Source organism: Neoarius graeffei, chromosome 16, assembly GCF_027579695.1.
Source record: "Neoarius graeffei isolate fNeoGra1 chromosome 16, fNeoGra1.pri, whole genome shotgun sequence".
In the NCBI taxonomy this organism is placed as follows: Eukaryota; Metazoa; Chordata; class Actinopteri; order Siluriformes; family Ariidae; genus Neoarius; species Neoarius graeffei.
In genome coordinates, this window is record NC_083584.1 from 30,910,758 (window position 1) to 31,054,936 (window position 144,179).

Consider the following 144,179-nt stretch of genomic DNA (forward strand, 5'->3'; position numbering starts at 1 on the left):
GCCGGTTATAGGTTTTAATGGACTCAATTCAACGCGCCCACCTTGGCGCTTCAACACTCGCCTGCTATCTAGTGATGACTTTGTCCAATCCATCTCCAATCAGATCAACACCTTTATAGAGATTAATAAAACTCCTGATATATCTGCATCAACTCCTATGGGAGGCATTGAAAGCGTATCTCAGAGGGAGCATTATCTCATACACTGCGTTTGAAAGGAAGACAAGGGAGGCAGAATTGTCTAGGCTGATGCAGAAAATTGGTCAACTTGACATAATATATGCAGCCAGCCCCTCCCCTGATCTATATAAAGAACGCCTTGCCCTTCAAGCAAACTTTAATATTTGTTCTACGCAGAAAGAAGAAGAACTGTTACTTAGATCTAGATTCAATTATTATGAATGGGGGATAAGGCAGGCCGCCTGCTTGCACACCAACTCAAACAGGAATCCTCCTCTCACCAGATTCTTCAAATTAGGACCCCTCTAGGCATGACAGCAGATCCAAAACAAATTAATGATCACTTTAAGAACTACTACAGCTCAGTATATGCGTCTGAACACTCTCCCGATTCTACCGCCTTTGATCTTTTTTTTGATTCATTGGACATCCCAAAGGTGGATGAGGAGGCTGCTAGCAGATTGGATCAGCCTCTGTCTGTAGAAGAACTTGGGACTGCTATGGCCTCAATGCAGTGTGGAAAGTGTCCAGGACCTGATGGCTACCCCATAGAGTTTTACAGAACATTTTTCCCTCTATTGGACCCCCTACTGGTCAATATGTATAATGAATCATATACAAAGCATACCCTTCCATCAACTCTCACTCAAGCCACCATATCTTTGATTCTTAAAAAGAACAAAGACCCTTTGGACTGTACTTCTTATCGGCCTATTAGTTTGTTGAATGTGGATTTAAAGTTACTTTCTAAATTATTAGCGCTTCGCTGAGACCCTATACTGCCGACCATCATACGGTAGCTCCAGATCAGACAGGATTTATTATAAATAGGTATTCATTCTACAATCTAAGACATCTTTATACTATAATCTATAACCAACCCTCATCTAATACCCCTGAAGCCTTGATCTCCCTTGATGTGGAGAAAGCATTTGATCGGGTGGAATGGGCATACCTCTTTTACACAATGCAGAAATTTGGCCTTGGACATAAATTTATCACATGGGCTCAACTATTACACTTTGCCCCAAAGGCCTCAGTCAGGACTAATAACAACTTTTCTGAATATTTCTGCTTCCACTGCTCCACTAGACAAGGATGCCCATTGAGCCCTCTTCTATTTGCTATAGCAATTGAACCACTGGCTGTTCTCCTTAGATCCAATCAGGAAATTACAGGCGTATTTAGATCAGGGGGCGGCAAGGTGGTGTAGTGGTTAGCGCTGTCGCCTCACAGCAAGAAGGTCTGGGTTCAAGCCCCGTGGCTGGCGAGGGCCTTTCTGTGTGGAGTTTGCATGTTCTCCCCGTGTCCGCGTGGGTTTCCTCCGGGTGCTCCGGTTTCCCCCACAGTCCAAAGACATGCAGGTTAGGTTAACTGATGACTCTAAATTGACCGTAGGTGTGAATGTGAGTGTGAATGGTTGTCTGTGTCTATGTGTCAGCCCTGTGATGACCTGGCGACTTGTACAGGGTGTACCCTGCCTTTCGCCCGTAGTCAGCTGGGATAGGCTCCAGCTTGCCTGCGACCCTATAGAACAGGATAAAGCGGCTACAGATAATGAGATGAGATGAGATTTAGATCAGGTATAGGACATAAGCTGTTGTTTTATACGGACGATCTTTTACTCTATATATCAAACCTGTCCACATCTATACCTGCAGCACTGCAATCTCTTGCAACATTTGGCTCTATATCAGGCTACAAATTAAACTTGAGCAAAAGTGAGTTGTTCCCTCTAAATGCTGCAGCTAGAGCATACCCTACCCATTCTTTCCCATTTAAGATAGCAAACCACAGATTTACCTACCTAGGAGTACAGATCACAGACAAGTTCCATGATTTATACAAATCTAATTTACTGCCCCATCACTACCAGCAAGAATTAATTCTGTCAAAATGAACACCTTTCCTAAATTATCCTACCTTTTTCAGAGTATCCCCATTTTCCTTCCACAAACATTTTTTTGCAAGATTGAGAGTCTGGTCACAGAGTTCATCTGGAATAGGAAGACACCTAGAATTCGCAAATCATTTCTCCAAAGGCCCAAAAAACTTGGGGCCATGGCATTATCAAATTTTCGATATTATTATTGGGCAGCCAATATCAGAGCCTTACATTACTGGCTGCATTCAGACACACTCAGTCCACCCCCTACATGGTTGCAGATGGAAGCCTTGTCCTGTAAACCCACATCTTTGAAGGCCTTAATGTACTCCCCCCTTGGATTCCCTCTGTCCCCGTATACTAAAAATGTATGTGTTAAAACATCATTGAGAATATGGAACCAGTTTAGAAAACATTTCAACCTTAAAAACTCTTTCCACCCTTTCTCCTCTTACTATAAACCCTGTTTTCCCACCCTCCCTGATTGACGAAGCATGGTCAGTATGGTCTAAGTTGGGTATCAGGGCAATTAATGACTTATATATAGATGGCTTATTTGCATCATTCCAACAACTCATCTCATCTCATCTCATTATCTCTAGCCGCTTTATCCTTCTACAGGGTCGCAGGCAAGCTGGAGCCTATCCCAGCTGACTACGGGCGAAAGGCGGGGTACACCCTGGACAAGTCGCCAGGTCATCACAGGGCTGACACATAGACACAGACAACCATTCACACTCACGGTCAATTTAGAGTCACCAGTTAACCTAACCTGCATGTCTTTGGACTGTGGGGGAAACCGGAGCACCCAGAGGGAACCCACGCGGACACGGGGAGAACATGCAAACTCCACACAGAAAGGCCCTTGCCGGCCCCGGGGCTCGAACCCAGGACCTTCTTGCTGTGAGGTGACAGCGCTAACCACTACACCACCATGCCGCCTATTAGAGGAATGATATCTTATATTTATAATAGTATGTATACTTACGACCAGTAAGTCTCAACTCAATTAAAACTCAGTGGGAGGAGGACCTGGGGATGAGATCTCAGACGAACTATGGGACTCAATCTTACACCGCGTACGATACATTCCTCATCAATATGCGCTAAACATGGTTTGATTCAGTGCAAGATTGTCCACCGTATTCATTGGACTAAGGTCAAATTAAGCCAGTTTTTCCCAGATGTTGACCCCACATGTGAGCGGTGTCACTCATCACCTGCATCCTTGGCACATACACTCTGGTTTTGTCCAAATCTATATGAATACTGGTCCAAGGTCTTTGATATCCTATCAGATGTCTTGGAACGGACAATTTCTCCCTCTGCTTTTACTGCTTTGTTTGGTGTTCTCCCTCCTACAGTACCCTTCTCTTCATATAAGGCTGACTTTGTTGCATTTATCACACTTGTGGCAAGATGTTTAATTTTGCCGAGGTGGAAATCTTCAAATGCCTCCTCATTCAGTTCCCTGATTAAAGATATCTCTCATCTCATCTCATTATCTGTAGCCGCTTTATCCTGTTCTACAGGGTCGCAGGCGAGCTGGAGCCTATCCCAGCTGACTACGGGCAAAAGGTGGGGTACACCCTGGACAAGTCGCCAGGTCATCACAGGGCTGACACATAGACACAGACAACCATTCACACTCACATTCACACCTACGGTCAATTTAGAGTCACCAGTTAACCTAACCTGCATGTCTTTGGACTGTGGGGGAAACCGGAGCACCCGGAGGAAACCCACGCGGACACGGGGAGAACATGCAAACTCCGCACAGAAAGGCCCTCACCGGCCACGGGGCTTGAACCAGGACCTTCTTGCTGTGAGGCGACAGCGCTAACCACTACACCACCGTGCCGCCCTGATTAAAGATATCCTTTCTTTTATGAAGATAGAAAAAATAAGACACACCATCAAGGGCTCTACCTTCAGGTTCTATAAAACATGGGGATGTCTTTCTAATTACATAGACAATTTGAACCTTCCCTCTGTGACAGACTAGAGCTGGGTACACACTGTTTAATTAAATAGACAACAGACAAACAGTTACATTTCTCTGTAGAATGCAGGCTTTGTGTGTTTTTTTTGTTTTTATTATTATTATTATTATTATTATTATTGTGTTGTTTTTTCTTTCATTTTTTTCTTTTCTTTTATATGGTAAATGTCCGCAGACATAGCATGTCATGCACACTATATGTATGGGTGGGTGGGGGTTCTGTGTGTCGTTGTTTTCATATAACAATGTGTGGTATAATTTTCCTGAGGTATTTCAATTTTTCCTGTTGTGCCTTAGACATATACCACGTATCAGTACCCTGTGTGTTTGTATTTGTACTTGGAAAAACAATAAACAAACTAAAGAAAAAAAACTTGTAGGAAAAGAAGACCGAAAAGCATTGTGTATTGGGGCATGTAGTGACTGTGTACTGGATGTGTGGCTCCTCCTGGAAGGAGATGAAATCTTGTGACGAACTGAGGAGTCTTGTCGGCATTGACTCTATTGAAAACGAGGTACAACGCTGTCGATTATGGTGGTTTGGTCATGTAGAGTGATGTGATGATTGCAACTGGTTGAAATGTGTCCAGTGTGTGGAGATGAATGGTTCCAAGGATCATGGCCGCCCTCGGAAAACATGGCATCAAGTTGTTGACCAAGATCTATGATCCAAACGAATATCCAGTTGCCTTGCACAAGATTAAGTTGAATGGAGGAAAAGCATTAGATGACAGTCCAACCCATGTTTGCATGGACTAATAAAGGACTATAGGGGAGAGTGGGGTAAGATGAGCCACTTTTTACATTTTTCATCATAACTACATGTTAAAGCCATTTTTGCTTCCAGTCTACACACCATACCAAATTTCAAAGTGTACTGTTACTATCTGAGCAAAACATAATTGATGAGCTCTTATGGTTAGAGTGATATTACCTCTTGAAAAAAAAATGTCAAGTGGCTCAACTTACCCCATGCATGGGGTAAGATGAGCCACTGTGTGGGGTAAATTGAGCCAACACAAAACATGTTAGGTTAACAAAGTAAACAACTTTTATTATTAGAAATGCAATCAATGAATCAAGTCAAGTCAATCAAGTGGGGGATAGGGCCGTTGCATAGAGAAGGGGAGATGAAGAGAGAGGTGATAGAACGAGATGGGATAGGGAGGGATAGATAGATGGATAGAGAGAGAGATATGCGTAGATAGATAGAAAGAGGGATGGTTCGAGAGGGAATGAGAGATATACTATATTATAGAAATTACTAAAACAGTAGAACAGTGCCAAAAGAATCTTATTTCTTTCAGTAGGTTAAAACATTGCTAAAACATGCAGCAATCATTCCATCAATCATTCAATCATTTCATCATTATTCAATGTTCCAAGCGTTCAAATGGCAAGGGAACACCATTTGCCTCTCCCTCCGTGCTGTCCCCCCAACAGTAAAGGGGCGGGGCAATTTTTTCACAATATCCTGTCTTGACAGGACAGCCTCATCTTTCTCTTTGAAGACAAAGGTTGGCTTTCTTGCAGAGCCATGGCATGACCGGCTTCTTTTGAGAAATCTTGCCTCTATTTCGAAGACATCCAATTTGATTATCTGGCCAATGAAGAAATGCACTTTCTTCTTCCCCGTGTATTTTGCCACAACATAATCCCCCACATCTAACAACTGGTCTTCCTCATCTGATGTCATATATATATATATATATATATATGTTGTTGTCATATATGACCAGTAAATGTGAAAACTTAAGTGTCATCCATATTGGGTAAGCTCAGCCACCAATGGGGTAAGTTGAGCCAGTGGCTCAACTTGCCCCACATCTAATGGCTCGTCTTACCCCATGGCCACCATTTTGTAGAAAAATGCTAATAAAGGGGATTAGGCCAATCAAAATTATTTTTATTAGCATTCATATCATAGCTTAGAAAGCCACTAACTTAACCCTAATGTGTCTAAATATTATTCTACTTTTGTCTTCTCTAAATCATCTTCACTGTGGACAAACATGGAATTGACTTAGAAAGCACAAAAACACATTTTTATAAATATGTCCCTCACCTAGTTTGACATGTGGTGCTCCTCTCCACAAGTGTAAGTAAATGGTCCCGGCCCCCTTTGAATGTGGTCACATGGTCACATTTGTTTACTGTTTCTTAGAAACAGGGGGTGGCTCATCTTACCCCCTGGCTCATCTTACCCCGCTCTCCCCTAACGATGATGATGATGAGTTGACCTGTCTTTGGACTGTGGGAGGAAATGCAGGCATGAGGAGAATATGCAAACTCTGCATAGAAAGGGCCCAGTTGGCCACAAGGTTCAAACCCAGAACCTACTTACTGTGAGTTAACAGTGCTAACCACTGCACCACCGTGCCACCCCAACCTCATATTATTATTATTATTATTATTATTAATTTGCGCTAGGAGCGCTGGTGCAAATTGTTACTCTCACTCACTCTCTACTTTCTTCTTCTTCTTCTTCTCCTCCTCCTAATGTTTTTAGGACGCTATTTCTCCCTCAGTTTTCAATCAATCATCACCAAATTTCATATGCAGGGTACATCTGGGCTGCATTATGTTGCTATGACTTTTGGTGGTGATCTGGATCACCAAACCATAATGATCCATGAAAAATGGGATTTTTTTTCAATCAGTTATAACTCTGTCAATTTTCATGATTTTTTTCAATCAGGTTTTTTTTTTTTTATTTTGTTCAGGGCAGCAGGGCACAACTTTTCCTCACTATGCATCATTCTCTATCTCTTACCGTTCCAGATCTATAGGGTACAGTAACCAGACATCCTGGTTTGTAACAGCTAGCAATGAATTACTGTGACTTTAGTCACAGTCTCTATGAAGTTATTATTATTATTATTATTATTATTATTATCCATCCATCCGTCCATTATCTGTAGCTGCTTATCCTGTACACTGTACAGTATACAGGGTCGCAGGCAAGTTGGAGCCTATCCCAGCTGAGTATGGGCGAGAGGCGGGGTACACCCTGGACAAGTTGCCAGATCATCACAGGGCTGACACATAGACACAACCATTCACACTCACATTCACACCTACGGTCAATTTAGAGCCACCAATTAGCCTAACCTGCATGCCTTTGGACTGTGGGGGAAACCGGAGCACCCGGAGGAAACCCACGCAGACACGAGGAGAACATGCAAACTCCACACAGAAAGGCCCTCGTTAGCCGCTGGGCTCGAACCCAGAACCTTCTTGCTGTGAGGCGACAGTGCTACCCACTACACTACTGTGCTGCCTATTATGATGATGATGATGACACCTCCAGGGTCCTTGGTTCAGTTTGAGCTGGGGTTCAGTTCTGAATGTCCATATGGGTTTCCTCAGGGTTCTCTGGTTTCCTCCCACATCTTCCCAAAAATATGCCTGTAGGTGGACTGGCTATATTCACTCGCCCTTAGGTATGAATATCCTACGGTAAGTGTGTGAATGTGTGTATGCATGATGCACTGCAATGGATTCACAGCCCATCTAAGGTCGACTGCCATCTCACACCGTGTCCCACACCCGAAGCTCCAGTTCTTATTAAGTAATAAATAATCTTCCTTTTAAATGTAGTTCCAGAGATAAACAGCTACATTACCCATCCATTTTTACCAAGACCTGCATGAGTGCCTCTTAGACCTAGTTATAAGTTGGACCTTGTGATGTCATGCTGCAGTAGGCTGTATCCCACTATACTGGTGATTTCAGGGCAAGCCAAGGTCAAGAGAACTCAAGCTATATTTTCTGGATGAGAAATTGCAGGTAGCAGCCGCAGCACGAAGAGTGGAGAGGTGAGCCGGGAATTTCAATCTGAGCAGTAAAGTGGAGTGAAGGTTAAAGTTTTAAGCACCCAGGGACAATGAAGATTGATTGCTTGGAGAATTGTGTTTTGTCCGCAATTATATGGGTTGTGAGGCTGAAAATAACTTCCTTTTCAGTGAACATGCTCAGAGAACACAGCCTGTATCTGTGTGTGTCTCATGTCTCAGATACGACCAAGACTGAACACACGGACTTCTTACACAGAGCACTGAGATGTGGTGCAGTGTGTGTGTGTGTGTGTGTGTGTGTGTGTGTGTGTGTGTGTGAAACTGGATATTTAAAGGATCAGCGATGCCAGAGGACAGACACACACACACACACACACACACACACGCTGTGAGGGAACGCGGTATGAAGCAGGCGGAGGGAGAAAGCGCGTGCCTTCAGCGCGTGCAGTGAGTGCGTCTATAAACGTGACTGAGCAGATCATGAAGCAGAGACGGTATGTGGTGCGCATCAGAGCTGTTTAAGATCAGACTGAAGCTGAAAGAGCGTCTCAGATCAGAACTCACACAGACATGAAAACACAGCGCGCGCTTCAAGAGGAGCAACTCCAAGTTCACTTCAGGTAAATGCACATCACTAAAGACAACAACTGGATTGTACACCTAATTCTGAGTCCTGTTTTTTTTTCATTCTTATAGTAATAATGTAATGATGATGATGATGATGATGATCCATCATCATCATCATCACCATCTGATGGTACTGATGTACTGAAGGTGCAAAAATGTACATTTGAAGGGATGATGATGATGATGATCCATCATCATCATCATCATCGCTTCACATGTACATTCTTGCACCTTCACTAGGCTTCTTCCTCTTCTATCTATATTCTACCTTTAAAATGATTTAAGACGGTGACTCTCAAACCTTTTGCTGCCAGGGAACCCTTTAACTGTAATTCTATTGACCTCAGTGCAGTTTTTATTAATATTATTTAAATGTGTACAATAATATTGTATTTTGAATATTCTTCGACATTATAGAGCTTTTTATTCCTGAACTTTCTGCCCAGAACACATTCAATCCATGTTAACATTATTTATAAAGGAGTTGTTTTCAAGTTATTGAGGTTTGGAGGTTTTATAAATCCATTTAGTATCAGAGACCAGCTCAACAGTAGTAGTAGTAATAATAATAATAATAATAATAATAAATACAGATCCCTTGGGGGGTGGCATGGTGGTGTAGTGGTTAGCGCTGTCGCCTCACAGCAAGAAGGTCCGGGTTCGAGCTCCGTGGCCGGCGAGGGCCTTTCTGTGCGGAGTTTGCATGTTCTCCCCGTGTCCGCGTGGGTTTCCTCCGGATGCTCCGGTTTCCCCCACAGTCCAAAGACATGCAGGTTAGGTTAACTGGTGGCTCTAAATTGACCGTAGGTGTGAATGTGAGTGTGAATGGTTGTCTGTGTCTATGTGTCAGCCCTGTGATGACCTGGCGACTTGTCCAGGGCGTACCCCGCCTTTCGCCCATAGTCAGCTGGGATAGGCTCCAGCTTGCCTGCGACCCTGTAGAACAGGATAAAGCAGCTACAGATAATGAGATGAGATGAGATGAGATGAGGATACACACTATACCCTTCAAGGTATATCCTTGAAGGTTCCTCACCCCCCCAGCTCAAGGGAAAGTATGGTTTAATACCTTGTTTTGAGAGTACATGTGCAGTTTAATTAGTACACTTTTATTACCCACTGTTAATTTTCATTCTTCACTTTTTAACTCTCACTTCCTTTATTTAGCTACCAACAGTCTTATATTAAAAAGGATGAATCTAACACCCTAAAGTTTTCTCGAGCTTGTCTCTCTGAAATAACCATTAAATGTACAAGTTTTACTTTGAGAACGTGTTTTCAGTAGAACCACTCTAGACCGCTAGAACCATTAACAATCCAAAGAACAACTGAGGAACTCTTTTTTCCCCCCCTAATGACATGCTGTGAAAGTAGGCCTTTGCTGTCGAATGGTTTGCACATTGACCTTTTCTTTAATTTCCTGTCGTGCGATTTCCCAACATGGCTGCATTTCAAAATGTGTTGTGCACAGATCTGGCCTGAGTTTCCCAAAAGCATCGCAGCACAAAGATCATCGTTAAATGGTAGACTTTTTATTTATTTTTTTATTTTTCAGACTTTATTTATAATGAGGGTAGCACTAAATAGCAATGCTAATGAACGTGTGGTAGAGCTAGTAGCACAATGGATGCTCTCTCTCTCTCTCTCTCTCTCTCTCTCTCTCCTAGTTAAGATGCTCTTAGCGTTAAGAGGCTTTTGGGAAACCCAGCCCTGTTCGTTTTTAAGTGTCAGTGTGTTGGCAGTCCTTTAGAGTCCATGCCTTGCGTTAACCAAAAGACAGTATTTCTCCAACAGGACTTGATAAGAACCATATAGCAAACGTTCTAAACCCATCTGCGAAAACTGTCCCATTCGCTCCTGACACATTACAGTGATTGATGTAGAAGTCAAGGAGTGCGGCAGTTCATGAGGCAGAATGTAGAAAGTGCAGATCTTCATGTAACCCACTTGATTTTCCTCAGTGGATAATGAAAAAGGTCAGAGGTTCCCTACTGTTAACACACCTACCCCATTTTAAACACCTAATAATTAGCTTATCAACTGACAATATAGAAAACTGTACAGGATAGGGGTCCCCAGGAATGGATCGCTGTGATAACGAGAACCCTTGACTGTTCAATGAATAAAGTCCCTTCTGAAGCTAAAAACGATGCAAAGAACCCTTGAAAAATCCTTGAAGAGAACTGATGAGAGAAACCGAACTACCTCATTCAGCTGCCTTTTCCTTTTTTTTTATTGAGTCCAAATGATGCTCGCTGTCAAACTCGTATCCTTGTCCTCTCAGATCACCTATCAGAGACGTGCAACGACATTCAAGCGTCTTTGGTAGTTTGGCACAGGCACAGGCAAGGATTCTTAGAAATGACTGTGACGATAGAGATTATGGCCTGAAGGGGAACTTGTGTTGTGAGTAAACCTGAGTAGCCTTGAGTTAAAAAAAAGGAGCATATTTTAGGTGCATGTAGAGAATCTTGTCAAATTTAGCTGAGAGTAGGGCACGGAGCATGTGGGCTGAAATAAACTTATGCTTTAAAGAGCAAATTAGTTCACGCCATTTCTTGAATTGTAGCTGAAGTCAGTAGATATACAGTACACCACTCAACTATTGTATTAGCTACGTGTCTGTGGAAGGAAGAAGAAAGAAATCACGGCAGACATGAGTTCTTTTCCATTTTTTATTCGACTACCTCATGAGATAAATATGCTGTTGATGTGAGCTTTAGGAAAACAACACTGATAAATTCCCCAACATGACTCTGGCCCAGCCACAGCTAGGCTTTTCATGTGGACTGGAAGACAGAAAGAGTTTTGACAAAAAGGAACGATCATTTATTTAAGCTGTAATGAGCTCACCATCCAGCTAGTGGCTTTTTTTTCTTCTTCTACAAACTTGACATATTCTATTTTACAGTGCATCAGCTTGTGTCAGCTTAGTGAGCTTCTCTTATGAAATTACATGCGATTAGTGCTGATCAAACAGGAATCAGGAAAGTTACTCAAACGTGGCAGATGCTGAGCATTCAGATTTTCCTTTTGAATAAAATGCATAAAGTGCACAGGGCTCCTACGCTTACTGTCTGATTCCACTCCTGGCACTAAATATGCGGCTTGGCCGCTGCTGGTACAGAGGAAGGATGTTGTCTGGGCTGAGGATTGTGGATAGTGGGGTACCAGTAGGCTAATGGAACAGTGCGTAGCATTGTTCTGGTGGCAGGCAGAGCTATGGCTCTATGTGTGGTGGGTCTGGAGTACAAAGAGGACACAGTACAAAGCAGCTTCATACCGACCTCGGCATCACGGCCCACTCATTCTGCCTCAGCTTTAAGGTGGGAAATGCTTTCGGAAGTGTTCATTGTGGCTACTCCCGTTGGCCTTGGTGCGTCCGTGCAGTGTGCACAGTAGCCCATTGTTACAATCAGAAAGCCAAGGACAGAGGTTTTAGTGAAAGTAGAGTCCCAGTCACGTATCTGCCGTTGTCCTGATTGTCTAACAGCTACTTATTACTTTGCATCAATACTGTAATTACAAGTCCCATTAATCGCTTGCAGCCACTGCAGTAAGGCACCATGCGAGCTCATTTATCTATTTTGCTGTCAAACTGGTAATAAAAGCCTTTTCAGATAAGAAATGGGATAAATGCATTAACGGGTGGCGTAATTTTCTTTTAAAGAAAAGCCTCACTAAGGTGAGCTGAAATGTTATATGATTACCTCTTTCTCTGCATGTTAATACATTCTTCTAGGTCTCATATTGGTTAAAACCAAAATTAATTCGATTACCCAATTCGACTTTTGCAATTTATTGTCACGCAGATACAAAATCACGTCACTTTCTCCTCCTTTCTGGCTGACAATGTCAAAGCTGGACAGAACAGCACATCCATATCCACGCTCTCTAATTTCCCTGGTATCTGATTGAGCCCAGGCCGGATTTCGCCGTTTTGTCAGCGTGCAAGTTTTCCCCATCGACTCCTCTTTCTGTTCACCTCGATGTCCTTGGGCTGCCTGGTGTCGCATGGTGCTTGGTCCTGCATCCTCAGAAGTAGTTTGACCCCATTAACACCTAAGGAGCTATGAGGTATCACTGATTATGTCTTTTAACTTAATGTGATAGAGAGCAGATTATGCATTATACAGTAGGGAAGACTTTGCATTTTTGCAAAGAGAGATAACGTGCTCAGATGTAAAGTACCTAAAACAAGGACAGCTCTGAAGTCATTGGAATTTTCTAAGTGATAGCCATTCATCTGGCACAATCTTTTGGGATTTAAATACCCGGGATAAAAATGGAATATATTCTGCACCAACAGTGACCGATTTCTCAGGCATAAACCTCTCAAGAGATTTTTTTTGTCTTTTTGCTCGAAGGTGACTTAAAATGTCATTAACCTCACTTTCAGGCAATTTGGGCCATGGTGGTGTTTCTTTTTTTTCTCTCTCTCTCTCTCTCTCTCTCTCTCTCTCTCCCTTCTGGAGTGTCTGTGGGAGAGGGGCTGCCCGTTTCAGATGTAAAGTGAAACATGAGGTCTATTTTGAGTGCTGCGTGTGATGAATGTGGAGTCCATAGCATCTCTGTTTTTCTTTCTCGCTCTCTCTATCTGTTTCTCAGGGAGCATGGAAGCTGAAGGTGACCTGTGGCTGGGCCAGGGGCTGCAACACAGGACATGGGAGCTGCCTCTCACTCCCGCTCGTGTCTTGTGTTGCAGCCAGTGGAACTGCTGCGCTGTGCACGTCAGAAGGACGTCCTCCTCGCAGCTAAGCGCCGACGTTCTTTTTTTGGAGTTTGTACAGAAACGTGCACATTCCTAAATAAAAAAATCATAAATATTTTGCTTGGTGACAATAAATCCATTCTGGCTGGAATGGGACTTTTTGCTGGTATAAGCAAAGGCAAATATTACTGCAGAGCAACAGACAAGGTCAACAATATTGCACCTGTATTGTTTTTTTTTTGTGTGTGTGTGTGAGAAAGAGCGAGCGAGCCTGCACTTCTTGTCTGCTCTTGTATTACTGGTGCATAATGTTCTCCAAGGTTAGGGTTGAATAACACAGATGGGGAAACATAAGATTGCATTTTTTTTCCATGTTGCTGTTCTTCCTTTTCATAGTTGCCAGGCTGAGGAAATGGATTCACGGTCAAACTCATAATTTAAACATGCAAAACAAAGTCAGAGTCTCATTTGATTGGAATTTAGATGCAAGAGTCAATCCAAAAGGTACCAGTCCAAATCCAGTGCAAGAGTCAATCCAAAAACACCACAGGAGTGACTGCATTTTTTTAGACTAATGGCAGCTAATTAACAGTTATTCTACAAAATCGAGTCGTACATGAGCTGATAGCTATAAACCATGTACGACAAGATTGACTGGAATAACTGTTTTATTTTATCCACATTCACTGGGTTTTGAGAAACGGAGCATTTTTATTTTTTGCAAATTCGATAAATAAAAACTTTTTATACAAAACGTCCGGCAAAATCATTTCTGCTTAGAATGTAAACAAACTGGCAAAATGACAGTCGCAATTTGTGAAAAATGCTATAATAATAATAACAATAATAATAATAATAATAATAATAATAATTCTTGAAAAAAATACACATTCTTACCATCAAATACTTTCATTCCATTTTTTGTTAGATTTTTATTTTTTTTTTGGGGGGGGGTTTGTTTTCGAGTAGAGTTTTTATTTCATCCTCGGTTGGTTCAGCAACACGCTCCGCCATTTTGTTTTTCTCTACTCACGGTATATGGCTGATATCCTAGTAGTAGAGTAGCCAATCAGAGCGTGCGATTGCTCATATCCGGTGAATGTGGATAGAATAAAAATGGATATTATTTGAAGTGTAACAACACAAAGGCTGATGATCTAATGGCATCCAAATATAGTAGCATAATGATGACAATATGTTGTTTTCATGTGTCGAAATGTATTTTATTTTATTCAGATTGGGTAAATTGCCATCAAGATTAAATACAAAGGATAAACAATTTTGCAAGCACATCAGGCATGCTAGATTCAATTTACAACATGTGTAATAGGCTCAGCACCAACCAAGCGCCTTGGTGCTAGTGATTTTTTTTTTTTAATTCCTTGACAGATTTCTTACGCTCTACTCCACTGATGATTTCTCTATCCTAGCATTTCAGTCATCGTGCCTTCAATCAACTAGAGTTAAAAGATGGATAAAATTACTCAACTTACCTCAGAAGGGAATAAATGAAAATCAGCTAACTAACGTGATAATGGCCTGAAGGTTACTGAAGCAGCCTTGGGCCCAAAGGGTTGCTGGTTCAATTTCCAGGACCAGCAAGAAAAATGTGAGAGGAGTTGAGTGAATGAAGAGCACTTTCCCTTCCTTCTGTATCATGGCTGAAGTGCCCTTGAGCAAGGCACCTAACCCCCAACTGCTCCCCAAGTGCTGTAGCTTCGCTAGTCACTGCTCTGGGTATGTGTGTGTGCTCATTGCTCGCTTGTGTGTGCATGCATGTGCTCACTGCTTCAGATGGATTAAATGCAGAAGAGGAATTTCACTGTGCTTGCATACATATGACAAATAAAGGCTTCTTCTTTCTTCTCCTTTACTTGGTGCCAAGATAAACTTCATAGCTGTCCCATAACATACGTAGCTAGCTAGCTAACTAACACAGCTATATACCATAACAAGCACTGCTGCTTGTTATAATGCATAGCTACTGTAGTCAAGTGTAAGTAAAGTGTATTAGGGCAGTCATTTATCAGTATAAATGAAAAAAAAATTCTTCCTAATGAAGCACAGATTCTTTTATTCATGCAGTCACGAGTAATAAATCCAATGGTTGGTCTTGTCATCCTTTGTCTTTAGAAAGAAATATAACCAGAGTCCATCGGTACTTCAAATGCTCTCATGCCTGAGATTTTTGACATGGAGTTTCCTCTTAACACATCTATTCATTGACCTCTTTACCCACCATATTACTTTGCATTCTTTTACACTCAATGTCAATATGCTTTACTAAAAGTGTTTTATCACTTTTATCACTTTTTTATCACTAAAAGTGTTTTATCACCTTTTCATTCGAGGTCATTCAAGGACTCAAAAACATGCTTATTCAGTATTCCATGCTTATTCGGTGAAAAGTGAAAAAGAGTGCTGTATGTGATTTGTTAAAACCGGAAGACTGGAAGGTTGTTAGTTCAAATCCCAGCAAAACTGAACTACTACAAGACCATTAACCTTCATCTGTTTAAGTGTACCCTATATGTCGCTTTGGATAAAAAAGCATCTGCCAAGTGAGCAAATGTAAATGTAAATGATCCATGATGTTAAGGCAATCCAGAAACTGCACTTCTACCTATCTGGTGCAGTAATTAAATAAAGTCACGTAACTGCAAGGGGAGAGATTTGGGGGTCAGAGTGACTTTGAGGAAGGTTTGACGACATTGTGGCTGAGCTCCAGTAAAGGCGCTGAGGCATAGCAGGGAAGGACGCAGACAGATGTAGTTTCATCCGTTCCCCTGCAGACCAAGCTGGAGTGGTAGCCAGAGTTTGATAAGGTGCACATCACCATCTGCTCTTCTCTGTGGGCGATGTGAAGGGGAAAAAATGCAAAATGATTGAAGGAGACTTTGTGCAATTCCCCTTCAACAAATATTACACATTATGCTTGCTGACTGCTAACTGGACAAGGTGTACAATGCAATAAAGAGACCACAGAAAAGCAATCTACAACATCTGGAAATTGAAATCCAGGGGCATGACACCATACTGTACAATGTGTGGACTTGTGTGGAATAACTGCTGTACTGTAAAAACCTGATCTTTGACTCACTAGTGTAATTTAACTGCAGCATCTACAACAATGGAAATTGGCATTTCCTTAGACAGATAAGTCAAAGGTTTTTTTTTTTTTTAACCATACATGAAATGAAACAAAGTGTTTGCGGAAATGCTAGTGAGAACAGAAGGATCTGTGCAGGCTTGGAGTGTAACACAATACCACAATCTGTATCTGTTTATTGCCCCAAACATTCATATCTGTATCTGCATTCGGATTTAAACCCAAAGTGGGTGTGGCCTAATCCTGAAGGGATTATTATTATTTTTTTCTTCATACCTGCCCTCAACATATTCCAACAAATTTAACTGGTTTTATTTCCCAAACATAAACAAACTAGTCGCATAATTTAAATGACTCTGACCAGGCAGGGTCATTAATGAATTATTAAGTAATGAATTATTAATTAATGAATGTAGTCTTTCTTTGTCCTGCCAGATTCATATCTGACCACTTGATTACAACCACAAGCGACATATCTGACTGCTCCCTGCATGAAAATTTAAATAAATAAATAAATGTGGGCGGCACGGTGGTGTAGTGGTTAGCGCTGTCGCCTCACAGCAAGAAGGTCTGGGTTTGAGCCCCGTGGCCGGCGAGGGCCTTTCTGTGAGGAGTTTGCATGTTCTCCCTGTGGGTTTCCTCCGGGTGCTCTGGTTTCCCCCACAGTCCAAAGACGTGCAGGTTAGGTTAACTGGTGACTCTAAATTGACCGTAGGTGTGAATGTGAATGGTTGTCTGTATCTATGTGTCAGCCCTGTGATGACCTGGCGACTTGTCCAGGGTGTACCCCGCCTTTCGCCCGTAGTCAGCTGGGATAGGCTCCAGCTTGCCTGCGACCCTGTAGAACAGGATAAAGCGGCAAGAGATAATGAGATGAGATGATATATATATATATATATATGCAAGATTTCTTAGTTGCATACTGCAGAATTCCAGTCCTATGTGAAATTTTCCTCTAAGCTTTCTTGAAAAAGAAAGAAAAGCAGTAATGCATCCCCTATTCATGCCTGTATTTGTAACTCCTTAGAACATTTTTTTAAACCTCATTCTTGTTTATCAATGGCCTTTTCTTTCACTTGTCATCTGACAGAAAGGCAGAATCTTTTTCACTATCAAGTCATGATTTTATCTTTTGGGGTACAAAACAGCTCATTATTCTCTGTTTCCAAGATATATACTTTTTTGTAAAACAGTATATTTGCTGAGGAAGTCTTACTTATCGTAAGTGATGAGTAATATTTGCTATCTCAATAAATAATTGTACTGTCATTATTTAACAGCAATCCATGAACAGTTCGCTGAGTACATCACAATGATGAACTGAGTAGGTGTTTTCCTGCTTAATCCAAAGATGACACAGAGATTGAACAGAAATAATACTGAAAATTTCATTGCCCGTGTATTCAAGATTGATGTTTGTGATCCATGAAGCTGTGTTTTTAGGGCCTGTAGCGATGGAAACACCTCAACGAGCACCCACACTGAATGCTACGGTTGAGGCAACTATATATAAATGTTCTGGGGAGACGAAGAACAATTCCTCCAGTGTTATCAGGAGCAAACAGCCAGAGACTCAGGAGGTCCAACTGCAATGGCGTGATCTCTCACTTTCTTACTTCCTGTCACACACATAAATACAAACACATCAGCACAATCACAGAGTACTGCAAGAGACTCGGGACGTTTGATTCTCTAGTGCTTAAATGCACATGTTCTTTGCATACAATATAATATTTCAGTTAATATATCAATAGTTAGGGGTGTCGTGGCTCAGGTGGCTAAGGCACTGTACCATAAATCCGGGGACCTGGGTTCAATTCCGACCTGAGGTCATTTCCTGATCCCTCCCTGTCTCTCTCCCAATCATTTCCTGTCCTGTCTCTACACTGTCCTATCCAATAAAGGTGAAAAAGCCCAAAAAGAATCTTTAAAAAAAATATATATAGTAAGCAGTAAGCACCACTGCCACATTACCTAATGAGAATTTCAACAAAATGGTGTTTTAAAAAAATCTGAAAAGAGCCACGATTATTTTAAATGATTCAATAGAAATTAAAATTTTTTTTGTAGGTGACATATTACATAGGGCGGCACGGTGGAGTAGTGGTTAGCGCTGTCACCTCACAGCAAGAAGGTCCAGGTTCGAGCCCTGTGGCCGGCGAGGGCCTTTCTGTGCGGAGTTTGCATGTTCTTCCCGTGTCCGCGTGGGTTTCCTCCATGTGCTCCGGTTTCCCCCACAGTCCAAAGACATGCAGGTTAGGTTAACTGGTGACTCTAAATTGACCGTAGGTGTGAATGTGAGTGTGAATGGTCGTCTGTGTCTATGTGTCAGCCCTGTGATGACCTGGCGACTTGTCCAGGGTGTACCCCGCCTTTCGCCCGTAGTCAGCTGGGATAGACTCCAGCTTGCCTGTGACCCTGTAGAACAGGATAAAGCGGCTACAGATAATGAGATGAGACATATTACATAATTCACATCATTATTGTTGCTCACATCCACACAGAGTTATTATACTAAACTGAAAAGAAATACAAATAATGACTGCTTTTAAAACTGAGACACTCTAAAGGATTGTGAATCCATTTTTTTCCCCTTCCCACTGTCATGTCATGTCATGGGAAGCCATGGCCTAATGGTTAGAGAAGCAGCTTTAGGACCAAAAAGTTGCCGGTTTGATTCTCTGGACCAGCAGGAATGGCTGAAGTGCCCTTGAATGAGGCACCTAACCCTCAACTGCTCCCCAGGCTGCTCTAGGTATGTTGTATGTCGCTCTGGATAAGAGCGTCTGCTAAATGCCATTAATGTAATGAACCAAGTCAAATTTATTTATCATTTACAAAGTATTTCAATTGGATTACATATACAATAGTATGTATATTAAATTGCTTATGGCATAGCTCAGGAAAATTGCTTACACTTGACATAAAGCACAGAATACGCAAAACATGCCCACCCCAAAACACCTTTATAATGTTGTGGAGCATTCATGAAAAAACTTACTTCTAGTTGTGATCACTTACATTTATAGCAGCTATAAACTATCGTTCCCTCACCAACTTCTCATTTTCTCTCCTGTAAAGTTAGTAAGACAAAAAAACCCACAGCTTGTCATGTGACCAAGAAGTCTGTCCTGAAGACTTTCCAATGGCGCAAAACTTACTGATTGTTACAAAGTGCTGACACTGGACACTTCGTCCACAAACATCTACTGACATGAAGCTCCACCATATCGATGATTATATATTTTTCTTTGCTAAATGTTTATTATTTTTATACTATTAATTATTGTCTTAGAATATATTGCGCATCCACCATACATGTTCCTATGAACGAGTCACTATTATACAAATGATAACATGTAGAATCAGCACATTCTTACCACAAATATTGATTTGGGATTTATTCTGCTAATCAAGTTGATAGAATGTGTATAATGTGGTGTCCTGTGTTTGAGTTTAGTTAGAGCCATCAACAAGACAAACGGTCATCATGATCAAGATTGTCAGCACCTGCACATCTGGATGAATGATGAGCTGAATCATTGGTGTCATGTTTGGATGGGGAAGGCTGCAGCCTTCCCCATCCAAACATGACATGGGGGGTGTTGGGGGGTGTGCACTGTCAGAAATAGGGGTACAGTAGGAGTCCATTTCTGTCCCCCAAGGTACAGTCTACACTAATGTATGCCCTAGGGCTCATTACTGGACCTCAAGTTAACTATGTGTACCTTTCTAGGGCCAGAAAGGTACACAGAAGAAGAGTCTTTATTTGTCACATGCACACTCAAGCATAGTGAAATTTGTTCTCATCTTTGCTCTGCTCTCACCATTTAATCCATCTGAAGCAGTGAGCACACACATACCCAGAGCAGTGGGCAGCTATGCTACAGCACCCAGGGAGCAGTTGGGGGTAAGGTGCCTTGCTCAAGGGCACTTCAGCCCATGGCTGTCCCATGTTAACCTAACTGCATGTCTTTGGACTGTGGGGGAAACCAGAGCACTCGGAAGAAACACGTAGATGCGGGGAAAACATGCAAACTCCACACAGAAAGTCCCCGTCAGCCACTGGGCTCAAACCCAGAACCTTCTTGCTGTGAGGCGACAGTGCTAACCACTACACCACCGTGCCACCCCATATATGTTCCCAAGCAATATATAAAGGGTACAAATAAGTACCTGAGAGAGGGTCCTGCCCCAGTAACAAGCCCTTGTACCCCTAAAGGTACAATAATGTACTTTATTTTCTGAGAATGTGGGTGGGCAAGGGGTATGTGCATAAAAACTCAATATGACCCATAACTTAGCACCCAGTATTTGCTTTATATGAATGTATAAATAAATTTGTAAACAATTTAAGTGTAATGACTCCCAAAAGGGGCAGCACGGTGGTGTAGTGGTAAGCACTGTCGCCTCACTGCAAGAAGATCCGGGTTCGAGCCCAGCAGCCGGCGAGGGCCTTTCTATGTGGAGTTTTCATGTTCTCCCCATGTCCGCGTGGGTTTCCTCCGGGTGCTCCGGTTTCCCCCACAGTCCAAAGACATGCAGGTTAGGTTAACTGGTGGCTCTAAATTGATCGTAGGTGTGAATGTGAATGGTTGTTTGTCTCTGTGTCAGCCCTGCGATAACCTGGTGACTTGTCCAGGGTGTACGCCGCCTCTCGCCCATAGTCAGCTGGGATAGGCTCCAGCTTGCCCGTGACCCCTGTAGAACAGGATAAGTGGCTACAGATAATGGATGGATGGACTCCCAAAAGGAGGGTAAAATGGGGTAAAGAGGTTGGCATGAGATTTTAAAAAAAGGTTGCATTTGCAAGGTCATCACTCTTTATATTCTTCGATGTACAGGGGAAAGATCGAGTTTAATTACGGCAATGTGACCTCCTGAGAATTCAAATGAAATATGAAGTTAATTAAATGAACAACTCAATGAATAAAATGCATGTGTACGGTTTCATGCACAGAAGAAAAAAGGTCCTTGTGATTCTATGTCTGAGAATATGATTTAACACAGCATTTAATTAAAAATGCACCATTTGTTTACTGGATTATTACCACTAGGTGACAGCACACTCTTAATCATTGGGCTAAATCTCATCTGTAAAGTAGTTTAGTTGAAGCAGAGAAATGTCTGTTTTGAAGGTAATCACAAGAACTCTGAAATTTGCCCTTAAACAGAACATAATGATGATGGTCCTCTCAAGAAGAGCTGATTAGAATGATAGAATTAGAATATCAGTTTAAAATATAAACTCAGTTCTACGTCTCATCGTTATTCTGCAAAGGCTCATGAGTCCCTTAATAATTGGCTGCCAATGAAAACTAATTGTTTTTGATTACCTAGAAAATCCATTCGAGAACACAGAATGACTAACACAAAGACTTCAGAGGCTGATTAGGTTCGTGCGCTGAAGAAAGGCAGTAATGTAAGACATGTGACATAAACACCTGCCTTTTAAAGGTTGCTCGAGATCTTATCATAGAAATACAACTCTAGCACTTGCAACAAGAATCCTGGAGGAGAAAAGGAGACGTCAGTTGGCTTGAGTGAGAAGAAGAAAGAGAGGCAAAGATCACCAAACTTGGGGATATGCCAAGTGTCACAGGTGTCTGGCAAACTCTGTGTTTGAATATTGTCATGCTCTATAGACACCAGATAGTATCCGGCATGAGCAGGAGCTGTTGGGAAAGGTTGGCTCCTCCAAAGGTAAACAGAATGGGTGTAGTGTAGGATGTGGAAACCATTCAATACATGTACAAAACAAAAGAACAAATATTAGCTTATTTGGACAACAACTTCATGACCTTCTATAATCCAAAAGGGTGTCAAGTAAGTACGAAATTGCTCTTTATCCACTTTATAAAAATCACTGATATGCAAAAAAGCCTTTGGTTAGAATGGTATTAAAGTAAAACAACCATACACTGACCAGTGACAAATTAAAGGAAAAAAGGATGCTATGTTTCGTGCTGGCTTGTTTTGTTTCCACTTGTCCCTTTAGAGTGAATGGTTACTGCAAATCAGTACAAAATTCTTCCTACTGATCACTTTTATCACATGATGAAACATTTCTAGTCTGATGGGAGTGGTCTCTTCCAGGATGACTCCGCCTCCATCTCCAGGGCATAAGAGCTCAGTGAATGATTTGATGAGGATAAAAATGTTACAAATCATATGCTATGACCTACACAGTCACTAGATCCCAACGCAATTAAACAGCTGTTGGAGATTTCGGAGCATGCATATCTATCTATCTATCTATCTATCTATCTATCTATCTATCTCTGTCTGCCCACCCATTCATCTGTCTGCCAGCATATCTATCTATCTATCTATCTATCTATCTATCTGTCTGTCTGCCCACCCATTCATGTCTGCCAGCATATCTATCTATCTATCTATCTATCTATCTATCTATCTATCTATCTATCTATCTATCTATCTATCTATCTATCTATCTATCCACCCATTCATCTGTCTGCCAGCATGTCTATCTATCTGGCATCTATCCTATATGATATCATATATCATATCTATCTGGCAATTCTATCTATCTATCTATCTATCTATCTATCTATCTATCTATCTATCTATCTATCTATCTATCTATCTATCTATCTATCTGTCTGTCTGCCCACCCATTCATGTCTGCCAGCATATCTATCTATCTATCTATCTATCTATCTATCTATCTATCTATCTATCTATCTATCTATCTATCTATCCACCCATTCATCTGTCTGCCAGCATGTCTATCTATCTGGCATCTATCCTATATGATATCATATATCATATCTATCTGGCAATTCTATCTATCTATCTATCTATCTATCTATCTATCTATCTATCTATCTATCTATCTATCTATCTATCTATCCACCCATTCATCTGTCTGCCAGCATGTCTATCTATCTGGCATCTATCCTATATGATATCATATATCATATCTATCTGGCAATTATATCTATCTATCTATCTATCTATCTATCTATCTATCTATCTATCTATCTATCTATCTATCTATCTATCTATCTGCCCACCCATTCATGTCTGCCAGCATATCTATCTATCTATCTGCCCACCCATTCATCTGTCTGCCAGCATATCTATCTATCTGGCATCTATCCTATATGCTGGATGCCAGATATGCTGGCATCCAGCATATCTATCTGGCAATTCTATCTATCTATCTATCTATCTATCTATCTATCTATCTATCTATCTATCTATCTATCTATCTATCTATCTATCTATCTATCTATCTATCTATCTATCCACCCATTCATCTGTCTGCCAGCATGTCTATCTATCTGGCATCTATCCTATATGATATCATATATCATATCTATCTGGCAATTCTATCTATCTATCTATCTATCTATCTATCTATCTATCTATCTATCTGTCTGTCTGTCTGTCTGTCTGCCCACCCATTCTGTCTGTCTGTCCACCCATTCATGTCTGCCAGCATATCTATCTATCTATCTATCTATCTATCTATCTATCTATCTATCTATCTATCTATCTATCTATCTATCTATCTATCTATCTATCTATCTATCTGCCCACCCATTCATCTGTCTGCCAGCATATCTATCTATCTGGCATCTATCCTATATGCCAGATATGCTGGCATCCAGCATATCTATCTGGCAATTGTAATTCTATCTATCTATCTATCTATCTATCTATCTATCTATCTATCTATCTATCTATCTATCTATCTATCTATCTATCTATCTATCTATCTATCTATCTATCTATCCACCCATTCATCTGTCTGCCAGCATGTCTATCTATCTGGCATCTATCCTATATGATATCATATATCATATCTATCTGGCAATTATATCTATCTATCTATCTATCTATCTATCTATCTATCTATCTATCTATCTATCTATCTATCTATCTATCTATCTATCTATCTATCTCTATCTATCTGCCCACCCATTCATGTCTGCCAGCATATCTATCTATCTATCTGCCCACCCATTCATCTGTCTGCCAGCATATCTATCTATCTGGCATCTATCCTATATGCTGGATGCCAGATATGCTGGCATCCAGCATATCTATCTGGCAATTCTATCTATCTATCTATCTATCTATCTATCTATCTATCTATCTATCTATCTATCTATCTATCTATCCACCCATTCATCTGTCTGCCAGCATGTCTATCTATCTGGCATCTATCCTATATGATATCATATATCATATCTATCTGGCAATTCTATCTATCTATCTATCTATCTATCTATCTATCTATCTATCTATCTATCTATCTATCTATCTGTCTGTCTGTCTGTCTGTCTGCCCACCCATTCATGTCTGCCAGCATATCTATCTATCTATCTATCTATCTATCTATCTATCTATCTATCTATCTATCTATCTATCTATCTGCCCACCCATTCATCTGTCTGCCAGCATATCTATCTATCTGGCATCTATCCTATATGCCAGATATGCTGGCATCCAGCATATCTATCTGGCAATTGTAATTCTATCTATCTATCTATCTATCTATCTATCTATCTATCTATCTATCTATCTATCTATCTATCTATCTATCTATCCACCCATTCATCTGTCTGCCAGCATGTCTATCTATCTGGCATCTATCCTATATGATATCATATCTATCTGGCAATTATATCTATCTATCTATCTATCTATCTATCTATCTATCTATCTATCTATCTATCTATCTATCTGCCCACCCATTCATGTCTGCCAGCATATCTATCTATCTATCTGCCCACCCATTCATCTGTCTGCCAGCATATCTATCTATCTGGCATCTATCCTATATGCTGGATGCCAGATATGCTGGCATCCAGCATATCTATCTGGCAATTCTATCTATCTATCTATCTATCTATCTATCTATCTATCTATCTATCTATCTATCTATCTATCTATCTATCTATCTATCTATCTATCTATCCACCCATTCATCTGTCTGCCAGCATGTCTATCTATCTGGCATCTATCCTATATGATATCATATATCATATCTATCTGGCAATTCTATCTATCTATCTATCTATCTATCTATCTATCTATCTATCTATCTATCTATCTATCTATCTGTCTGTCTGTCTGTCTGTCTGTCTGTCTGCCCACCCATTCTGTCTGTCTGTCCACCCATTCATGTCTGCCAGCATATCTATCTATCTATCTATCTATCTATCTATCTATCTATCTATCTATCTATCTATCTATCTATCTATCTGCCCACCCATTCATCTGTCTGCCAGCATATCTATCTATCTGGCATCTATCCTATATGCCAGATATGCTGGCATCCAGCATATCTATCTGGCAATTGTAATTCTATCTATCTATCTATCTATCTATCTATCTATCTATCTATCTATCTATCTATCTATCTATCTATCTATCTATCTATCTATCTATCTATCCACCCATTCATCTGTCTGCCAGCATGTCTATCTATCTGGCATCTATCCTATATGATATCATATATCATATCTATCTGGCAATTATATCTATCTATCTATCTATCTATCTATCTATCTATCTATCTATCTATCTATCTATCTATCTATCTATCTATCTATCTATCTATCTATCTCTATCTATCTGCCCACCCATTCATGTCTGCCAGCATATCTATCTATCTATCTGCCCACCCATTCATCTGTCTGCCAGCATATCTATCTATCTGGCATCTATCCTATATGCTGGATGCCAGATATGCTGGCATCCAGCATATCTATCTGGCAATTCTATCTATCTATCTATCTATCTATCTATCTATCTATCTATCTATCTATCTATCTATCTATCTATCCACCCATTCATCTGTCTGCCAGCATGTCTATCTATCTGGCATCTATCCTATATGATATCATATATCATATCTATCTGGCAATTCTATCTATCTATCTATCTATCTATCTATCTATCTATCTATCTATCTATCTATCTATCTATCTATCTATCTATCTATCTATCTGTCTGTCTGTCTGTCTGTCTGCCCACCCATTCATGTCTGCCAGCATATCTATCTATCTATCTATCTATCTATCTATCTATCTATCTATCTATCTATCTATCTATCTATCTGCCCACCCATTCATCTGTCTGCCAGCATATCTATCTATCTGGCATCTATCCTATATGCCAGATATGCTGGCATCCAGCATATCTATCTGGCAATTGTAATTCTATCTATCTATCTATCTATCTATCTATCTATCTATCTATCTATCTATCTATCTATCTATCTATCTATCTATCTATCTATCTATCCACCCATTCATCTGTCTGCCAGCATGTCTATCTATCTGGCATCTATCCTATATGATATCATATCTATCTGGCAATTATATCTATCTATCTATCTATCTATCTATCTATCTATCTATCTATCTATCTATCTATCTATCTATCTATCTATCTGCCCACCCATTCATGTCTGCCAGCATATCTATCTATCTATCTGCCCACCCATTCATCTGTCTGCCAGCATATCTATCTATCTGGCATCTATCCTATATGCTGGATGCCAGATATGCTGGCATCCAGCATATCTATCTGGCAATTCTATCTATCTATCTATCTATCTATCTATCTATCTATCTATCTATCTATCTGTCTATCTATCTATCTATCTATCTATCCACCCATTCATCTGTCTGCCAGCATGTCTATCTATCTGGCATCTATCCTATATGATATCATATATCATATCTATCTGGCAATTCTATCTATCTATCTATCTATCTATCTATCTATCTATCTATCTGTCTGTCTGTCTGCCCACCCATTCATGTCTGCCAGCATATCTATCTATCTATCTATCTATCTATCTATCTATCTATCTATCTATCTATCTATCTGCCCACCCATTCATCTGTCTGCCAGCATATCTATCTATCTGGCATCTATCCTATATGCCAGATATGCTGGCATCCAGCATATCTATCTGGTAATTGTAATTCTATCTATCTATCTATCTATCTATCTATCTATCTATCTATCTATCTATCTATCTATCTATCTATCTATCTATCTGTGTAACTGTCTGTCTGTAAACAGATGCCCGTGACTGCGGCTGCTTCCTCTTTGCTGTCTAACTCGTGCCACAGCACATCAGAATGGCGGCAAATCTTTTATTACTCCACATTTCTGCAGCCGCTGCGAAAGCCTTGCTGTGTATCCGCTTCATCCCGCAATCCTCCTCTTTCCTCCATCATCATCATCATCACCGCTATGACAGTTGTCCTTATTTATTTCCCCTTTGGCTCGTTTGTGGGTTTTCCCCTTCTTCCAGTTTTAAGGCCAAAGCAAAAGAAACTCGTGCAGAATGTTAATTACAGCTGCGGCCGTCGCGCTGTGGTCACGTGACCGTGGCAGCACGTCACAGCGGGTCAAACCTGCGGGCGAGAGGCGGGGCTACCGTTAGCGTGAGAGCGCGTCACTGAAAACAAACGGTGCGGCTCGGTTGAGTGTCGCGCGACTTTTTTGATCTTGTTCCGGGATCCTGCACACGAGCAGCAGCGCCACTGCTTCATACGTGGCAGCAGTTAATACACGTGTGAAAGAGCCGAGGGACCAGAGACTCCTCTCTCTCTCTCTCTCTGCTGCTGAGAATGGAGCTGTGCTGACAGCATGATCAGCAGATTTAACATCACACTGCAATAAAATATCTAGTCTGAAGCGAGTGAAGTTGTTTGGCGAGCTTTCTGCACTGCTGGCGCTCCGGGAGACGCACGGAATGCCGAGAGCCGGTAGGACTGTTTGTGTTTATGATTTACAAAACAAACTATCAGTGATTTTATGTTGTACCAAACACAGCTCTGTCGTCACTTCCGGCTATAGGATGTGCAGAAGCTCTGTGTCAGTGTGTTCCTGTGGCCTGGACAAGGAAAGAGTGTTTGCAACTTTGAGCAGGAAAAGGGAAAGTTAGCTAGCATAGCTCACATCTTACAGGACCTCCTGTTCTTCAAAAAGTTTTCCTTTCCTCCTCCTTCCCCCTCTCTGTCCACTGAAGGGACTTGGTTTATTCCTCCTACATTTCTTCTAGCATGATTGTAACACTAGTTAGTTATTCTTGTGAAGCTGTTCAGCTACTTCCTTGAGTTCATACCCTTCAGACTAATGCAGTGCCTCCAGCTTTTTACACACAGGCACTCCTGAACTGGAGAAGAAGAAAAATCCCTCTGTGTTGAACCATGGACCTAATAAATCCCTCTGTCTATGAATATAATCCAGCTGTTCAAATATTAGACTCCTTATTTAAATGTGTGCAGTAATATTTTACTTATTTGTTTATTATAATTTAATGTAACTTTAAGGGCTACTTGGTTTTTGATGTTTGGATTAAAACCCATTTGATTCAAGAGAACAATCAATCAGGTTTGAATTATAAAACTTAATTCATCCTTCATCCATCCATCCATCGGAGCAGCATGGTGGTGTCGTGGTCAGCACTGTCGCCTCACAGCAAGAAGGTTCTGGGTTTGCAGCCGGCGGAGGCCTTTCTGTGCGGAGTTTGTATGTTCTCCCGTGTCTGCGTGGGTTTCCTCTGGGTGCTCCGGTTTCCCCCACAGTCCAAAGACATGCGATTAGGTTAATATGGGACGGCCTTGGGCTGAGGTGCCCTTGAGTGAGATACCTAACCCCTAACTGCTCCTCGGGCGCTGTTAACATGGCTGCCCACTGCTCTGGGTATGTGTGTGCGCTCATAGCTCGCATCTTACAGGACTGGCGAAGTTCGAGCAGGACCTCCTGTTCTTCAAAAAGTTTTTCCTTTCCTCCTCCTTCCCCCTCTCTGTCCACTGAAAGGACTCGGTTTGTTCCTCCTACATTTCTTCTAGCATTATTGTAACACGAGTTATTCTTGTGAAACTGTTCAGCTACTTCCTTGAGTTCATTAGACTCCTTATTTAAATGTGTGCAGTAATGTTTTACTTATTTGTTTATTATAATTTAATGTAACTTTAAGGGCTACTTGGTTTTTGATGTTTGGATTAAAACCCATTTGATTCAAATGAACAATCAATCAGGTTTGAATTATAAAACTTAATTCATCCTTCATCCATCCATCCATCCATCCATCGGAGCAGCATGGTGGTGTCGTGGTTAGCACTGTCACCTCACAGCAAGAAGGTTCTGGGTTCGCAGCCGGCGGAGGCCTTTCTGTGCGGAGTTTGTATGTTCTCCCCGTGTCTGCATGGGTTTCCTCTGGGTGCTCCGGTTTCCCCCACAGTCCAAAGACATGCGATTAGGTTAATATGGGACGGCCTTGGGCTGAGGTGCCCTTGAGTGAGATACCTAACCCCTAACTGCTCCCCGGGCACTGTTAGCATGGCTGCCCACTGCTCTGGGTATGTGTGTACGCTCATTGCTCACGTGTGTGTGTGTGTTCACTGCTTCAGATGGGTTAAATGCAGAGAGGAATTTCACAAGTGTGTGATGAATAAAGTTGTTCTTTCTTTCTTTCTTTAGTAAGTAACTGCTTTATCCTGATCAGGGTTGTAGTAGAAGCTTATGCTGGGAATACTGGTCACAAAACTGGAATATACTAGTCACAAAACTGGAATACACACGCGTACAGTGCTCTCCACAATTAGGGGTCGCCACAGCGGATCTTTCGTCTCCATTGCTCCCTGTCTTCCACATCCTTCTCTACCACACCTGCCACTTTCATGTCCTCTCTCACCACATCCATGTATCTCCTCTTTGGCCTTCCTCATTTTCGTGTGCCTGGCAGCTCCATCTTCAACATTCTCCTTCCAACATGCTCTGCGTCTCTTCTCAGGATGTGCCCATACCATTTCAGTCTCATCTCTCTTAGCTTCATTCCCAAGCTCTCCACATGTGCTGTCCTTCTGATGTGCTCGTTCCTTATCCCGTCCAACTTCGTCACTCCCATCGCAAACCTTAACATCCTCAACTCGGCCACCTCCAATTTTGCTCCCCCATGGATTTAGTAAAATGGGTTAGAAGAAAAATCCACTTTTTGGTGAAGTAGCTTCATGTCACACTGAAAAATAAGAAAAATCCAACCTTTCATTGAAACAAATTTTGTTCTGAGCAAAATAAATCCCTCGCCGAGAAATAATTACTTTCAACAAAAGCCGCATGTGCCACTATTATTAGCATCCCGAGAAATTATAGTGAACATAATGCGACAGAAGCATGATTCCTGTTTAAATTGTACATTTTTGAGTTTTTAGGAACTTTCAAGCTGTAATCCATCACTTCCTGATTAACTGGGGAACAAATATGAGGTGAAACAGAGGGCCAGTTCCCTTAGTCATTCATCAGCATGGGAAAGATCAGACAGACACATGAAAGATCAGAGAACACACAAAAAACGAATGAGGGAGAAGTGTGTTGATCTTCATAAGTGAAAAATAGTTACTCACCTGAAAATGTCCATTTCTACTGTTAGGACAATAATAAAGTGGACACCAAATGGAGCTGTTACAAACTTGCATGGAAGAGGACCCAAGTTTATTTTGCCCCCAAGTACAGTAAGATGATGGTAAGAGAAGCAAAAAAACCCCAAAGGATCACTGTTGGTGAATTACAAAAAGTAAAATCTTGGGATTTTCAAGTCTCCAAAACCACCATCAGACTCCACCTCCATGCCAAAAGATTGTTTGGAAGGTCTGCCAGATAAAACCCTTTTCTGTCAGTTAACCACAAACCTAAGCGCCTGAAGTTTCCGAAACGCTACTATAACTTTGACTGGAACTGTGTTCTCTGGTCTGATGTAATAAAAATGAAGCTTTTTGGCAGTAAACACTCTAGGTGTGTTTGGTGTAAAAAGAAGAATGGCTATAATGAAAAGAACCTGATCCCAACTGTAAAATATGGTGGAAGTTCTGTGATGTTTTGGGGCTGTTTTTCCTCCAAAGGCCCTGGAAACTTTGTTAGGGTATGTGGCATCATGAAATACCAGGACATTTTAAATCAAAATCTGGCTGCTTCTACCAGGAAACTAAAACTGGGTCGTCACTGGATCTTCCAGCAGGACAATGATCCGAAACACATGTCCAAATCAACACAAAAATAGTTAGCTGAGCACAGAATCAAGCTTCTACCATGGCTATCTCAGTCCCCAGTGAAAACTTGTGGGGTGAGCTGAAGAGGAGAGAGCACAAGAGACGGCCTAAGACCCTGGAAGATCTGGAGAGATTGTGTAAACAGGAATGGTCTCCGATGCCCTGCAGTTTTGTGGGTGTTGTTAAGAGAGGTCCGAGGAAAACAGCCAGATTGGTTCGAGCTGCCAGGAAGGATATAGCAACTCTACAACAGTGGTGAGCAGAAAAGCATCTCAGCATGCAACAGCAGAAGACCATATTGGGTTCCACTCCCACCAGCCAAGAACAGGAACCTTAGAATCAAGAACAAGTGGCTGGCGAGTGTACGTCCGCGTTCAAGAGTGTGGTGTAGCTATATGGTTGGAAAATGTGATTTAACCCTTTCACCACTGCAGACCAGTATTCTGGTCTCACTGTAGTCAGGAAACCCCTGTATGTGATGTTTATTAGTGGTGAAAGGTTTAGGAGTGTGGTGTAGCTATATGATTGGAAGGTGGGATTCAAGAAGCTGAGTTGTCGGCGTGTGATAGGGTAGCTTCAATGGGTGATGGAGAATTTCTGATCAGGATATCCTTGTGAAAAACAGAGAGCAGATGTGTGAGCGAAGTTTCAGGCATTTAACTGGAACTAACCAAAACAAGTTACAAGCATGCCAAACAAATGCTGTATCTCTCTCATGCTCTTTTCCCCCTCAAAAGTAAGACGCAAGTAAGAAGAATAGCTTGTGTTCGCCCAGAAGAAGCCAAATGTCGGCGAAGTAAATGACACAGCACATCAGTAATTCATCACAAGGGCTATTATTCAGTAATCACTATGAACTACTCTGAATTTGTAACAGTTGCTCAATCAATGTCTCAGCTTTGTTAGTAAAAAAAGTGTGTGTGTGTGTAATATATAATGTATGTGTGTGTATATGTGTATATATGTGTGTGTGTGTGTGTTCATTTGTACTTTTATAAGTATTATATGTAACTTCTTAGCCTAGCCTTTTAATATCTATCTTAAAGTGCATATCACGGGTAAATTCAGGAACAAGATCAATGTAATTCTCCTTTTTATTTTGAACTTTGGTCAAATATCTGTAACATTCTGCATCCTCTGCAATTTTTTTACCTTGCGCAATGCCAGAAAAATTCAGTTGAAATCAAGCCATTTGAGGTGAATTGGTCCGCCTCTGAAAAAACTTGGCATTTGGATTTCCCACCAAACGTTGATTTTCGTGACGTCACGTGCGGGACACCTCCTTCTGAATCCTACGTCAGCGCTGGTTTGTTTATGAGAAAACGACCTGGTGGTTTTCTGCAAATTTCTTCAACGTTATCGCGTAATTATTAAAATGGTTAACAGATGTATCGTAGGAGGGTGTAGCAACACCGATCTTGATGGGATTAGTACTCGTTTTCCAAAAGACCGGACAATGAGAGAGAAATGGGAGCGCTTGGTCTACACAGGCTGTGCACTGAAACCGTGCAAAGCTCGCGCAGCCTAAGGTATTAGGCAGAGACCCGTCCACCCGTAAATTTGACGGGCAATTGCCGATTTCAACGGGCAAGTATACACACAGACGGATACTGAAACGGACGATAATGCCGAAAATATTCGCACATGAATACTCCCACATGTCATCCGATAAATCCAGTTATGTTCCGCCCACACACGGACTGGCCATCGGGAGTAGCGGGAGTTTTCCCGGTGGGCTGGTGGTTCAGCGTGGGCCGGCGGAGAAAAAAAAAAAAAAAACAGTTGCGCGCTGGCCTTTTAATATGATAGGCAATGTTAACAGTTTCTTTAACAAACTGTTAACATTGCTTATTACAGTTGCGCGCTGGCCTTTAATATGATAAGCAATGTTAACAGTTTGTTAAAGAAACTGTTAACATTGCTTATCATATTAAAGGCCAGCGCGCAACTGTTTTTTTTTTTTTTTCCCCTCCGCTGGCCCACACTGAACCACCGGCCCACTGGGAAAACTCCCGCTACTCCCGATGGCCAGTCCGTGTGTGGTTCCGCCATCATTTACAAATCGTAAGAAACACAGTTTAATACGAAAAATACTGAAAACTTGAAATGAAAAATCAGAATATTTCATCGTTTCCGCCATTTTGGCCCGCACTGAATCTTGTAACATGCGGACTGAATAAATCGCGAATTCTGATTGGTCGAAAATTGCCAAACACCCTGCGTTGTAGTTTCCTCTTTCTTGGCGGGAGAACCGCATTTTTTTTTGCTGACTCACTCTTCTGGATCAAGATGAATCCCAACAAACGCCCCAAATTGAATGTGACAAAAACTGATTCGTTTTTCCACAAAAAGACAGAAAAGGTATGTGTGATACATTGATTAACAAGGGGGGTTCATTGGGGTATGGTAAAATAGAATACTGTTGGTTTTTTTTTTTATTAAATACTGTAACTAGATCAAAAGATTATATACAATTCATTGTTGTTTATTTTCTTTTCACTTTTGTTACCAAATCAAACACCATACATACATCTGATACATTCAGGAGTGAAACTGAAAAAAATACAAAGTAAAAATATGCAATATTTCTGATCAAAAATTACACGCCATTTCACCCTGAAAATGTCCTAGAATGCAGGAAATGAAGTCTAAATTTCAAAAATTTTCTGGGGGGGCATGCCCCCAGACCCCCCTAGAGGGACTTCGCGCCTGCGGCGCTCGTCTTCGCACCTGCGGCGCTTATCAGGATTATATAAAATATTATTTTTGACTGGTAAATTTCTTTTTCTGCCTAATACCCTAGCGCAGCCTGCTGGCGCTTCCGCAGGTGACGTCACGAATCTGGCTCCAGACTCCGCTGGGATTTTTCCAGACGCGTTTTATTTTATTTTTTTCTGCTGTAGACAGATGGCCTTGTGCAAAATTACCCTTCTGGAGGAGTGTGTAAAGGGACATACTTTCATTTAAAAAAAAAAACACTTAATTGGTCCAGAATATGCACTTTAAAGCTGCAGTCCATGTCCCACTCCCATAATTTAGGCTCATTAAAACTTTTATCTCGAATAGAACTTTTGGCACAGGAGATTTTCTGTTGTCTGAAAGGCAAAAGATAGCACGAGAGCTGAACTTTTCTGTTTATTCAGTAAATCAGGAACTGGGTGTGCTGTTCTAAGAACAAGGTCAACAACAAATTTTTCCATAACAGCACATCTTGAAGTGTATTATTCCTCCCAACAGTGATTTTGCCAACAATTAAAAAATTTTACTTTATTAATGAATGACACGTTGTGCTTTATATTCATTTATAGTTATGTTGGATGTTGTGAAACGTCTATAATACAATAGCTCCTGTTCTCATTCATGTTAAAGCAATCGTTACCTTAACAACATTTTTTGGATTTAATAAGCCGCAGTTAATAAAACCCAGCTTGTTGTGTTATATGAGAAACCAGAAAGCGCAAAGTCGTCTGTCCTGAAGACTCTGCTGTGGTGGAAAAACTTAACCCAGTGTTACAAAGTGCTGACATCGGAGACTCCTTCCCTAAATGTTAGATAAACATCTTGTTCCAGAAGTCTTCGCTGTATCAGCAGTTACGTTTTCTTTGTTAAATTATAACACGTTTTTCATGTATTGCTAGCCTTAGATTATGTGGAGCATGTGTGTAAATTAGAACTTCTTATACAAGTGATAAGGCGGCACGGTGGTGTAGTGGTTAGCACTGTCGCCTCACAGCAAGAAGGTTCTGGGTTTGAGCCCAGTGGCTGACGGGAGCTTTTCTGTGTGGGTTTCCTCCACAGTCCAAAGACATGCAGGTTAGGTTAACTGGTGGCTCTAAATTGACCGTAGGTGTGAATGTGAGTGTGAATGGTTGTTTGTCTCACTTGCCCCTTTTCCACCAAAGCAGTTCCAGGGCTGGTTCGGGGCCAGTGCTTAGTTTGGAACCGGGTTTTCTGTTTCCACTGACAAAGAACTGGCTCTGGGGCCAGAAAAACCGGTTCCAGGCTAGCACCAACTCTCTGCTGGGCCAGAGGAAAGAACCGCTTACGTCAGCGGGGGGGGGCGGAGTTAAGACCAACACCAATAACAAGACCGTGAAAGATTGCCATTTTTAAGCGACGAGAAGCAGCAGCTGTACAAACGCGAAGTCATCCATTATTATTATTATTATTATTATTATTATTATTATTGTTGTTGCCGCTGCTGCTTCTTCCGTGTTGTTTTTGCTTTAATAGTCGCGCCAAGGTTTATGTAAACGTAGTGACGTAATGACGTATACAGCGACGTAATGACGTGGCTCCGCTTAGCACCGCAAGCTATGGAAAAGCAAACTGGTTCTCAGCTGGCTCGCGAGTTGAATGAGTTGTGAACCAGCACTGGCCCCGAACCAGCCCTGGAACTGATTTGGTGGAAAAGGGGTATATGTGTCATCCCTGTGATGATCTGGCGACTTGTCCAGGGTGTACCCCGCCTCTCGCCCATAGTCAGTTGGGATAGGCTCCAACTTGCCTACGACCCTGCACAGGATAAGCGGCTACAGATAATTGATGGATGGATGGATGGATATACAAATGATTATGTATTAGAATGAACACACATAATAAACATGATTTGAATGACCGCTGTCACTACAGTCAGGAAATAAATCAAAACCTTTTGACCTGTCATGTTTGAGAATTCAACAGTGCTGAGGTGTAATTCATCTGAGGAAGACATACAGTTTCATGTCAATTTGTTTTTCCCAGACTGGAAATAAATTGTAGTTAAGATTTTTCATGTAGCTACACTGAGGCTTTGTATTATCTCAGTGTTCTGTGAGGTATGATACAAGTGTGTAAGTACAGTGTTAGATATCTTCGGACTAAGACTTTTGTGGCGGCACCGGTATAGAATAACGTTAAAGGGGAACTGAAGGCGAATTTTTTATTATCAAAATTCTATTTATCTCATTTTATTAAATATAGGAATGCATTTTTGATAGCTGTTTTGTCACTGCTATAGCAAGTTATGAGTGTTTTGAAATATGCTCTGTAATATCAGTCCATATGTCAAAGCAATGGCCGTAAACGAGGTTCGTTGAGACCTGTGCGAGACATCGTAGGACGGAAGTAAAACGTACAGTGGAAATCAAAGCGACCAACATCTGTCAACGTTGCCAAAAGACGCGTGCGCCCTCCTTCGAATGCTGACGTAATCAGGCCGGAAGTTTTGTTTGTTTTGATGGCAATCAGGAAAGTTTGAAAAAAGTAGGCAATAATCGTCATTTAAACTCGTTTTTGTGCAATATTTCATTTGGAAAACAGTTTTCAAAATGGCGGCACTGACACCTGGCTGACACTTCACGTTTCAAAGTCTCACACAAGTCTCGTGAAGATCGCACGGATAAGCGACGCCTGCTGTGAACCAAACGAACTAAATTCAACATGGCTAAAAACCGAATAGGCCGATAAATATATTTAATTGGAATTAGTTGCCAATACGAGTCACGATATAAGGTTACTAAAACCGAAAACGTAATTGAAAAACACGTTAATTAAGAAATAAAGCAAGTTTAAAAATGACTTCAGTTCCCCTTTAATGGAAAAACTCCTACCCATTTCCTTGCCATTAGATCGCCACCACACCTCTGGTTTATGGGTTTGCAGATGAGAGTAGACCATTGTGCGATGAGAATAAAGCATATTTAATAACATGGGCCAGTCATTGTATTCGGTATAAAGAAGTTAATTTATTCATCGCTTGCTTCTCAGTAGACAGCAACCTATTGACCATCCCGTTAGAGATCACTTGGTCTTGGTTACACCGAGCAAGTAGACAAATATTTACTTTAGTATGTGGATCAGGTTGTACTATTTTTCATTTCTCATGAAGAAGCAACATCCTTTGACATACACTCGCTGGCCACTTTATTAGGAACACCCATACACCTGCTGTTTGATGCCGTTATCTAATCAGCCAATCCCTCAACAGCAGCACAATGCACAAAATCATGCAGATACAAATCAAGCGCTTCAGTTAAAGGACATGGGACATGGATTTTTTTCTGGGTATAATTATGTATAAAGGACATAAGAAATGCCATCTAAATCACTGCAGGGCGTCAAAAATGTGAAAATCATCACATTATTCAACTTTTTTTATACATCAGCGTAAAACAAGGATTCGTTAATGAGCTAGGTGGTCACGTGACCCGTGACGTCACAAAAACTTTCCAAGGAGCCAGCGCTTGGGAATCTAATGTAAACGGGTTACCGAAATGGACACCATCGACAGTGACATTCCCGATGTTTCACAGAGACGTGAAGTTAGACCCTATCAATTCGAACCGATAGCTGGAAATTCACATGAACATGGATCTTGTCTTTACTCTGACGGGTCAGGTGATTCTGAGAGTGAGAGTTCATTCAATCCCCATGAAACTGAAAGCGGTCGGCTCGATAACAATTCCTGGTAAGTTAAAAACAATTCTGCTCAAAGGCTAATGATCTGTTGAAAGAAGTATTATTTTTGTATCATACATTGAAAGTTCATCATAGATCTAGCTAAAGTCCGTTGCAAGCTAGTTTTTTTTTTTTTGCTGATATTTTTCGAGATTGATTGATTGATTGAGATACAATGCTTCCAGAGTCCGAGATGAAAACATTCAAAATGGCGAAACGCCATCACACAGCCAACAATACTACGCCGTTTGGCGAAAGAGATGAAAATTAAGAAAAGTTAAACAAACTTACCAACATAACATTTATTTAAATGTCCATTAATGTTACAGGATTTCTTGACTGTCTCTACAGTTGTAGGAATGTTAGGCCCTGTATATTATGGCGCTATCACTGCCTCCATGAACCCGGCTATACGGCCTCTTAAATTTGGCTTGGCAATTAATATCGCTCAGTACCTGAGTATTAATGTTGAAAGAATCCTCAGTGAAATGGTCCGAACACAGTTTGTGGGAAACAGTAGGTGCAAAGTTTTTTCTACGGCAGTAGTGAGCCCACACTTTCCTCAGCTTCGGGTCCTTGGGGAATGCAAAAAAACTTACTCCAGGGCATTTCCCATTGGAATTATTGCAACCATAAGAAGCACAATACACCATAATGTTCAATGTACGTTAAAGACTATAAAAACAATTTTCTTGTCATCCACTTCTCCATTCATCTACCCGCTTGTGCTGTGCCCGAAAGTTTTTATGACGTATGATCACGTGACAGCGGCTCTTCCGGTTGTAAAATATGCATATCGGAGCTCGAGCAGAAATGCCATATAATCATCACGAATATAAAGATTTTGCTGAATTTAATAGATGATTTTGTATTTGTTGATGCAATTAATTCATATTTTTAATGGAAAGAAACTGATATAGCGTGCATTTATGTTTCATGTCCCATGTCCTTTAATGTTCAAACATCAGAATGGGGAAAAATTGCGATCTCTGTGACTTTCGCTGTGGCATGGGTGTTGGCTTGAGCCAGATGGACTGGTTTGAGTATTTCAGAAACTGCTGATCTCCTGGGGTTTTCACACACAACAGTCTCTAGAGTTTACACAGAATGGTGCGAAAAACAAAAAACACTGAGTGAGCGACAGTTCTGTCAGTGGAAATGCCTTGTTGATAAGGTCCGAAGGAAAGGAAAATGGCCAGATTGGTTCGAACTGCCAGGAAGGATATAGCACTGTGCTGAGCGGAAAAGTATCTCTGCTTGGAACAACAGAAGACCACATTGGGTTCCACTCCTGCAATCCAAGAACGGGGATCTTGGAATCAAGAACAAGTTCCTATTAAAGGTAGACTGACTTTCAGATTTTTCAAGTGTAGGTCGTAAAAAGAATTTTCCCTGACACCAAATGGTTTTTGTTTAGTGGACTGAAAGCTACTGAATTTGAATCGTAGATCTTGGACTTCCAATTTTATTCGGTTTTTTTAACAATAGAACAATTTAATGAATTTAGAACCACGTGGCCCTAAATTCTCCGCTATTATTTTTTGCTTCACCGTGACACAATACAAGAGACCACGTCATGCATGACATGGTGGGCTTTCCCCGTCCGCACAAGGCATTGTGGGATACAAATTTGAAACAGGAGAGGAAAATGGAGGACGCGAATGAAACGTGAAAGACCGACTACAGTAACGGAAAGTGAGAAGGAAAGACGTTATGTTGTGAAGGAAAGGAAACACAGATCAAACTAATAAATATCGGTGGTCAGCGAGCACCTCGGTGTGATCAGCTGTTCGTTTAGCAACAGACTGATGGAATTGTCAGTGCACCGTCAAGGTAAACCTGTCGATGGCAGTAATGCAACACTGGATGCCAGCTGCCGTAAAACACAAGCGAAGAAGACGACACCAAAAGGTGAACCAGTGTGCACATGCGCACACGGACTTCCTCCGTCTGCTTGACTGCGTGAAGCGAGCGATTTCATGCACATTATTTGCTAAGGAATCCCCTCAAATTAAATAACTTCTCAGCCACAGAATGGCCTGGTTTTTTTTTTAAAAAGATATTACAGAAATAAACGCATATCACAATGACCAAATTTCAGAGGGAACTAAGTTTCACTGGTTTTATGAAATCAAAAGGCCATTTACTTTTAAAGTGGCTGGTGAGTGTAGTTACAGAAATGATGCAAACACAACTTCATCCTCCTCCACATTGCCGTCACAAGTAGTCTTATGTCTTCTGGTTTTGTCTCATCTCTTGTTTTTCTTTTTTGCAGCGTTGCATGAAGTACTGTAGCAGTCACTATATTACGTCAGCTTGTGACTTATCAGATGTGGTTTAAGGGTCATAGGCAACGGTTTCAATTTATGCACATTTGAAACTTTATATGTTAAACCCTCTAATTTTCATCTGGTCCCAAGAAGTATTGTTAATAAGTAATAATAAAAACAAGTTAGTGCGGACCGCGCCGATTTTCGTGACCACTCGGCGCGTGATGTCATTTAAGACAAACAAACTGCTTGAGTTGAGTCCATGTTTGTCTTAAATGACATCACGCGCCGAGTGGTCACGAAAATCGCCTTGAGTTGAGTCCACTTCTGTTTACTTGCATTGCTGTTCGGCTTGAGTGCAGACGTGCGTTCGGGAATTTCCAAAGAAAAACCATGCCTTATTGTTATGCAGTGAACTGTAACAACGGGACCGGTTCAGCAAGAAGAGGCGGAGCGAGTGGGTTGGCTTTTTCCGAAAAAGGAGAAAAGGCGGAGCGAGTGGGTTGGCTTTTTCCGAAAAAGGAGAAGAGGCGGAGAGAGTGGATTGTGCGCGTGAAGCCAGAGGGTTGGCTTTTTCCGAAAGAGGAGAAGAGGTGGAGAGAGTGGATTGTGCACGTGAAACAAAATCAAGCAGTCAAAGAAGAAACGGAGCAGCAATGCTCAAGCAAAAAGGAGAAGATTGGAGGTAAACATTTTTACTTTTGCTTGCAATTGACAAGTCAAGAATCCTGAGGGATCCTGTACAATCATTGTGGAAGTAAGACAAAGGGATATTTCCTCGCTCAGAGTAGGCTATATGCTTGGAGAGGAGATGGGCGCCACCAAGCAATCCAAGCCCAGAGACAAGACATGAGAGATGAGTGACTATGTCAGCCTCTCTCATGCCTCCCTACGACCGCAATGTGGTTACGGGAATGAACAGAACAGGCTATAAATAGTATAATGCCGCGGATGGCAGGCTAATGTGGCCTACCGGCGCACTGTCAAGTAATCGTTACCTATATCCACTAGGGAGGGCGGTTTAAAGGTCTGATGACACGAACATGACTCTATGCAGTTTCTTAAATAAACTATACAACATGGCAAACATGTTAGATTTCTGTTATAATTACGTGAAAAGAAGCTGTTGTTGCGTGAATATCCAACTTTTAATTGCACAGCACAAGAAAACTGGGTCCGTGGCTCGCGGCCATGTTGTGATGTCAGCGGAAGAACACGCTGCGGTTCACTGGCTGTTCTACTCTGGTTCTACTCAATGGAAATGGCGCATGAAAACGCCAGTGAACTCTCTACTGCTAGCTCTTCCTCTTCTGGGAGTCTAGAATTGTGTTGATCTCTTCTGAATAGAATCTATGATAGCCTACCCTCTTTAACCTTTGCCTCTCATTGCTAAGCGGCAGTTACATGAAAGCCGCAAGCTTTCACAAGCAAATACATGACTGATATCACGCCGACTTTATGATTACATTTATGATTATCATGTAGAATCTATAGCTCTACATACCTTTACCTTTATCTTATGTCGTTTCACAACACATGTTCTGACAGGAGGACTGTCTTTGGATCCGGCATAGCTACTAGTAGACCCCTGCCGGAATACTGGCAGTGTTGCCAGATTGGGAGGTTTCCCGCCCAGTTGGGTGGTTTCAAGTGCATTTTGGTGGGTTTTGAACATATTTTGGGCTGGAAAACTTCAGCAATATCTGGCAACAGATACTGCTGACGTTTTCCAGCCCAAAATATGTTCAAAACCCACCAAAATGCACTTGAAACCGCCCAACTGGGCGGGAAACCTCCCAATCTGGCAACACTGTGTAGGCACTGCTGATGGTAGTAACACACGTTTGTGCTGAACTGCACACCCAAGAGATTCTTTTAAGCTGGGAAGGGTGTCAAAACAATCCAAATCGAAGTGTTCAGAGCACAGGACGGATGTTGGTGAGGGCTCCCACTTGTCACGAGTGCGCCTGACTTGCTTCACCCACTTCGCATGCAGCTCGGGATCTCTGGGAAACTTGAATAAACTTACCCCATCCTTGTGGGTTTTGGAGCAAAAGCCGGCAACACAACGCGAAGGCATAATAACTTAGATATATCATTATCTCTATATCTCTAGCCGCTTTATCCTTCTACAGGGTCGCAGGCAAGCTGGAGCCTATCCCAGCTGACTATGGGCGAAAGGCGGGGTACACCCTGGACAAGTCGCCAGGTCATCACAGGGCTGACACATAGACACAGACAACCATTCACACTCACATTCACACCTACGGTCAATTTAGAGTCACCAGTTAACCTAACCTGCATGTCTTTGGACTGTGGGGGAAACCGGAGCACCTGGAGGAAACCCACGCGGACACGGGGAGAACATGCAAACTCCGCACAGAAAGGCCCTCGCCGGCCCCGGGGCTCGAACCCAGGACCTTCTTGCTGGGAGGCGACAGTGCTAACCACTACTATATATATAAATAAATAAAATGTCTAATAAAAATACTAATAATGATAAACTGAACACCTGTCACATCAACAACAAACTGGTAAGTTAGGAGGAAGGTTCTTTCGCTGACGTCATATAGCTCCTCCTCCTCATTCGTCTCCTGGGTGCTGCAGCCCCGTCAAATTTGCCCAAATAGCCGCGTTTTTTATCATAACTTGTAAAATGGGCGCCTTCGTGAATTAATATATGGATCATCGGGAATTACTTTTTATGTTATAAAACATTGCCAAAGATGTCAAAAACGTGTCATCAGCACTTTAATTATTCTTCAAAAGGGCTCTTATTTAGTATTACGATGAAAGTAAGAATTTATCATAACTACCAGGATAAATCGTTTGGGCGCGAGTCTTGTTGAGGTCCGGGGTCACCGCGATCAGAGTCGGCCAAGTCGCTGTTTGATTCCGAGGCTGCAGGGTCAAACCAGTGAGCCACATTCACCGATTGCTTCGCAATGGCCATAGGTGCATACATGTATGGTTTCACCTCTCGATATTCAATTTGGAGAGTTCCTACTTCAAAATCGCTATCAGACATTTTACACAACCTCTCACGACCAAAGTCCGTACACGTGTGCTTGGTTCGCAAGTAAACACAGAACTGCTCCCAGTCTGTTTGGCTTAAATGACGTCACGATGACGGTCCCCCGGCGGTGAAAGTGCGCACAAGTGAGCTGTAAACAAACCTTTTGGAAATTGGGTAAACCAGTATATTTTAAGTTTTATTCAATTTTAGGGTGCAAATTAGACACTAGGAAGATTGAATTTGTTTTTGGTTCGTTCTTCTAGACAGTAAAGTTGATATTTTACGTTTCACCTCCGACCATTGCCTATGACCTTTAAGAGTAGAGCAGTGGAGATTGAAGGATGGTATTGCATCAACCGTCTGCCAGTTCTGCTCGTCGTTCAAATCCAAATCCCTGCCTGTTAAAAAATTAATGCCTGACAATTAAGTGATTACACTGGCAGCCTCGGATGCTGATAATAGATTCTGTTGAGACACAGCCATTACCATTTCCGCCAGGTGTCAGTCAGTTTCGCTGATTGCAAGGTTTATTTAACAGTCTTTAGAATAGTTAGAGCACAGTTTGTGTGGGTGGCTGATTTCCCTCTGTATCTCATTATGGTGACGTTTCTTTGGAGTTTTTAACCTCTAAACCATGTGTGGCCCAATCAATGCATCATTAAAGCTTTGCTCAGACAGGCTGCTCAGATCTGATGTTTTGTCATGTCAGCAGGAAAGACTTTCCGCACTTAGATTGTCGGGAATGGAAACACGAATTCAAACAAATTTTACTTCAAGCCACACTTGTATGTGGTTTCAAATTGAATTGAATTTGGGTTTATGGACCCTATAAACACAGCTCAGAAGTTTGAGCAGAGTTTCATGATGGTAAAAATCTGAGGCGAGAATGAAATGTGGGTAAAAATGAGCATGAAAGCAGGAACAAAAAAAAGCATTCACTACTTTCTACAGTATTTTTGCTTCAGTATAGTATATGTTGCTGTAATTTTTGCTGAATATATTTATAAGATTGACTGGACGTTTCCCGAATGTAAAAGAAATAATGAAATCTCCATGTTGGTAGCTAGTTATTGAGCAAAATTTCACTTGACCTACTTAGCATATCTGCATTGTTACTATAAGTACCAGTGTAGCTATGCGAACAGTTGCGATTAAGTTATTCCACAAAATCGAGTCGTACATGAGCCGATAGCTGATTAGGCGCATAGTGCCGAGTTGGCCATAAGCCATATACGATGAGATTGAGTGGAATAACTGTTTTATTCTATCCACATTCACTGGATTTTGAGAAACAGAGCATTTTTATTTTTTTGCAAATTCAATAAATAAAAACTTTATACAAAACGTCCGACAAAATAATTTCCGCTTAGAATGTAAACAGACTGGTGAAATGACGGGAGCAATTGAAAAAATTTTATCATTTTTGAAAAATAAAAAAAGATATATATTAGTGCTGTCAAAAATGTTGCATTATTAACGCGTTAACTTGACTCAATTTTAACGGCGATAATTTTTTTTATCGCGAGATTAACGCTCTGTGACATGATGCCACGCCCCGCACAGCCAGAGTCCTCTGCCCTCCCCCGAAGAGCCACGGCGCTCGGCTTACGGTAGGTTTCGTTTTCCCATCGGCGGCTCCAGCCCCACTTTGCAGTGGCTGTGACAAGACGTGTTATGCTCTGCAAAAACATTGGTACAACCAGTGTTTGAACTATGCCGATATTTTCGGGGGGGTCCCTTATTTTCCCTTGGGGGAGGTGCTTGCGCTTGTCTCAGAGCGCAGATCTCCATCGCACGCTCACTTCGGATATGCAAATGCTTCCCGTTACACACGATTGCTATGTCAATAAACCTCATTTTGCCAATATTTTAGAGACCCCCCAACATTTCCCAAATCATGTTTTCAAGGGATCTCATGTCTGTTTCAGGGGATCTCGGATCCCCCGAGTGCCCCCGTAGTTCGAACGGTGAGCAAGCCCATTCACTTTTTTATGCTGATAAGAGAATTACAATGGTTTTTCATGTGACAAAAATGTGCGATTAATCGCGAGTTAACTATGACAGTCGCGACATTAATCGCGATTAAATATTTTAATCGCTTGACAGCACTTTTTATATATATATATTTTTTTATTTTTCAAAAATGATAACATTTTTTCACGAATTGCTCCCGTCATATTTTATATATATATATATTTATTTATTTATTTATTTTTTTTTTTTTTTTTTTTTTGTGGGGGGGGGTTGTTTTCGAGTAGTTTTTATTTTGTCCTCTGTTGGTTCAGGAACGTGGTCTGCCATTTTCTTCTTTTTTTTTTTTTTTGGCAGTTGGCAAACCAACTTTAAATGTGCATTACCACCACCAACTGGGCAGGAGCTATTGGGAGGAGAAAATCTCATCTCATTATTTCTAGCCGCTTTATCCTGTCCTACAGGGTCGCAGGCAAGCTGGAGCCTATCCCAGCTGACTACGGGCGAAAGGCGGGGTACACCCTGGACAAGTCGCCAGGTCATCACAGGGCTGACACATAGACACAGACAACCATTCACACTCACATTCACACCTACGCTCAATTTAGAGGCACCAGTTAACCTAACCTGCATGTCTTTGGACTGTGGGGGAAACCGGAGCACCCGGAGGAAACCCACGCGGACACGGGGAGAACATGCAAACTCCACACAGAAAGGCCCTCGCCAGCCCTGGGGCTCGAACCTGGACCTTCTTGCTGTGAGGCGACAGCACTAACCACTGCACCACCATGCCGCCCGGAGAAAACCTATATTCTTTTATTTAGTTATTTCTGTTTCTTTTAAATACTTGATAAAGTGATATCTGACTTGATGCGCTCCGCCATTTTGTTTTTCTCTACTCATGGTACATAAGCTGATATCCTAGTAGTAGAGTAGCCAATCAGTGTGTGCGATCGCTCCTATCCAGTGAATGTGGACAGAATAAAGTCAAATATCTTGGGTTTGGTCAATCTAAGATTTACAGTTTGAACAAAGTCTAACCTGCAGTTTTGGATAATATGAATAATGTTTTTTTATTCATGTCTCTGTTGACACTGTGTCTTAGTGAACAGGGTTCTTTGATTGGCAGCTGTAAGTGCCGCCGTGGGCAGGAGGATGAGGGTGCGCTGGTCGAGGAAGGTGGCTTTTCTGACGAAGGCTGGCTTCTTCATCTCCGTTCTGTGGCTCTTCTACCTCCTTCTGTTCCGCTCATCCAACACCGCTCCGGCCGAAGACAGCAGGAAATGGACCCCAGGCATCTTTAAACGGCAAGAAGAGGACGCAGAGACCCTGAAGCGGCCTGTTTATGTGAAGCCTCCTCCTGAGCTGAGGGCATATGGAGAGTGGGGCAGAGCCACCCGACTGAACCTTAACTCCGAGGAGAAGAAGCAGGAGCAGGACAGCATCGAGCACTATGCCATCAACATCTACGTCAGCGACAAGATCTCTCTCCATCGACACATTGAGGATAACCGGATGCACGAGTGAGTTCACCTTCCTCACTTCGGATTACAGTCGAGTTAATGGGTTACATAAAGAATAAACATGATGAGACTGTGATATTATAGGAAAATAATCACAGACAGGATGGTGTGATGTGGCCCAAGGCAAAACCAGCCGAAAGTTAATTATTTTCCAATCACAGTATGACCTGAAGTGTTCTATTCCTCTTATACATCAGCAATTATTCTATCCACATTCATTGGATATGAGCAATCATGCACGCTGATTGGCTACTCTATTACTACGATATCAGCTCATCTACCGTGAGTAGAGAAAAACAAAATGGTGGCGTGTGTTGCTTGAACCAACCGAGGATGAAATAAAAACTACTCGAAAACAAAACCCCTAAAAATACAAAAAAGGTAACAAAATATGGAATAAAAGTATTTTATGGTAGGGTTGCAAAGGAGTAGACAGTTTCCGGGAATTTTGGAAACTTTCCCGGAAAGTTTCTGGGAATTTTGAAGGGCCCGGGAATATCAGGAATTTTTGGGAATTTTGGCATTTATTAAGTTTTAAACATTTTAAAACATTTCATCACCCAGAAAAACAAATCAAAACCCATGTTAAGCCTTTCTTTCAATTATGTACTGTTTTGTACTAATTAAGAATAGGACATATTGCTAAATGCCAATGAATAAAAGGCTTTTAGTTTTTCAATATGAGTATCATATTCAGATTTTTCAGTGAAAAATTATTATTCTCAATCTCAATTATCTAGTCTGAGGGACACTTAATTGAAATCCAGTCAAAATTGTCAAAGGTCAAATGCGCATTCCCAAGTTCCCTACCACAAAAGGGTAGAAGGTCTGGTATCCCTTGGTCTACTACACATATTTTGAATACATTTTTTTTTTTTTTGTGTGTGTGTGTGTGTGTGTGTTAGGGACCTCTCAAATCTGCATTTGAATAGACTTCTATTAAGTGTCCCTCGGACAAGATATCTAGTAATTTTGAATTGAATAGATTTATTTTTCTAGAGTATACCCTTTGGTAAGAATTAACTGGAAATCTAACTTATTGCATAACAAGTAGTGATTTCTAAAAATCTTGCAAAAACTCCATTTTGACCATTTTTATTACAAAATTTTACAAAACTTGAAGACTCGTCTACAGATTTAATCACAAAGGTTTCACATCATAAAATAACAAGGAATATTAAAAAATTAAAATTTGTAATTACTAGTGGTCTTGAAATAAGTTTTGCTGCTTGTAAAATATATTAGTGACACTTTTTTATTTGAATCTGGAGCAAGGCTGTTTAATGTCATTGTTTTAATAGCATTGTTATTAACCCTAATCATTACTTCTAATCCGATAATTTTTTAAGCAAATTACTTGACAGGATATGGTTTACAAACCAGTTGCAAAATGAAAAAGGAATTCAAGTTGTTGAAGTATCATTACTGTAGTAAACAAAAAAATTACAGGACACAATCTTCAAAATCATAAGTAGAGTTAAAGTTGCTTTTGAAGAGAAGTTCTCACAAAGTCTAAGGTTATTGTTAAATTCATTATACATGTAGCAGGGAAAACCCGTATTGTTTTTGTAAAACATTTGGTGGTTATTAATTTTCTCAGTTGTTTAATTAGTTACATGCTTGTTTTTGCTTGTATGTTCTTCTGAACATAAGAGAGACCCAGAGAAATATCCTAATCTGAATAAAAGGACCTTATTTTTTTGTATCAATTTTTAAGTAAAGTTGGTTTTGAAAATTCCCGAAAGTTACCCAAAATTCCCATAAATTCCCGTTAATTCCCAAAATTTCCATGGAAATTTTCCACTCTGAAAATTCCCGGGAATTTTGCAACCCTATTTGATGGTAAGAACATTAATTTTTGAGGAATGATTGATTATTCCAAATCGCATTTTTTTTTAAATTTATTGCATTTGCACAAAATTAAAATGCTCCGTTTCTCAAAATCGTGGATAGAATAAGAGTTATTCCACTCAATCTTGTCGTACATGGTTTATAGCAGACTCGGCGCTCCATGCCTCGTCAGTTATCAGCTCATATACGACTCGTAGAATAACTGTTAATTAGCAGACTCTGAATTTTGTTTGTTTATTAAACACCCACATCCATTTTATCTGTTTTATGTTTAATTTTGCTGAACGTCCACAAAACAAGTTGGTTCGTGTTATCACTTACGTTATAACAACTGGTCATTCCCTTGCCAGCCTCTGTTCTTTCTCTCTTGAAGTTAAGACAAATTGCATTTTGTCACGCTCCTGAGAAACTGCAAAGCCTTCCATCCTGAACACTTTCCTGTGTCAGAAAACTTACAGCTTTATCTCTGACTGTTACAAAGTGCTGACACCTGGAGACTCCTGTAGTGGTTAGCACCATGGCCTCACAGCAAGAAGGTTCTGGGTTCAAGCCCCGTGGCCGGTGAGGGCCTTTCTGTGCGGAGTTTGCATGTTCTCCCCGTGTCCGCGTGGGTTTCCTCCGGGTGCTCCGGTTTCCCCCACAGTCCAAAGACATGCAGGTTAGGTTAACTGGTGACTCTAAATTGACCGTAGGTGTGAATGTGAGTGTGAATGGTTGTTTGTCTCTGTGTCGGCCCTGTGATGACCTGGAGACTTGTCCAGGGTGTACTCCGCCTCTCGCCCATAGTCAGCTGGGATAGGTTTCAGCTGACTATGGGCTTATCCCTGTACAGGATAAGCGGTTACGGATGATGGCTGGCTGGATGGAAGAAATACACCTAATTTATATATGTTTATTTAGCATTCGTTTCTGTCTGTGTTGAGCACTGGATTGTACAGCTCGAGTTCTCCTACATCGAGTATTTCTGAAAACTGAGTAAACTGAATCCGCACCCAGACAACTGTGGTTCTACAGACAGGTATGGTGAACTTTTTAAGAGAGGACGGAGTATAATTTTTATGTATTGGCATGCTCATTAAAATATCCCGTTCTCTCATTATCTCTAGCCGCTTTATCCTGTTCCACAGGGTCGCAGGCAAGCTGGAGCCTATCCCAGCTGACTACGGGCGAAAGGCGGGGTACACCCTGGACAAGTCGCCAGGTCATCACAGGGCTGACACATAGACACAGACAACCATTCACACTCACATTCACACCTACGGTCAATTTAGAGTCACCAGTTAACCTAACCTGCATGTCTTTGGACTGTGGGGGAAACCGGAGCACCCGGAGGAAACCCACGCGGACACGGGGAGAACATGCAAACTCCGCACAGAAAGGCCCTCGTCGGCCACGGGGCTCGAACCCGGACCTTCTCGCTGTGAGGCGACAGTGCTAACCACTACACCACCGTGCCACCCTCATTAAAATATCATTCTCATTAAAAACAACGATGGTGGGATGTGCTTTTAGTGTTCATTTAAGTAAGAAAGCAGGTCTTGGTATTACTAATGACCGTTGCTGTATTTAGTCCTGCTTTCTGCCTGAATTGTGAAGTTTTATTGATCTGGTTCACTGCCAAGTTAGCATCATGGTTGAGTGCATTTACAGATCTACAGCGCACTGCCTTAACGTGAATCTAACATGAAATGTTGTGCAATGTTCTTGGAAACGCAGTCAGTGTGAACCACGTTCTCTCTGATTGTGATCCAGGAACTTTCTGCAGTTTGCACTTGCCTTTGCCAGATTCCCTGGTGAGACTAGTTTAGTCACTGTGTAGTTTTATATTATGTCGTGTTCCATCTCTCTAATGAGACACAGACCTCATTAGAGAGATGGAAGTAAAAATTCCCCTTCCAGCCCACACCCCTACGGATTCTTTGCCCATTAGCACGAATCAGCCATGTTGGTTTACTCAGTGTTTATACGTCTTTTTTTTGTGTGTGTGTGTGTTTAATGAGTCGGGCTTTGCCATACATTTTAAAACACACTTTGAAGGGATGTAAAATTAAATTATCCCTTCTTCCTGTCTTTTGACTGTGCTTCTAACTGCTTTGGGGCTGTGTGAACCTTTTTCTCTACCTCTGGGATGCTTGTTTGTTAATATAAAGTTATTCTTGCTGCTTGTTTCCATGTCAGTTATTGCCCCATTGGTGGCTTTGAAAATGTTATTGTGGGGTGTTATTTATTATTTTTTTTTTTTAAAATATCACTAGTCGCGATACTTGTTGTGATTCAGGGCTTCTTATTGAAGCTTTTGTAGTGGTGTTTTGGACTGAGTCCAACAGCGGTCTAAAACACAAGCTGTCACCTTCTATTTCATCAAGGATACTGCCATCTCGTTCTCTTAGCCATTTATCTCACTCCAATTCTCACACGCTGGCTTCCGTTCCCCAGACTCTTGTGAAAACAGCTCTGGCATGTCTACCCAGTGTGCTAAGAGTCTATTCACTTTATGCACCACACTTTTTTCTTTGCACAGAATTGCAAAGAAATAGTTTGAAGGTTTTTCAATCCTAAATATCACTAGACCAAAAAAAAGAAAAAATCCACTTCCTGGGTTTTTGTAACACAGCTTGTATTCTAATAGAATTATGAACACTATTGGTCTTGTTACCCTTCGTCTTTAAAGTGCACATCCTAGACCAATTTTTTTTTTTTTTTTATATGAAAGTATGTCCCTTTACACACTCATCCAGAAGGGTAATTTTGCACAAGGCTATCTGTCTACAGCAGAAAAAAATAAAATAACAAAACGCGTCTGGAAAAATCCCAAGGGAGTCTGGAGCCAGATTCGTGACGTCACCTGCGGAAGCGCCAGCAGGCTGCGCGAGCTTGCACGGTTTCTGTGCACAGCCTGTGTAGACCAAGTTTAGCAGCGAGCGATTTTGCATTGAAATATGGAATTGTCACCTGAGCGCAATGTTACTTCGCCTTTGGATGAAGAATATGAGGAGATGTCAGAATTATTTCTTACCCTGGCAACAGTCAACTTGTGAATTGCTGATTTTCTTGGTCTTTTTCTCGGCTCTGCTTTGGTCCTTGGCTTCCGGGTGCCTTCCATGAAGCACTCCCATTTCTCTCTCATTGTCCGGTCTTTTGGAAAACGATGAGTACTAATCCCATCAAGATTGGTGTTGCTACACCCTCCTACGATACATCTGTTAACCATTTTAATAATTACGCGATAACATTGAAGAAATTTGCAGAAAACCACCAGGTCGTTTTCTCATAAACAAACCAGCGCTGACGTAGGATTCAGAGGGGGCACGCAACGTCACGAAAATCAGTGTTTGCCGGGAAATCCAAATGCCGAGTTTTTTCAGATGTGGACCAGTTCGCCTCAAATGGCTTGATTTTCAACTGAATTTTTCTGGTATTGCGCAGGGTAAAAAAATTGCACAAAATGCAAAATGTGACAGATATTTGAGCAAAGTTTAATATAAAATAGGAGAATTACATTGATCTTGCTCCTGAATTTACCCGTGATATGCACTTTAATATATCCTCCAGAGTTCTATTTCCTTCGCTCCAGACCGCCAGGGCGGTGCTGAAAGCACTAGTGGAAGGATCTTTGCATCTGCGCGTTTCGAGAGTCGCATACAAAAGTCGTCATCTCATGACGTATGATGTGCCTGCCTATATAAGGCAACATCCCACGTCATTTGGCCTCTTCTTTTTTCTTGCATTGGAATCGCATCTCTTCTATTGGAATTGTGTGTGTGCTATCAGTTAACTGTGGGAATACCTGCGACAATCTACAGTGCAGCTCATGACTGAAGAGGACTTCAGTGGGACTCGACTCCACGCGAGCTGTTTGGTCGCTAAGGTAACTTGTTTTATGCATCGATAGTCACTGAATCTTGGCTGCCAAGTTTTCAGGGGCGTCTATTATATCGGTCTTGTCACAAACTGTTCGGTTGCTGGCAGGTTTGTCAGTGTTGAGCGAGTTAGCAAATTGGTTGCCAATAACGTTAACGTGTACTTACAACTTTACGTGCGCATCGGTTTTCTGGTTGCTAGTAAATCGTTGTCTGTAGCGGTAAAGTTGCACTTGCAAACTCACTGGCCTTGGTTGCCAGGCTAGCAAGCAGCGCTACACCTTGCTTCTTTTCTAAAAAAAAAAAAATCGCAGGTAAGTAGACACTGAGATGGATTCAGTGAGGTGTTCCACTTGCCCCAATCTAATGGAGGTGCTGGATGCACATGATCGCTGCGCGGAGTGCCTTGGCATGCAACATCTAAGGGAGGCAATGTCTGATCCATGCCCTTCCTGTGTGTTAATGCCGCTTACTGTTAGACAGGCGCGGTTGGCTGGTGTGGAACGTGCGTCTAGCAGTTTTCTGCTCTCGGATTCTCAGACACAGCGTAAGCGTAAGCTTTCACCACCAGTGCATGCAAAACAGCGCAAAAAATCTAAGTCTTCTGAGTTAGAGCATAAAGTGGAACTGCTCTCATCTACAGTGGAGTGTCTGCTGCCTCTGCTTGCAAGCCCCCCCCCCCCCCCCCCCCACACACACACACACACAGAGCAGGGGCACAGGTAGGTATTGTAGAGGAACAGCCTGCACCGCCTGCCTCCTTGTCACCCGTTGGCTCATGTTCTCAGCCACCTGACCAAGAGGAAGTGATGTCTGTGGCTGCCTCAGACACCTTTTTCAGTCAGTCTTCTTCCTCGGCGCAGCCACCAAGCGAAGTCCTGCCAGGTGTTGAGCCCCGTGATTTGGGCAGTGATGTTACCTCTGGGCGATCTGGGGAGTCTGCCTCAGTGGTGGGTTCGGTGGAGGCCACACTGAAGGCATTGCTTGCACTTTTGCAGTTGGACACCCCAGTGCCTCCTACCGGATCTGAGAACATGTTCCTGCGCCGTGTTCGGCGTGCCTCTCTGGTAATTCCACAGCGTCGTGACTTTACTTCTGTGGTGGCCTCTGCCCTGGAGGCTGCTACGAAACCTGCCCGTCCAGACCAGATGTCTCGCATGCTTGCAGCGATGCAGGACCCCGGTGCTGTTGGCTTGGGTAGCATGCCAGTAGTTGAATCAAGCATTGCTTCGCTCATTGTGTCTCCCGATGAAGCACTTTGGGAGCAGGTGCGTTGCCCTAACGCTGAGTGCCGCTGCACAGACGAGCTACTTTCTTGTGCTTACAATGCTACTGCCTTTCTTGGCAGGGTGTCTAACTCGCTGGCATACATGCTTGTTATGCTGCACTCGACACTCAACACATCATCGGCAGACCCACTGACGGCTGAGGTACTGGAACTTGCACTGCAGGCTATGGGTGTCATTGCCAACCAGTGTGGCACTACCTTGGGCACCTTGCTGCAAGCCCGTCGACAAGTGTGGCTGGCTCAATCGCCTCCGCCAGAAGTATGCAGGAACAACCTGAGGCACCTCCCACTGGCACCTGGACAGGTCTTTGGGCCAGCAGCACAAGAGGCCCTGGACAGACGTGTGTCTGTTACAGAGTCTCACTCCCGCCATGTGGGCGTAGCACCCACCTTCAGAGCTCTGCCAAACTCTTCTGCCTCACGCTTTAGGCATGTGACCCCTAGAGCTGCACAAAGGTCTCCCCATCGACCCCAGCAGCAGGCCCCCAATCCCCCATCTCCCTCGGCCAGGCAGGGTGGTGCTCAGCCACACCATGAGTTTTCGCCCTTTTTGACAGATGGGTCCTCCCTGCCGCCGTCGCCCCCCCATCCCTTCCGAAAAACATAGACAGGACCACTAACAGGTCAGGGCCAGTGGCAGGAGTTTTTACAGGCAGCCAGCTAGCACGTTGGCGCAAAATAACAACCAACCAATGGCTACTCCCTACCCTTTCAGAAGGGTACCGCCTGCAATTCTGCCGCCGGCCACCAATGCATTCGGGTGTGAGGCAGATAGTTATAACCAATCCAAGACAGGCAGAAGCCTTGTCAAGAGAAGTTCAGTTGTTGCTATAAAAAGGAGCCATAGAGATGGTCGACCCCATTGTTCACCCAGGGGGTTTCTTTTCAGTTTATTTTCTCGTTCCAAAGAAAGACGGTGGGTTCAGGCCGATTTTAGACTTAAGAAGGTTAAACCGTTTCTTGAAGGTGCTTCCTTTTTGAATGCTACGAACAACAGATGTACTGCAAGCAGTCACAAACCAGGACTGGTTTGTGACCGTAGATTTCGAGGATGCCTATTTTCACATACCCGTTGCCGTGGACCACAGGCGCTTCCTTTGTTTTTCGTTCATGGGAAAGATTTTTCAGTTCAGATTTCTCCCCTTTGGACTTTCTCTGGCGCCAAGGGTGTTCTCGAAATGCGTCCAAGTAGCACTAGAACCCCTTCAGAAGGAGGGCATAAGAGTGCTCCCTTACTTGGACGACTGGCTTCTTTGTGCGGCATTGCCCGAACAGGCCAGGGAACATGCTCACCGGTTGCTACTACACGTTACGGCTCTGGGGTTCAGGGTTAACCAGAGGAAGTGCAAACTGGTCCCAGTCCGGGCAACATGTTTCATCGGCCTTGCCCTGGATTCGAACACTATGCTGGCCAGTCCCACGCCAGACAGAATAAGTTCAATTCTCACTGGTGTGAACCACCTTCGTGTCGGGGGAACTCAGCGTTATGTTTCTCCCCTTCAGCTGTTGGGGAAACTTACAGCAGCCTCAGTAGTCATTCCTCTGGGTCTTCTGTGGCTAAGGGCTTTTCAGAGTTGGCTTCTTCAACTGCGTCTGTGTCCAGTGCGAGACAGGCACATGAGGGTGAGAATAACACGCCGTTGCATGCTCACGCTAAGACCTTGGTCCCAGGCACACTTTCAGGAAGTGCTGCGGGGCAAACATGTATTGGTGCGTACAGACAATGTGGCAACTGTTTTCTATATCAATCATCAGGGGGGCACAAGGTCTGTAGCTGCACTTCAGGTGGCTCACAGTCTCCTAGTATGGGCTCAGGACAACCTCCTTTCCATAAGGGCATCTTATCTACCTGGACGCTGTAGGTGCAATCAGTTAATTATTGAAATTAAGTGATCAATCTCATTAAATCAGTCTAATTAAATTTGAAGGTTAATAATTAAAATGAATCAATCCCATTGAATCGTTTACTTTGACTCATTTGAATTGAATCATACCATAGAATCAGTCTCATTTGAAGTGAATCATTCAGTGAATTGTTCAATGAATCATTTAGTGAATCATACCATTAATCCTGGATAAATTACCAAACAGCTAGATTATGGTATATTTCCAAATTATTATTGAGCACTTACTATATTACATAAATCTGCACCTTTTTGAATTCTTTGCGATTGGGGACTTCAGATATTGTTCACACCAACAAGATGAATACACACAGCTTTGATAATAAATGAATTTATTATACAAAGATATAAAAATAATAATTAATATATACAAGCAGTGAGGTCTGTGTGTGTGTGTGTGTTAGGCCCCTAGGCCTGAGCCAAGGTGTGTGTGTATGAGGGAGCTATAAAATTTGGAATGTTCTTATCTGATTGTGTTGGTATGTGTGAGTGTGGAGGAGGGCTTGACCATGTGTTTAGACAAAAGGCTAGTTCTGTATAGCTAACCAAAATGTGTTTGAGCACGAGGTAGGCCTAGATTAGCTTTGTGTTGCTAAGCTAAGACAGGGAGGGAAGCTATCTAAAGTGTATCAGGCCTGGTCAGGCCTGTTGAGCACGTGTTTCTAAGTAACAAAAAGGATTCCACACTCATAATATTACCAAACTCACTGAAATCTTAATAAGGTCAAAATGTGTGTTTAGGAGATTGAGGATATTAGTAAAAAGAATAAGAGAAAGAGAGAGGCATGCACATCCTATTAAAACAAATGAGATTAAACAAACAGAACAATTCAATTCGACACGCTGCGTGTCTAATAGTGTAATGAATAAACCTGGGTTTAAATTCACACTTTCAATAAAGCAACTTCCTAAAACTAGCTTAATTATTATGCCCAAATATATTTTACTCAATATCTTGCCTCTAGCAAAGTTCTGAGAAGATGTTCGCCGTTGCAGAGCTTCGCTGTTCATGAAGCACGTGAGTCGATTCCGTGGACAGAGAACTTCTCTTGATCCGACGCGTCGTTCGTGATGAAAGGAAAGTCTCTGATTAATGTGCGCAGAACTTCAATCAGGAGGAATTCTGGTCGCTCCTAATTACAAACTAGACAGGGACACTCTAACGAGTGCAAACCCCGCCTTTTCCCTATTAAAATACATTGGGCGAAAATTTCGAAGTTCTGCCATGACCTTGACCTTTGACCTTTGACCTCCAAAATTTAATGGTTTCCTTCCTGGGTGATTGGCAACACGTACAAAATTTGGTCCAAATCGATCCATTGGTTCTTGAGATCTTGCAGACACACAGACAGACAGACAGATACACACACACAGACTGACGCAGGTGAAAATAACCCCTCCGACTACTGTCGGCGGGGTTAATTAAAACTGCGTTTGAGCTGCAGTCGTGACGTCACTTCTAATACGAATAAACCGGTTGTAACTCAGGTTGAGTTTAAAGATCGCGCTATTCTGGACTTTTACCTTGGCCAGTGGTTAAGCACAGAACGCGCTGGATGGTGAATCTTGCAAGAAGGAAGTGTTTTCGGGTTTGAGAGCATCTCTTTTGTGCGTCTAGATTCCTTGGAATCCGGACACGAGGGACAAAGAGCGGAGCTTCCGCCTGGACTTATGCGCGCATGGCGGACTGACGTAGATGATCCCGTCCACGCGTGACGTAGGTCATGCGGAAGAGGACTGGGAGTTGTAGTTCTTAGAGACAAAATGGCGGCATGATACCTACAGACGCCAAACAGTGTGGCAGATGCTCTGTCACGCGGCAAGGTGTCTCAAGGGGATTGGAAACTGCATCCAGACATGGTGGAACGGATCTGGAAAACCTATGGGAGAGCAACTGTGGACCTGTTTGCGAGCAGTCAGACAACTCATTGTCCGACATGGTTTTCCCTGGGAGAAGAAACGGCAGCATTGGGCCAGGATGCTCTGGCCCACGACTGGCCGAGGGCCATCCTTTATGCCTTTCCCCCTCTACCACTGTTGTGGAGGACTCTCTGCCGTGTGCACGATCACGGTCACCATGTGCTATTGATAGCTCCTCATTGGCCATCCAGGCCATGGTTCCAGCTCCTGCTGTCACTACTAGTGGGACCCCCTTGTCAGCTGCCCAGCAGGCCCGACTTGCTGACGCAGATGGAGGGCAGGATTCAACACCCATGTCCCAAACGCCTGAAGCTCTGGGTGTGGCCCTTGGGGCCCCGGGGCTACTACTGGAGTGTTCAGAAGGGACCAGGAACACTGTGGTGAACGCACTTGCAGAATCTACCCGACGCTTGTATGCAGGCAAGTGGAAGGTGTTCTGTGATTGGTGTGCGGAACGTAACATCGACACCCCCCCCCCCCCCCCCCCCAAGCTGCTCTGTTCCACAGATTTTAGATTTCCTGCAGCACCTTTTAGAGCTTGGCAGGGCTGCATCTACACTTAAGGTGTATGTTGCAGCAGCACTAACAGCCCACCGTTCAGAGGTTGGAGGTGTTTCACTTGGGTCCCACAGGCTGGTGGTAGCCTTTTTGAGAGGGGCATTTCGTCTTAATCCTCCTCATTTTGTGCGGAGTCCGTCATGGGATCTGAACACTGTGCTCGAATCCCTTTGCTTGCCTCCTTATGAGCCCCTGTCAGCAGCTGACATTCAGTGGCTGTCTGTTAAAACGGCTTTTCTTCTTGCCATCACAACAGCCCAGCGTGTGAGTGAGCTACATGCCCTCTCAGTGAGTACTGTTTGTCTTCGTTGGGGCCCCATGTTTGACAGTGTTTCATTGTGGCTTAACCCAGCTTTTCTCCCAAAAGTCTTATCTCCCCAGTTTAGCAACCAGCTGATTTTGCTGACTGCTATACCGGCGGACAGGACAGACTTGCATGCAGTGTCGTGCCCTGTCAGGGCTCTGAGGTTTTATTTTGATAGGACGGCAGCCTTTCGTACGACAGATGGGCAGTTCTCTGGGGCGTACCACTCTCTGACATTTGTGCTGCTGCAACTTGGTCCAATACATGTACATTTGCCTGGTACTACAGGCTAAATGTTGCGTCCATGCCATTGCTGTGTGCAGCTGTTCTTCCAGAAGGTGGTGATGCGCTTCTGAATTCCTCGTGGCTGGGTTGGTATTCGTCTTCCACTAGTGCTTTCAGCACCGCCCTGGTGGTCTGGAGTGAAGGAAATAGAATGCTGGTTACGAATGTAACCGTGGTTCTATGACTAAGTGGAAGACCGCCAGGGTCTTTGGTCACTCGGATTGCGCGAGAATGATCTTGAGGCCAAATGACGTGGGATGTTGCCTTATGTAGGCAGGCACGTCATGAGATGACAACTTTTGTATGCGGTTCTCGAAACGCGCGGATGCAAAGATGCTTCCACTAGTGCTTTCAGTACCGCCCTGGCGGTCTTCCACTTAGTCACAGAACCACGACCCCCCCCCCCCCCCCCCCCAAGCTGCTCTGTTCCACAGATTTTAGATTTCCTGCAGCACCTTTTAGAGCTTGGCAGGGCTGCATCTACACTTAAGGTGTATGTTGCAGCACTAACAGCCCACCGTTCAGAGGTTGGAGGTGTTTCACTTGGGTCCCACAGGCTGGTGGTAGCCTTTTTGAGAGGGGCAGTTCGTCTTAATCCTCCTCATTTTGTGCGGAGTCTGTCATGGGATCTGAACACTGTGCTCGAATCCCTTTGCTTGCTTCCTTATGAACCCCTGTCAGCAGCTGACATTAAGTGGCTATCTGTTAAAACAGCTTTTCTCCTTGCCATCACAACAGCCCGGCGTGTGAGTGAGCTACATGCCCTCTCAGTGAGTACTGTTTGTCTTCGTTGGGGCCCTATGTTTGACAGTGTTTCATTGTGGCCTAACCCAGCTTTCCTCCCGAAAGTCTTATCTCCCCAGTTTAGCAACCAGCCGATTTTGCTGACTGCTATACCGGCGGACAGGACGGACTTGCATGCTGAGTTGTGCCCTGTCAGGGCTCTGAGGTTTTATTTTGATAGGACGGCAGCCTTTCGTATGACAGACCAATTGTTTGTTTGTTTTGGTGGCGCTCCGAGAGGAAGGCCTCTGTCCAAGCAGCGGCTCTCCCGTTGGGTTGTGGAGGCAATCACCCATGCCTATGAATCTATGGGACGTACTGTGCCCTCTCCTGTCCGCTGCCATTCGACGCGTGCTCAGGCAACATCATGGGCAGCTCTCTGGGGTGTACCACTCTGACATTTGTGCTGCTGCAACTTGGTCCAATACATGTGCATTTGCCCGGTACTACAGGCTAAATGTTGCGTCCATGCCATTGCTGTGTGCAGCTGTTCTTCCAGAAGGTGGTGATGCTCTTCTGAATTCCTCGTGACTGGGTTGGTATTCGTCTTCCACTAGTGCTTTCAGCACCACCTTGGAGCCTATCCCAGCTGACTATGGGCGAAAGGCGGGGTACACCCTGGACAAGTCACCAGGTCATCACAGGGCTGACACATAGACACAGACAACCATTCACACTCACATTCACACCTACGGTCAATTTAGAGTCACCAGTTAACCTAACCTGCATGTCTTTGGACTGTGGGGGAAACCGGAGCACCCGGAGGAAACCCACGCGGACACGGGGAGAACATGCAAACTCCACACAGAAAGGCCCTCGCCGGCCCCGGGGCTCGAACCCAGGACCTTCTTGCTGTGAGGCGACAGCGCTAACCACTACACCACCGTGCCGCCTATGTTTAGAAGTTATATTATTAATCTCTCTAATAGCAGAGGGGACAAAACTTCCTCTGAAATGCTTTGTCTTGCAGACAGGTAGGTTGTATCTGTAACCAGATGAAAGGAGCTGAAATTCCTTATACAGTGGGTGAGCGCTATCTTCCAAGATGGAACCAGCTATCCTCTGCAACTGTCTGGTGTACAGGGTCTCAGGACTAAGTTGTGGCTCTCCAATCAGCCTGCCAGACCACTTAACTATTTGAAAAAGGGAATTCTTGTTTTTAAAAGACAGGTTGTTGAACCAGCACGCCAAGCAGAAAGATTAGATGGATTCAATAAAAGCACGGTAAAAGAGGGTAAGCAAGGTTCGATCAATATGAAAGTAAGACAGTTTCCTCAGACAATGCAGACGCTGGTTGGCCTTTTTAAAAACAGCTTCACAGTTTACCTCAAATGTGAGCTTGTTGTCAATAATGGTGCCAAGGTATTTGTACTTGTCTACACTCTCCACTTTCTGACCATTAATTTCTGTGGGCGTCTGGATCTGCTTGTGCTTTCTAAAATCAATAACCATGTCTTTGGTCTTCGAGATATTTATCTGCAGGAATGATTTGTTACACCACTCTATAAATTCGTCCACTATTGGGTCATGACCTGCCTCCCCGCCTTGCAGTAAACTCACAATCACTGTATCATCTGCATATTTTTTAAATAGATCTGTTCACTGTATTGCTGCGACACATATTTGTATACAAAATAAAAAGGCGAGGTGACAGTACACATCCTTGTGGTGACCCGGTGGAACTGCAGGTCTGGTCAGACAGGGTGTTGTTGACCCTTACTCTTTGTGTTTGATTTATTAAAAAGTTTAAAATCCACCCCCAAAAGGTTGTTATTCAAGTTGAACTGCTCTTCAAGCCTTTCTATTAAAACATGCGGTTGAATTGAGTTAAAAGCAGACATAAAATCAATAAATAAGAGCCGAGCATGGGTGTCTTTCCCTTCTAGATGCTTAAAAATCAAATTTAAAAGGGTGGCTGTGGCGTCCTCAACTCCCCTTCGTGGTCTATGGACCCATCCCACGTGACGTCACGACAAATGCGGCTGCCATTTTGGACATGAACTACCAGTAGTCTACCACAGCCAACAACGAGGAACGACGTCGAAGCATCGAAAGGAATATAGCCATCAAAGAAAGTTTTTACTTTCAGCAAGACTTCCATCATGCCATTATATTGTTGTGCACCTGGATGTAGTAACCATCAACACACAAGGCAAGATTCATCATTTTATCGGATCCCGACAGATGCTGACCGACGGAGAAGATGGATGGTCTCTAAAATATTGGCAAAATGATGTTTATTGACATAGCAATCGTGTGTAACGGGAAGCATTTGCATATCCGAAGTGTTGTGTTTACATCAAAGATAAAATAAACCCATATGACAACGACTGCTGCTGCCAGGTTGTGGACACAAACTAGTAGAAAGGAAGTGTGCCAACAGTGCCAACACACTTCCTTTGTGGTCGATTCTGCTTTAAGGTAAGATGCGTTTAATTATTCATCTGCTGTGGGTTTGGAATCGGTAGCCTGACCGATTCGTTCATGTTTGTGGTGCCATTTGTCTGTTGACGCGTGTTGAAATGGAAGATTGGTTGTTGACATGATTTCCAGTGATGCTGTGGTGCTGCTGTGGATCAGATGTGTTGAGTAGCCTGACTGTTTTTTTTTTTTTTTTTCTTGCGTGTGGTATAATTGTTGACGCGAGGTTGTTTTTTGAACATGCCAATGCGGACACGATTTCCCCTGATGAGTTATGACTTCAGACGCGATGCGTGTGTGGAGTCCGCGTGATATATGCGTAAGATGGGCTTCTCATGTGTTTGGAGATCCGCGCTCTGAGACAAGCGCAAGCGAAAGCACCCCCCCAAGGGGGAAAAAAGGGACCCCCCGAAAATATCGGCAGTTCGAACACTGGGTTGGAGAAAGTAATGGCAAATAGTGAGTGCACAAACCATAGAAGGTAAACTGTACACAGCGCCAGGGCAGTGTGATGGTATGTCTACTTTTAGATTGTGTTAGCTTATCAATGAACACACTCGTCACTCGACGAGTTTCACGTCTTTATGACAGATACTTAAATGTGTGTTAGGTATTATTGTTGCAGTCTAAGCAGTCATTGTAGCAGCTAGATGAGCGAGAACCGAAAGGGTCTGTGCCATAAACCGTTATTTCTTCATGTCCAAAATGGCGGTCGCGTTTACGAAGGTCACGTGAGTGGGAAGGGTCTATAGGTAAACTGCAAAGCGTCCATATTCGGCTGTGGTTTCATCATGACTTCAGATTTTACTAGTTTTTCAAAGGTTTTCATCACTATGGATGTCAGAGCAATAGGTCTGAAGTCATTCAGCACTTTAGGGCAGTTGGATTTGGGGACTGGGACTACCACAGCGTCCTTCCAGCATTTTGGCACATGCTGTGTTTCTAGGGACTTATTGAATATGTGATGGAATATTGGGGCCAGTTCTTCAGAGCATGTTTTGAGAAGGCGGCTGCAGATAGCATCCGGTCCTTGGCTCTTATTTGTTTTTATGTATTTGAATGCTCTCACTATGTCTTCTTCTTCTCTTATATTAAAATGATCCTGGTCCATTAGTTTATGTCTCAGGTCCTGTATTTCGGATTTAAAATCAGCTACATCAAAACGATTATAAAAACTGTTAAGTGCATTTGCAAGATTAAAATCTGAGTCAAAGCCCTCAAGGGTGATGGTACTGCCATTATTTGAGTTAGACTTATTGATGCCTGCAATACTTTTCATACATGACCATGCTGAACCAAGCTTGTTCCTGGACATGTTCTAATTCTTCCTTATAGTTCTGTTTTGCGGCGGCATGGTGGTGTAGTGGTTAGCGCTGTTGCCTCACAGCAAGAAGGTCCGGGTTCGAGCCTCGTGGTCGGCGAGGGCCTTTCTGTGCGGAGTTTGCATGTCCTCCCCGTGTCCGCGTGGGTTTCCTCCGGGTGCTTCGGTTTCCCCCACAGTCCAAAGACATGCAGGTTAGGTTAACTGGTGACTCTAAATTGAGCGTAGGTGTGAATGTGAGTGTGAATGGTTGTCTGTGTCTATGTGTCAGCCCTGTGATGACCTGGCGACTTGTCCAGGGTGTACCCCGCCTTTCGCCCGTAGTCAGCTGGGATAGGCTCCAGCTTGCCTGCGACCCTGTAGAACAGGATAAAGCGGCTAGAGATAATGAGATGAGTTCTGTTTTGCTTTTAATATCTCCATTTTCATGTTTTTAGTAGCTGATTGTATGTCCGACATAGAACCTTGCTTGAAAGCATTCTTTTTAGCCTGGATGCTAAAACTGATTTGTTCACCCATGGTCTCTTGTTGGGATAGATTTTGACTTTCTTGCATGGAATTATCATATCTCTGCAGAATGCAGCATAGGAACATGTTACATCAGCAAGCTCGTCAAGGTCATCTCCACATGCATCTACAAACACCCCAATCAGTACAGTCATAACATCCCTGCAGGCACAGAACAGAGTCCTCAGTCCATGTTTTGATTTCCTTAAATACAACCTTTTCCCTCTTCAGAACAGCTTTATATGTGGGCAGGAGGTGCACACAGTTGTGATTCCCCCCTGCCCATAGGAGGCAATGGAAATGATTTATAGGCATCCTTAACTGATCCATAGCATAGGTCAATGGTTTTATCCCGTCTGGTTAAGCACGTTACGTATTGGTACATGTGTGGTAGGATCTTTTTAAGTGAAACGTGATTGAAATCACCGAGCACAAAAATCGGAGCGTCAGGAGAGATACACTGGAGTTTATGCACAACATCGGAGACAGTTTTACAGGCGGAGGGGGCGTGGGCTTTCGGGTGAATATATGCAACCACAGTGAAGAGTTGATGAAACTCGCGGGGCAGGTAGAAGGGGCGCAGTGACACAGCTAAGAGTTCAACATGAGGTGTACAGATACGCTCTCTTACTGTCACTGCAGAACAATATCTTTGATTGACATACAGACACACCCCTCCACCCTGAATTTTCCCCGTCACCTCTCTGTTTCGGTCCAGGCGGTGTGGCGTTCCAAAGCCGCTAATCAGCAGGTCGGGTCGTTTTCATTAAGCCATGTCTCTGTAATCGCCAACAGACAGCACTCTTTAAAATCCTTGAGGAAGCGGACATTCCCCTGCAGTTCGTCCACTTTATTTCTAAGAGATCGAACATTTCCAAGGATCATCGAAGGCAGTAGAAGGCAGTTAAGCTGCGACTTCCTCATCCGAAGTCGAACTCCTCCTCGCTTCCTCCTCTTCTCCTTTGCTCCTCTGTTACCGTTGTTCGATTGTCTTTTGATGATCTCTGGGAGTTGTAACGTGATGTCAGACACGCCAGTAGTCCTCCAATTGAGTTGCAAAAGTTTGTTTCTGCTGTATTACAGCCTGATTAGGCTGGTAGAGCTGGTATCCAGGTAACCGAAAAATGCCAGCAGAAGCAGCAGAACGGTGCGGAGTAGATCCATGTCTCTTCAATCGTCAGCACAAAACACTTTCGGTACTATCCAGTTTCACGTTGGTAAACAACAGGACTCACGTTTGGACAATAAATCAGACGAACAAACAAGCTGAGCTGAGCTATCACTTTCTGCCGGTGTTCTGATAAACGGTCCTACATCCGCGAAGCGTCCTACGGTAGGAGGGGATGTCAGACATGTCTGTCGAGCAGTCCTACATCGCAGGAAATCCTACAGTGTGATTCAACTTTAACTTTTAGTCATAGTTCTCGGTTTTTCCCTCTGCAAAGAACATGCTTCTACACTGATACAACGTCCACCAACCCTGTCAGAATTCATATGAATGTAGGACGTTCTGACAATTCAAACGACTCCGTCGGAATATGCTTTTACATTCATATGAATCTCGGACACTCTGACTCTTCAATTGACCCTGTCAGAATATGTAGAATTAATAGGTTTTTTTTTGTCACTATTCACAAGTACCATTTGCTCTATTAAAATGAGTGTAGGACGTTCTTACAATTCAAATGACGCCGCAGGATGTTCTCACAACTCATATGACCACGTCAGAATATGCTTCTACAGTAAGTAGGACGTTCTGACTACTCAAATGACCATCGGAATATGTTTTTACAATATATGAATGTAGGGTGTTCTGACATATGCTGAGCACACCTTGCCTGCTGATCTGGAGGATGAATATGCCCAAACCCCAAGAAATGGCGTGTTGTGTTGTGCGCAGTGGGGCTTTGAAGGACGAGTAGGGTGTAGAGCAACTACAACAGCTGATCAGATAGGTCAGATGTTGAAGCGCTTTGGTGGAAGATCGTGAAGGGGAGATATTTCAGATGTACTGCAAGACTCACGCAATGGTTAGAAATCAGCATTATGTTAGATTAAGTAGTAAAGGTTGAATGCACGCCGTTAATCTGCACCGTTTATAGCACAGCTGATGTAGGACAAAAATCTGTTCAAATGGCGTTTTGTGCTCTGCGCATGCGCAGTGGGGCTTTGTAGGACGTATTGACGTGTAGGACAGTTTATCAGAACACCGGTCGTAGTGTGCACATGCGCCCTCTTTCTTAGATTAGATTAGATTCACTAATCACTGACGATTTTATATTAACAGATGTAGAAGCAAGATGTTTGACATCCGTCGCCTCCCAACCACATCTGTGATCATCGCCTTCTATAATGAGGCCTGGTCCACCCTGCTGAGAACCATCCATAGTGTACTGGAGACCACACCTGCTGTCCTGATGAAGGAAGTCATTCTCGTTGATGACTTGAGTGACCGAGGTAAGAAGGAAAGTTTGTGTGTGTGAATGAGAGCGAGAGACTGACTGACTCTAGTCACACTCTATTACGTAAATCTTGGGATGGATTCAATCCTACCGCCTCAGACATTACATAGCTTTCTGTGGCTTGAATCTTAGCTAATCTAATGAGGACCCATTTCCTTTTCCATGGCCTGCCAGCTGCCAGAATGTCACACTTTCTCAACTAAGCTCTCCTCTCTTATTTATTACATTGTCATAGATTACAATATAAAGGTGGTCAGTGTGTGATTTGGATGGATTTACTGTATATTATTTATAGATTTGGATGTACAGTGCTGAGCGTAAATGAGTACACCCCCTTTGAAAAGTAACATTTTAAACAATATCTCAATGAACACAAACAATTTCCAAAATGTTGACAAGACAAAGTTTAATATAACATCTGTTTAACTTATAACGGGAAAGTAAGGTTAATAATATAACTTAGATTACACATTTTTCAGTTTTACTCAAATTGGGGTGGTGCAAAAATGAGTACACCCCACAACAAAAACTACTACATCTAGTACTTTGTATGGCCTCCATGATTTTTAATGACAGCACCAAGTCTTCTAGGCATGGAATGAACAAGTTGGCGACATTTTGCAACATCAGTCTTTTTCCATTCTTCCATTCTCTTTTAGTGACTGGATGCTGGATGGAGAGTGATGCTCAACTTGTCTCTTCAGAATTCCTCATAGGTGTTCGATTGGGTTCAAATCACGAGACATACTTGGCCACTGAATCACTTTCACCCTGTTCTTCTTCAGAAATCCAACAGTGGTCTTAGGTGTGTGTTTAGTCATGTTGGAAAAGTGCATGACGACCAAGGGCATGGAGTGATGGTAGCATCTTCTTTTTCAGTATAGAGCAATATGTCTGTGAATTCATGATGCCATCAATGAAATGCAGCTCCCCGACACCAGCAGCACTCATGCAGCCCCACATAAGGACACTGCCACCACCATGTTTCACTGTAGGCACCATGCATTTTTCTTTGTATTCCTCAGCTTTGCGACGCCATACAGTTTTGAAGCCATCAGTTCCAAAAACATTTATCTTGGTCTCATCACTCCAGAGTATAGAGTCCCAGTAGTCTTCATCTTTGTCAGCATGGGCCCTGGCAAACTCTCGGCAGGCTTTTTTGTGCCTGGGCTTTAGGAGAGGCTTCTTTCGTGAACGGCATCCATGCATGTCATTCCTCTGCAGTGTATGCCGTATTGTGTCACGGGAAATAGTCACCTCAGTTTGGCTTTCTACTTCTTTAGATAACTGCAGTGAACTTGCATGCTGATTTTCTTCAACCCTTCTCATCAGAAGACGCTCCTGTTGAGGTGTTAACTTCCGTGGACGACCTGGACGTCTCTGTGAGATGGTTGCAGTTCCATCTTTCTTAAATTTTTGTGCCACTTTTGCTACAGTATTCTGACTGATAAGTAAAGCTTTGCTGATCTTCTTGTAGCCTTCACCTTTGTGGTGTAAAGAAATTATTTTCTTTGGGGAATTCTGACGAGACAAGTTGAGCATCACTCTCCATCCAGCATCCAGTCACTAAAAGAGGTCACTGTTGAAGAATGGAAAAAGATTGATGTTGCAAAACGTCGCCAACTTGTTCATTCCATGCCTAGAAGACTTGGTGCTGTCATTAAAAATCTTGGAGGCCATACAAAGTACTAGATGTAGTAGTTTTTGTTGTGGGGTGTACTCATTTTTGCACCACCCTAATTTGAGTAAAACTGAAAAAATGTGTAATCTAAGTTACAGTGGGGCAAAAAAGTATTTAGTCAGCCATCAATTGTGCAAGTTCTCCCATTTAAGATGAGAGGCCTGTAATTTTCATCATAGGTACACTTCAACTATGAGAGACAGAATGGGGGGAAAGAATCCAGGAAATCACATTGTAGGATTTTTAATGAATTAATTGGTAAATTCCTCGGTAAAATAAGTATTTGGTTGCCTACAAACAAGCAAGATTTCTGGCTCTCACAGACCTGTAACAACTTCTTTAAGAGGCTCCTCTGTCCTCTACTCGTTACCTGTATTAATGGCACCTGTTTGAACTCGTTATCAGTATAAAAGACACCTGTCCACAACCTCAAACAGTCACACTCCAAACTCCACTATGGCCAAGACCAAAGAGCTGTCAAAGGACACCAGAAACAAAATTGTAGACCTCCACCAGGCTGGGAAGACTGAATCTGCAATAGGTAAGCAGCTTGGTGTGAAGAAATCAACTGTGGGAGCAATTATTAGAAAATGGAAGACATACAAGACCGCTGATAATCTCCCTCGATCTGGGGCTCCACGCAAGATCTCACCCCGTGGGGTCAAAATGATTACAAGAACGGTAAGCAAAAATCCCAGAACCACACAGGGGGACCTAGGGAATGACCTGCAGAGAGCTGGGACCAAAGTAACAAAGGCTACCATCAGTAACACTACGCCGCCAGGGACTCAAATCCTGCGGTGCCAGACGTGTCCCCCTGCTTAAGCCAGTACATGTCCAGGCCCGTCTGAAGTTTGCTAGAGAGCATTTGGAAGATCCAGAAGAGGATTGGGTGAATGTCATATGGTCAGATGAAACCAAAATAGAACTTTTTGGTAAAAACTCAACTTGTCGTGTTTGGAGGAGAAAGAATGCTGAGTTGCATCCAAAGAACACCATACCTACTGTGAAGCATGGGGGTGGAAACATCATGCTTTGGGGCTGTTTTTCTGCAAAGGGACCAGGACGACTGATCCGTGTAAAGGAAAGAATGAATGGGGCCATGTATCGTGAGATTTTGAGTGAAAACCTCCTTCCATCAGCAAGGGCATTGAAGATGAAACATGGCTGGGTCTTTCAGCATGACAATGATTCCAAACACACCGCCCGGGCAACGAAGGAGTGGCTTCGTAAGAAGCATTTCAAGGTCCTGGAGTGGCCTAGCCAGTCTCCAGATCTCAACCCCATAGAAAATCTTTGGAGGGAGTTGAAAGTCCATGTTGCCCAGCGACAGCCCCAAAACATCACTGCTCTAGAGGAGATCTGCATGGAGGAATGGGCCAAAATAGCAGCAACAGTGTGTGAAAACCTTGTGAAGATTTACAGAAAACGTTTGACCTCTGTCATTGCCAACAAAGGGTATATAACAAAGTATTGAGATGAACTTCTTTTGTTATTGACCAAATACTTATTTTCCACCATAATTTGCAAATAAATTCTTTAAGAATCAGACAATGTGATTTTCTGGATTTTTTTTTTCTCGTTTTGTCTCTCATAGTTGAGGTATACCTATGATGAAAATTACAGGCCTCTCTCATCTTTTTAAGTGGGAGAACTTGCACAATTGGTGACTGACTAAATACTTTTTTGCCCCACTGTATATGATTAACCTTACTTTCACGTTATAAGTTAAACAGATGTTATATTAAACTTTGTCTTGTCAACATTTTGGAAATTGTTTGTGTTCATTGAGATTATTTAAAATGTTACTTTTCAAAGGGGGTGTACTCATTTACGCTAAGCACTGTATATAGTATAGTACTATATGCCATGGCGTAATGGTTAGAAAAGCAGCTTTGGGACCAAAAGGTCGCTGGTTCGGTTCCCTGGACCAACAGGACTGGCTGAAGGTGCCTTGCTCAAGAGCACTAACCCCCAACTGCTCTAGCAAGAGTGGTGGCAGACCTTGTGTCTGACTAGCCAAAGAAAAGTTTATGATGTGATCATCAGTTCGGGTGGTGCCCGATCAAAACGAAAGCCTTTCAGTCATGTATAATACAGATAAACAAAAGCAGCAGTATGGATGGTGTGGACTTTTTTTCTTTTGCCACTGAGGCTCCTCCTAGGAAAGTGAACCAGAAGAATATCCACCACTTCCCTGTTCACTTTCTCATAAGGGGTTTAGTTTAACGATAGCCATAAGACCAACTCGGAGTGTAAAATTCACCTTGACAACAAAAAACCGATGGTGTACTCTACTTGTTTAACCTTTAAAACACATGGATATTTCTTTAACCACTCATACTTGAGATTGTTAGTGGCCTGGCACTTATATGTAAGACAGAGTACACCAACTGTAATGATAAGGTAAAACTGTTAGATCATTTTGTTAAGGATAACAGAGAAAGAACTTTGAACATTTCTTCAGCATGACTTGTTAATGAGTAAAACGACATTTGGGCAGAGATGACTGTTCAGCCATGAGAATTTGATTTGCATATGAAAAAGGGATGAAAAGTGGGCATTCCAAAAACAAATATTAGTCATCCAGGAGTGGAGTCATGTGTATTTGAGCCTGGGAGCAGAGATAGCGAGTCAACTTCCAAAGTGATATCAAATTCACGGCCCTGTGGCGGTGGAAAAAATTGCTGGACTTTGGTATGAGATAACAGACAAAAGGGCAGTAGGAAATTAGTGAGTTTAGGCTCTGGGTTGCTGATCAGAGGGTTGGGGGTTTGCATCCCATTACTGCCAAGCTGCCACTGTTGGGCCCTCGGGCAAGGCCCTTATCAGCTCAACCTATCCACACTGATCGCACATAGAAGTGTGGAAAGATGTAAAAAGAAGTAGACGAGGTTATCAGAAGAGATAAAATGACATCAAAGTGCTTCCAGCTCACAGTTTTGACTCTCCGAAATGGCAGTGAAGGAGAACTGTGAAAGTCGAGCCAAGATCTGGAAGACCAAGAAAATGTTCAGATAAAATGCCATGATGCTGTAGAAAAGGTAAAACCCCCATGTGATATTGAGGACATTGCAGGAATGTTTAGCTGACACAGAAGAGATGGCACACTGTTCTGCTGTGCAGTATTCCTTGCGCAAAAATAATAATACATCTGTTTTGTATAGCGCTTTTCATGGTACTCAAAGACGCTTTACAGGAGGTTCAAACATACACACACAAACAGACAATAGTAGACAAAGAAAGAAAAAAAATATATATAATAAATAAATAAATAAATAAAAAGTAAAAAAGTCCACCACGTAGGGGTCAGGATGTAATTCCCGTGGTGTAGCAGCCACAGTCCCACCAAAAGGCGCACAAAAACAAGTCCCACATCTCCAGCACTGCCGCCGTGACGCCGTCAGCAACATCGCTCAAACACCACGCCGTGGATCCACAAAGCGAGCAGAGAAGCTCCGCCACGCAGAGCACTGGTGTGTCCCAAACCACCTGCACAGCCGCCGCGACACCACCGAGCAACATTGCTCGGAACATCACGCCAAGCGTTAAAGCACAGAGCGCTGGACAACCATGAAGTAAAATGAGCAACGAGCTCACTGCAGTCCACAGCTGGGAGTGCAGGCATCGCCCACGGTGAACCAAGGCCTGGAGGGAACCGACGCCCAAAACTAGGTCCGGAGCTACACCACAACCGGTGGAGAAAACACTCAAACATCAAACTACACAAACACACAGAGGAAAAAAAATAGAAAAAGAAATAAAATAAAACAAAAAACAAAAAAGCTCCAGTGAGAAGCGGCAGCCAGAACGCGCACGACGTACTCTCAACTGGAAACCTGAAAAATGATTCGCAAGGAAGAGTGATCAGAAGGAAACATTATTTGCAACCCAACTGTATGCAAAATAACATCTAGATAAGCCAGAGGAGTTTTTGTAAACACATACTTTGGCTGAATAAAGTAAAAACGGAAATTCTTGCCCACAATCAACAATATTTAAAGAAGGGGAAAAAAAGGAGTAGCGTTTGATGAAAAGAACACCTCGTCAGCTATTAAACATGGAGTTTCTATTTCGATTACGTTCATTATGTCTTATATTAAATATAGTTAGTTTTTTTTTTCTTTTTTATCAGACATCTAGTTTTTGGGTTTGTTGACCTGACATGTTTCGACGTACGACTGTCGTCTTCCTCAGAGTGTCACTCTGAGGAAGACGACAGTCGTACGTCGAAACATGTCAGGTCAACAAACCCAAAAACTAGATGTCTGATAAAAAAGAAAAAAAAAACTAACTATATTTAATATAAGACATAATGAACGTAATCGAAATATTAAGAATAAGTTATGGAGACGAAAGCATCAAGGAGTTTCGCCGCCTAGAGCGATTGACGCGAAAACGGGCACGCTACAGGAATCACCTGAGATTCAATCTGCGCTGCCGGGATGAAGAAGTCGTACCGGCCAGCCTGAACATCAAGAACCCGATTCCAACCAGAAACGCGGAAAAGATGATCAAGAAAGTGCGGATGACTCTGGTAAAAGAACGGATACGGTGCACAACTGACAAATTAAATAACATCAACAGCGAACTACACAGGGAGACGGAAACTTTCAAACGCCGGTTTCCCCAGAACAAGGAAATGGAAATAGCAATACACGGACACTTGGCAGACATACACGAGCAGGAATTCACCAAGACAAAAACCCGACAAATCCGAAAACTGGACAAACTCATCGCACAGAAAAAGAAGGCAGAACCGGAGCACGCACACATCAACGACAAATGGATTCATAACATATCAAGGTACAAACTCTCACAAGCAGAACGCAAAAGGACTCAACTACGCTGTCACACCGAACAACATACCACACGAGGAATTCATTCTGGCAACTGAATTAGCATGTGAGAAAATACAGGATCAGGGACAAAAAGCAGCACTAAGAAACGCAATAGCTGGTATATTGAAAACGGCCAAACCACCACCCAGTAACATCACCAAACAGGAAGCCAAAGCCATGAAAACATTAGCAAAAAATAAAGATATCACAATCCTCCCAGCAGATAAAGGCAGAACAACAGTTATTATGGACACTGATGAATATGAACGGAAAATGATTGAATTACTCAGTGACAACGCATTTGAAATATTAAAAAAAGACCCAACAGAAGACAAGGAAAAGAAACTTAAAGCACTACTCAAACCACTACTCGATGAAAATAAAATAGATAAGCAGGCATACAATCATTTAGTATCCACAGCCAACGTCATCCCCAGGATTTACGGCACACCAAAGATACACAAACCAGGAACACCATTACGCCCCATAGTAGATAGCATTGGTTCAGTCACTTACAACTTATCAAAAGCACTTACCGAAATAATTAAACCATTACTAGGACTCACAGACCAACACTGCAAAAACTCAAAACAATTGGCAGAAGAACTAAAAAACATAATGCAGCAAGACCAAGTTTTCATATCACACGATGTCATATCTCTGTTCACCAGAACACCCACGGAAGCCACCATACAGATAGTACAAGAAAAATTAAAAACAGACAGGACGCTCAAGAAACGCACAAACCTCACTGTACAAGACATCACTCAGCTCCTTCAATTCATCGCCACATCCACATACTTTCAGTTCAGGAATACAATTTACAGACAGAAGGAAGGTTTCGCCATGGGAGACCCACTATCAGCCATCATGTGCGGCTTTTTCATGGAAGATCTGGAGCAGAAAGCACTCACTACAATACCAGCAGAATACAGGCCAACACTCTGGAAACGTTACGTGGATGACATACTAGAAAAAGTGAAGAGGGGACACACTCAACAACTCACCGACCATCTCAACACCATAGACAATACCGGCAATATAAAATTCACACATGAAGAAGAAACGGAGCAGTCAATAGCATTTTTGGACTTAAAAATACATCACACAGAAGATGGGGACATCAAAATAAAAGTACACAGAAAACCCACACACACCGACCAATATTTAAACTGGACTTCCGAACACCCCATAATGCACAAAATATCAGTAGTCAGAACATTACATGAACGCACAGCAATAATTACAGATCCACAGGACAAAGAACAGGAGAAACAACATATACAACACGCACTGAAGGCATGTCAATATCCACAATGGGCAATATCAAAAGGGGCGGAACAGGTTAAGAACAACAAAACACAGAAGAAAGAGAAAAAACAAACCAACAAACAAGAACACAGGGGAGTAGTGACATTACCATACATTAGGGGAATAACTGAACGCATTCAAAGAGCAATGAGGAAACACAACATTAACACACCTGTCAAACCACACACAACACTCCGTCAGATCCTGGTTCATCCCAAAGACAGAATACATCCGGACAACAGATGCAACACCATATATGAGATTCCATGTCAATTATGCAATAAAACTTACATTGGGGAGACAGGAAGGAGTTTCAACACAAGAAAAAATGAACATAAGAAAGAGTGCGAAAAGGAGACAGCTACAAGACAAACCCGAACAATAAAAGAAAAGGCACAACAGGAAAATTATAAGTCAGCCATAACAGATCACTGTAAAAGGGAAAATCATATTATGGACTGGGGGAATGCCAGAGTCATCCGCACAGAAGATAATAAACATCAGCGCTGGATCAGGGAGGCCATGGAGATCCGTAAGCGAAGCCCGAGGACCATCAACCGGGATGAGGGAGCATACATGCTCTCCCACACCTGGAGTGCCATCTTGCAGGGGACAAACAGACAGTAGAAGGCGTGACCGACCTGTCAATCCAGACAGGAAGGCCACGCCTTCAGAAACATCAGCTGATAAAAGATGCGTCACCAATTAACATCCGGTGACACTCTGAGGAAGACGACAGTCGTACGTCGAAACATGTCAGGTAAACAAACCCAAAAACTAGATGTCTGATAAAAAAGAAAAAAAAAACTAACTATGAAGGAGTTTCTGTTATGTTTTGGGGTTGTGTGGCAGTCGGTGGCACCTGAAACATTGCACAGATGGATGAAAGCAAATATCAGCAAATTCTTGAAGCAAATGTGATGTAGCCTGTAAAGAGCCTGGTTTCTACAACAGAAAAATGGCCCAGTCTCTCATTTCTGTCTTAAGTTTATTGACGGATGCCCTTAGCCTTTGATACTTTTGATACAAGTGGGCAATTCCACGAAACGGTCAACCCAAGGGTTGAAAATTCATTTTGTATATATGGTGTTAAATTTGATTGGGTTATTTTCTTTAGTAATGATTGGTTCATTCACTGCAGTCAATGTTTTTGTGCTGAACTCGTGTCACATGACTGGTGGCCATTTTGAAATTGGCAGATCCAAGCACATACTTGAAACCCAAAACTAACAGACACAAAGAAGCACTCAGACTGCTGTTGAAAGTCCTCACCAGGTAAGTTAAACTGTGTTTCATATCAAATGGACCTCATTCTTTACATTTCCATGAAAAAATTGATTCCATTGAGTGAGTATCACAGCTTTGGGGCCTTTTAGATCTAACAAGTAGCTTTGTTCACTGATATGACTAAGAAAGAGAAAATTACCACATTTCCTCTCTCTGTACATGAAATCATATGTAAATTTGGAAAGTGTTGCGTCAGTTACCAAGAATGTTGCGTCAGTTACTGTACATTCCATGATCTCAACTGTCAGTTCTAAACGTTTTTCATAGTTTATTTCTTTCATTGTATCCTACGGCATGTTAAAAGCAAAGTTGGAAAAAAATGTGAATAAAATTGCAACAAGTTTCACAGAAATTGGCGTTTGTACTTGTGTGTTCACAGTTGTCGAATTCTCCAAGTTGCGTCAGTTACCAATGTTATCTGCATGCCACTAATGCCTCGGTCACAACCGGCCGTACGTACTCCTACGGCTGGTCTACGTGCAAAAAACGCAAGAAACGCACGGAGGGCGCGCTTGTGACATGCTGATTTTCGAGCCGTAGACTGGCCGCAGACCGGCCGCAGAGGTTCTTTGTAGTGTCAAACAAACTCTACGGGCGCTTACGTTTTTTTCAGGTTGCAAGACAAACTTACGGCCAACGTGCGTCTGTCTCCACGAACAAAAAAAAAAACCCGTAGCGATTTGGGAAATGCCAAAAATCGCACGGCCAAAAAAATCGTACGTCCGGTTGTGACCTAGGCTTAAATAAATTATTCATATCTGGGAAAAACTGCGTTGTCCAAGATGGCCTTTCGGCCTTAAGTCATCATACATTTGAGTTTGCTCTTTCTATAATAGCCACACAGTTTAATTCGTACTTTTCTTTTCCTGTGCTAACAAGAAGGAGAGGTGTTCTTTTACATCCTATCAATGGGGTAAACTTGTCAAATCTCCTTCCAGTTCCAAAACAACCACAGAACGCTTCTGTGGAAATTACCCCCACATTCACTGCAAAACTAGCTCTTCAGAATGTAAGATCACTTAATAAGCCTTTTTTAATTAATGACTTCATTGGTACACACAAACTGGATTTTATGCTTCTTACTGAAACTTGGCTTGAACAATCAAGTAGCTCTATTACTCTTATTGAAGCAACTCCCCCACTCTTTGATTTTATGAGTGTTGGAAGAGCCAATAAACGGGGAGGAGGAATAGCAAATATATACAAGGCATGTTTTCAGTACAAACAGACAACTCTTGGTGACTTTACATCTTTTGAATACCTAAGTGCAATCCTAAAATGTTGTTCTAACATATTAGTGTTGACTATTTACAGACCACCAAGACTTTCTGCACCACTGTTCCTAGAGGAGTTTGGGGAACTGTTGTCAAATATTTGTTTAGAGTTTGACAATCTTATTATTTCTGGGGATTTTAACTTCCATGTTGATAATCTAGATAACACGTATGCAAATGAATTTCTTACACTGATTGATGCCTTCAACCTAACACAACATGTACAAGGGTCAACACACTCCCATGGCCACATCCTCGACCTTGTCATCACTAAGGGTCTTAATGTATCTACTAGTGTCATGGACCTGGGTATATCTGATCATTTCTGTGTTTTCTTTGATGTTTCCATTTCCCCTCACTTTCAAAACAAGTCTGTGACTGTAAAAAAGAGGGTAATTACCAATGGCACAGTAGCTCTTTTTGAGCAGGCACTCTCCGAACTCCCATGTCAATCTTTAGATTGTGCAGATGATCTAATGGAAATTTTTAATTCAAGAATGAATCATATTATGGATGCTATTGCTCCTTTAAAAACCAAAAGAGTCATAGACAAAGGAAAAGCACCCTGGAAACTAAATCCAGCAGTTAAAATGTTAAAGAGGGAATGTAGAAAGTCTGAAAGAAAATGGCGTAAATCTAAACTCCAGATTCATTTTCAAATCTACAAAGGGATGTTATGTAAATACAACTTAGAAATTTCTAAAGCAAGACAGTCTTTTTTTTGCTGACATTATTAATAGGAATATCAACAATACCCGTGTGCTATTTTCTACAGTTGAAAAGCTAACAAACCCATCAAGACACATACCTTCTGAATTTCTCTCAGTTAATACATGCAACGACTTCGCATCTTTTTTCAAAGGAAAGATTGATAAGATACGTATGAATGCAGCCACACAGGTGCAAACACTTCAAAATCTGGAACCATTGGATAAAGAGAGAGGGGGTCGTAATACAATGTGAACATTTAGTTTAATTGATGTTGAGACTGAGAAAAACAGTACAAAGTCTCAGCTCCTCCACATCTGAACTGGACATTTTACCTACAGTCTTTTCAAATCTGTTCTTCACCTAATATCAGATGAGGTACTTCAGATTATCAACACCTCCTTACGAACTGGCATGTTTCCCTCATCTCTGAAAAAGCGGTTGTAAAACCCCTACTGAAAAAGAATAACCTGGATGTCTCAGTACTCAACAACTACAGGCCCATATCCAATTTGCCATTCGTTGGTAAAATAATTGAAAAAATTGTTTTTAATCAATTAACTGCCTTCCTGACATCAAACGGATGTTTTGATAAGTTTCAGTCAGGTTTTCGTGCCAATCATAGCACTGAAACAGCTCTTACTAAAGTCATGAATGACCTACGTCTTGATTCTGATGCTGGTAAAACATCAGTCTTGGTGCTTTTAGACTTAAGTGCTGCATTTGACACGGTAGATCATTTCATACTGTTACATCGACTGGAGCATTGGGTTGGATTTACTGGTATAGTAATCAACTGGTTAAAATCTTACCTACAACAAAGATTTTTTTATGTGGCCATTGGAGGCTACAGTTCATCACCCGTGTCCTTGAACTGTGGGGTTCCCCAGGGCTCAATCCTGGGACCATTTACTATTCAACCTTTATATGCTTCCACTTGGACAAATTATTAAGAATAACTCAATAAACTTCCATAGCTATGCAGATGACACTCAGCTTTACTTAGCTATGTCACCTAATGACTATGCCCCTCTTGAGTCTCTTCATAGATGCATTGACCAAATTAACAAATGGATGTCTCACAATTTTCTTCAGCTGAACGCAGATAAAACTGAAGTAATTATATTTGGCAAAAAGGAGGAAAGGCTTAGGATTGCCACTGTTCTTGAAACTAAGGGGCTTAAAGCAAAGGATACTGTAAAAAACCTTGGTGTCCTTATTGACAGTGAACTTAACTTCAACAGTCATATGAAAGTGGTAAAAAAGTCTGCATTCTATCACCTAAAAAACATTTCTAAACTCAGGGGTCTCATGTCAAAGCATGATCTAGAAAAACTTATTCATGCTTTCGTCTCCAGTAGGGTTGATTACTGCAATAGCATTTTCACAGGTCTTCCAAAAAAGACCATCAAAGAGCTTCAACTAATCCAAAATGCAGCAGCAAGGGTTCTTACAAGAACAAAAAGGGTAGTCCATATCACTCCAATCCTAAGGTCTCTGCACTGGCTCCCAGTGAGCTATAGAATTGACTTTAAGGCATTACTTCTTCTATTTAAAACATATTAAATGGGATGGGACCCAGCTACCTACCGGATATGTTTCAATTATATGCACCAACTAGGTCTCTAAGATCACAGGAGAAAAACTTGCTAGTAATACCAGCTGTCAAAGCGAAGTGTGGTGAAGCAGCCTTTAGTTGCTATGCTGCTAAGCTTTGGAACCAACTTCCAGATGATATCAAAAATGCTCCTCATGTTGTTAGTTTTAAATCCAGGCTCAAGACAAAGCTGTTTTCAGATGCTTTCACTTGATTAATTTTTACCTAAAGTGTAATTAACTTCCTTTAACATAATTTCTTTTAATTTTGATTTTAATGATTTTACTTTAATTCTTTATTTTAATTTCTTTTTAATTTTGGATTTTAATGATTTCACTTTTACTTTAATTCTTTGTTACTGTTCTTATGCTTTTATTTTTTGTGAAGCACATTGAATTGCCTGTGTGTATGAAATTTTTATCTGTGGTAATTGCAAATACTTTACACAAGCAGTGGATAGAGTTTAGCTTGACAAACACTTGAGTATTTCTTTAAGGATTAAGCATTATACTGGCTAATATATGCCAAGACTGTTAACAAAGATTGTATTGTGCTGCTGATGGATTAAGTGTTCTCTGGTGTAGTTGAATACTGTTAACTGATAAAACACGGTGATGGAGATGCACCACGGATGCTCATTCTCTCATGGGGGAAATTGCAGGCTATCTGAAATCCCAGCTGGAGGAGTACATTAGCAACCTGGAGCGCGTACGCCTCATCCGCACTAATAAGAGAGAGGGATTGGTTCGAGCTCGGCTTATCGGTGCCACGTATGCCACAGGAGATGTACTCACCTTTCTGGACTGCCACTGTGAGTGTGTGCCTGGCTGGATCGAGCCTCTGCTGGAAAGGTATACTCAATCAGATGAGCTCATGGAGAATCGCTAATGTGTGTGATGTGGAAAACTAACCCAGTGATTTTACCAGAATTGTTTGAGTGACTTTTTTTTTTTATTCAGGAACTCTGAGGCAGTTTGAGTCCACGATAGGGTTTAATATTTTGGAATTGTCTGGATTATTGCATGGATCTTCCTGATTATGGGATTCAAAAAAGATCTTTGCAAAACTCCTGAGAGATCAAGTTCTTTACAGCACATGGGGACGGACTCTGAACAAGGAACATTCGCGCAATAGTTAATGTGTTCATTCATGCCACATACTGTATAACTCTGATGTCAAGATCACTCACAGTAAACAAGAGCAAAATAAAGTCAGGTGGTACTAATGCTATTTGAGCCTTCATTATGACATCAGTTTGCGTTACTATTCTACCGACAATATCCTTAAATAAATCTTATCTTTAGACAAGAACTGAAGGATCTTTTTACACTCAGCCAACGTATAACCCTGATTCCAAAAAAGTAAATTGTAAATAAAAACGGAATGCAATAATTTACAAATCTCAAAAACTGATATTGTATTCACAATAGAACATAGACAACGTATCAAATGTCGAAAGTGAGACATTTTGAAATTTCATGCCAAATATTGGCTCATTTGAAATTTCATGACAGCAACACATCTCAAAAAAGTTGGGACAGGGGCAATAAGAGGCTGGAAAAGTTAAAGGTACAAAAAAGGAACAGCTGGAGGACCAAATTGCAACTTATTAGGTCAATTGGCAATAGGTCATTAACATGACTGGGTATAAAAAGAGCATCTTGGAGTGGCAGCGGCTCTCAGAAGTAAAGATGGGAAGAGGATCACCAATCCCCCTAATTCTGCGCCGACAAATAGTGGAGCAATATCAGAAAGGAGTTCGACAGTGTAAAATTGCAAAGAGTTTGAACATATCATCTACAGTGCATATCATCATCAAAAGATTCAGAGAATCTGGAAGAATCTCTGTGCGTAAGGGTCAAGGCCGGAAAACCATACTGGGTGCCCGTGATCTTCGGGCCCTTAGACGGCACTGCATCACATACAGGCATGCTTCTGTATTGGAAATCACAAAATGGGCTCAGGAATATTTCCAGAGAACATTATCTGTGAACACAATTCACCGTGCCATCCGCCATTGCCAGCTAAAACTCTATAGTTCAAAGAAGAAGCCGTATCTAAACATGATCCAGAAGCGCAGACGTCTTCTCTGGGCCAAGGCTCATTTAAAATGGACTGTGGCAAAGTGGAAAACTGTTCTGTGGTCAGACAAATCAAAATTTGGAGTTCTTTATGGAAATCAGGGACGCCGTGTCATTCGGACTAAAGAGGAGAAGGACGACCCAAGTTGTTACCAGCGCTCAGTTCAGAAGCCTGCATCTCTGATGGTATGGGGTTGCATTAGTGCATGTGGCATGGGCAGCTTACACATCTGGAAAGACACCATCAATGCATCAATGCCAAACCGCATACTGCATCAATTACAGCATTATGGCTGCATAGAAGAAGGGTCCGGGTACTGAACTGGCCAGCCTGCAGTCCAGATCTTTCACCTATAGAAAACATTTGGCGCATCATAAAACGGAAGATACGACAAAAAAGACCCAAGACAGTTGAGCAACTAGAATCCTACATTAGACAAGAATGGGTTAACATTCCTATCCCTAAACTTGTCTCCTCAGTCCCCAGACGTTTACAGACTGTTGTAAAGAGAAAAGGGGATGTCTCACAGTGGTAAACATGGCCTTGTCCCAACTTTTTTGAGATGTGTTGTTGTCATGAAATTTAAAATCACCTAACTTTTCTCTTTATATGATACATTTTCTCAGTTTAAACATTTGATATGTCATCTATGTTCTATTCTGAATAAAATATGGAATTTTGAAACTTCCACATCATTGCATTCCATTTTTATTTACAATTTGTACTTTGTCCCAACTTTTTTGGAATCGGGGTTGTATTACTTGGAGGAAGCATCTGTTCATCTTTATCCTCCCAAATACGTGGAGGAATGCTACAGTCCGGGCAGCACGGTGGTGTAGTGGTTAGCACTGTCGCCTCACAGCAAGAAGGTTCTGGGTTCATGGCCAGCGAGGGCCTTTTTGTGTGGAGTTTGCATGTTCTTCCTGTGTCTGCGTGGGTTTCCTCCGGGTGCTCTGGTTTCCCCCACAGTCCAAAGACATGCAGGTTAGGCTAATTGGTGGCTCTAAATTGACCGTAGGTGTGAATGAGTGTGAATGGTTGGTTGTTTCTGTGTCAGCCCTGTCATGACCTGGTGACTTGTCCAGGGTGTACCCCACCTCTCGCCCATAGTCAGCTGGGATAGGCTCCAGCTTGCCTGCGACCCTGTAGAACAGGATAAGTGGCTACAGATAATGGATGGATGGATACTACTGAGAATAGCCATTTTAAAATAAAGGGGAAAAAAAAAACAGTGTTTTGTCAGTGTTGTGAATAAACGCCACGTGTTTAGTCTCCACCTTTTATAGTATGGTTTTAGGGGTTTTATTTATTTATTTATTTATTTATTTATTTATTTATTTTCAGGATTGCTGAGAAGCAGGACACTGTTATATGTCCAGTGATTGATACCATTGACTGGAACACATTTGAGTTCTACATGCAGACTGATGAGCCCATGGTGGGTGGCTTCGACTGGCGGCTTACGTTCCAGTGGCACACAGTGCCTGAAGTGGACCGCAGAAGACGGAAATCCCGAACAGACCCCATTAGGTTGGTGTTCAGCCAACTTCTGTGAAAAGAGTTCTGCTTTCCACTGTTTTGTGGCAGGAAGAAAGCAGCTCTGAAAAGTTTAGAGAATTGCTGGGTTTCATGTGACATCACATCCGCCTCATTAGTTATTCAAAACTTTAGCTGGTGATCTACCAAAGCTCAGTTGACAAAGCGTTTGTATGGAGAAGGTGCATTGCTCGCATGACAAATGCCTTACGCTTGCGTTGTTCGAATCGATCAAACTGTGAAACTGATAAGTTTCCGATGTGCTCACTGCCAAATAATGTTTTTTTTTTTGTTTGTTTGTTTGTTTAAATTACCAAAATTAGATGAAACATAAAAGCAGTCATGTGAGCCAGGACAGCCATGGCCTCATGAAAATCACGAGTTTACAACAATAAATAACATTTTATATCCCGAGTGTTAAAAATGACACATTGGCAGCACGGTGGTGTAGTGGTTAGCGCTGTCGCCTCAAAGCAAGAAGGTCCTGGGTTCGAACCCAGTGGTCGACGGGGGCCTTTTTGTGTGGAGTTTGCATGTTCTCCCCGTGTCTGCATGGGTTTCCTCTGGGTGCTCCGGTTTCCCCCACAGTCCAAAGACATGCAGGTTAGGTTAACATGGGGTGGCCTTGGCCTGAAGTGCCCTTGAGCAAGGTACCTAACCCCTAACTACTCCTGGGGCGCTGGAGTATGGCTGCCCACTGCTCTGGGTGTGTGTGTGCGTGAGTGTCCACTGCTTCAGATGGGTTAAATGCAGAGGATGAATTTCACTGTGCTTGAGTGTGCATGTGACACATAAAGGTTTATTCTTAAAAAAAAAAAGCAAACAAACAAAAAAAAACGTGTTACCTTACTCACACCTGAGTCAGAGCGCTGAGCCATTCACAAAAGAATATTCACATGGTAATAGCATGATAATTACTTTCACGCTTTCAGTTTCGATTGGCTTCTCTTTCGCGGTGGGAACGCCCACCGTAAACAGGATAAAATGTCCGTTATAGTTTAGGTTACCTGTTTGTGCCAAAGGTTCATTTATTAACACGCTCAAAGCAAAACACAGGCATGTGTCTTAGGTACGTACGGTGTATAGTTGCGTCTGTGATGCCACTGACTGTCCGAGTGGCTCTGTTCCATGCGAGAGCGCCAGGAGTCTGAGATTAGCAGTCATCTCTGTGCTGCAGGATTTCATGCACCCAGATTCTCCTTTTCTTCTTTCGGCTTTGGCTTCTGTGCAAAATGAGCATCAAAAGCAGCTCTTCCTCGCTGCCACAGTCAGCCATCGTGTGCACACAAACACCATACAACTGCTACAGTTTCCCACGAAAACCAACAACCGATAGTTGGGATTATAGTTATGGTGTGACTGCTCCAGACTGGAACTAAATTCTGGTATAGCTATAGTCATAGTTACAGGTATCGGTGTTGTGGGACCGGGGCATAAAACAGCACTCAATATTCCCTACTATAAGCACCTAAAATAAAATTATTAAAATTATAAAACAATATAATTACTAATATTATGACACTTGTGTACCATCCCCTTGTAGCTTTCGTCGTCTTTTTCAAAAGAATCAGTATCAAGAACGCATGCCATTGCAGAGAATATTATAGAGTCAGTGTGGACACAAAAGAAGGCAGTGGCACATATGACGTCATACATGCAGCGCCGCTGACCTATAGATCGCTGCGATCTAATGGCGGACAAGCTTTTAGTGATTTTTGGAACAGAATTCAGATGCAAAAAGTTTCTTTGTCGAACCAATTTTTTTATTTATCGGTGAACTTTGCAACCTATTTGAGCGCATCACACACAGAAAACCCGGGATATTATGAAGTCATTTTCGTAAGACTTGCACTTTAACCGTGTTTCGAAATCCAGGGTAGAGCCTTCCTAGAAGGGTGGAGGCTGTTACAGCAGTAAAGAAGGAACCAACTCCATATTAACACTAATGGTTTTGGAATGGGATAATCAGCAAGCACAGATGGTTGTGATGGGCGGGTGTCCACATACTTTTGGCTATACAGTGCATCATGTTGTGATACTTTGTATATAAAATATATCGGCCAATCAGCTACTTGTAAATGTAACACGTGAATTAGTCACTGTTATAATCGCATAATGGTTCATGGATTGCTCAAATCCTCAGTGTATCATGGCGGTCTGTCATGATCTTGAGATCATACCGGCAGAGAGCTTTATTACAAATTACGTAAGTGTGGTGACGTACTGGCAGCACATACAGTACTTCCAAAAAGACAAGTGCACCACACACCACTCCAGCACGCTGAGTAACACACACACCCCAATTTCACCTTACTTTGAAAATAACAGTACTTTTCTTGCACTGAGCTGCTGACTCCCGTGTCTGTTTCAGTTCCACTCTCAAAGAGCTTACAGGAAGTTACACAGGTAATGTAAGCCTCATCTTTGATGATTTCCATATCCCGTATGTTGTTACAGATGCACCATTTGAAGAAATATATTTGTTTGGATTTCCTGGAACAGACTTGATGCAAATGGAAAGACAGTGATGTCCTTATTCTTGGGTTTCACATGACGTCACATCCGCCTCATTAGTTACTCAAAACTTTAGCTGGTGATCGACCAAAGCTCAGCTGACAAAGCATTTGTATGGAGAAGGTGCATTGCTCGCGTGAAAAATGCCTTACGCTTGCATCGTTTTAGGTTGTTCGAATCGATCAAACCGTGAAACTGAAAAGTTTCTTCAGGGTTCCTCGTGAACTAATAAAAAAGGGTGAACAAACACAATTTCACAAAAAGACGTCGAGAAAGGTGGCTTTTGAACCTCGCACTGAAATCGAAGGGAGCCGAGTCGAAGCGTGCTCGAGTTTGCAGTGATCACTTGATGAAAGGTTTGTATCTCCCTCTCAGCTACGTCCTTGGTGTTTTCCAAGTACTTTTCTTTTGTGTCGTTATTTTAAGGTACTTTTTTTTTTTTTTAAGTCACGAAGCGCGAAAGTCCCCAGCTGTTTCTTTGTTTACTCCTCACGAAGTCCATATGCATGAAGGTCGCGACCAAATTCTTCCCCAGCTGTACAGTTACAATGCGCCGTGATCTCCGTCTTATTTAACTAAGATCCAGGTCTTTAAAGGGCTTTCTGATGATCTTTGTGAATGATTTACCTGAGAGATAAGAGCCAACACAAGTGAGAATCAAGACAACTGTTTGTTTACACTTCAACTTGCAGCGCTTTGTTGTAAAGACACGAACGAAAAGCTTTAAAAAAAAAAAAACTTACACGGGCAAAAATAATACAGGATTCATTCGGCAGCGACTTGATAGCGAGGTCCTTTACCCAGCCACATACAAAAATTGTAAGCCTCCATACTCTTCCACGCTTTCATCTGTTTTGCGGTGTAGAAGGACGCCTGCAACACCAGATAGTTCGAGATGACGGGGAACTCAACTGAAGGGTAGTTTTCGAGATCGTACGACAAATCTTTCTTTCCCAGACTGTCGGGGTCGATTCCATTGCACATAGCAATCTTCTGAATAGATCTAAAGCCAGCAGTGGCTTCTAGATTACAAGCGTACTCTAAGTTATCACTAGTTGTTTACACTACGGCGGCCGTTTAGACCACCAGCTATTTCACCTCTGGTAAAACCGCTAAGAAAAGTCACGACTGAAACCCAGCAATATCCAGTCAGTGAATGAATGAATGTAAACTTAGGTGGACTTGCTGGATTTGGGCAAATCATAAATTCATTATATAGGCCACCAAAAAAGTAGGAACACCAGTGTGCTTTCCAGTCCTTTGGTTTAGTTGACCAGAAAACTTACTGACTCGGCCATAAGTTCTCAACCTGGTACCTGCTGTCCTGCTTATTTTAATCTTTTCCTGCTCTAACACACCCACTTCAACTCAGGAAGGGTTGAGTCAGGTGTGTTGGAAGCAGGGAAATCATTAAATGTGCAGTCTAGAGGGCACTCCAGGATGAGGGTTGGGAATCTCTGACTAAGCTAACATGTGGAGTACAAACTGTACTCTATTTTTAAAAAACTAATTGCCCAGACATAACATCATCTTGTCCATGGGAAGTCATGGCCTAATGGTTAGAGGAGCAGCTTTGGGACCAAAAGGTCCTGCAGAAATGGTTGCTCTGGGTATGTTGTTCATCAGTCTGGATAAAAGCATCTGCTAAATGCTATTAATGTAATGTAATGTAATGTCCCATCAGTCTAGGCTAGACTAGAGAATTGTCCACCCCTGCGTACTAGACAATAGCATGTCGGTGCTGATTGATATCCTTGATGTGCTGCCAACATCTTGCACTCTTCACAGATCTCCCACCATGGCCGGGGGCCTGTTTGCCGTAAGCAAGGCCTACTTTGAATATCTGGGCACTTATGACACAGGCATGGAGGTTTGGGGAGGAGAGAATCTGGAACTTTCCTTCAGGGTAAGATGTTATTCGGTATACTCTTGTTTCCAATTGCATGCTTTTAAGTCATGCATGGTGGTGGAAGTATGATTGGTTCAGACCGAAAAACTTTCACAATTAATTGCAGTCTACATATTGGATTCCTTCTGGCATGTACACTACCGTTCAAAAGTTTGGGGTCACTTTGAAATGTCCTTATTTTTGAAAGAAAAGCACTGTTCTTTTCAATGAAGATCACTTTAAACTAATCAGAAATCCACTCTATACATTGCTAATGTGGTAAATGACTATTCTAGCTGCAAATGTCTGGTTTTTGGTGTAATATCTCCATAGGTGTATAGAGGCCCATTTCCAGCAACTCTCACTCCAGTGTTCTAATGGTCCAATGTGTTTGCTCATTGCCTCAGAAGGCTAATGGATGATTAGAAAACCCTTGTACAATCATGTTAGCACAGCTGAAAACAGTTGAGCTCTTTAGAGGAGCTATAAAACTGACCTTCCTTTGAGCAGATTGAGTTTCTGGAGCATCACATTTGTGGGGTCGATTAAATGCTCAAAATGGCCAGAAAAATGTCTTGACTATATTTTCTATTCATTTTACAACTTATGGTGGTAAATAAAAGTGTGACTTTTCATGGAAAACACAAAATTGTCTGGGTGACCCCAAACTTTTGAACGGTAGTATAGTTGTAGGTAAAAATCAAAATTGCTGATGCATACATGTGATTTTAATGTTTCATGCATGTGGAAACACAATACACTGCTGTGTCTTCAAGGGACATGAAGGAGCCAGTGTTTAATTGATGGGCTGCAAATAGGTTCAACAACACCACTACCTTAAAGGGTGAAATAGTATTAATACTGAAGCATTGAATGGTCAATTAATTCTATTCATTTTTATAATAATATATACAGTGTATAGTAATATGGGAAATTATGTACGTGATTTGATGTTCAGGTTAGAACACTTCCTTAGTCAACAGTTATCAATTAGTGCCATAACATCTATCACAAAATAAGTGAAACATTGGCTAACGAACACCACATAGTGTAATAGTAACATGCACTGATGACTGATTGTGATATTAAGTTGAAATGTTAAACTCTATTACTTTTCACTTTCTTGACATTCAGTACGTTTACATGCACATCCAAATCGAGCTGCTGTCGGTAATCGAGCTAAGGGTCCCAGCAGGGGTGCCAGAGAAATCCAATCCTACATGCACACAAGGAAATCGAGCTATTGTGTGAGGTACATTGTGCACCCGAGCCACAGGTGGCGCTACACGCCCCATCGTGTTGGTACACTTCCGGTTGTCGTCATGAAGAAGAGCTATTCAAGAGTGTAAACAAAGTTATCAGTTCCGTGTTCACAAGAAATTTTACTGGTCTAAATCACTACAAATTGCTCTAATGACAGATTTGATGACATTTCCTGTACATTTTATTTATCTTTTTATTACATCCACCTGCCAAGGGACTACAGGCGGAAATTAGCATGTACTGCTATAACCTGGTACAGACATCTGTCCTTACCACAAGGATAATGTTTTTAATTTGTACACTGTCCCTTTTAAAAATAAAATAAACTCTAAGAAGAGAGTTTGTATGTACGAACAGAAGTGTTCCTAATAAAGTGAAGGTGAAGTGTCATGCCGACCGAGGTTGTTGTTTTTTTTTTTTTCGACCGAGGCTGTTGTGTTTCCTGCTTGTGGTCTCGTCACTTCCAGAAGGGGCAGTGCTGAAGTAAGTAGCTCGACTACGTAGCTCGATAGGGTTTACATGCACTAAGTAGCTCGGCTACAATCGCATAACCTAGGTCGTGTAGCTCGATTACAAGAAATCAAGTTCGGTTCAATTTCAGCCGAGCTAAGGTGTTTCCATGCCATTTAGAACTTCGATTTCAGTCGAGCAACGGCAGAAATTCGATTTTCTCTATGTGCATGTAAACGCACTGAATGAAACTATTAAAGGGGAACTGAAGGCAAATTTTCTATTATCAAAATTCTATTTCTCATTTTATTAAATATAGGAATGCATTTTTGATAGCTAGTTTGTCACTGCTATAGCAAGTTATGAGTGTTTGAAATATGCTCTGTAATATATCCGTCCATATGTCAAAGCAATGGCCGTAAACAAGATTTGCTGAGACCCGTGTGAGACTTCATAGGACGGAAGCAAAACGTACAGTGGAAATCAAAGTGACCAACATCTGTCAACATTGTCAAAAGACATGCGCGCCCTCCTTCGAATGCTGATGTAATCAAGCCGGAAGTTTTCACTGTGTCCGAAATCGCTCCCTGCTCACTATATACGGCACTATATAGTGGGGACGCCATTTTGTCGTGCTGTCCGAAACCTTAGTGAGGATTATGTGGGAAATGTGCTCAGTATAATATAATATGTATTTATCACAAAAATGCATGCATGTATTTTATTATTTTGAAAACCCACCAGCCGCCTGATCTGGCACGTTTTAATCGTGTGACAGTAATGACGTAAATACCAGCGCGACGGACTAGTCCTTATCCTGTCGTCTTTCCAACTCCTTCTCGACTCCACGTTGGTTCGAAGTCGTATGGAATAATCTCCATGTCACGTACGCGAGGGAGGCGGATGTATGTGCAGAAGTATACAGTTTAATAAAGTGCAGAATATATATACAGTGAGACAATATTTACACAGGCAAACAATCCAAAACGGCAGGCTAGATCAAAAACGAGAATATGGGCAAAACGGTCAGTCGAGGCGCAAACAGTACATCAAAGGCTAAGCGAGGACAAGAACGAGAAACGGGCACAAGGATTGTGAAACAGGCAGTCAAGACAATGAGTTGAAAGGCTCGGTAATGTGTACGTGCGTATCGTAATACTTCGTGATGCAAATGCATCAGCACAGTCCTTAAATAGGCGCGCAAACAGTTCCTTAATTGAGCTCAGGTGCACCTTGTTCACGGCGCACGTGCTGGAGTCCACTTGGCGTGCGCGCAGCCTGAGACACGCCTTCAGGTACACGCGCCACAGCGTGCAGGACTGACGCTCCATCACTGATGAAGCTGGCAAATCTCAAAATTAATCTAAATTGGAATGATGTGGCGATCTGGCCGCTGTGTAAACAGTTTCAAAATGGTGGCGCTGACACTTCACGTTTGAAGTCTCGCACAAGTCTCGTGAAGATCGCGCGGATAAGCGACGCCTACTGTGGACCATACGAACTACATTCAACGTGGCTAAAAACCGAAAAGGCTGATAAGTGTAATATAATATGCCAGTACGAGTCATGATATAAGGTTACCAAAACCAAAAACGTAATTGAATAACACATTAAGAAATAAAGCAAGTTTAAAAATGACTAAAGTTCCCCTTTAAAGGTGCATTATGTAAGATTAGACATCTAATGGTGAGGTGGGTTCGATATTTGAATGATTCATTTTGAATGAATATTCACAAAACTCCGCCCCAGGATCTACGGTGACCCATGAGCTGTGTTTGGATCATCCACTCACCTACTATACAGTGAATTAGACATTTTGTATTGCTGTTTGAATTTGCCGCAAGCTGGAGCCTATCCCAGCTGACTACGGGTGAAAGGCGGGGTACACCCTGGACAAGTCGCCAGGTCATCGCAGGGCTGACACATAGACACAGACAACCATTCACAGTCACATTCACACCTACGGTCAATTTAGAGTCACCAGTTAACCTAACCTGCATGTCTTTGGACTGTGGGGGAAACCGGAGCACCCGGAGGAAACCCACGCGGACACGGGGAGAACATGCAAACTCCGCACAGAAAGGCCCTTACCGGCCACGGGGCTCGAACCCAGGACCTTCTTGCTGTGAGGCGACAGCGCTAACCACTACACCACCGTGCCGCCCCACTTTTAATAAATAAATAAATATATAAATAGATAGATGGATAGAGAAATAGGGGCGGCACGGTGGTGTAGTGGTTAGCGCTGTCGCCTCACAGCAAGAAGGTCTGGGTTCGAGCCCCGGGGCCGGCGAGGGCCTTTCTGTGCGGAGTTTGCATGTTCTCCCCATGTCCGCGTGGGTTTCCTCCAGGTGCTCCGGTTTCCCCCACAGTCCAAAGACATGCAGGTTAGGTTAACTGGTGACTCTAAATTGAGCGTAGGTGTGAATGTGAGTGTGAATGGTTGTCTGTGTCTATGTGTCAGCCCTGTGATGACCTGGTGACTTGTCCAGGGTGTACCCCGCCTTTCGCCCGTAGTCAGCTGGGATAGGCTCCAGCTTGCCTGTGACCCTGTAGAACAGGATGAAGCGGCTAGAGATAATGAGATGAGATGGGATAGAGAAATAAATAAATATATAGAGGCTATTACACGGTCGTGAGAAAATATGAAGTTTATCTTTGACTGGTGAAATATTTTCAACATGAGAAGATAAACCTCACATCTTCGCACTACCATGTAATGTTCTTTATATTATATGGACACACAAAAAAATATGCAAGTTAATCAACAGAATTATAATTTTGAACCGGTTCGCCATTTGGACAGCATGCATCCAGTCAGCGGGAAAACACTTGGCGTGACATCGGCGTGAAATATCAGGAAATACGTCACTCAGATCTGCAATGTATTTCATATGAAAAATGCGAGTTTTTCAACACGAGAAGGTAAACTTCATATCTTCAAGCCAATGTGCGATTTTCTTTTTACTATATAGACACATTTCATATACAAATAGTACCCAAATTTCATTCATCTCATTATCTCTAGCCGCTTTATCCTTCTACAGGGTCGCAGGCAAGCTGGAGCCTATCCCAGCTGACTACGGGCGAAAGGCGGGGTACGCCCTGGACAAGTCGCCAGGTCATCACAGGGCTGACACATAGACACAGACAACCATTCACACTCACATTCACACCTACGCTCAATTTAGAGTCACCAGTTAACCTAACCTGCATGTCTTTGGACTGTGGGGGAAACCGGAGCACCCGGAGGAAACCCACGCGGACACGGGGAGAACATGCAAACTCCACACAGAAAGGCCCTCGCCGGCCACGGGGCTCGAACCCAGGACCTTCTTGCTGTGAGGCGACAGCGCTAACCACTACACCACCGTGCCGCCTAGTACCCAAATTTATCAAAAACAATTCATCGATTTCCTCACAAGTGACGTATGTCACGATTTCGGTTCTCCATGTCCCTGATATAGCTTGTATGAAAAAATATGAGTGGTATATTTCCCAGTAAAACACTCCTGTCCATATAGTAAATAAAGTTATGCATGCACAGATGTGTTGTAAAGTTCTATTTCAGTGTCATGAAGCAGTGTCAATTGCAATGTGTACTTGTCTAAAAATAGCAATTTTGGTATGCATAGCTTCACACATTTGGTGCAGATGTTCTCGTATTTGTTTATGTGACTGAGTTAATTATGATTATTTTTTTTTCGCGGTGCGGTTTCCTTCAAATCCTACTCTCTGATTGCCTGGCGAGCGGGTCCGTATCCCACGGCACGGACCTCCTGGCAACTCGCTCGTTCACAGTAACAAACATAGTAGAATTTTTTGTCAACATTTTTTTAAAAATAAGATTTATTTTTAAGATTATCAAAAATCTTATAAATTTTTTGCCAGCATTTCTCAGGAAAATAGCATTAATTTTACATCATGGATAGCGATAACGACAGTGTTCACAGCGAAAGCGAGTTTTACTACCCTGAGGAAGAAGAAATAAAAGAAAACATTTCAGGAGAAAGCTAAAAACCTCTAACTTGCTAACGCCGAGCAAAAACATGGCTGAATCCTGAATGACTCCTATTTGTATAAATAGGGGACTACATAGGCGGCAAAATGTAGTTTTTTTTCCTGCCATGGAAGTGCACTTGTATATCGAGGAGGAAGCCATTTGCATTACAGCCGTGAATGAGGATTCAAAATGGCGGCTCGGCTCGGTTTTTCCCTTTCGGGCGCTCTCGTTTTCTGTTAGAATTTGGTAAAGAAAAAAATAAATATTATTTACCAGCTTATTCGGCCTTGAATACTGACCTTGGCCCAGAGTGCCTCGGTCAGTACTTTCAAGACCTCGGTCATGGTATTTCACGATACGGACCTCCCAGTTGGTAAATAACGTGTATATACTGAATTGGGTGCATCGTTATGTAGCTGTGTAACATTCAAGTAGTGCCTGAAATGTACCAACAGCTGTCTGCCCTCATCCCCAAAAGAGAGTGTTTTATTTAGCAAAGAGTGGACAATCTAAATACAGCTATAGCATCTATAAAATGACTGGCAGGAGGCTCATCCAATCAAAAACAGGCATTCCGGACTGGAAGCCAATTTTCCAAATAGATTTTCTCAGCGCCTTAATACACGTTCTTAAGGCCAGGGCTTAATCCGCTGTTTTTTTTAATAATGTTCTACATGTTTTCCAGGTTATTTGTACAAATAAGGAATGTCAAAAAATCATCTATTGTACCTTTATAGCTCAGTAATGCGTTATACTGTATCACAAAGTCTCATCAGTGATGTGGAACAAGCTATTAGGCAACGATATTCGTGATTTCAAAATGTTTCCTCTGACTACCAAACATGGTAAACTAAAAAACCATACCAAAAAAATACTACAGAACTGTCCTTTTGTATAATTTGTACTTTGATTAGATAATGTCCGCTTAGTCTTAGCTACTTTCTACTTCAAAGACATTTTAGGGGAAAAGATGAGTAAATAATACATCTCGTTCACATTTTATTCCATTCAAAACAGTATTTCACATGCTTTTTCAAATGTTCAGTCACTGCTGATGACTATACGGTGTTTGTGTGATCCCCTGACACCGTTATCACTGATAGGCTGCATGAATCTACAGTCTGGGCTAGAAAGAAATCAGCCTTGCTTTTTCATAGCATTCTGTGTAATATTCTTATGACGTTTGGTGGTGGTGTTGCACTTTGTTTCACAAAAAAAAAAAATCCAAAATAATTCACCTTAAAACATCTCATCTCATCTCATTATCTCTAGCCGCTTTATCCTGTTCTACAGGGTCGCAGGCAAGCTGGAGCCTATCCCAGCTGACTACGGGCGAAAGGCGGGGTACACCCTGGACAAGTCGCCAGGTCATCACAGGGCTGACCTTAAAACATTTACAGCATTAACCTTATATTTATAACTTTTCACCTTTGGAAGTTGGGGGACTAGCACATTTATACCAGTGAGTCCTGGTAAAACGTGGAGTCTTTCTGTTAAATGTAATGTTATTTCCAGGTTTGGCAGTGTGGCGGCTCGTTAGAGATTCACCCCTGTTCCCATGTGGGTCATGTCTTCCCTAAGAAGGCACCGTATGCCAGGCCGAAGTTTCTCCAGAACACAGTGCGAGCTGCTGAGGTCTGGATGGACTCTTACAAGGAGCTTTTCTATAACCGCAACCCTCCTGCTCGTAAGGTACAGACTCGAGCTTTATTTCTGCCTTTGTGCTGTACTGTTGGTTGTACAGTGGTGCTTGAAAGTTTGTGAACCCTTTAGAATTTTCTATATTTCTGCATAAATATGACCTAAAACATCATCAGATTTTCACACAAGTCCTAAAAGTAGATAAAGAGAACCCAGTTAAACAAATGAGACAAAAATATTACACTTGGTCATTTATTTATTGAGGGAAATTATCCAATATTACATATCTGTGAGTGGCAAAAGTATGTGAACCGCAGTTAATTTGAAGGTGAAATTAGTCAGGTGTCTTCAATCAATGGGATGACAATCAGGTGTGAGTGAGCACACTCTGGGATTATGTAGATGCATCAACATTTTAGACCGCGAGTTGGCCTAGTGGTTAGCGTGTCCGCCTCTCGATCGGGAGATCACGAGTTCTACTCACGGTCGGGTCATACCAAAGACCATTATTAAAACGGTACCTACTGCTATCTGGCAAGGCACGCTGCGATACAGATACGAGTGGGGAGTCAAACTCTAGTGGTTACCAGAGGACTAGCCTCCCCCACTGTAACCCTAGCTATGTAATAGGCAAGAGGCCGAGGGCTACGGAAACTGAGATCGGTGCCGCCCTATGCGCCACATGGCTTGGGAAGGACTTTTGATAGAAAATTCTAAAGGGTTCACAAACTTTCAAGCACCATTGTACATGGAATGCACCTTTCAATGCTAAGAAAGAAAGCAGAACACATGTCAAACAATACATCACTGCTCCATGTTAGAGGGTGAGGCAAACAGGTTGGACACGTCCTGATCAGTAACTTTAGGTGTCTAGTATTTACGATGTGGAATGTACAACCCCAAATCAAAAAAAGTTGAGATAATACAGTATGTTGAAATTTGAACTGAAAACAATGATTTCTAAATAATCTTTGACCTGTACTGCATTCAAAACAACACAGCAGCACATTATTTTACCTTATTAAAGGTAAAACCTTATGTTTTACCGTATGAATTTATTTATTTATTTATTCAAAATAAAAACTTATTTCAGTTGTTATTCTTGCAACACATATATCAAAAAAAAGTTGGGACGGTAAAGCATTTACCATTTTATAATGCTGCCATTCCTTCTCACAGCACTTAAAAGATGTTTAGGGACTGAAGACATCAAGTGATGAAGTATTTCAGGTGTTGTTTTGTCGCATTCTTTCTACAAACAGGTATGGGGTCGTCATTGTCATTTTTCATTTCAAAATTCACCACACATTCTCTATTGAGGACAGAGGGGACAGGCACCCTCTTCTTCCTCAGCCATGCCTTTGTAATGTGTGCAGAATGTGGTTTGGCATTGTCTTGTTGCACTATCATTGGAATAGATGACGTCCTGAAGGTGATATTGCTCCAAAATCTCCTTGTACTTTTCTGCATTAATGCTGCCATCACAGAAGTGTATGTTACCTTTCCCAACACAACTTCATACCACGAGACACCCTGGCTTTTGGACTCGTTACTGGTAACAGTCTGGATGGTCCTTTTCATCTTTGGTCTGGAGCACATGGCGTCCATTTCTTCCAATAAAGACCTGGAATATTGATTCATCTGACTATAATACACATTTCTGCTGTGTGATGGTCCATCCCAGATGCCTCCGAGCCCAGAGAAGACGACCACACTTCTGGACACAGTTAACATCCTTTTTGCACAATAAAGTTTTAACTGGCATTTTTGGATGTAAGTCCGTATTCTAATGCTTGACAAAGTTTTGCCAAAGTAATCCTGAGCCCATGTGGTTATATCAGCTATAGATGAATGATGGTTCTTGATGCAGTGCCATCTGAAGGATCGGAGATCACAGGTATTCAGCTTAGGCTTGCGCCCTTTGCCCTTTACACACCAAGATTCCTCCTAGATTCCTTGAATCGTTCAATGATATTATGCACCATAGAGTGTGAAATATCCAAATATCTTCATATCTTTCTTTGAGGAACACTGTTTTTAAAATAATTTTCTCATGCATTTGTTGACAAACTGGAGATTCTGGGCCCATCTTTGCTTCTCAAAGACTTGGCCTTTCCTGGATACTGATTTTGTACCAAATCATGATTACAGTCACCTGTTGACATCACCTGTTTAAAGTCACATCATTATTTAATTGTTTTATCTCATTACTAGCTCGAAATTGCCCAGTCCTAACTTTTTTTTTGGAATATGTTACAGGCCTGAAACGCAGGAATGGATGTATATTAACAAATGAAATGAAGTTGACCGGACAAAACATGAAATATCTTGGGTTCATACAATCTGCAATGAAATCCAAGTTAAAGTAAATTTAGAAATCACTGCTATTTTTTTTTATTTTTTAAATTTTTCATACCGTTCCAGCTTTTTCTGATTTGCAGTCGTAAGTTACATGAAGTCCTGGTGAAATGCAAACATTCTAGATTTACTTTTGTCATCGTTTTGGGTGTGAACTAAGGTTGACTTGTCTTACAGGTTGATTGCCAAGTCAAGTCTAGTCAAGTTTGTTTGTATAGTGCTTTTAACAATAGACATTGTCACAAAGCAGCTTTACAGAATCTGAATGACCCAAGATATGAGCCAATTTTATCCCTAATCTATCCCCAATGAGCAAGCCCATGGCAAGGAAAAACTCCCCCAGACGACACAAGGAAGAAATCTCGAGAGGAACCAGACCCAAAAGGGAACCCATCCTCACTTGGACAACAACAGACAACATGACTATAGCATTAACAGTTTTAACATGAAGTCAGTTTCGTTGATGTTATAAACTCTTCATTGATGGAAACTTGAGTGCAAAACTGTTCATGACAACTGCAGTCCTAAAGTCAGCAAGTCAACTGTAGTCCTCAGCCACAAAAGCATTACTGTAAGTGTCCAGAGTGTCTTCCAAGTGTGACTTTCAACTGTCCATATGGAACCGTCCTCCACAGGAGTGATGTGATGAGACTCCAGCCAGACATAGGGCATCAGGATGGATCAGGCAGGTCCGAGGAGCAGAAGAGGTCAGCATCTCGATCTCAGGATTGACCTGTAACTCAGAGGGACCGATGGGGGGGAGAGAAGAGAGAGACAACACAGGTTGTTCGGTATGGCCAACGTCACCTGAATAAATAGGAACAGTATACATATTGCGCTGAGTTCAAGCAGGGACTCCGGCAAAACGAACTATGACAGCATAACTAAAAGGGGAGAGCCAGAAGGTAACACAAGCATGAGGGAGCCCCGGGACATAAAGCAGCAGCCACTACACCAACAACAAACTCGAGTGAGCAAGCGAGTGGGGGACTGACAGCATCCATACATCCCAGTTTACCAAAACACTCTGTCTGAGGACCTTTACCTCAAAAACACCATTAACAAATTGTGTGTAACTTGTGTTGGGCACACACAGAAGTTTACATATGCTGAATGATGTGTAATGTTAGGGCAACACCATCACACAGGTATTATATTGGAAGCAAATTACTTTTTCAAGAAAAATAGAAATAGGTTAATTTTGTTCTTACATTGTTGATGCATTACACTGATGTAACCGTGTGTTTCTGTGTTACATGTAATAACTCGTACTTTCATTTTCATAGGAAACATATGGGGACATTTCGGATAGGATTCTCTTACGAGAGAGGCTAAAGTGCAAGAGCTTTGACTGGTATCTAAAGAACATCTACCCGGATCTGCACGTGCCTGAGGACAGACCTGACTGGCATGGAGCTGTAAGTGGACTTTAGGTGGAAATCAAGTTGAATGAGTTCACTTTAATTGTCGGGAAATAGAAAAAGTTCATTGTTCTGAAATGAACAGTATTATTGAGGCATATCGGAGACTAAAACGGTGTTTCTGCTAGTCTTAATGTGTCAGAAATGACATTTGACAGATTAAAGGTTTTATAATTAACAATTATTCGCCGAAAGCAAAGCGAACATCAGTGATTTATTATAAATACAGGGCACTTTTTCGATGGAATAAAAACGTGTTCTATTCCCTTCTAGCAGGTTTCATTCATTTGATTTGATAGCATGCAAGGTTATTAGCATATCACTTATCCTACGTGTATTACGTCACTCTACCCAATGGAGAATGAGTGTTCTATATGGTTTACGATATTGCATGGTTGTCAAGACACCATGACCTCATACTTCGGCGCTGATGTGAATATTCAGTGAGAGTGTTTTCGCATGTGCAGAAGCATTTCTTTGTTTGCTGGCGGCGCTCGCAGTAAACTGTCGCAGTGAATTGAAAATTTTAACTTTTTGTAAAATCTATAATTGTTCCATCGAATGTGTATTATTATTATAATTATTATTATTATAATTGTTTTTTTTCATGGTATTTCAGATATATTCCATTCAGCTAGCAAGATATTTAACTCGTCTTTGACTCGTTCAATATCATGCTTGCTGAATGGAATATATCTGATATACCACGAAAAAAAGCCAGCCAATGTTATTTAAATAATAACCAAGATGAGTCGAGGTTATTATTCACTGAGCCAAAGGCGGATAATTGTTTTAGTATAAATACACCGGTGATTTATTTAAAAAAAAATTTAATAAAAAAATCATTTTTATCTTCAAAAGCGGCATGTAAACGTAATGTAATGCTTAGACACGTCACTCATCTACGCCGAGTCACATAAAATACTTTGTTTTGAAATCAATAAAATAAATCACAATTCCACGTTTTAGACCAAACTTTGTAGCATCTCTAGTGCTTTTAGGAGCAGCATTTTTTTTCATAATTTGTCATTCTTCCTCACTTATGGTGATGAAGTGATTAACCACCATTTTGTCGAGTAGCTTGAGGTGATGATCGAGAAATTGTCTGAATTTCTCGACCAATCAGCACGCACGATTTTCTATAATCATCTTTGTATTTATACTAATTAATATTATCCTGAATTTGATCAGGATAAATACTTAGCTTAGGTAAATAAATGAATGGATGACTTTGTTTTTAGGATTTTTCTTATGCAGCTGAATCAGCTTTAAAACTCTGGTATCCCTTCATATAAACAGAATAATGCAAGGTCGGTTGTGTGAGATAAGGGTGTGAGTTAAACTGAGGCTAGCATGAGCTACTTGCTGTTGAACTAATTTGCTGTTTTGTATTAGTTCTTGAATAGTTTGTCTTTTTTATATCAGGTGTTTGTTCATTACAAAATTATTATTATTATTATTATTATTATTATTATTGTCATTTCTGTGTATGCTAGTTTTGTGTTTGTTTTATTTTGCTTCCTGGTTTTGACCCACAATCCCATTCTTTGCTGCTGATTCAGGATTATCCCTGTTTAACAACCTCGCTATTGACTTGGACGATGGTTCTTGGATTTGCCCCAATAAAGCATACACTAAAAGTCCTCTATCCAAAATACTGTTCTGCAAAAGTTAAAACACGCTTCAGTCATGTAATCTCTACAGAAACTGTGTGTAACTGTGTAGACAAAATGTTTTGTAAATTGTAAATTTTTATTATTAGCTCACACCGCCATAGGCTGGTGAGCTATTGCCATCACGCGGCATCTGTCCATCCATCCACAGTTCACAAAAAATGCTCCTTCTCCCTTAGTTTTCACTGGATTTTGATTCTGATTATTTGTTTTGTTTGGAAGATCAAATTGTTCTCATGAAGAGCAACTTGGTTAATTATAAATGAGTCTGGTTTCTCATGGTACAGCCGTGTGAGCTACTGCCAAGTCAAGTCAAGTTTATTTTTTATAGCGCTTTTAACAATAGCCATTGTCACAAAGCAGCTTTACAGAATTTTAGTGACTTAAAACATGAGCTAATTTTATCCCTAATCTATCCCCAATGAGCAAGCCTGTGGCGACGGTGGCAAGGAAAAACTCACTCAGACGACATGAGGAAGAAACCTCGAGAGAAACCAGACTCAAAAGGGAACCCATCCTCATTTAGGTGATAACAGACAACGTGATTACAACATTAACATGAAGTCAGTTTCGTTGATGTTATAAACTCTTCATTGATGGAAACTTGTCTAAAACTGTTCATGACAACTGCAGTCCTAAAGTCAGCAAGTCAACTGTAGTCCTCAGCCATAAAAGCATGACTGTAAGTGTCCATCTTCCAAGTGTGACTTGGGACTTTCCATATGGGGCCGTCCTCCACAGGAGCGATGTGATGAGTTGCTGATGCTCTGGTTGTGTAACGTACTCAAAGCTTATGGATATGACGGCGTGCCAGTTGATGTATTAAAAAATGGTAACACGTTGTATATTTTATACAAGTTTTTTAATTATTGTTTTTTAAATGGTGTGGTGCCAGAGCTCTGGAGATATGGTATTATTAACCCCGTCCCCAAAGCTGGGGCAAAAGATAACAGAATACCTCTCAATTACCGGGGAATTACTTTAACATCTTCTGTATATAAACTGTTTTGTTCTGTGCTGTATAATCGTATTGTAGAATGGGCAGAGGCTAATGATATTATAGCAGATGAGCAAAATGGGTTTAGAAAGAAACGGAGCTGCCTTGATCATATTGTTACCTTAACTGCAATTATAGACACAAGGAAAAAGTTAAGGAAAGCTACTTTTTGTTCTTTAGTTGATTTTTCTAAAGCTTTTGATCATATAGACCGAAATATGCTCTGGAATAAGCTGTCTGCATTAGGCTTACATGGCAATATTTTGAATTGTCTTATTGCCTTGTATGAGAACGTCAAATGCTGTGTTCGGGTTAATGGATGTTTCACAGATTGGTTCCCAATTGATATTGGAGTTAAACAAGGGTGCATTTTATCTCCTATTCTGTTTGCTATGTATATAAATGATCTGTCTTTAGCTATTAAGGCCCTGGGTAAAGGTGTTTCTATTGATGATGAAAAAATATCCATATTGTTATATGGAGATGACATCGTTTTGATTTCTGAAACTGAGGAGGGGCTTCAGGAGATGCTCAGTGTCGCTCATAGCTGGTGTCAGGCCTGGAAATTGAATGTCTCATCTCATTATCTCTAGCCGCTTTATCCTGTTCTACAGGGTCGCAGGCAAGCTGGAGCCTATCCCAGCTGACTACGGGCGAAAGGCGGGGTACACCCTGGACAAGTCGCCAGGTCATCACAGGGCTGACACATAGACACAGACAACCATTCACACTCACATTCACACCTACGCTCAATTTAGAGTCACCAGTTAACCTAACCTGCATGTCTTTGGACTGTGGGGGAAACCGGAGCACCCGGAGGAAACCCATGCGGACACGGGGAGAACATGCAAACTCCACACAGAAAGGCCCTTGCCGGCCACGGGGCTCGAACCCGGACCTTCTTGCTGTGAGGCGACAGCGCTAACCACTACACCACCGTGCCGCCGGAAATTGAACGTGAATCCTGAAAAAACTAAGGTGGTGCGTTTTAGAAATCTATCAATGCCCCTGTCTGAGTTTAGTTTCTCCTGTGGCTTGTTTTCTTTGGAAACAGCTAAAGAGTACAAATACCTGGGTTTGATGTCAATAGAATTTCTAGATTATAATGAAACTGTTAAGCATTTAGCATTGCATGCGAATAGAGCTTTAGGTTCAATTATAGCTAAATGCAAATCTATGGGTGGTTTTCCCTTTAAATGCTATACAAAATTGTTTGAATCTTTGGTTCTGCCTATTTTGACACATGCTGCTGCTGTCTGGGGTTACAAAAGTTATTCTTGTGTTAATGCTGTGTTTAACCGGGCATGCAGATTTTATTTAGGTGTGGGTAAATACACTCCAAATGCTGCTATACAAGGTGATATGGGTTGGAAAACGCCATGGCAACATCAGTGGTCCTGTATCTTTAAAAACTGACAGAGGCTCTGTGGTATGCCTGACAGCCGATTAAGTAAACGTGTTTTTCAGTGGGCGGTTCATTTGACAAATGTTAAAAATGATGCGCACACGATTAAAACATTTTTTAGCTCCGTGAATTTCTCTCACCTCGCTCGTACAGATATGGTTTATTCTAGTAATGACCTTAAGTGTTTTGATATGGCAGTGTCAAAGGCAGACGAGGAATCATGGTTACAGTTAATAAATAAACCAGAGGGTAACAAACTTCGTACTTGCCGCCTTTTTAAGGATACATTTGAGACAGAGCCCTATGTACAAAATATATTATCAAGACCGCGTCGAAGTGCCTTTGCTAAATTCAGATGTGGAGTTGCTCCTTTAGCAATAGAAACTGGTAGATATACAAACACCCCAGTGGACAGACGTTATTGTACAGTATGTAATAATGGCTCCATTGAATCAGAAGCCCATGTTCTTTTACACTGTGATATTTATGTAGACATTCGTGATGAATTATTTCATACATTATCTAAGTATATTGTTAATTTTAATGATTTTGATGATACAAATAAATTGTGTGTAATTTTATCTGGTAAATATTGCATCAACGAATGTGCCAAAGCCTGCTACCTTATTCTAAATAGAAGACTGTTTTTTTACGAGTTCCAATTTATAAAACAACTGTTTGTGCTTTGTCTCCTTGGTACCATATTGTACGTTTTTACGATTTTTTTAGTTGGTGTCTCACAACTCTTTGAGAGGTCCCTAACACTTTTTTTTTTTTTTTTTTTTTTGGTCAAAGGGAGGGGGGTAATTTGACTGAATTTTTTGTATTTATATACCTCTGTATTGTATTTTTGTGTGTTGTGGCGTGACACCGAAATAAAAGTATATCTATCTATCTATCCATCCATCCATCCATCCATCCACCTACCCATCCATCCATCCATCCACCTACCTACCTATCCATCCATCCATCCACCCACCTATCCATCCATCCATCCATCCATCCACCTACCTACCCATCCATCCATCCATCCATCCATCCACCTATCCATCCATCCATCCACCTATCCATCCATCCATCCATCCATCCATCCATCCATCTACCCATCCATCCATCCATCCACCTACCTACATTTTTATGTGTTATTTAGCATTCATTGCTTTAAAATAGGTCTACGGTTTATGATTAGAATAGAGACTCTGAGTTTTCTTGACTATCTGTGTTTCTCTAACCACTGTGCTTTCATGATCCTCTCCCTTTCGGTCACTCCTCTTTTCTTCTACCTGTCTTTCTGGTACAGGTGCGTAGTGGTGGGATTTCCTCGGAGTGTCTGGACTACAACGCTCCGGATCACAATCCCACAGGGGCTCACCTGTCTCTGTTCGGGTGCCATGGACAAGGAGGGAATCAGGTAACTAGCATCTCTGTCCTTTTACTCCCAAACCTCTCTCACAGTTAACACGCAAGATTTGCTCTGAATGTCACAGTGATCACACAACCTGAGAACAGGCCCCAGAAGTGTTTCCTGCACAGTTGTGTCATAAAACCAAAAGCAGGAGTCATGTCAGATCACATCAAAACAGGATTCCATGGTTAAGCACGTTGTCCTATTTAATTCCCTCAGTAGAATAAGTGAGTTGTTCATAGGAATGTATATTTAATGAGAAGCGTCTCTGGATTGATATCACTGATTATTCATTAATGCTGCACATCAGGTGTCTCTGGGGGGGAAAAAAAAGCACTGTGTAAGTGAAAATCAGTGTTTCCACAACCCTCTTTGCAAGCAGAGCATTAGCCACACGTCCACAAAGAATGGCCTTTGCATTAAAGATGAATGAGGTTCCGTGTGCAGAATGCGTCATATTGTTTGGGTAAATAAGTTCGTGTTTGACTGACAGGGGCTTTCTGTTCTGATGTTACCTGAGAGCTGAGTGAGTGAAATGAGTCATGAGCTCTCGGCAACTGATTACCATCTCCGTACAGTAGTTTTTGTGGCTACTACCTCATAGAGGCTATAGCCACAATGTCATTGTGTTGTAAGAATGAGTGTAACAATAGCGCACTACGCAGGCACATACAGATGTTCCTATTAAAATGGCCGGTGAGCGTATACAATTCGGTTCACCATTCGAAATAAATGGAATAGGCTAAAGAAATCGCTTTCAGACATGTTTATGCTTATTACCGAGGGAAAGTGCATTCCTATTTTAAAATATACTCCAGGTCGTCCCCCTTTCCTCACCTTCTTCAGCCAGTGGTACCATGTGTGATGTAGATGTGACGCACTTCCGAGTTGTTACGGGAAGTTGTCAAAAAGAGTATCGAGACCACTGAGCTCTAGCGCCGGGCCTTTTCTGGGAAATAAGAGTTTCAGTCATGGTGACAGCGTGTGTATGTCAGTTTCGGTTCAGAGGTTTCAGTTTCGAAAACTAAGAGTAGAATAATGTAAACTACAGACACTTGGTATATTTTACTTCGGTGATTTTTTTTTTTTTAAATTGTTCATTTTTGGATTACACTTCATTTTTGTGGCTACTGCCTCATAGTGTAGATATATGTGCTATATTTACTGTATGGACATGATATCAGAAAACACATTTTATTTATAAGCAGTAGCCACATGCACCTATAGGGTACCTATTTTTTTTTTTTTTTTACAGGGAGAAGTGTGTCTAAATCTGGGGTTGTATTTTGGATGGGTGGATAGATGGAACTCCTAGAACTCCCCTCCTAGAACTGCCACCTTATTGTGGTGGAGGGGTTTGTGTGCTTGAATGATCCTAGGAGCTATGTTGTCGGGGGCATTATGCCCCTGTTAGGGTTTCCCAAGGCAGACAGGTCCTAGGTGACAGGCCAGACCAAGAGCAGTTCACCAAAAAACCCCTATGGAGAAAAAATCCAGGACCGTGACGTCGCCCGGTAGGACGCAGCCGGGGCCCCACCCTGGAGCCAGGCCCGGGGTTGGGGCTCGTATGCGAGCGCTTGGTGGTCGGGCCTTTGCCCATGGGGCCCGGCCGGGCTCAGCCCGAAGAGGCGACGTGGGCCCGACCTCCTGTGGGTTCACCACCCACAGAGGTAGCAGTAGGGGTTTGGTGCAGTGTGGATTGGGTGGCAGTCGAAGGCAGGGGCCTCGACGACCTGACCCCCGGACACAGCGGCTGGCTGTTGGGACATGGAATGTCACTTCGCTGGGGGGGAAGGAGCCTGAGCTTGTGCGGGAGGTTGAGAGGTACCGGCTAGAGATAGTCGGGCTCACCTCCACGCACAGCTTGGGCTCTGGAACCCAGCTCCTCGAGAGGGGCTGGACTTTCCACTTCTCTGGAGTCGCCCATGGTGAGCGGCGGCGGGCTGGTGTGGGCTTCCTTATAGCTCCCCAGCTCAGCCGCCATGTGTTGGAGTTTACCCCAGTGAACGAGAGGGTCGCCTCTCTGCGCCTTCGGATTGGGGAGAGGGCTCTTGCTGTTGTTTGTGCCTACGGGCCAAATAGCAGTATAGAGTATCCGGCCTTCTTGGAGTCCCTGGGAGAGGTACTGAGGGGTGCTCAGACTGGGGACTCCATTGTGCTACTGGGGGACTTCAATGCTCACGTGGGCGATGACAGTGACACCTGGAGGGGCGTGGTTGGGAGGAACGGCCTCCCCGATCTGAACCCGAGTGGTGTTTTGTTATTGGACTTCTGTGCTAGTCACAGTTTGTCCATAACGAACACCATGTTCGAGCATAGGGGTGTCCATAAGTGCACGTGGCACCAGGACACCTTAGGTCGGAGGTCGATGATCGACTTTGTAGTCGTGTCATCTGATCTCCGACCCTATGTCTTGGACACTCGGGTGAAGAGAGGGGCTGAGTTGTCAACTGATCACCACCTGGTGGTGAGTTGGATCCGCTGGCGGAGGAGGAAGCTGGACAGACCTGGCAGGCCCAAACGTATGGTGAGGGTCTGCTGGGAACGTCTGGCCGAGCACTCTGTTGGGGAGGTCTTTAACTCCCACCTCCGGGAGAGCTTTTCCCAGCTTCCGAGGGAGGTGGGGGACATTGAGTCTGAGTGGACCATGTTCTCTACCTCCATTGTGGACGCAGCTGTTCGGAGCTGTGGCCTCAAGGTCTCCGGTGCCTGTCGTGGCGGCAATCCCCGAACCCGGTGGTGGACACCGGAAGTAAGGGATGCCGTCAAGCTGAAGAAGGAGTCCTATCGGGCCATGTTGACCTCCGGGACTCCTGAGGCAGCCGACGGGTATCGGCAGGCCAGGCGTGCTGCAGCTCGGGCAGTTGCGGAGGCAAAAACTCGGAACTGGGAGGAGTTCGGGGAGGCCATGGAGAAGGACTATCGGTCGGCCTCGAAGAAATTCTGGCAAACCGTCCGGCGCCTCAGGAGGGGGAAGCAGTACTCTGCCAACACTGTTTACAGTGCGGGTGGGGAGCTGTTGACCTCGACTGGGGACATTGTCGGGCGGTGGAAGGAATACTTTGAGGATCTCCTCAATCCCACCGTCATGTCTTCCACTGAGGAGACTGAGGCTGATGACTCAGAGGTGGACTCGTCCATTACCCAAGCCGAAGTCACTGAGGTGGTTTGCAAGCTCCTCGGTGGCAAGGCACCGGGGGTGGATGAGATCCGCCCTGAGTATCTCAAGTCTCTGGATGTTGTGGGGCTGTCTTGGTTGACACGCCTCTGCAACATCGCGTGGCGGTCGGGGACAGTGCCTCTGGAGTGGCAGACTGGGGTGGTGGTCCCTCTTTTTAAGAAAGGGGACCGGAGAGTGTGCTCCAATTATAGGGGAATCACACTTCTCAGCCTCCCAGGGAAAGTTTACTCCAGGGTACTGGAGAGGAGAATTCGACCGATAGTCGAACCTCGGATCCAGGAGGAACAATGCGGTTTTCGTCCTGGTCGCGGAACACTGGACCAGCTCTATACCCTTCATAGGGTGCTCGAGGGTTCATGGGAGTTTGCCCAACCAGTCCACATGTGCTTTGTGGATCTGGAGAAGGCATTCGACCGTGTCCCCCGTGGTATTCTGTGGGGGGTGCTTCGGGAGTATGGGGTTCGGGGCTCTTTGCTAAGGGCTGTCCGGTCCCTGTACGAACGGAGCAGGAGTCTGGTTCGCATTGCCGGCAGTAAGTCAGACCTGTTCCCAGTGCATGTTGGACTCCGTCAGGGCTGCCCTTTGTCACCGGTTCTGTTCATAATTTTTATGGACAGAATTTCTAGGCGCAGCCAGGGGCCGGAAGGAATCCTGTTTGGGAACCACAGGATTTCATCTCTGCTTTTTGCGGATGATGTTGTCCTGTTGGCTTCTTCAAACCAGGACCTTCAGCATGTACTGGGGCGGTTTGCAGTCGAGTGTGAAGCGGCTGGGATGAGAATCAGCACCTCCAAGTCCGAGGCCATGGTTCTCGACCGGAAAAGGGTGGCTTGCCCTCTCCAGGTTGGTGGAGAAGTCCTGCCTCAAGTGGAGGAGTTTAAGTATCTCGGGATCTTGTTCACGAGTGAGGGAAGGATGGAGCGTGAGATCGACAGGCGGATCGGTGCAGCCTCCGCAGTGATGCGGTCGCTTTACCGGTCCGTCGTGGTGAAGAAGGAGCTGAGCCAAAAGGCGAAGCTCTCAATTTACCGGTCGATCTACGTTCCGACTCTCACCTATGATCATGAGCTTTGGGTAATGACAGAAAGAAAAAGATCGCGGATACAAGCGGCTGAAATGAGTTTCCTTCGCAGGGTGGCTGGGCGCTCCCTTAGAGATAGGGTGAGAAGCACAGTCACTCGGGAGGAGCTCGGAGTAGAGCCGCTGCTCCTCCACATCGAGAGGAACCAGCTGAGGTGGCTCGGGCATCTTTTTCGGATGCCTCCTGGACGCCTCCCTGGGGAGGTGTTCCAGGCATGTCCCCCCGGGAGGAGGCCCCGGGGAAGACCCAGGACACGCTGGAGGGACTATGTCTCTCGGCTGGCCTGGGAACGCCTCGGTGTTCTTCCCGAGGAGCTGGCCGAGGTGTCTGGGGAAAGGGAAGTTTGGGCTTCCATGCTTAGACTGCTGCCTCCGCGACCCGGTCCTGGATAAGCGGAAGAAGACGAGACGAGGGATAGATGGATAGATTGATTTACTTTATTTAATCCAAACTGGGAAATTATGTTACAGCAGCAAGTTATCAGACATGCGAAAAGAAAAAGACACCCTACAGCATAAAATAGAATTTAAACAAAAGCAAACAAACCAAAAAAACCCCCCAAGAACAAGCTGACTATACGAGATAAAAATGTAACGATAAAATGATTTTAGAGCAAGAGTATGATCTCTGGGTTCTCATTAAACCTGGTAAATTAAGCGGTGAGTTGAATCGGACATCTCTGAATAAGAAAATCACCAAACTGTATTGTACTGGACTGTGGTGCTCAAGGACTACAGTTCTACTGATAGGATACTATACGAGCGTATGTGCGACTCTCGAGCCACACCTCGCCCTTGAGCGTTATGTTTAGGAGAAAGCACCTGTAAACTTGCTAATTATTAACCTCGCCTACATTTTCCTTCCCTCCAAAGACGCACAGAAAGGATACAAGACAAGGAAATGACCTTTAAGATCACGTTAATGAATTCAATTATTGATTAAAATGTTTTATCTGTACACATTTTAATTTTTGATATTTTACCAGAAAAAAGATTTGACCGTTTTTTTAAAGCAATGCGTAATAATTGACGTTCCACTTATCCACGGTTTATTTATTTATTTATTTATTAAGAGCATTAATTTTGTATGTTATTCTTATTAATGTATTATTTGTTGCTTTTTTGGGGGTGCAGAGATGTAGCCTTTATACCGGAGGCTTACGTCAAAATAACAGAAAAAAAAAAAACACTTTTTGGTGCAGGAAGCACCTGTTTATCCTCCTCTTTTTGCTCCTTGATTTCTCTGAGCACGTTTTAAGAATAGCTACATCTTTAGAGTTGGTGGATTTCCAGGTCATAGGTGGAAGGATGTAGAATTAAGGAATCAAAGAAGCCTTAATTAGAGTTTTGGGATGTACCCAGGATGTTGTCATCAATGACTGTTTATTTAAAAAAAAAACATGGATGATGTGGCGCCATACCCTTCTGTTCTATAGAAAATTAAACTAAAATTCCTCTGCCATGTTGTCAACTTTGGACCCAGAGTCTGTGCAGTAGAGACAAGAGTCAAGGTCAGGTACGCCTACTCCCAGTACCAGTCCAGCACGTCGCCAAGGCTGTCAGTCATTTCATTCCCAAGTATATCCATACCTTCTTATAATATAGTCAAATGATATTTTAAAAAAATTAATTTCAGGGGGAAAAAATGTGCAGATATCAGCATGGGGAAATTAAACACTGGTAGATGGAAAGCCAGTTTAGATGAGAATCCATCCATTTTGGCACATCACTACAGTGATGTGTCCACTCTGACTGCTTCAGCCATCAAAGTCTCTAGGGAACGTTACGGTAATGGTTTCCCGTTGCCTTCTACTGGGTTATTATAGAGGTTTTCTCCTCTCAACCATTCACACTCGCATTCACACCTACAGTCAATTTAGAGTCACCAGTTAACCTAACCTGCATGTCTTTGGACTGTGGGGGAAACCGGAGCACCCGGAGGAAACCCACGCAGATACGGGGAGAACATGCAAACTCCGCACAGAAAGGCCCCCATAGGCCACTGGGCTCGAACCCAGAACCTTTTTGCTGTGAGGTGACAGTGCTAACCACTACACCACCGTGCCACCTAGATGAGAATAGTGATATGGAAAATTGGCTGTTTTGTCAATGAAACACATGCAGGTGGGTGGAGCTACAGAGTAGGTGGGTGGAGCTAAAGCTAGCAGGGGCACTAGACCTGTGGTTGCTTCACTTTTTCGAGACCTTATGCTATCCATGTTTTTTATTTTTTATTTTTTTTACAAACAGTCATTGGTTGCTATATAATGAAACTTTTATATAAGTGTTAGGTAGTTAGTAATTAGTTAATTTAATTAGTAATATTAGATTTTTAGGCAACACTATTATGACTTTATCTCTTGAAACCATTACCACTTTAAGCATTTTAAGGAAGTATTGAGCTGTTAAACAATAATATTCCCCTGTGTCTCTTGCAAAGTATTTTGAGTACACCTCGTCGAAGGAGATCCGCTTTAACTCCGTAACCGAGCTGTGTGCGGAGTATGTAGATGGCCAGAAGCATATAGGAATGAAACACTGTCCTCGTGACGGAGAACCAGTTCCTCCCAACATCGTCTGGGAGTTCAAAGATGTGAGTGTGACTTCCCAAACCACATTCTCATACACCTGTTTAGATGTTTGCTTTCCACATCACCGCTAAACTATTATTCTGTCTTTCCAGACTGGAGTTATTTATCACCCTCTGTCAGATAAGTGCATCGCTGCATACCGTACAGAAAATGGGCGGACTGACGTGCAGATGAAAAAATGCTCAAATGAAGAGATGAACCAGAAATGGAAGTTCGAATGATTGTGATTTTTTTCCACATGACCTCGATTTCAAGAAGTGCGTTTTCCATGAAGTCCAAGCATCAGTTCGGTAGTTTGTTTAAACAGTTCGTAATTTTCCTTTTTATCTTGCACTACGACTTTGTAAACTTGATGGTCAATCTGACTGGATCGGAGTGGAATTAAGAAGTACTAAAACTAACGAAGAGAATCAAAAGCGACTACTTCAGTTGCTCAGAAAGAATATTACTTTTAATTGTTGTTCACTGACAGAAATGTGGAAGGTCTGTGGCTTGTTGAAGAGTAGACTAGGTTCTGTTCAGTGCCTTTGAAAACCAAAGGGTGACCAAGTCTCTCTTTTTGTTTTTGTTTTTCTCTGTTTTATCCGGCGCATCACTGTACCCTTCAGTAGCAATATGGGGAAGAAAATATAGTTGTGTTGGAACCATTTGTGTTTACATGATTGCACTATGTATTGATACTTCAGCAGAACTGTGAGTTGTGATCATATGGTCAAAACTCAGCTTTTGTATTTATAAAAGTGTATTTTTAGATGAGCATTTCAGGGAGTGGTAAGAACCCGTTGAGCTTCCTGTGCTCTTTTTACCCTCTCTTGTCTTGCAATTTAAAAAAAAGAGAGAGAGAGGAAAAAAAAGTTGATGTTTGTACCTGTATGAAGGCTTATTGATGTATTTCCATTATATTGTGGGTTGATTTTCTTGTAACCTCCACAGACATGTTCTGCACCAACACACTGTGCCTTATTGCTGTGATCTCAACTGCAAAATCACTCGAGCTGGATTCATAGTTTACATATCCCCCCCCCCAGTTAAGTTTCTAAGTTGATCACGGAGGCCAAACTTTAGGCTGTCGACAGATTTAAGAAGGGAAGATATTCCTGAAATCAAATCAGTGTATGAGAAATGCTGTGCCTTAATCTGGTAGGAAGCAAATGATTTTTACCACCACACACACACACACACACATATATGCGCACTCCATTTCATTCTGTGCATGATGTTCGAGGGGGAGATAACCTGGGGGAAATTTGTTTTTTTTTATGAATGATCTTAAAATGTACTACAACCCCGATACCAAAAAAAGTTGGGACAAAGTACAAATTGTAAATAAAAACGGAATGCAATAATTTACAAATCTCAAAAACTGATATTGTATTCACAATAGAACATAGACAACGTATCAAATGTTGAAAGTGAGGCATTTTGAAATTTCACGCCAAATATTGGCTCATTTGAAATTTCATGACAGCAACACATCTCAAAGTTGGGACAGGGGCAATAAGAGGCTGGAAAAGTTAAAGGTACAAAAAAGGAACAGCTGGAGGACCAAATTGCAACGCATTAGGTCAATTGGCAATAGGTCATTAACATGACTGGGTATAAAAAGAGCATCTTGGAGTGGCAGCGGCTCTCAGAAGTAAAGATGGGAAGAGGATCACCAATCCCCCTAATTCTGCGCCGACAAATAGTGGAGCAATATCAGAAAGGAGTTCGACAGTGTAAAATTGCAGAGTTTGAACATATCATCATCTACAGTGCATAATATCATCAAAAGATTCAGAGAATCTGGAAGAATCTCTGTGCGTAAGGGTCAAGGCCGGAAAACCATACCGGGTGCCCGTGATCTTCGGGCCCTTAGACGGCACTGCATCACATACAGGCATGCTTCTGTATTGGAAATCACAAAATGGGCTCAGGAATATTTCCAGAGAACATTATCTGTGAACACAATTCACCGTGCCATCTGCCGTTGCCAGCTAAAATTCTATAGTTCAAAGAAGAAGCCGTATCTAAACATGATCCAGAAGCGCAGACGTCTTCTCTGGGCCAAGGCTCATTTAAAATGGACTGTGGCAAAGTGGAAAACTGTTCTGTGGTCAGACGAATCAAAATGTGAAGTTCTTTATGGAAATCAGGGACGCCGTGTCATTCGGACTAAAGAGGAAAAGGACGACCCAAGTTGTTATCAGCGCTCACTTCAGAAGCCTGCATCTCTGATGGTATGAGGTTGCATTAGTGCGTGTGGCATCAATGCTGAAAGGTATATCCAGGTTCTAGAGCAACATATGCTCCCATCCAGACGACGTCTCTTTCAGGGAAGACCTTGCATTTTCCAACATGACAATGCCAAACCACATACTGCATCAATTACAGCATCATGGCTGCATAGAAGAAGGGTCCGGGTACTGAACTGGCCAGCCTGCAGTCCAGATCTTTCACCCATAGAAAACATTTGGCGCATCATAAAACGGAAGATACGACAAAAAAGATCTAAGACAGTTGAGCAACTAGAATCCTACATTAGACAAGAATGGGCGAACATTCCTATCCCTAAACTTGAGCAACTTGTCTCCTCAGTCCCCAGACGTTTACAGACTGTTGTAAAGAGAAAAGGGGATGTCTCACAGTGGTAAACATGGCCTTGTCCCAACTTTTTTGAGATGTGTTGTTGTCATGAAATTTAAAATCACCTAATTTTTCTCTTTAAATGATACATTTTCTCAGTTTAAACATTTGATATGTCATCTATGTTCTATTCTGAATAAAATATTGTATTTTGAAACTTCCACATCATTGCATTCCGTTTTTATTTACAATTTGTACTTTGTCCCAACGTTTTTGGAATCGGGGTTGTAAAATACAGTCATGTTTGTTCAATAGAACTTATGCACCAATGTATGACCATGTTTAGAAAAATACCTGTGTCGTGCCATCATGACCACTTTCTGTATTCATGTCTCTTTTTATGCTTTGGGTGTAACGTAACTGCATAGGCATTTAAGATTGTCTGTCTGAAATGTTAGCCAAAGGAAACTGTTTAAACTGCTGTTAGTCATTTTCTTTCTTAAGTCTTCCAGATGTCAAACTAGCACTAATTTTATGTTTGAAACAAAATGGTTTCGCTTAGGAGCTGAATTACAGGACCAGTCATTCCTCTGATCTGAAATTCCACGGACATTACGATACACTGTGGCCTTAAAAACTGTCCGTCATGGACTTGTTTCGGCTTTTGCGATATTAATCACTCGTTTCCGATAAATCTGTTTTAATGTTTATAGATGATTGTTTGAACATGGTGTAAAGGGACCTTTGTTATGGTGTGAAAGAGTATTTAAAACTACTGATTAAGCACAAACTGTGGTGATTGCCTTGTGTACGCTACAGTATAATGAGTGTTCGTTGTACTGAATCAACCATTTTACCCCGATGACCAGTGCAGATTAAATGGATCGAATTTATTTTTTCGAACCAGTTGGATTTAAGAGTGCCACTTTAAGCAACATAAAAACAGGAATCATTTCCTGTGTTGCCTCTTTCTGTGCTCTGCTGCAGTGCCATCTTGTGGTAATTATTAAATTATTTCCATATGATTCATAAGCACATGATTTGAACATGTCATTGGATAAATTACAGCTTCTGCGTGGTTGTAAAAGACTCAAAATTAGGTGTGTTGTGTAGAAAAGTTTGTACAACAGCTTTTGTCACTTTTACAATAAGAGGACTGAAACCACGCGGCACTCAGATTACCGTTTCATCTGTTATACTCATCAATTATTGATTTTAATTTGGATAAACATGCTTTTTATTTCACACATCATATCAGCTTTAAAGGATGTCTAGGTTAAGCAATGCATTATATTACAGGGTCTAATTGATGACTTATTAAGAAGGATGTAAGGCAAACTATTACATGTTAAAGGCAGACAGGTAGCGGCATTCATGAGTTTCATCATTTTTTTTTAAGTGTTTTAATTCTGTATTTCTTTGCTGGAGCTATTGGTTTACTCTGAATATTAAACATGATAAACAGAACCATTGAAACATTAACGAATCAACTCTGTCATCTGTTTTTTTGTGTCATTTGTATTTGGATAATGTGTGCTTAGTCTCTCTACTTTTAATTTCTGCTCCAAAGGCATTTTTGAAGAAAAGAAAAGATGATAGGGTAAATAATCCACTGTGTTTGCATTCATTGCATCCATGACTATATTTCATATATGGGTTCTCCATCGCTGCTGATGACAATTCAGAGGAACATTGTGCTTTTCATTCCATCAATAAGGGTAAATATAATTCAGTGCATGGTACGGTGGTGTAGTGGTTAGCACTGTCGCCTCACAACAAGAAGGTCCTGGGTTCGAGCCCAGTGGCTGACGAGGGCCTTTCTGTGTGGAGTTTGCATGTTCTCCCTGTGTCTGCATGGGTTTCCCCCACAGTCCAAAGACATGCAGGTTAGGTTAACTGGTGACTCTAAATTGACTGTAGGTGTGAATGTGAGTGTGAATGGTTGTCTGTGTCTATGTGTCAGCCTTGTGATGACCTGGCGACTTGTCCAGGGTGTACCCCGCCTTTCACCCGTAGTCAGCTGGGATAGGCTCCAGCTTGCCTGCGACCCTGCACAGGATAAGCGGTTACGGATAATGGATGGATAGTTCGGTGCATTTCAAGGGCTTAATCTTGGCCTGCTTGGTCAGTCACATGAAAAAAAAAAGCTTCCATGGCTGAAGTACAAGTTGTTGTACTTATTATATAAACTGTTGAACAATGTCATTTCTAATCTAAAATAATACATAGAACAGGCTTTTATGAGACATAATTGACTGCAAAGTATCTTGGCAAAATAAATATCACCTACATGGCCAAATGTAAGCTATATTTCTCATTTTGAGATTATTACAACACAAAAATAGTAAGATTATTAAACCCAATTCGATGCATATTTGCTAATTTCAAGGCTGAAGTTCTCAAACTATTGGCAAATAATTCAATCTATTTTGAAGCATTTATAATTACAAATAAGCAAAATTATCTGCTGTGTGTATATATAATATACAGAATCTATGTAAAATATAGATTTTTTTCAGGGGTGGCACGGTGGTGTAGTGGTTAACGCTGTCGCCTCACAGCAAGAAGGTCCGGGTTTGAACCCCGTGGCCGGCGAGGGCCTTTCTGCGCGGAGTTTGCATGTTCTCCCCGTGTCCGCGTGGGTTTCCTCCGGGTGCTCCGGTTTCCCCCACAGTCCAAAGACATGCAGGTTAGGTTAACTGGTGACTCTAAATTGAGCGTAGGTGTGAATGTGAGTGTGAATGGTTGTCTGTGTCTATGTGTCAGCCCTGTGATGACCTGGCGACTTGTCCAGGGTGTACCCCGCCTTTCGCCTGTAGTCAGCTGGGATAGGCTGCAGCTTGCCTGCGACCCTGTAGAACAGGATAAAGCGGCTAGAGGTGATATGAGATGCTAAGATATTTTTTGCAGTGTTTAGTCTACCTCAGAAATTAATTTTTAGACTATTTTTATGGACTAAGCTGCATTTTTCACCTTGAGATCAAAACGGAAATAAAATGAGAGGCTGGCGAAGGAATGACTGTTTATAGCTGCTATAATGTAAGTGATCACAGGAACTCATTTGTTTTACAGACATTCCACATTACATACAGTGGTGCTTGAAAGTTTGTGAACCCTTTAGAATATTCTATATTTCTGCATAAATATGACCTAAAACATCGTCAGACTTTCATACAAGTCCTAAAAGTAGATAAAGAGAACCCAGTTAAACAAATGAGAAAAAATATTATACTTGGTCATTTATTTATTGAGGAAAATGATCCAATATTACAGACCTGTGAGTGGCAAAAGTATGTGAACCTTTGCTTTCAGTATGTGGTGTGACCCCCTTGTGCAGCAATAACTGCAACTAAACGTTTCCGGTAACTGTTATTCAGTCCTGCACACCGGCTTGGAGGAATTTTAGCCCATTCCTCCATACAGAACAGCTTCAACTCTGGGATGTTGGTGGGTTTCCTCACATGAACTGCTCGCTTCAGGTCCTTCCACAACATTCCGATTGGATTAAGGTCAGGACTTTGACTTGGCCATTTCAAAACATGAACTTTATTCTTCTTTAACCATTCTTTGGTAGAACGACTTGTGTGCTTAGGGTCGTTGTCTTGCTGCATGACCCAATGTCTCTTGAGATTCAGTTCATGGACAGATGTCCTGACATTTTCCTTTAGAATTCGCTGGTATAATTCAGAATTCATTGTTCCCTCAATGATGGCAAGCCGTCCTGGCCCAGATGCAGCAAAACAGGCCCAAACCATGATACTACCACCACCATGTTTCACAGATGGGACAAGGTTCTTATGCTGGAATGCAGTGTTTTCCTTTCTCCAAACATAACGCTTCTCATTTAAACCAAAAAGTTCTATTTTGATCTCCTCCGTCCACAAAACATTTTCCAATAGCCTTCTGGCTTGTCCGCATGATCTTTCGCAAACTGCAGACGAGCAGCAATGTTCTTTTTGGAGAGCAGTGGCTTTCTTCTTGCAATCCTGCCATGCACCCCATTGTTGGTCAGTGTTCTCCTGATGGTGGACTCATGAACATTAACATTAGCCAATGTGAGAGAGGCCTTCAGTTGCTTAGAAGTTACCCTGGCGTTCTTTGTGACCTCACCGACTATTACACGCCTTGCTCTTGGAGTGATCTTTGTTGGTCGACCACTCCTGGGGAGGGTAACAATGGTCTTGAATTTCCTCCATTTGTACATAATCTGTCTGACTGTAGATTGGTGGAGTCCAAACTCTTTAGAGATGGTTTTGTAACCTTTTCCAGCCTGATGAGCATCAACAACGCTTTTTCTGAGGTCCTCAGAAATCTCCTTTGCTCGTGCCATGATACACTTCCACAAACATGTGTTGTGAAGATCAGACTTTGATAGATCCCTGTTCTTTAAATAAAACAGGGTGCCCACTCACACCTGATTGTCATCCCATTGATTGAAAACACCTGACTCTAATTTCACCTTCAAATTAACTGCTAATCCTTGAGGTTCACATACTTTTGCCACTCACAGATATGTAATATTGGATCATTTTCCTCAATAAATAAATGACCAAGTATAATATTTTTGTCTCATTTATTTAACTGGGTTCTCTTTATCTACTTTTAGGACTTGTGTGAAAATCTGATGTTTTAGGTCATATTTATGCAGAAATATAGAAAATTCTAAAGGGTTCACAAACTTTCAAGCACCACTGTATAACTGTAAATAATAATTTAAAAAAAGTGTAGAAACATTGATTCTATTTTTTTTTTATTGGTACTTGTTGATCTTGATACAGATAATGAAAGAGCAACCCAAAGGAACGGGAACCCACCTATCTCAGTGCTCGCAGAATTGAAATGCCCTCACACATGACAGTTTCTGTGCATGCCTGCTTCACTGCTTGGGCTGGCTTCCCTTCTTCTCCTTATTAAAGATACTGTTTAAACACCATAATGCCACGTTTAATCAAGTTATTTGTATTGTAGGAAGATGTTGTAGTTCCGCTTCTTGACATTTGCACTGAACAGGGTGCAGTCTGTTTTGCTTTGATCACCATCATTAATTGTGAAACATGTCTAGATCTACAGTATGTTATTCCGTGTCATCTGTTCATTAGTGTGACAGTATAGACTAGGCTTATGCCATGTAGTGTCACATGGAATCAGAGCACAAGAAAACGAGCATGGTATTGGACCGATACCAGATACCAATCGATGCATTCCTAATAAAAAAGCATGGTGTGTCATTCTTTAATTAATAAAATGTCAAAGGCAAATTGCTATAGTAAAAGAACAACAAAACACTTTGGGGTGTGCTGTTATAGGAAAATAATCAACTTCATGGTGATACAGTACAGACCAATGTTTTCCTTTATGCCTCGTCTCACCACCATGTCACTGACTGATTTCCGAAAGCAGTCGGCCATGTTGTGTTTTATTCCTTATATAACATTACCATTATTTCTGCCATTAAAATCTCTCCCATGGTAGAATCTGAGAGGGAATAATTGCCTACAGCTTTTGTTTTTTGTGAACTAGAAGCATAACTGAGCTGTGGTACTGTAATTTAAAGGAAAAAGAAATCATATCATGGCTTAATGATAGTGTAAAACAGTTTAGTCTGCTTCATACAGAAGCAATACGTTGTTTTTTTTTTATTTTTTTAAAGTCAGATCATTTGTTATCTGTCATGTATCTGATCACCAAAGCAAAATGTTTTCTCCCACCTCTTAAATCTAAATGTAAGATATGGATGTGGCCTTTTAAATGGAATCATGATGTTGCAGAAATGCACACTTTTGTAAGCTATGGTAGTTCGTTTCTGCCACTTGGGGGGGAAAAAGGGTCACAGAGTATGATGTATAATAATGAGAACACATCCCATAATTATGAGATACTTCATCTGCTTTCAGCTGCTGCCGTTAAGGGTCGCCACAGCGGATCTGTTCCACATATTTGATTTGGCATAGGTTTTTACGCTGGATGTCCTTCCTGAGACAACCCTCCCCAGTCTATCTGGGCTTGGGACTGGCACTAAGTATGCACTGGCTTGTGCAACCCCAGTAGCTGGGTATTTTACTTCATCTGCATGTCTTTGAACTGTCATAATTAAGTCATAACTATGACTTACTATTTAATAGCGAGCACATTTTCTCAAAATTATGACTTTGTATTTCAGTGTTATGAGATATTAAGTCATTATTATGAGAACTTAAGTCATAATTGAGATACTAAATCTATGTGATAGTAAATCATAATTCTGAGATAGTACCAAGCCATAATTATGAGAAACTTAATTATATTTCATTATTATGAGATAGGATCTCTGTTAGGGTCCACCCAGTCGGAAACGGTCAATCGGTCAACTTACTTCTCGGGACCCCCGCCCTCGTACCACCTGCAGAATTCTGGGACAGAACACCGCAAAAAAACAGAGAACCAGAGATCGGTTTCACTGCTGTTTAATCACAGTATTCTCGCCAAAGATGAAAGATTACAAACACCTTTTATAACAAATTATAATCTCTCTAAACGGCTATTGTGTCTGTCGAATGTGTGTGTGTGTGTGTGTGTTTGTATGTGAGGGTGTGAGTGAGTGACATCATTTTGATATCTGTGTCTATGTGTGTGTGTGTCACATCTTAATTACATCACTGTTCTGATGGAATGTTCAGATGTATGTGTGTGTGCTTGACTTGCGAGCAAGTGAGCAGCTTGATCTTGGGGCAGGTCAAATAATCTCCATCAGTGTGTGTGTAAATCATAACATATTTCTGATCATGATAGCAAGGTACAAACAGATCTTAAAGGTCATTGCTTACGTACATACGGAATTTTTCAACAAAGATATGTTATAAGTAAATAAGAACAAACCTAAACAAAGACAGTCATACGAAACATAAAGAATATGTCTGGCAAAACAAAGAAATGCTACTTCACCAGAGAAAGGTCAAACAGGATTCAGGATTAAACTCATGAAGTCTTAACATTAGAATCATAAGGTCTTAACAACCCTAAATTATATTCTGTAATTATAAAACTAACTTAAAACTATAAAACTAACTTAAATCATTGAATGCATCTTAGATCTAACTTTTAATTCCCAATACATGTTGGCTATGGTTGTGTGAGATATCAAAGGCCATTGTGAGTGTGTGTGATATCATCGCAGACCCTGTCGCCATTCAGACACATCTCATATCAAAAATACACATTTCATATCAAAATAAAATGTTCCCAAACAATGTCCAGCCGAGACATAAGGTCATTTTAACTGACAGAAATTAATCCTTAATTTTGTCACAAATATATTACTGCCTTCTTGGTCAAGAATAATACTTATATAAACCTAACAATCTCATTAATAGTAGACTGAAAATCATAATTATGAGATAGAAAGCCATAGTAAATGAGAAATTCTTCATTATTATGAGACAGTAAGTCATAATTATGAGAAACTTTCTCATATTTAATTATGAGATAGGATCTCCTTCATATTAGATTGATAATCGTAATTACAAGATAGCCATAATAAATGACAAAATTCTCATTATTATTATTAGATAGTAAATCATTATTATGAGAACTTAAGTCAGAATTGAGATACTAAATCTGTGATAGTAAATCATAATTCTGAGATAGTACCAAGCCATAATTATGAGAAACTTAATTATATTTCATTATTATGAGATAGGATCTCATTAATAGTAGACTGAAAATTGTAATTATGAGATAGAAAGCCATAGTAAATGAGAAATTCTTCATTATTATGAGACAGTAAGTCATAATTATGAGAAACTTTCTCATATTTAATTATGAGATAGGATCTCATTCATATTAGATAGCCATAATAAATGAGAAAATTCTCATTATTATTATTGGATAGTAAATCATTATTATGAGAACTTAAGTCAGAATTGAGATACTAAATCTTTGTGATAGTAAATCATAATTTTGAGATAGTACTAAGTCATGATTATGAGAAACTTTCTCATATTTCATTATTATGAGATAGGATCTTGTTAGTAGTAGACTGAAAATCGTAATTATGAGATAGAAAGCCATAATAAATGAGAAAATTCCTCATTATTATGAGATAGTAAGTCATAATTTTGACTTAGTACCATCTCATAATTATGAAACTTTCTCATATTTCATTAGGATCTCGTTCATATTAGATTGAAAATCGGAATTGTGAGATAGAAAACCATAATAAATGAGAAAATTATTATTATCATCCATTATCCATAACCACTTTTCCTGTGCGGGGTCACAGGCAAGCTGGAGCCTATCCCAGCTGACTATGAGTGAGAGGCGGGGTACACCCTGGACAAGTCGCCAAACCATTCACACTCGCATCCTATGGTCAATTTGGAGTCACCAATTAGCCTAACCTGGGGGTGGTGCGGTGGTGTAGTGGTTAGCATTGTCGCCTCACAGCAAGAAGGGCCTGGGTTCAAGCCCACTGAATTGACCGTAGGTGTGAATGGTTGTCTGTGCAGGGGCATAGCTGGGGTGCCTGTGACTCCCCCCCCCCCCTTTGTTGGACCATACGTTTCTTCAATAGCCGCATAAGAATATTAGAAAAGTGCCCATTGTAATTTTTCTAACTTTTTTTTTTTTAAACTAGATTGTCACCTCAGCTTCATTAGGGTTTCTATAACCTTGTATGGACTTCCTGTGGTTTGGGCAAAACCCTCGTTCTGCACAAGTGCAACATGATCGCAGTAGAAAGCATGGTCAAGCTGCATTGGTTGACTATGGTAAGATGTTGAGCTGCGGTCTATACACTGCCGGATAAGGCTGATTTGGCCTAATCATTGTCCAACATCTCAACGTCTCGCAACATGAGATGAAAGAATGATGCAAAGAACGCGTTATTTTCTCAAATGTATTCAATGTATTTTTTCATTTACAAACCTACAGTTATGTACTCAGGCTGCCAGTCAGTGTGTGACCCCCCCCCCTTTGAAAAATCCTAGCTACGCCCCTGCTGTGTCTATGTGTCAGCCCTGCGATGACCTGGCGACTTGTCCAGGGTGTAACCCGCCTCTCGTCCATAGTCAGCTGGGATAGGCTCCAGCTTGCCTGCGACCCTGTAGGACAGGATAAGCAGCTACAGATAATGGATGGATGATAGTTACAGATAACCTAACCTAACCTGCTGTACCACTGTATCTACAAACCTATATTATCGATGTTCTATTTTAATGCTAGTTTAGTGTACTTTAGGTCGTTCATGGGGTGGCACAGTGGTGTAGTGGTTAGCACTGTCGCCCCATAGCAAGAAGGTCCTGGGTTTGAGCCCAGTGGCCAACGAGGGCCTTTGTGTGCGGAGTTTGCATGTTCTCCCCGTGTCTGTGTGGGTTTCCTCCGGGTACTCCGGTTTCCCCCCACAGTCCAAAGGCATGCAGGTTAGGCTAATTGGTGGCTCTAAATTGACCATAGGTGTGAATATGAGTGTGAATGGTTGGTTGGACAGGATAAGCAGCTACAGATAATGGATGGATGATAGTTACAGATAACCTAACCTAACCTAACCTGCTGTACCACTGTATCTACAAACCTATATTATTGATGTTCTGTTTTAATGCTAGTTTAGTGTACTTTAGGTCGTTCATGGGGTGGCACAGTGGTGTAGTGGTTAGCACTGTCGCCCCATAGCAAGAAGGTCCTGGGTTCGAGCCCAGTGACCAACGAAGGCCTTTGTGTGTGGAGTTTGCATGTTCTCCCCGTGTCTGTGTGGGTTTCCGTCACAGTCCAAAGACATGCAGGTTAGGTTAATTGGTGGCTCTAAATTGACCGTAGGTGTGAGTGTGAATGGTTGTTTGTCTCTCTGTGTCAGCCCTGGTGACTTGTCCAGGGTGTACCCCGCCTCTCACCCATAGTCAGCTGGGATAGGCTCCAGCTTGCCTGTAGGACAGGATAAGCAGCTACAGATGCCTATAGAACTTTTTTTTTCCCTATAGAAGTTTTATAGGAGTAAGTCATTATTATGAGAACTTAAGTCATAATTATGAGGCACCACCTCCTTCTTGTGTTGCCTTCCATGCCTGACTCAAAGGAAAAGAGTTACGCTTGATCACGTGGTACAACGTATACGTCGTTGCCAGCTCGCGCCCGGAAGTGGCGGATTGTTGGGGCAAAACTTTCTCTAGGGAGCCGAGACTCATCTTTATTAAGTTTTATTTATGGAAAAGAAAGAAAAACAAAACAGAAAACAAAACAAAACGCTGCACTATGAATCTGGCGTTGTAGCTGCTGCTTGTGGTTAGTTAAAGAGAAAAGATTTGCATTGAATTTGACTCCGTAAATGTGTGCATGAAAATGATTTGACGGCGGATAAACCGCGAGCTCCTTCCTCTTCCTCCTTTCCTCTTCCTTCCTTCCTTCCGGAGCCGTGAACACTTTTACAGCAAGGAGCTCAGCACCGCTGCTTCTTCAGGCAAAAGAAAACAGAGGAAGTTGCAGAACGGTGTGAGAAAGTTATGGCACCAGGAAGCACTAACTGGAGCTGGAGTAGGACTTTACACCAGGGCTCCTCACACCGCTCTGTGATGTGACAGAATTTTTTTATTATTATTATTACTCCTATTATTATTATTATTATTATTATTATTTCCGTCAGAAAAAGTTGAATCTTAATAGCAGAGAGTTTATTTATTCGTGGAAATCCGTCCTGGAGCTGTTTTCATTTCAGAGCCGCGCAGGCGCAGTTTCGACTTCACTCATATTTGCTTAATTTCCTCGTAGAAATGTCGCTTCATGTCGCTTCGGATCAAATCCGCAAAGTTTCCCGGACACACTGAACTTCCCGTAACTTTTTTCATGGAATTTAAATAAGATTAAAAAAAACCAGCAAGCAGCCAGTCAGCGCCACGATGGCATTATTATACAGCCGCAGGAGTCGCCCCAAGTTGATGCTCTTCTTCATCTGCGCTTCTCTAATCGGGTATTTTATATTTTACAAAAGTTCTGATGTGAACCAGAAAGGAGTTTCATCCAACCCTGAAGAAGACCAAGAGTTCCTGCACAGACCTGTCTATGAGAAACCGGCTTTAGACCCGGATGCTCTGGGTGAGTTGGGGAAAGCAGTGAAACTGGAGCTGACTGGAGAAGAGAAGAGAAAAGAAGAAGAAAGTCTGAAGAAACACCAGATCAACATTTACGTCAGTGATAAAATCTCTCTCCATCGCAGATTACCTGAAAGATGGAACCCATTGTAAGTAAGACTTGACCGAGATTTAGTCCAAACCCTCACTTCATTATGGGTTGTTTTACAATCAGGCTACGCAAGCTAAAAATCACATTTAACACTTATCTTCAATGTCAAAAGGCTTGACTAAATAAACTTGGTTGTTTATTGTAGCCCTGTGATAGCTCTATTTACCATGCAAAAAAAAAAATGGTGATAACGTTATTTTTGGTGACTGTATGGCAATATATGTCATATTTAGCAAAATTACTCGTGTCATTTAGAAAAAGTGCTTTTTTGACCACAGGTAGCTCCAAAAGGGATGCACTTAAATCATTCTTTATACCATAAAACACATATTTGGTTCCATATCATTGGAAACCAGGGCCGTACCCAGGATTTTTCACATACCGAGGTCAAACATGGCTGACAGCACCGAAGCCCCCGGCACAACTTAAATAAATAGGGGAGAGTGGGGAGGAGTGAGCCATGGGGAGAAGTCTCATCTCATCTCATCTCATTATCTCAAGCCGCTTTATCCTTCTACAGGGTCGCAGGCAAGCTGGAGCCTATCCCAGCTGACTACGGGCGAAAGGCGGGGTACACCCTGGACAAGTCGCCAGGTCATCACAGGGCTGACACATAGACACAGACAACCATTCACACTCACATTCACACCTACGGTCAATTTAGAGTCACCAGTTAACCTAACCTGCATGTCTTTGGACTGTGGGGGAAACCGGAGCACCCGGAGGAAACCCACGCGGACACGGGGAGAACATGCAAACTCCGCACAGAAAGGCCCTCGCCGGCCCCGGGGCTCGAACCCAGGACCTTCTTGCTGTGAGGCGACAGCGCTAACCACTACACCACCGTGCCGCCTATGGGGAGAAGTGAACCACTTAAAATTTTTCTAAATTTAGCCAGGGTTTATCCCAGTTAACTTGTCATATGAAGTCACCAGGGAATTCCCCTGACTTCAACCCACAGTGGATGGAAGCCTGGCACCCTGCTCACAATAGGAGAACAAAAGTCTAAAATTCAAGGTAGTAAGTAAATATTTCACTTAACATGTTTTTTCATCCTATTGTCTAATAAACCAAGATAACAATCACATTGTTGTTGTTGTTGTTGTTGTTTATTAGGCATGTACTATGGTATTGTGTGATGACATAACCTGGGCCACATCCTTCCGTTCAAATGTAGGTCGACATCAGAAGCAATGGCGGGTCGTTTTGGGAGGAGTGAGCCTAGGCCCACTCCTCCCTTAACTAATCTTGTGTCATGGTGATACATTACCGTACTAATACTTTTACATGTAATTAAGGTATGGGGCTATAATCCACAGATTACCAATAATCCTACCAACCCTTACCATTGTTAAATCTCTTCTCTCCGGGCAACAATATTGCCTGTTAATCAAGATCAAATTTTCTCTAAACCATCACCCAAAATTGAAACGCTGTTAATTTGATTGTGATGGGATTTCCTTGCATTTCAGTCACTCCCAAAAGGTACCATGCCATTCCAGTACAAGAAAAAGAGGGAAAAGTTTGGATCAACGCCAGCTGCTGACATGTTACGGGCTACAAAACGTGTTCTTGAAGGATCTGAAAGTATCCGTGCTTTTGCAAAGCAAACCGGTATACCACGTGCTACCCTCAGACGCTATGTAGACAATGCTAGAAAAAATGGCCTGGAGGAAGCAAGAATGGCATCAAACTACAAAAATGTTAAGATTTTAGATTTTTTTGATATCTTTACTGTTTTACAAGTTTTACAGTCTGATTTGTTTTTTTTAAATACGTTTCATTTGTTACAGTTCAAATAAAAGTTTGTATTTCATGACAAATGTCATTTGTTCACGATTTCAAGCCAGTGGTCCAGTCCTCCCCATGGGGTGGCTCCCTTAGATCGGGAGGAGTGAGCCATAAAATTAACAGGCTTTTTCTCCCATCTGTAGAACTGATGGTTGCACGATTAGTTGTACAACTTGGTTCGTGTTGCAACTACTCTGAATACCTTTCATTTGCATAGGATCATTTTAACTTCGGCCCTTTTATTTTGGCTAGGGGTCCAAAAATAAAAAAAGCGGCTCACTCCCCACTCTCCCCTAAATAAGGATAGATTTGGTGGTGGACACATTTATTTTAACAATTCTAAAACTGTGGCACCATAACTGTGGTGTTTTATCTGACATAAAAGTAGAAAAGTAGTGAACTCTTGAACTGAGTATACATACCTAAAGTACCAGTTACCTAAAGTATTGGCATTATTTACATTGCAGCATACACATGACAGAAAGGGTGTGAACTGCTGAATTGTAAGCTTTAGTATTACACCTTATAATAATAGTGTGAGTGAGTGTGTGTGTGTGAGAGAGAGAGAGAGACTAAGGCCCTGTCCACACGGCAACGGATTCAGGTGAATCCGATACAGTTGTTTATCGTTTAGGCCTGGCGTCCACACGGCACCGGCGTTTTGGGTGCCCCAAAACGCAATCTTTTGAGAACGGGTTCCAGAGTGGAAAGATCTGGCAACGTTGCCGTTGCGAAGTCGTCTGGATGAGTAGAACGGATTTGTTGACGATGACGTCACAAGCACATGTGCTTCACGCCGGGTAGAAGTGTAACGAACTCGATGCGAGTTGTCAACAAATCCTATAACTTGGTTCATGAAACGCGCTTACAAAATATTTTCACTGTGAATATTTATTGTGTAATGGTGCAAAGTGAGAGAGAGAGAATAGCCCTTAGGGCAGAGTCAATCCCGCCAGCAAAAATAGGGGAAAAAAAGGAGCGATCTCACCTCTTCAGATGTTGGTTTAAGTCCTACAATACATTCCTCAAAAAGGGCGTAGAAGAACAAATTAATCCATCAACGTGTAGCATTCAATTTATTCCGGACCATTAAAGACGCCGCCTTCCGCATAGAATCATACGTCATCCTCGCCGCCATATTGGATGGGTCACAGCGGAGAATAAAGATGCCTCGTTCATGTGCTGCGTTTAACTGTACCAACAGGTTTACCGTCCAAACGAGATCACACTTTCACAGGTGAGACTGGAAAAATACTTTTCATTGTATTTGGTCATTATAATGCAATTTTATGAACAGATTTTTCTGACTTTGTGGCTAATATGAAGTCTCGCGCATAATAGTTTATGCGCATGCGTCCTTACTTCTTCTATTGTTCTGGTGTCTCCGAAGGGACCGTCTTACAGCGCCCCTAGAGGTGTGGCATGTGTATTGCATCGTTTTCAGCAAGCGTTGCGTTGCCATATGGACCTGATATTTTACTGATCGTTGCCCATGTGGACGCGATATTTTTTTAAATAACATCTCGTTGCCGTTGTCGTATGGATGTAGCCTAAGTTTGGCTCACAACACATTTACTTTAACAATTCTAAAACTGTGCCATCAGAACTGTGGAGTTTTGTCTGACATAAAAGTCAAAACTGAACTGAGTGTATTGCTCAGCTACCTGAAGTATTGGCATTATTTACATTTCATTATCTTAAATTACATTAGAATGTAGAGCTTGGGTGGCCAACCCGCGGCTCGCGAGCCGCATGCGGCTCTTTGCCTGGTGTCATGCGGCTCTTACGTTCATATCGAAGTTTGTGTTTGTGTTTTTTTTTTTATGTGCATGTGCGCTTTGCTTGAGTTCAGTATGGTATTTTCGTCAAATGCATCTTCGCTTTGCTTGGGTATATTACGGTATTTTCAGGTCATGTCAAATGCGCATGTGTGTGAGATAATCGCTAAGTTTTTGGCCAAGGTGTATCTTATGTCAAGTAGCCTCTCAAAATGGCAATGAAAAAATGCACAGCAAAACGAAAATATGAAGACGAACATAGGACATTTTTAACAGAGTGGGAGAGTTTATACTTTTTTGTTGAACGTAATGGCAAGCCATTCTGCCTTATGTGTCAGTCGTCATTAGCTCATTTCAAAGCTTCCCGCCTCCCTGAATAAGCAAGGAGCCAGATATGCAACACTAATTGAAAACCTGCACGAAAGCTTTGTAACCCGGTTCCGTGATATACAACTGAAAAGGCCACAGGTTACGTTCCTCGTCGACCCATTCAATGCGGAGATGGACTGTTTGAAAGCCCCGCTTGTCACAGATGAGGCTGCGGCTCAGTTGGAGATGATCGATCTTCGTGAGGAAGACCAACTGAAACCTGTTTTGAGGGAAGGCACCATTGAGTTTTGGAAAAGTGTGCCATTGGAAAAATACCCGAATGTGAAACGGGCTGCGCTTAAGATACTGTCAATGTTTGGGTCAACATATGTCTGCGAGTCTGTGTTTTCTACCATGAAACACGTGAAGTCAAAGCATCGTTCTGTTCTGACTGAAACCCATGTGAAAGAACTGCTTCGAGTGGCAACGACGGAATACAAGGCAGATTTGAAGAGGATTGTTCAAGGCAAGGAATGTCAGAAGTCCCACTAAGCAACATGCATAGTAAGTGCACACAATATTGATTGCTGTAAATGACTGGCCTGTGGTATTAGTACTGACTGAAGGAGTAAATTTCTCTCATGTTGGCGTGTGACATTTACTATTAATCTGGCTGAGCGGAGGTGAGTGCTTGAGCGTGTGTGTCTGTGAGGGAGGGGGGGCGATGTTCATGTGCGGTCATGTGTAGCCTATGGTGTGGCTTTTTTTTTGGTAATGCCATGAGTCCCACTAAGCAGCATGCATAGTAAGTGCACACAATGTTCATTGTTAAAAATGACTGGCCTCAGCCTGTGGTCTTAGTACTGTAGGAGTAAATATGTTGGTGTGTGACATTTACTATTAATCTGGCTGAGCAGAGGTGTGTGTGTGTGTGTGAGAGAGAGAGAGAGAGAGGAAGGGATGGGTGATGTTCGTGTGCCCATGTGTATGATGTGGCTCTTTGCGGTAATACAATAAAAAATGTGGCTCTTGGTCTCCAACTGGTTGGCCACCCCTGATGTAGAGCTATTAGTTCTGTGTGAAGTCTATGCATTAGAGAGAGTGTGTGAGAGTCTATTATTTGTGTGTCTGTGTGAGTGAGTGAGAGAGAGTTATGAGAGAGAGAGAGAGAGAGAGTTACTCGAACAAGCCCGTTTACTCAGCCCTGCACAGGGCTGCCTGTGACAACGTAGTTTTGAATGTTTCTCGAAATGCTAACTAAAATGTAATAGGCAATGACAATGAAACGTTTCCTCTTGGAAAGTTGGCATGACACCGCTGAACGGTCTGCCACTGCACTGACAATATTTTCTCACCTTCCCTCCTTCTCTTTCCCTGCTCTTCTGTTGGCTGTCCGAACCTTAATTTAGTTTGTTGCAACTTTTTTCATTTTGCACTCGGGTAAAGCTCTATAATGCGATGCGACTATTAGCCTACGTTAGGTTAGGTAGGCATATGTGATAGAGCGTAGACTACACCCTGCCTGTTTTATCCAAAACCCAACTTCCCCGGCTGACACTAGTATAGGCTACGTCGCGTGACGCTGCGTTAGACACGGCAACGATAGAGATAGAGGCTGAGAGATTTCAGATGACATTAGACAAATGTGAATTTTATTGTGGGGAAATACAGATGACATGTGGATGCGGACGCTGCGTTTTACATTGATCACTGCTCGAATTCAGCGTAGACCAATTTGAAATTTCTGAAAAAAATACCGAGGACATGACCTCGGTGTCCTCAGTGGTAGTTACGGCCATGTTGGAAACATAGTTAAGTTTTAATGTTGAATGCCAGTAAGTTTTCAGACTATTTTGATCAAATTAGTATGTAATTGTGTAAAAAAAAATGTCCTCTCTGAGACAGCTAATTTTTCAATATAAAATAACATATCTAAAATGATTATTTTCATCCTAAAATGTGGTCAAGATATTGGGACATAAATATTAGAGACAACTAACACAAAGCTTACAGCCTTATATTTAAAAGCACTATGGAAGTAGTGGATTCTGAATTGTCAAAAAAAAAAGTCCTCTCCGAGAATCACTTCATTTGTTTCTCCCAGCCCTGCTTAAAGCTACACTTAATCTTCTTTATCTTATAGCAGATTACACAAAACTACCATACACATATGTCAAAAAATTACCTGAAATCTGTTCTTTAACTTGTCCTTCACTTAAAAACTGGTACAAGAACCAGTTTGAATTTTGGACCCCTGTGACACAAACTTTGTACCCTGATTGTAAAACAACCCTTATCCCCAAGTAAGAAAAACTGTCATAAGGAATCTCTCTCTCTCTCTCTCTCTCTCTCTCTCTCTCTCTCTCTCTCTCTCTCTGTGCAAGTCTTAGACACACTGGAAATACTGGAGACCAAAAATGGCTTAAAAATGATGACATGAAAAGTTTCAACATTAAAAAAATACTGTAGGGTCATTCCGTGCCAACTCACCTAAATTTCAGGAACTCCCCCACATCACCGTCTCAGATTTTACTCAAAAAATTCTCTAATCAAGAATCATATGTTTGTACCACACATGCAAAATATTAGCCCCCAATTATGTTGTAGTTTTGGAACTACAGGCCTTTGAAATATTGATGTCAAAACACCACGTCGAAATTGGCTCTTTCCCCAACTTCAGAGACCCATAACTTTTTATTGCAGCTATCTAGAAAGTTGTGTGTGCAGATTCTTACTGAATGATACCCACTCTTTTCAAATCTGTTGCCAGAAAGCCTCTGAAGGACATACATTTTGCATAATAGGAAGCCAAAAATGGCATTTTGGCCAAAATCGCTTAAAATTCATTAAAACTCAAAGGGGCCTAGTAGAAATATGAAACTAGTTAGATTTTTTTCCTCATTACATAGTAATTGTAGGGTTGTTATCTGTTCACAGAAACATATTTTGCGATGAAAATTATATTCCTGAATTTTAAAATTTTTTTTAACATCTTACGTCCTTTCCGAGGGGGCTAAAATAGGGCATTTTTGCCATCTTATTTGTTAATGTGGCTAGGGGTTTAGGATCTTCTAGTTTTTTGTGAAGATGCTCTCATATAAGATGTAACTACTCCCTGATTTTTTTTAACAAACGCCCCTTGCTTCATATTTTAATAATTTTTTTTGTACATGGACAGTTTCATCATTTTTCACTTTTTTCCACATTCAGAACTCTGTAACTCTACATTGGAAAATTCCTACTAGCAGCTATTTCAGATTTACATACACTGACATACAAATTTTCATATTTTAGTAGTAGTCTGCCCAAGAAATTCATATTTTTCTTTCTATTGGGACCTAAAAACAGCTATTTGGCCAAAAATGACAAAAATGTTGACTTGATATTTTTCAAGTTCTGGAGGGAATGGGCTATTTTCCTCATAAATTAAAGATGTGGTGACTTTTTCTATCCTGGAACAAGATCTCGTCACAGCTTCTGCCCAATTGCACCCACTCAGCTGGAGATGAGAAGGGTTTCTTCTGATGTGGTACCATCATCGGTAGTGGACATAGGACCTGAAACCACACCAGTTTTACAGTCCCAGTTACAGGCCCCAAGCCAAATGTCCCAATCTGCACCAAATATGTACCAGCCAGGCAAATATATTGCCTGTGTTTATGACAGAAAATGGTACATTGGAAATATTGTCACCAGAAATGAAGAAGAAAATGATGTGTATGTCAATTTCATGAGACAAGGACGAGGCAACACATTCTCATGGCCACCACAAAGCAGGAAAGATGAATGTTGGGTGCCTTTGCTTCATGTCCTTTGTGTGGTAGAGGCCCCAAACATAAAAAGTGGGGGACGCCATTACCAACTAACAGAGGATGACTTCAAACTTGTGAAAGACTTAAGTTTTAACTTATGTACTACTAGATGACAGTTTATGAGTGTCTTAGCACATCACATGAAACTGTACTGCCTGTGAATGAATTACCCATTATCACGGATGCCCATATTTGACTTTAAATTATGTACAAATCTTGTGATGTTTTTCAACATCATGATCATGGATCATTGAATGTGTTAATATGTAAATAAAACCTCATTGCTAAATGTTTTGTGCTTACACAACCTTGAAGTATATAAAAAATACTACTCCAGAATTTTGTTGTTATTTTTCTATATTTTCCAAGGATATTCAACAAAAATTGCAATTATACCTAAAATTTTCTAATTGCAAAAAATAATATACAATACAGAAAAAGTTGTTCAGGAAATGTGTATGCCTAGATTAGGTTCTTATAAGCCTTAATTTGTGTGCAAAACACCCCTTTATTATTCCCTTGTTTATTAAAAGCTGCCCAGCGTTTTTGTCATTTTTGGCCAAATAGCTGTTTTTAGGTCCCAATAGAAAGAAAAATATGAATTTCTTGGGCATACAACTACTAAAATATGAAAATTTGTATGTCAGTGTATGTAAATCTGAAATAGCTGCTAGTAGGAATCTTCCAATTTAGAGTTACAGAGTTCTGAATGTGGAAAAAAGTGAAAAATGATGAAACTGTCCATGTACAAAAAAAATTATTAAAATATGAAGCAAGGGGCGTTTGTTAAAAAAAATCAGGGAGTAGTTACATCTTATATGAGAGCATCTTCACAAAAAATTTGAAGATCCTAAACCCCTAGCCACATGACCAAATAAGATGGCGAAAATGCCCTATTTTAGCCCCCTCGGAAAGGACGTAAGATGTTAAAATTTTTTTTGTAAATTCAGGAATTGAAATTTCATGGCAAAATATGTTTCTGTGAACAGATAACAACCCTACAAATACTATGTAGTGAGGAAAAAAATCTAACTAGCTTCATATTTCTACTATGCCCCCTAGAGTTTTAATGAATTTTATGTGATTTTGGCCAAAACGTCATTTTTGGCTTCCCATTATGCAAAACGTATGTCCTTCAGAGGCTTTCTGACAACAGATTTGAAAAGAGTGGGTATCATTCAGTAAGAATCTGCAAACACAACTGTCTAGATAGCTGCAATAAAAAGTTATGGGTCTCTGAAGTTGGGGAAAGAGCCATTTCGTCATGTGGTATTTTGACATCAAAATTTCAAAGGCCAGTAGTTCCAAAACTACAATGAATTGGGAGCTAATATTTTGCATGTGTGGTACAAACATATGATTCTTGATTATAGAATTTTTTGAGCAAAATCTGAGACGGTGATGTGGGGACCCTTAGGTGAGTTGGCACGGAATGACCCTGTAAGCAGTAAACTAGAATAAATGAAACAAAGTCAATATTTGGTCTGAGACTACCCTTTGCTTAAAAAAAACTAGTCCCAGGTACAGTCAGGGGCAGGATGGTGGTGTAGTGGTTAGCACTGTCACCTCACAGCAAGAAGAAGGTTCTGGGTTCGAGCCCAGCGGCCGATGAGGGCCTTTCTGTGTAGAGTCTGCATGTTCTCCCTGTGTTTGCGTGGGTTTCCATCACAGTCCCAAAACATGCAGGTTAGGCTAATCGGTGGCTCTAAATTGACCGTGAGTGTGAATGGTTGTTTATCTCTCTGTGTCGGCCCTGCGATGACCTGGTGACTTGTCCAGGGTGTACCCCGCCTCTCGCCCATAGTCAGCTGGGATAGGCTCCAGTTTGCCTGCGACCCTGTAGGACAGGATAAGCGGCTTCAGATAATGGATGGATGGAAGGTACAGTGGGTGCAGTTTTATAAGGTAATGAGCTGTAGGTTTTACTGGTTTTTTGGGACACTTTGCAAGGCTTGACATTTAACATTTAAACCCACTTGCCCTGGAGGGCAAGTGGGGGTTAATTTCCACTCGCTCCCCAATATTATCACTTGCCCCTTATTTTGTGAGTACTGTTTTTTAAAAAATAAACCTAGAGGTGGATATATATAGTACCAGCTTAAGGTCGGTCCATATCGTGAAATACTGTGACTGAGGTCTTGAAAATACTGACCGAGGCCTCTGGCCGAGGTCACGGTATTTCATGATACGGACTGACCTTAAGCTGGTCAATAATATATGTATTTTTTTCTTTACCAAATTCGAACAGAAAATGAGAGCACCCGAAAGGGAAACCATATTTAGAACAAACCTGCTACAAGCTAGTTTTCAGCTTTCTTCTGAAATGTTTTCTTTTATTTCATCTTCCTCAGGGTAGTGAAACTCGCTTTCGCTGTTTTAGGGTTCACCCAGTCGGAAACGGTCAATCGGTCAACTTACTTCTCGGGACCCCCGCCCTCGTACCACCCAGACGTCTGGGACAGAACACCGCAAAAAAACAGAGAATCAGAGATCGGTTTCACTGCTGTTTAATCGCAGTATTCTCGCCAAAGATGAAAGATTACAAACACCTTTTAGAACAAATTATAATCTCTCTAAATGGCTATTGTGTCTGTCGAATGTGTGTGTGTGTGTGTGTGTTTATGGGAGGGTGCGAGTAAGTGACATTTTGATATCATTTTGATATCATTTTGATATCCGTGTCTATGTGTGTGTGTGTGCTGGTCACATTTTAATTACATCACTGTTCTAATGGAATGTTCAGATGTATGTGTGTGTGTTTGACTTGCGTGCAGCAGCTTGATCTTGGGGCAGGTCAAATAATCTCCATCAGTGTGTGTGTAAATCATAAAGAATATGTCTGGCAAAACAAAGAAATTCTACTTCATCAGAGAAAGGTCAAATAGGATTCAGGATTAAACTCATGAAGTCTTAACATTAGAATCATAAGATCATCTCATCTCATTATCTCTAGCCGCTTTATCCTTCTACAGGGTCGCAGGCAAGCTGGAGCCTATCCCAGCTGACTACGGGCGAAAGGCGGGGTACACCCTGGACAAGTCGCCAGGTCATCACAGGGCTGACACATAGACACAGACAACCATTCACACTCACATTCACACCTACGGTCAATTTAGAGTCACCAGTTAACCTAACCTGCATGTCTTTGGACTGTGGGGGAAACCGGAGCACCCGGAGGAAACCCACGCGGACACGGGGAGAACATGCAAACTCCACACAGAAAGGCCCTCGCCGGCCCCGGGGCTCGAACCCAGGACCTTCTTGCTGTGAGGCGACAGCGCTAACCACTACACCACCGTGCCGCCTATGGGGAGAAGTGAACCACTTAAAATTTTTCTCCTCGTATTCTTTAATTATAAAAATAAAATTTTTTGTCAACTTGGAACGGCCATCACTGAACAGAGGTGGGGGTCTAAGACATCATTTGTCAAACATCTACAAGGCGGTCTTGGACACTCTTCCCAGACGGCTGGGTGTACGCCAGGACCCAGCTGTTTTCGGTGACTCGCAGGAGGACAGAGAGAGTCAGATTGCCATTGATCACCCTAATGGGCAATCCTTTGATCACCCTAATGACACGACGTTCACACCCAGCCTCCAGTGACCCACACCAACATGATGCCTCAATGACACCTTAGATGAGCTGGTCATCAGAATTCTGATTCTGATCCAGGAGAAGATAAATATCTGATACTCCCTATTAGTCAGACAGAACTGAGGAAGCCTTTTGGACGAGAGGTGAAACGTTTTCAAGAATCTTCAAGCAAGTCCAGTTGCCCATTTCTACCACCCACAGTTTATTATGACCTGGACGATTGAGAATCTTCACAGACATACAACACATTTAAAAAAAAAAAGTTGGGACGGTAAAGCATTTACCACTTTATAATGTTGCCATTCCTTCTCACAACACTTAAAAGATGTTTTGTGGACTGGAGACTCCAAGTGATTAAGTGTTTCAGGTGTTATTTTGTCCCATTCTTCCTGCACACAGGTTTTAATTAAGGTGTGTAATAGTACGGGTTCGTTGTTATGTTTTTCATTTCAAAATTCACCACACATTCTGTATTTGGGACAGAGGAGACAGGCACCCACTTCTTCCTCAGTCATGCCTTTGTAATGTGTGCAGAATGTGGTTTTGCATTGTCTTGTTGAAATATCCTGGGAAAAGATGTCGTCCTGAAGGCAGAATATGTTGCTTCAAAATCTCAGTGTACTTTTCTGCATTAATGCTGCCATCACAGAAGTGTAAGTTGCCTTTACTTAGGGCACTGACACAACCCCATACCATGACAGACCCTGGCTTTTGGACTTGTTGCTGTTGTAGCCCACCCAGTGTCCTTGCATTGTCGTGGCTATTAGCTAACTTGCATTCATCTTAGTATTTGTTTTCTGGAATAATCGATATATTGTCAAATGCAAGTTGTGACATTATTTATAGCATTTTGTTCTATCTATAATTTGTCATTAACATGATATGACACAATTGTAATAATAATATCATACATCATTGTGAGGCAGGGTGGGACAAAACCTAGAAATTTTAAGAACTTTTTTATAAATTGCATAATTTGTTATAGCAATTATAAACTCTAAGTCTAAAAAAAAAAAGGTTGTTTTTATAACAATATTGACACATTTTCCAGATTAGAAATAATATCAAAAAGTCTTGTATTTGCAAAAATTAGTGATAATCTCTGTCTCCATGTTTGCATCTTCCAAATTTCTATCCCCAGATGCAAAACCCTGAAGTATGACTACCGGCACTTGCCCTCCACATCAGTAGTGATTGCCTTCTACAATGAGGCCTGGTCGACTTTACTGCGCACAGTGCACAGTGTGCTGGAAACCTCACCTGATATTCTACTGAGAGAGGTCATCCTTGTGGATGACTACAGTGACAGAGGTATGGAGGAGCATCTACACTGAGGCTTCAGCTAAACCGTTATGTACAGTAAATGCCATCACCAATGTTTATTTCTGGAACCTGGAAAACTGGCATTGTTTCTTGACCAGCTGTTTTTTGATTAGTTTTTATCAACATGCTTATTAGATCCCATTGAGTTTAGGATCACACTTGGGAAGTTTTGAAACAGGGGTACTTGGTGTTCTTGTGATAATTCTTCTATTTCTCCTTTAGAGCATTTGAAGCAGCCACTGGAGAGCTACATAGCTGACCTGAGGAAAGTACGTCTGATCCGAGCAAGGAAGAGAGAGGGGCTTGTCCGAGCTCGGCTGCTGGGCGCCTCCATAGCCACAGGTGATGTGCTGACTTTCCTGGACTGTCACTGTGAGTGTCATGAGGGATGGCTGGAGCCTCTTCTACACAGGTAAGACATCCATCCATCCATCCATCCATACATACATAACCAGTATGCATGTAAAAATCCATATGTTCAACCAAACAGTGAAATGTTTATTCATCTGTCCATTCTTTCATCCATTTAACATTCTGTCCATCCATCCATCCATCCATCCATCCATCCATCCATCCAATACTAACCAATATACATGTAAAGATCCATACATTCAACCAAATAACGAAATATTTATTCATCTATCCATTCTTTCATCCATTTAGCATTCTGTCCATCCATCCATCCAATTCTAACCAATATACATGTAAAGATCCATATGTTCAACCAAACAGTGAAATGTCCATCCATCCATCCATCCATCCATCCATCCATCCATCCATCCATCCATCCATCCATCCATCCATCCATCCATCCATCCAATACTAACCAATATACATGTAAAGGTCCATACATTCAACCAATTAACAAAATGTTTATTCATCTATCCATTCTTTCATCCATTTAGCATTCTGTCCATCCATCCATCCATCCATCCATCCATCCATCCATCCATCCATAACCAATATACATGTAAAGATCCATATGTTCAACCAAACAGTGAAATGTTCATCCATCCATCCATCCATCCATCCATCCATCCATCCATCCATCCATCCATCCATCCATCCATCCATCCAATACTAACCAATATATGTAAAGGTCCATACATTCAACCAAATAACGAAATGTTTATCCATCCATCCATCCATCCATCCATCCATCCATCCATCCATCCATCCATCCATCCATCCATCCATCCATCCATCCATCCATCCATCCATCCATCCATCCATCCATCCATCCATCCATCCATCCATCCCTAACCAATATACATGTAAAGATCCATACATTCAACCAAATTAACAAAATGTTTATTCATCTGTTCATTCTTTTACTCATTTATCATTCTGTCCATCTGTCCAACCAACTGACGAACCATCTGTCTGTCCGTCCGTCCATCCATCCAGCTAACATTCATGTCCCTGTCTCTCTGTTGTGCAGAATAAAGGAGGAACCCAGTGCTGTCGTCTGTCCTGTAATAGATGTGATTGACTGGAACACCTTCCAGTATATGGGCAACCCAGGAGAACCTCAGATTGGTGGCTTTGATTGGCGCCTGGTATTCACATGGCACGCTGTTCCTGAAAATGAGCAGAAACGCAGACACTCTCCTACTGATGTCATCAGGTGCATAACTCTGTAGACCGCTGTTAACACAGGGTTAATATCTAGTCAAAAGATTAAGAGAATATTGGTAAATAAAGTGATATAGTCACTTTTTTTTGACACCAGACTAACAAGTTATAAAGAAGCTCTGTTTGCCTAGTTATGCTAAGTGTGATGTTTTATTTTGGCTTCAAGCCTAGATGTCCTCACAGTTATTTAGAGAAGGTGGAAGTTTGATGATGATTATTTTAATTAAATGAGCACAGTCTACATGTGTTCAAGTAAAACAAGTCATGTAAAAATAATTTGCATGGCTATATTGTTTTGTCAAAAATATAAAATAAGAAGAAATAACTGAAGGGCAGTTGATCAGATATGAAACTTGTGGGACAAACGATGACCATTTATTCATCCTTAGTAACGACCTGGTCAGGGTTGTCGTGGTATCAAATAGTTATTTATATTTTGGGAAATGGAATCAGAATCAAGTTTATTGCCAAGTACATTCTCACATATAAGGAATTTGCTTTGGTGTTTGGTGCATGAACAACGAAAATAAAACATTTAAGTAAAGAGACAAAAGTAAGCATCTAAATAGAATAAAAATATGAAGAAAGATTAAATATACAGTTTGAAAATAATGAATATATTTAGAGAGTAGGTGCAATGGATTGTTTAAATGACCAAGCTGTACAGTATGTGCTGGAATGTGCAATAAAAAGTCACAGAATGAAGAGGGCATTCTATCATGAATCCATGTGATAGAACCAGGTAGAAAAAAAAATATTCCTTGCATTAGTTGGATTAAAAACAGTCTGATGCATATGAATATGGGCGGCACGGTGGTGTAGTGGTTAGCACTGTCGCCTCACAGCAAGAAGGTTCTGGGTTCGAACCCAGTGGCCAGCGAGGGCCTTTCTGTGTGGAGTTTGGATGTTCTCCCCGTGTCCGCGTGGGTTTATCTCCGGGTGCTCCGGTTTCCCCCACAGTCCAAAGACACGTAGGTTAGGTTAACGTGGGGCGGCCTTGGGCTGAAATGCCCTTGAGCGAGGTACCGAACCCCTGACTGCTCCCTGGGCGCTGTAGTGTGGCTGCCCACTGCTCTGGGTGTGTGTGTGTGCACGTGTGTTCATTGCTTCAGATGGGTTAAATGCAGAGGATGAATTGAAGTATGCATGTGACACATAAAGGTTTCTTCTTCTTCTTCTATGAATAGTTATGCTTTCAAGTCCGAGCCAGAATTCACAGACCATACTGACAGAGCTGGCAAATCCACCTCTGTGTTTTTCCCAGTATTTTCCAGTGTTTCCAGGGAGATAATGATGGGGTCATATGTAATTCAGGAGAGAGGGAAGGAAAGAGAGAAAGAAAGACACTTCTGGTTTAAGCCAGAAATCAGGATACAGATACGGATATTTGGTGCCATAGTGTAAACAGTGCTTTCTTGCTATATAAGTGTAATGTAAATGTTACCATCCCTTTCTCTGCATTTGTTCAAATAGACAAAACACCTTTCTGCAGACTGTGATCACTATATTAAGAAGTGAAATTTGCCTAACTGACAGTGAATATTTTGAATAAAATATCTAATAATGGTTGTGTTTCGTTTTTCTTCCTCTCTAAACAGAACTACAATATGGACATTAATTAGCACAAGAATCCATGAAGATGAACAGCCTCACAGATAGATAAGTAATTTAATGTTTTTCTACTTTGTTTTAGATCTCCGACCATGGCTGGGGGCCTGTTTGCAGTCAGCAAGAAGTACTTTCACTACCTGGGGACATATGACACAGGGATGGAGGTGTGGGGAGGAGAGAACCTGGAGTTCTCATTTAGAGTGAGTTTGTGATTTAAAATAAATATATATATATATTCTTGGGTTTCAGTCACGTGACTTTTCTTAGCGATTTCACTTCCGGTAAAACAGCTGGTGGTCTAGCAAACCAAAATGAGTGCCATAGTGCAAACAACTAGCGATAACTTATCAGAGTACGCTCGTAATCTAGAGGCCACTGCTGGCTTTAGATCTATTCAGAAGATTGCTGTGTGCAATGGAATCGACCCCGACAGTCTGGGAAAGAAGGATTTGTCATACGATCTCGAAAACTACCCTTCAGTCGAGTTCCCCGTCACCTCGAACTATCTGGTGTTGCAGACGTCCTTATACACTGCAAAACAGATGAAAGCGTGGAAGAGTATGGAGGCTTACAACTTTTTTGTATGTGCCTGGGTAAAGGACCTCGCTATCAAGTCGCTGCCGAATGAATCCTGGATTGGTTTTGCCCGTGTAAGTTTTTTTTAAAGCTTTTCGTTCACGTCTTTACAACGAAGCGCTGCAAATTAAAGTGTAAACAAACAACAGTTCGCTTGATTCTCACTTGTGTTGGCTCTTATCTCTCAGGTAAATCATTCACAAAGATCATCAGAAAGCCCTTTAAAGACCTGGATCTTAGTTAAACAAGACGGAGAAGTGATCACGGCGCATTGTAACTGTACAGCTGGGGAAGAATTTGGTCGCGACCTTCATGCATATGGACTTTGTGAGAAGTAAACAAAGAAACAGCTGGGGACTTTAGCGCTTCGTGACTTAAAAAAAAAAAAGTACTGTAAAATAACAACGCATAGCAAGAAAAGTACTTGGAAAACACTAAGGACGTAGCTGAGAGAGAGATACAAACTTTTCACCAAGTGATCACTGCAAACTCGAGCACGCTTCGACTCGACTCCCTTCGATTTCAGTGCGAGGTTCAAAAGCCACCTTTCTTGATGTCTTTTTGTGAAATCCTGTGTTCGTTCACCCTTTTTTATTAGTTCACGAGGAACCCTGAAGAAACTTATCAGTTTCAAGGTGTGATCGATTCGAACAACCTAAAACGACGCAAGTGTAAGGCATTTTTCACGCGAGCAATGCACCTTCTCCGTACAAATGCTTTGTCAGCTGAGCTTTGGTCGACCACCAGCTCAAGTTTTGAGTAACTAACGAGGCGGATGTGACGTCACGTGAAACCCAAGAATAAGGACATCACTGTCTTTCCATTTGGATCAAGTCTGTTTCAGGAAATCCAAACAAATATATTTTTTCAAATGGTGCATCTGTAACAACATACGGGATATGGAAATCATCAAAGATGAGGCTTACATTACCTGTGTAACTTCCTGTAAGCTCTTTGAGAGTGGAACTGGAAACAGACACGGGAGTCAGCAGCTCAGTGCAAGAAAAGTACTCTGTTATTTTCAAAGTAAGGTGAAATTGGGGTGTGTGTGTTACTCAGCGTGCTGGAGTGGTGTGTGGTGCACTTGTCTTTTTGGAAGTACTGTATGTGCTGCCAGTACATCACCACACTTGCGTAATTTGTAATAAAGCTCTCTGCCAGTATGATCTCAAGATCATGACAGACCGCCATGATACACTGAGGATTTGAGCAATCCATGAACCATTATGCGATTATAACAGTGACTAATTCACGTGTTACATTTACAAGTAGCTGATTAGCTGATATATTTTATATACAATTATCACATGATGCACTGTATAGCCAAAAGTATGTGGACACCCGCCCATCACAACCATCTGTGCTTGCTGATTATCCCATTCCAAAACCATTAGTGTTAATTAGTGCTGTCAAGAGATTAAAGTCGCGACAGTCATAGTTAACTCGCGATTAATCGCAATTTAATCGCACATTTTTGTCACATAAAAGACCATTGTAATTCTCTTATCAGCATAAAAAAGTGAATGGGCTTGCTTTGTACCAATATTTTTTTTATTGCAAAACATAACACGTCTTGACACAGCCACTGCAAAGTGAAACCTAAGCCGAGCGCGGGGCTAGCAAGAGAACCATGAGTGAAATGATCTACTGTTTGAGTTAGTCTACAACTCTAATCAGAGAGATAGGTTACACAGTGACGGTAGGCTTGACATGCTTGATTATAATATAAAGTACACATATTAAGTTTAAGTTGTTCGTTGATAAATATTGCATTGAATCTGATCTTTACTGTTTCAGCTCACTTAACACATTTTGTACTTTTACACTTTCTGCCTGTTGATGCGTCGCGCTGTCCAATCAGAGGCGGCCAAATTTGCATATTACAGGAAGGATTTCTGGGATAGCATTGAGTTTACAGTTCAGAGGGATCTGGCTCTTTAGACGCTGTCTTCTTAAAACTGAATAAATATTTAAAAAGAGCCAAATGAGCCAGTCTTTTGAACGGCTCTTTTCAAAGAACGGATCACAAAGATGCGGATCCCATCAAAGAGCCATAAATCCCATCTCTACTAGCGCGCCCTGCCCGCGCTGGTTCTTTGGGGGAGGAGGGCAGAGGACTCTGGCTGTGCGGGGCATTACAGTCTAGCTGCTATCGGTTTTCTAAGCAAAGTCTCTGTTCCAAGTTCCTGGCAGTTTCAAAAGCTTATGAAAAACCTACATCATGTCACAGAGCGTTAATCTCGCGATAAAAAAATTATCGCCGTTAAAATTGAGTCAAGTTAACGTGTTAATAACGCGACATTTTTGACAGCACTAGTGTTAATATGGAGTTGGTTCCTTCTTTACTGCTGTAACAGCCTCCACCCTTCTAGGAAGGCTCTACCCTGGATTTCGAAACACGGTTAAAGTGCAAGTCTTACGAAAATGACTTCATAATATCCCGGGTTTTCTGTGTGATGCGCTCAAATAGGTTGCAAAGTTCACCGATAAATAAAAAAATTGGTTAGACAAAAAAACTTTCTGCATCTGAATTCTGTTCCAAAAATCACTAAAAGCTTGTCCGCCATTAGATCGCAGCGATCTATAGGTCAGCGGTGCTGCATGTGTGACGTCATATGTGCCACTGCCTTCTTTTCTGTCCACATTGACTCTATAATATTCTCTGCAATGGCGTGCGTTCTTGATACTGATTCTTTTGAAAAAGACGACGAAAGCTACAAGGGGATGGTACACAAGTGTCATAATATTAGTAATTATATTGTTTTATAATTTTAATAATTTTATTTTAGGTGCTTATAGTAGGGAATATTGAGTGCTGTTTTATGCCCCGGTCCCACAACACCGATACCTGTAACTATGACTATACCTATACCAGAATTTAGTTCCAGTCTGGAGCAGTCACACCATAACTATAATCCCAACTATCGGTTGTTGGTTTTCGTGGGAAACCGTAGCAGTTGTATGGTGTTTGTGTGCACACCCAGTGCACTCAGCAGCACACGATGGCTGACTGTGGTAGCGAGGAAGAGCTGCTTTTGTTGCTCATTTTGCACAGAAGCCAAAGCCGAAAGAAGAAGAAAAGGAGAATCTGGATGCATGAAATCCTGCAGCACAGAGATGACTGCTAATCTCAGACTCCTGGCGCTCTCGCATGGAACAGAGCCACTCGGACAGTCAGTGGCATCACAGACGCAACTATACACCGTACGTACCTAAGACACATGCCTGTGTTTTGCTTTGAGCGTGTTAATAAATGAACCTTTGGCACAAACAGGTAACCTAAACTATAACGGACATTTTATCCTGTTTACGGTGGGCGTTCCCACCGCGAAAGAGAAACCAATCGAAACCGAAAGCGTGAAAGTAATTATCATGCCGTTACCATGTGAATATTCTTTTGTGAATGGCTCAGCGCTCTGACTCAGGTGTGAGTAAGGTGACAAGTTTTATGTTTCACCTAATTTAGGTAATTTAAAAAATATATTATTTGGCAGTGGGCACATAGGAAAGTGTATCAGACATGAGACCTTGCGCTACAAAATCTTTATTACATGATTCACAGATAGCATTTGTGGTAAAGTGTGTGTAGTGTGTATGGCTGCACGCTCTAAAATCTCGCTTTTAATTTCGCACAGCAACACACTTTACCACACACACTTACCAATCATACCCACTCTACTGCCAGTGATCTTCTATACATCTTCCTTTTTGGCTGTATCTTTGTACAGCTTGTGCTTTTTGCCATAAAGCCTG

The 144,179-nt window shown here is 42.0% G+C and overlaps 2 protein-coding genes across 4 annotated transcripts in view; both read left to right on the forward strand.

The window, feature by feature from the left end:
* Window positions 1-27,779: 27,779 nt before the first annotated feature.
* poc1bl (POC1 centriolar protein homolog B (Chlamydomonas), like) lies at window positions 27,780-114,273 on the forward strand. 2 transcript variants are annotated; one of them, XM_060942772.1, is made up of 11 exons: window positions 27,780-28,072; window positions 46,158-46,575; window positions 65,865-66,034; window positions 79,400-79,589; window positions 82,165-82,350; window positions 86,659-86,776; window positions 93,990-94,166; window positions 97,760-97,891; window positions 103,270-103,380; window positions 110,076-110,228; window positions 110,319-114,273. In XM_060942772.1, the coding sequence occupies exons 2-11, from the start codon at window positions 46,208-46,210 to the stop codon at window positions 110,445-110,447; spliced, it is 1,734 nt and encodes a 577-aa protein (XP_060798755.1). In that variant the 5' UTR covers window positions 27,780-28,072; window positions 46,158-46,207; the 3' UTR covers window positions 110,448-114,273. The 2 variants fall into 2 exon arrangements, with proteins under 2 accessions (XP_060798755.1, XP_060798756.1); XM_060942773.1 differs by having other exon boundaries at window positions 46,165-46,575.
* Window positions 114,274-122,898: 8,625 nt separating this feature from the next.
* galnt12 (UDP-N-acetyl-alpha-D-galactosamine:polypeptide N-acetylgalactosaminyltransferase 12) overlaps window positions 122,899-144,179 on the forward strand; it is a 61,996-nt gene continuing 40,715 nt past the window's right edge. For both annotated transcript variants that reach the window (XR_009656796.1, XM_060942774.1), the window contains exons 1-5: window positions 122,899-123,994; window positions 136,423-136,592; window positions 136,827-137,016; window positions 138,046-138,231; window positions 139,933-140,050. Coding sequence is in view for 1 of the 2 variants with exons in the window: in XM_060942774.1 (XP_060798757.1) it covers window positions 123,654-123,994; window positions 136,423-136,592; window positions 136,827-137,016; window positions 138,046-138,231; window positions 139,933-140,050 (1,005 nt within the window). In the remaining variant the exon portion in view is untranslated. The remainder of the gene's footprint in view (window positions 123,995-136,422; window positions 136,593-136,826; window positions 137,017-138,045; window positions 138,232-139,932; window positions 140,051-144,179) is intronic.

Coding starts and splice junctions, on each gene's coding strand:
- poc1bl (XM_060942772.1), top strand. CDS start 46,208: ATGAGGGTGCGCTGGTCGAGGAAGGTGGCTTTTCTGACGAAGGCTGGC. Junction 46,576..65,864: donor GAGGATAACCGGATGCACGA/GTGAGTTCACCT, acceptor TTATATTAACAG/ATGTAGAAGCAAGATGTTTG. Junction 97,892..103,269: donor GACCTGACTGGCATGGAGCT/GTAAGTGGACTT, acceptor TTTCTGGTACAG/GTGCGTAGTGGTGGGATTTC.